General features: G+C 41.0%; 3 protein-coding genes and 1 pseudogene across 3 annotated transcripts in view; all 4 read right to left on the bottom strand.

Annotated features, from left to right (window-relative positions):
• The window catches only part of LOC107196811 (myb-like protein X), a 5,336-nt gene extending 4,597 nt beyond the window's left edge, over window positions 1-739 (bottom strand). Inside the window, exon 1 of the mRNA XM_049475794.1 lies at window positions 1-739. This exon is cut by the window's left edge and continues 18 nt beyond it. Coding sequence (XP_049331751.1) covers window positions 1-658 — 658 coding nt within the window. The 5' untranslated portion in view covers window positions 659-739.
• Window positions 740-80,418: 79,679 nt separating this feature from the next.
• Window positions 80,419-84,786, bottom strand: LOC111189578 (golgin subfamily A member 6-like protein 22). Its single transcript, XM_049475795.1, has 2 exons — window positions 84,150-84,786; window positions 80,419-82,867 (listed from the first exon to the last, which is right to left on the bottom strand). Exons 1-2 carry the CDS (start codon window positions 84,715-84,717, stop codon window positions 81,099-81,101), a joined length of 2,337 nt encoding a protein of 778 aa, XP_049331752.1. The 5' UTR covers window positions 84,718-84,786; the 3' UTR covers window positions 80,419-81,098.
• A 3,444-nt stretch (window positions 84,787-88,230) lies between these two features.
• LOC125799305 (GTPase IMAP family member 9-like) lies at window positions 88,231-99,110 on the bottom strand. Its single transcript, XM_049475743.1, has 2 exons — window positions 98,880-99,110; window positions 88,231-89,076 (listed from the first exon to the last, which is right to left on the bottom strand). Exons 1-2 carry the CDS (start codon window positions 99,108-99,110, stop codon window positions 88,327-88,329), a joined length of 981 nt encoding a protein of 326 aa, XP_049331700.1. The 3' UTR covers window positions 88,231-88,326.
• Window positions 99,111-118,531: 19,421 nt separating this feature from the next.
• Window positions 118,532-143,897, bottom strand: LOC111192017 (GTPase IMAP family member 4-like; annotated as a pseudogene).
• Between the last annotated feature and the right edge of the window lie 282 nt (window positions 143,898-144,179).

Here is a 144,179-nt window from a genome sequence, read left to right as displayed (position 1 = left end):
TCCTTGTCTGGAGATCTTTGATTTCTTTTAGTAGATTTTCAATTGTCCTTTTGTACTTCAGCTGTGTTTCAACCTGAGCATCAACAAACTTAGCCATTGTGTAATGACAATCTCCATTATCTCTAAAAAGCTTCTTTAAGCATGTCATCAGATTTGCAGCATCTGTTTTGATGTTGAAAAAAATATATCGTCCCCCAAAACTGTTGATCATTTTCTTAACAGACTCATCTAATTCTTTGTTCAGAAGTTGTTGGGCAATGAGGACAAGTGAGAGGCTTTTCAGTTCAGTGCCAAAGATGTTCTGGATCTTCTCCAGTTCTCCTTTATCTTCATCAGTGAGACGTCCCTCAGGAAGGACGAGGAGAAAAGCATGAACTCCAGGATCACAGAGAGAGACACAGCGGAGAGTCTCCTGCATCACTTCCTCCTCTGAGAGCTGAGAGCTGTAGAGAGCTGGAAGCTCCACCAGGGAGATCAGACGTCCACATACTTCAATATTTTTTTCTAATAAAAGTTTAGACACGGATGCCTTTGTTTCTGCCTCCCTCCCACACAGCACCAGGTTCCATGTTTTTGGTAATGCTGAAAACAAAAAGAAAAACAGGAAGGCAGCAATTATAAACAACATACCAGAGTGTAAAAGGCAAAATTGGGTCATACATGGTAAATCCAGCAGAAAAAATGGCAAGTACAAAAATAGTTCGGCAACGGAGAACAAACAATACAGAGGGCAAGGCAAGACAGGTCAGTAAACAAGAAAACACAGAAAACAAAGAAAACACATTGTAAAAGAGCTAACTAGATTTTATACTCTGCTAAAAGCTAAGGAAACTGAGAGGTATTCCTACTAAACAGTAGCGGGAGCGGGAATGCCATTGCTTCACGTGATTATCAGAGTCAGGAAAATCCGGTGTGCGTGTATGCTGGGCATTGGAGTCTTTGTTGGGGGAATAAGACTCCAGAGCAGGCAGAGTGACAGCATCAGGGCTGACAGTAAATAAAGTATCAGTGTTAGATTGGCAAGATTTATGTATTTGTATTAATCACAACAATATTTTGTGATTTAATCATACTTAAAATTACGATTTCTTTTATTCTGGTACTTCTCTGTATTTTGGGAGGGCGACTGTATTATAATCTGCAGTTTTCTGCCAGTGCAAGAAGTTATGGGATTGGTTAGGTGCTGATGCAGCTTCATGAAGAAGACTGGAGAGCAGTGGCATATTGTTCCAGACATTTAAGTGATGCTGAAACCAGGTATGCCCAAACAGAAAAGGAATGCTTGGTAGATGTTTGGAAAATACCTGTATGGCCTAGAGGGGTTCACATTAATAACAAACAATAAACACCTTCTCCCTGATAAACTCAAAAGACCTAGACAATGTACCAATCTGATGTCAGAGATTGTTGATGAGGTTTAACCCCACGGCAGAGTATGCACCGGTAAGACCCTGTTCATAGCTAACAGAAGCCACAGAAGCAGACAAAGAGATGCTGATTTTTAGCAGGTGCATACAGTCAGGGTGGCCAGAGCACATTGGGAAAACACACACACTATTGTTAGAGAGTTTTTTTGTGAGAAGCAAACTGTCTGTGTACAGTGTTTTAGTGACTAGAGGCACCTGGATAATCATACTAAAAGAGAGCTTAGATACTAGATTGAAGAGGTGGTCAGAGAGGGAGTATTAGTACATACAATATTATTGGTAGAGTTAATACATACAATATTATTCTGGTGATGGGCAACTTTGCCCCAACACACATTTTATTGGTAATATTTTAACATATTATTATACATACTAGCTAATATATTCACCAGAGGTGTCCAGATTTTTGCATGCCAATTTAAATTATAATAACGTTTTTAGTGCAAGTTTACATTTCACAACATTATTGATATTTGTCTATTGTGTATTCCACTTTGCTCACCTTTTTCCTCCATTCTGATGCCCACTACAGATGTTTGAGAGGTGCCTGTTCCTGATGATAAAGAAAATACATTGTTTAGTAAAAGTCATTATTAATCATTAATGTGTTTATTAGAAATAAATAACTATGTCAACAAAAATATTAGATCAAAATGGTACTGCATTTTTGAAAGTCTTTGTAAATAAGAGTGTCTGCTGAAAACTGCAAATGCTTTGCCATTTAAAACATGTTATTTTACCTAAAGGAAGCCCCTTAATGGACTTCTTTTTGACTCTCAGACATACTGATTTATTTAGCTATATGTTGTGAAAGTCAGTGGAGATATCCATACTTTACACAGTTTAAAACCCAAATCAGAAATGGTTGAGACAGTATGGAAAATGCAAATGATAAAAAAAACATTTACTTTAAACTCATTTTTATTTGATTGCAGACAGTACGAACCCAATATTTTTTGTTTTATCTGCTAAACTTTAAAGTAATTAATATACTTTCATTCCTGCATTTCAGCACTTCAAAGTGTTTCCCACTTTGTTGCCATTTCTATAAACTACATTTAAAAATACATTCTGGCACTTTGGATACCAAGTGATGAAATGTGTTGTTTTTTTGTTTTTACTGTTCTTCCAGCAAACAAGTCTTAACATGTATAACAGTACAGGGCTGTATTACATTTATTATTTTAAAATTCTCCACACTTACTGGCCAGACAAAACATGAAATATATTGGGTTCATACTGTCTTTAGTGATATAAGAGTCAAACTAATCGCTGTGTTTAAACACTGTGTTTAGTTTTATAAGCATTTTCCATAGTGTCCCAACTTTTTCTGAATTGCTGTTGCGCTTTTGATTTTACTTGTTCAGAGAACATTTTATCTCAACTACTTTAATTTATAAAGAAACAACTTAAAAACACCACTGATGTTTGCATCCTTTCATTTTGTTCCATTACTGAATTTGAGAACATCAGTTTATAGTCTTTTAAATTCCTAATTGCTTCAGCTTTTTATAACCCACATATGACTGTATCTAACTCTCTCTTTTTATGTTCCTATTTTATGTTTTTTGACAACATTGGGATTTCATATGGTAAACAGACTACAACACTGAATGTTCACATTAGTATAGAAGATGGACAATATTGGTGTGACAGAATGTACAATGTTTTGCAGTTGCAAATGCATCTAAAACTAATCTCTATTTATTATTAATAAATCCAATGTCCAAATTAAGATGTTCAAAACATTTTGCCCAACAATGTACATGTCATATGGGGGCTCTTTCAACCTTAGGGGCTCAGTGATTAATACATTTGTCAGCGATGTTAAGAAATGCATAACTGATAAATGACATGTTGTGACATGACATATGATACACTCATCTTTCCATACTTGTCATATCCTGAATAAGTCTTAGTTTTAAATATGCTTGAAAACTTTAAATGTAACAGTACAGACTGTCACTTGCACACTGTCTTGTTATTTATTATTCTTTGTCTATATTGTGATGTATTGTCTGTCTGCACTTTTGTACTGTTGCACTTATTGTTCTGTCTACACTGTGTTTATGTGCACCATGGTCCCTGGAGGAACGTTGTTTCGTTTCACTGTGTACTCTGTATATAGCTGAAATGACAATAAAAAACCACTTTGACTTTGACTTTGACTTTGAGACAATGCCTTGCACAAAGGGAAAATGTGACAGAGGAAAAACATGATATCACATAGCTACTGTATGTGAGGGGCAATGTTACCAACTATGCTATACCAGTTCAGCTCTCTATTACACACAGAATATAGTTGGAATACCTATGTGGAAAAATTTTGTTTGTGCAATGGAGTGTTCAGTCCAGGTTTTCAGAATAAATACACAAATTGACTTTTACTTACCAGTGAAAGGTTTAAAAATAAAGTTCCCAAGTTTTTTTGTTATATTTGTTATTATTTTCTCTGGTTTCTGTTTGGTCTGTGCCTCTTCATATTGTTTTTTATGTGCTTGGTGTCTTGTTGTTGAATGTTGAATGCGTTCGTCTTGTTCTGATATCTCCATATTCAGTGCTTCTTCTGTTTGGTCATGATTGTCCAGTTCTTCTTTTTGTTCTATTGCATCCTCAAACGTTTCACACTTAAGGCTCCCACCAGTCTCCTCAACTATCTTCTCAATCCTCTCAAGAAAAGCAACACAACTCCACTCACTCCACTCTAAATGTCTGTTACTGCATTTTGTAGCAGGTGTCCATGCTATTTTCTCCTGGACTGGGTCTACACTTGTACCTCTTTCTGTTTTTTTTGTTGTTAGTTCTAAAGTGTGTTTTTGATCCTCATCAGACAGAGAGTGGAGGATGTGATCCAGTCTGTGTCTGTCTGTCTCGGTGAAATCATCCGGCTGTAGAACCAGCACGATAACATGAGGTCCAGGAGAACACAGAGTCATGCTCTCTCTCAGTTTGTCGTTCAGTTTAGTCACTGTGAGCTGAGGATCAAACAGGTGAGGTGTGTTGATGAGGGTGATGTATCGTCCCTCCACTGTTCCTGAAGCTCTCTCACTGTGTTGCTCTACTGAAGGGGGCGGAGCTTCAGTATTAAATGCCTCTCTTCCCAGGAAGGAGTTTCCCACTCTGCTGATCTCTGAGCTGTTCTTCCCCAGCAGAATGATCCTCAGCTCCTCACACACTAGATAATGACAAAGGGCAAAAATGATTAATTGCTTCATTCTCCAGATTATTTTTGTCAGCATTTTCCTGTAATTAATAGGATTCATACAACAAAAGGTTGTTATTAATAATGTAATGGTATCAAAATGTGTGATTATAGTGGACAGAATTATGATTATCATAGGTATTATCATGGTATTGGTAACATGCATGTGGGTGGTTGACATGATGTGGCCTTTTTTTGTTCCAGTGTGTCAAGTATATGTATATTATAGAAGAATATGTCAAACACTGTGATTATATTGTTCAGAAAGTGCTGTTTTATATGAATTTACAGAGCATTCATGGGATTAACATTTGAATTTTTCACAATTTTCAGTCAAACCAGAAAAAGCTCATATGGCATGACCGTCCTGATCTGCTTGGCTAAAAGTTTGAGCATAATATTTTGAAGCCACGCCACCGTAAACTAAAACATTTTGTCCCAAAAATGAATATAATATGGTGTGACGCCATACTCCTTTTTTTTTAAACGGGTTATTGTTTGGAGTGGGGGTCCTCCTTTTTTCAGGAGGAAGAACAACACCTCAGAAAGACGCTGAAAGTTACAGGATGAATTATTGCTCTTTATGCTTTTAGAAAAATCACATTTTACACAAAAATGCACAAATTAAATGACTTTTCAGTTAATATTATCTTTAAAACTACAGTGCATCCGGAAAGTATTCACAGCGCTTCACTTTTTCCACATTTTGTTACATCACAGCCTTATTCCAAATTGTATTAAATTAATCTCTTTCCTCAAAAATCTACAAAAAAAAACCATTATGACCATGTGAAAAATGTTTTCTTGAGAGTTCTGAAAATTTATTAAAAATAAAAAAACTAAGAAATAACATTTATGTAAGTATTCACAGCCTTCGCCATGAAGCTCAAAATTGAGCTCAGGTGCATCTTGTTTCCATTGATCATCCTTGAGATGTTTCTACAGCTTAAATGGAGTCCACCTGTGGGAAATCCAGTTGACTGGACATGATTTGGAAAGGCACACACCTGTCTATATAAGGTCCCACAGTTGACTGCATGTCAAAATGCAAACACCAACAAAATTGACTGGAGGCACAAATCTGGGGAAGGATACAGAAAAAAATCTGCTGCTTTGAAGGTCCCAATGAGCACAGTGGCCTCTATCATTCGTAAATAGAAGAAGTTTGTAACCACCAGGACTCTTCCTAGAGCTGGCCGGCCGTCTAAATTGACGTCTAAATTAGGTCTGTATGGCAGAGTGGCCAGGCGAAAGCCACTCCTTAGTAAAAGGCACAAGGCAGCCTGTCTGGAATTTGCCAAAACACACCTGAAGGACTCTCAGACCATGAGAAACAAAATTCTCTGGTCTGATGAGACAAAGATTGAACTCTTTGGTGTGAATGCCAGGCATCATGTTTGGAGGAAACCAGGCACTGCTCATCACGAGGCCTATACTATCCCTACAGTCAAGCATGGTGGTGGCAGCATCATGCTATGGGGATGTTTTTCAGCAGCAGGAACTGGCAGACTAGTCAGGATAGAGGGAAAGATGAATGCAGCAATGTACAGAGACATCCTGGATGAAAACCTGCTTCAGAGCGCTCTTGACCTCAGACTGGGGCGACGGTTCATTTTTCAGCAGGACAACGATCCGAAGCACACAGCCAAGATCTCAAAGGAGTGGCTTCAGGACCACTCTGTGAATGTCCTGGAGTGGCCCAGCCAGAGCCCAGACTTGAATCCGATTGAACATCTCTGGAGAGATCTGAAAATGGCTGTGCACAGACGCCTCCCACCCAACCTGATGGAGCTTCAGAGGTACTGCAAAGAAGAATGGACTAAACTGCCTAAAGAGAGGTGTTCCAAGCTTGTGACATCATACTCAAAAAGACTTGAGGCTGTAGTTGCTGCCAAAGGTGGTTCTACAAAGAATTGAGCAAAGGCTGTGAATACTTATGTAAATATGATTTCTTTGTTTTATAAGGCTGTAACGTATCAACATGTGGAAAAAGTGAAGCACTGTGAATACTTTTCGGATGCACTGTATTCAAGTATTCAAACAAATAATAGTTCTTTGTTTAATTTTTATTATTATCATTATTTTATATTCCTTTATTTATTTATTTTATCTTAATGTATAGTTCAAATGATCAAACCCATTACTTATTTAACTGATAGTATTTGTATAAAAGGTCAAAATTATAATTTTTTTCTTAACTTTGCCGATACAGGTACTGTGGAACAGACTTGTTTATTTTGTGCAATGTCTGTGTGCTTTCCTTGAAAAAAAAATTGGGTATCCTACTGGAAACCTCAATAAAAGCAAAACATAAGAAAGCTGGCCTTTGGGAAAATAAGTCATGAATAAGATTCAAATTTATGATTAATGCTGTAGTTTAGGTTATCATATAAACTTATTATGCACTATATTGCCAAAGATGCAATGCAGGCAAGTGGATACTTAGAAATTGTTTCAGAATGTATAATGTGTGGACAGTATGATTATAACAATAAAACATCTTTAGTAAATATATTGGTGATTGTTAATGTGCGTGTTAGGCTAGCAGTAATTTTACTATGTTGTGCTTTTAAACCAGCTCCATTCTGAACAGGACTGTAGATTTTTAATTGTTCTGATAACATTTTTTTTTACTATATTTGCACAACAATAGTACAATGATACTATCAGTCAATGAATCAATATTAGTCACCTACTTACTTGAGTTGGAACTGTCAGTCTTGACACTGTCAGTGTGCCTGTTTCGTCAGTGTTACTGATCTATTTTGTTTTTGACTATCCCGTTGCCTTGCCTCTTATATTTCCTGCCTTGTTATCGATTTTGTTCATCAACTCACCTTTTTGCCTTACTTCTGCCATTGGATTTGCTGTATATGACCCTGGACTGATTCACTACCCCATTTGTTATGCTTGGTATCCAACCCCATTAATAAATATTGTGATTTGTATCTGCGAGTGTCTGTCCTGTGTTTGGCCAGCGTGAAATTGTGGCCTAGGATGGTGTTTCCAGAGAGCTCCACACCTGCCCACCAGCACCATCCTTCTCATAGACACTAAAGAAACAATTAGAGCAAAATCTAAATTTCCTACCCCCTAAAACAAAGACCTACTTCTAGCCTATGATTATCACTCTGGATACAAGGACAATTGATAAAACCCATTCAAATTAAAGGACGATCTGCATCAGGGCTGTGTCTACTGTATGAATCGGTCTCCTCTGCTGACACTTACACCATAAAAAAACAATTAATACAAGTTATTATAAAATATGTATAGCATTTACTAGAGGTGGAAAATATGCCCCTTTCACATATCTATCCAAACTCTTCCATCAGTCTCTGATGCAAGCAATACATTTTTGCCCAGCCCCCATTATGTTTATGAAATAATTTCTACATATACCACTAGTAATTAACTGCAATTAGCAAAATGGCATTGTATCTACAGTATGCAGAATATTACCATTTAGCACTGTTTACGCATTACTTAAACATACACTACTTACAAAAAGTTAAGGATATTTGGCTTTCAGGTGAAATTTATGGAAAATGTGAAAAGTTCACACTACAGTGATATCATATCATAAAGGATACACTGGTGATTTTCACATATCAAGCAATTTATTAAAACAAAAGTTAACAATGGTGGGTACACCCCAAATTTTTTTTAAACGTCTCAATAACTCGTCATGTGCCCGTGAGCGTCTATTACAGCTTGACAACGACGTCTCATGCTGTTCACAAGTCGACTTATTGTCTGCTGAGGCATGGCATCCCACTCTTCTTGAAGGGCAGCCCTCAGGTCATTGAGGTTCTGGGGTGCAGCTGATCCCACATGTTTTCAATGGGATTCAGGTCTGGAGAAAGTGCAGGCCATTTCATTTGAGGTACACCAGTCTCCAACAGCTGTTCCCTGATGATGCGACCTCGATGAGCTGGGGCGTTGTCGTCCATGAAGATGAAATCAGGCCTGTGTTGTTTATGTAGGGGCACATTTACTGGATTAATGTTGTTATTCAGGTAGTACGGGCTTGTCACTGTACCATTCACAAAGTGTAGGGCAGTTCTGTACCGACTGGAGACATCTGCCCACACTGTAAAACTGCCACCACCAAAAGCTCGTCTGGTGACAACAGTGGCTGATGCATAGCGCTCTCCTTGACGTCTCCAACATCGTTGGCGGCCATCATTTCTGCTCAACGTGAATCGACTTTCATCAGAGAACAGTAATGAGGCCCACTGGTCCCTCGTCCAGCATAAATACTCCCTTGCCCATGCAAGACGATGATGCCTGTGCCTGGTGGTGTGGTCAGGTACCCTCGCAGGTCGTCTAGCATGCAGATCATGCTGATGTAAAAGGTGTCGAATGGTCTGACGTGACACTTAGGTGCCTCTCACCTCTCTTAAACGTGCCTGGAGTTGAGTGGCATTCATCATCCGATTTCTCAGGGCATTGTTCACAATGTAGCGGTCATCAGCATGGGATGTGGCCAAAGGACGTCCACTTCTACGCCTTTCTGTGACTCTTCCAGTCTCTCGGTATCTCTGTTGCAACCTGCTGATGACACTCCGTGACACTCTAAGCTCAGTGGCCACTTCTGTCTGAGAACGTCACGTTTGAAGCATCGCAATGGCAAGGTACTGTTGATCCATTATTAGGTGTAGTCTTGGTCACTTGATGTCAAAAAGTGAACAGCATGATGAGACCGGCTGTTTAAACACCAGCTCTAATTGAACCAGGACAACAACTGCAAAGCATCATAAAGAAAGAAACCCAGTGTTTGGTGATGTTCCAGACTTTAGGCAGTCATTGCCTGCAAAGGATTCTCAACTAAGTATTGAAAAAAGACATATGATTTATAGTAAAGTTCATTTGTTCAATTCCTTTTGAGCCTCTAAAATGAGGAGGCTTTGTAGAAAAATGGCCCTAAAAGCTTTTTAGGGCAATTGACGACATCACAAACCAGATAGTGGCCTCCCCTTGCCCCAGTCCAGCTATACAACCTTTACTAATGCCTTCTGGTTCTCAGTTCTCACATTTTAGCCCAGTCACCGAGGCAGAGATTACAAGAGTTATTAAAGGCATGCGGTCCACAACCTGTTGCCTTGACCCTATTCCAACATCTCTACTCAAATCATGCCTAACAGAACTCTGTCCACTAATTACTACCATAGTTAACCAATCCCTAGCCACTGGCTATATTCCTATGATCCTAAAAACTGGCTCCATTACACCTGTTTTAAAAAAGCCTGGCCTTGACACTAATTTGATAACTAATTGCAGGCCCATTACGAATCTCCCCTTTCTGAGCAAAGTACTTGAACGCGTTGTTTTTAACCAACTTCAGGAACATCTTTTATTGTGTAATCTTCTAGACCCCTTCCAATCCGGTTTTAAGAAGAACCACAGTACAGAAACGGCACTTGTCAGAGTCACCAATGACCTGCTTCTAAACGTTGACTCTAGATGCCTGAGCATCCTAATTTTGCTTAACCTAACAGCTGCATTTGATACTGTGCATCACCAAACTTTGCTGGAGCGCTTGCACAGTCTCATTGGTGTAACTGGTCCAGCACTGTCTTGGTTTCAGTCCTATCTGTGTAATAGACAACAGTATGTGAGAGTTAACAATACACAGTCTTCCTGTACCAGTCCTGCCTGGGGTGTTCCGCAAGGTTCTGTACTTGGACCACTTCTATTTAGTACCTATTTGCTTCCACTTGGTTACATTATCCGCCAGCATAGTCTGAGCTATCTCCTTTATGCAGACGACACCCAGATTTATATTTGCACTAGTTCTGATATTCCATCCACTCTGATCTCCTTAAACCACTGTTTACAAGACATAAAAAATTGGATGCACAACAATTTCCTGAAGCTTAACTCAGATAAAACAGAACTACCTTTAGTTGGGCCCAAGTCCACTATTGAGTCTGCTGGCAATATTACAGTTACGATCGATAGTTCAAATGTCTCTCCATCTGCACATGTAAAAATCTTGGTGTTATCCTGGACACAAAATTATCTTTTGAATCCTATGTCAGTAAAATCAGGCAGTCTGCATTCTTTTACCTCAGAAACATTGCACGTATTCGGTCATATCTCTCATTCACTGATGCTGAGCGCCTTATACATACATTTATCACGTCTCGAAGTCTCGATTACTGTAACGCTCTTCTAAATGGTCCACCATCACGTACCTTAAACAAACTGCAGACTGTGCAGAATGCAGCTGCCCGCTTACTAACCTCAACTCCTCTGCACCAACTTTGTGGAATTGTGGAATCAGCTCGCCAGTAATATTCGTGCTGCAGACAGCCTAAACTCTTTTAAATCTTTACTTAAAACTCATCTTTTTAGGAAAGCTTACTGCTGTTAATATATTTTTACCTGCATACTTTATTTATTTTTTTATTTTATTGTCTGTTTTTTTTTTTGTTGGTCTCTTTTTTTATGTATAAATACTTGCACTGTTACGTGTAAGTGCTTGCATGCTTGTTTTTATTTACTATGCCTTTTGTTTATGGCTGTGTTGTTAAGCGCTTTGAGTTTTCAGGAAAGGCGCTATATGAATAAAATATAATAATAATTATTATTATTATTATTATTATTATTATGGGATATTTTTCTGCAAGCCTGTGGTAGTGTGAGGACAAGTGGTCAGGAGGTTACCGGAGAGAGGTGATGCAGATACCTTTTAAAGTGTTTATTGTGACGAATGAAGCACCCAAAAAAAAAAATGAAACAAAACGAAATATACAATATTTACAAGGTATTTACACACTGTACACTGGTAGGAGTTAAAGGTGGATTGGCAGCTACCACCAAAATGCTAAATCAACAACTCAATAAACTCCCGTCGGCATACCAGCCACGCTTAACCAGTGTGTGACCCCCCCAATAGTGTACCCGCCTGCCCTTAAATACTTTTAGCCCACCTCCGGCTAAACCAACAAGTAATTAACTAGTGGTAAGGTGGGTAAGACAACTATACATGATAGTTATTATACAATAGTAACATATTTACAGATAATAAGACATGCATGTAAACATTTGGATGTCCAGGTAAGTATTGATCATAATTGTACAATGTTAATGCATTATTTTCTATGTTTTCTTTTTTTACAGGTAGCCCCAGGCTCCCCTGCCCAGCGGTCTCTACCCAGACCTTAAGAACCCGGGTGGCTCGCGTGCCGCCATTTTCACAGGATCCAGGTAAGTACTGTGTTTGATATACGAATGTCTGTGTAGATAAAATGTACGTCGGGGTTCTAGGTAGATGGTGATGTGTTCAGGGGCCTGACATCATCACAAAGCCCTTGAATTAAACTTGAAAGTCTACACTTTAATAACATCTCAGATGTTTCATTTTAAATCCAGTGTCGTGCCTTGAAGAGCCTCAATCAGGAAGATTGTGTGTAACTCTAGTTACATGCTTTTAAAAAACATACAGAAGTGGCTGCCCTGGAAACATGGAAAGGGACCATACACTCCACAAATCAATTCAATCCACAATACTGGCTTCAGGATTCTGTATTATTAAGATATTGTGAACTCAACAGAAATTATGACTGAATCTAAACAAACACTATTGGTGAGACCAGAGCTGGGAAATAGCCAGAGTTTTTTTTAAATGCTGGTAAATATTCCATTATGCCAATAATGCTATTGCATTAGATAATAGTCATAGCTAATATAAATCTTGTTCTCTATGATGCACTTACACATTTTCATTATACACACTGCCATGATTTTACATTGTATTATCAAAATTTTACACGCCTTCTAATAAATTCCATTCAGATTAAAGTGAGGTTGGTTAACTTACTGTTTGGACGATCTGCATCAAGGCTATGTCTTCCTTTTGGACTGGGCTCCTCTGCTGACACTTACACCATGAAAAGACAATTATTACAATTAATTATGTATAGCAAATTTATTAAAGATGTAAAAATATGCCCCTTTAACATATCTATTGTTGAGAATTAAAAGGTTAAAACATTGTCTTATAATCATGGAAACTATCAATTAAGGGTTAAAACATTGTTGTCCTATAATCATACAAAATACTTAATGAAAAACCAATCAGTATAATCCATTAGTGATTTTAATAAGGTTTACTCAATATGTTAATCAATCAATATGTTACCTGTATTCAAAAGGGAATTAAACAGACACAGTACTCTTTAGAATCATATAACAAATGTAGTTTAATTGAGTTTGTACAGGAATGTTTCACAACACATGTGTAGCCATCTGTGGTTAGTTAGACCTCGAAAGTGAGGGAGGTTGACCCGTCCCCTCAGACCAAAGATAAGGAGGGAACTTCTACTGAAATTATGTTGCAAGAACCAGACGGGAGGACAATAGATTTATTATACCGAAGACGTAGGTGGCAGGCAGGCACGGGGTCATATCACGATAGGATACAGTTTATGGGACCAAAGGGGGCTGGTCAACCTTCTTCACTCACACCATAGTGGGATGATCTATATAATCTTGTGTATGTCTTTTGGTTTTTGAACATTCTCCTTGACTCTCTGAGCGGAGCATTGTTCCCGGAAGATCTTCTGAAATAAACTGTTAAGTTTGCTGAAGACTTTGGTATCCTGACTCTTCTTGACTTCTCTACTCATCTCAACTATTTAAAGAATTCAGGGGGAATGCACTGGAAACGGCGCTGTAAGGGGTAGTGCGGCTTTTCCCAACACTATCCAGCCTATTCAATCTGTCTCTGAGGCAGTCTTAGAGCAAACAAAGACATTTGTGATGTCCTATAGGTTAAACACACAGCATGTACAGTGGCACAAAAAGTGTTTGCCCCCCTAAATTTTTTTATGTTTCAGATTATCAAACTAACTTTTATATTAGACCAAAACCTGATCATTTTATTTTTAAAGAAAAAAATATCTAAACCAATCTAGCCCTGTGTAAACCCTGTGTTTCCCTGAAGGTTTGCCCTTTAACCTAATAACTTGGTTGTACCACTCTTGGTGGCAACAAATGCAATCAAGCTTTACCGTTAACAGCCAATGAGTCTTTTACATCTCTGTAGAGGAATTTTGGCTCACTTTTTTTTTGGCTCAAATTGTTTTAATTAAGCCTCATTGGAGGGTTTTTGAGCACTTGACTTGGCCACTTCAAAACCTTTATTTAGATTCTTTAAAGCAATTTAGAGGTGGACTTTGGATCATTGTCTTGCTGCAAAACCCAAGTATGCATGAGCTTAAAGGGGACATGAAACATTTCAGTTTGTACAAGTTTTCTAAGGGATTAAATATTGTGGCGTCTGTGTGTGTGTGTGTGTGTGTGCCAGCTGTTATTGTGCCTGTGGGGGCGGGTTATGTTAATCCGGGGCCAGTGGGGCATTATGGGGGCATGTTTTGGGTGGGTTAAGGGGACCTACCATCTTCGTGTTGGATAGCTGGGTTGGTGGCCCCAGGGCTGTTTGAGCTGTGTGAGCAGTTGGGTTTCGCTCTCCTAGCCTTGTTAAAGGCTATAAGTGAGTGGCAAGCCAGTAAATAAAGAGCTATTGAGTACTTGCAATGAGTCTCACGAGTCCTCCTTCCTCTTCCACGCCACATTTGGTGTCAGAAGCGGCCCTGCTGGATGATATGGAGATGCTGGCAGGGGAAATCGAACGGCTGAAGAGGTTATCGGCGGACCAGCGGACGAGGGGCAAGACTCACCAGCGGAGTGGGCCCAGACCTGACGGCACCAGCAGGCTGTCCGAAGGTCGAGCCCGCGGAACGGATGGCGCGAGGACGGCGGCGCCAGCTCCCAGAGTGGACGGCGCGATGACGTCAGCGCCGGCTCGCGGAGCGGATGGCGTGGAATCGGTGGCGCCGGCTCCCAGAGTGGACGGCGCGCTGACGGCGAGCTTGACGGCTCATCCCCGCCTGTCATTCTATGACGGCAGCGCTGACTGGACGGCTTTCGAAGCCCAGCTGGAGATCGTGGCGGGCCGTGCGGGCTGGACGGATGCTGAGACGGCGGCCAACCTCTGTCTGGCGCTGCAGGGAGACGCACTGAGAGTGCTGATCGAGCTCCCTGCGGAGTGCCGTTGCGAGCTGTCTGACTTGACGCGGGCGCTGAGAACCCGTTTCAGCCGTCAACCTTCCGAGGCGGCCGCCAAAATGCTAGTGGCGGACCGGCGCCGGCAGCGGGGAGAGACTTTGGGCGTGCTGGCATCTGAGATGGTTCTGCTAACCCGCCAAGCGTATCCGGCATTTCCGCGAGCGGCTCAGAGAAGTCTCGCGCTGGATAATTTCCTGCGCGCCCTAGAGCCAGGCGAGCTGCGCAAACATGTGAGACTGGCCGACCCACAGACCCTGGAGGCCGCGGTGGAGGTGGCTGAGCGGGCCGAACTCATCCTGTCCTGCCATCCGGAACCGTGGGGGGCGTCGCCCGGAGCCCGTGATCCACCGAGATGGAGGCGGAGCCGGCCCGAGGCACAACTGGAGTGCTGGCATTGCGGGGGGCGTGGCCACAAGCGAGCGCAGTGCGGCCGGTCGGGAAACGGAGCCGGGACCACCAAGTGAGGGTTACGGTGGCCCCAGGGATTCTAGGCTTACCCTCGGAACCTGATCACGGAGCTGTCGGACCCGGCGGCTATTTTCTGAAGTGCACGCTGAATGGAGTGATGGTGGACGCGCTGGTGGACACGGGCTCGTCAGTCTCGCTGATAAAGCCTGAGCTCGCGAGGGATGTGGCAGGCGAGTTTGGGGTGGACTGCAGCCGGCGCATCGCTCTCTCTTCGGCCACCGGAGATCCTATCGCTCTCCTGGGATTAACGGAGCTGACTGTTGATGTTGGCAAGGGCCCCTTTCAGCAGGAGTTCTGGGTTGGGCACATCAACAAGGACCTGCTCGCACGCGTTGGAGCCGTCATTGATTGTGCACGGGGCTCGGTTCTGGTGACTGGACTCCCCGTAGAGGAACATGACGAGTGCGGGGTAAGTGAGCCATTGGGGGGGGATGCGTGTGATTCGGTGCACGTTATGTTCGAGGGTCCGTTAGATGAGGGGTTAATTATCGATCCGATTGAAGAGATGCTGGAGCGCAGTTGTGTGGGCTTATCAGAGCCCCAACAACTGCGCTTACGTGACCTGATTGAGCGTTTTCGCGCTAGCTTCGCTGTGTCTGAGCGCGAGTGTACTAGGACTAGCCTCGCGTTTCATTCTATAAACACAGGCGACGCCCAGCCCATCAGGCTGAGACCGCACCGTCTGGCATTTGCGAAACGCGTGGCGGCTGAGCAGTTAGTCCGTGATATGGCGAGTGCGGGCGTTATTGAGCCTTCGAGCAGCCCGTGGTCGGCCCCGGTGGTCCTTGCAAAAAAGAAGGACGGGAACTGGCGTTTTTGTGTTGATTATCGCCGACTTAACGTCGTCACGAAGCTCGACTCTTATCCGCTTCCCAGGATCGACGATACGCTAGATCAGCTATCGGGCTCAGCCTGGTTCAGCTCGCTAGATTTGAGGAGCGGGTATTGGCAGGTGCCCCTAGCTGAAGGGGATAGGGAGAAAACCGCTTTCTCGCTTGGCTCGGCTCTATGGCATTTCACGGTGCTCCCGTTTGGGTTGTGTAACTCGCCGGCTACTTTCGAGCGTCTTATGGAGCGCGTGTTAAGCGGGATCCCGCGTTCGTGCTGCGTTGTTTACCTGGATGACGTCATGGCGCACGGGACCAACTTCGACTCCGCGCTCTCTCACCTCGAGTTGGTGCTCGGCGCGATTCAGGCGGCTAACCTGAAGCTCAACCCGGCGAAGTGTAACTTGCTGAGGCAGCGCGTGAATTTTCTGGGCCATGTAGTGAGCGGTGCTGGTGTGGAAACCGACCCTAAAAAGACGGAGGCTGTCCGTGACTGGCCTGTCCCACGTAACGCGAAAATGGTTCGTAGTTTTGTGGGGCTCGCGTCGTATTACAGGCAGTTTATCAGGGGGTTCGCGGACGTGGCGGCGCCGCTTCACAATTTAACTAGACCGGGTGTGACATTCCGTTGGTCTGACGAGGCGGAGCGAGCGTTCGAGGAGCTAAAAAGCCGTCTATGCAATGCTCCCGTTCTAGCGTATCCGAATATGTCGGAGAGCTTCATTGTGGATACGGATGCGAGCGACCGTGGCCTCGGAGCGGTTCTATCACAGGTTCTGGATGGCTCAGAGCGCGTAATAGCATACTATAGTCACCGCCTAGACAAGGCGGAGCGTAACTATTGCGTGACGCGCCGGGAGCTACTTGCGGTGGTCGAGGGCCTTAAGCATTTCCGACCGTATGTGTATGGGGTCCAGTTTCTGCTGCGCAGACTCCAGGAGTTTAGCTTCGAGGTTGTGCACCGACCGGGCCGTAGCCATGGTAACGCGGACGCTTTGTCGCACCGGCCGTGTGTGGCCTTGGACTGTAAGCATTGCGCTCGTGCGGAGGAGAAATCCGCTGAGACTGCTCATTGCGCTGCAGTCTCAGCGGATGTGACCGGCGGTGTAGTGGTGGCGCAGGTGTCCGTGGAACAGATACGAGATGCGCAACGGGCGGATCGCGACTTAATGTGGGCCGTACACGCGCTCGAGGCGAATGTCACGCCGTCGTGGGAGGAGGTGGTGCCGTTGGGTCTGGTCGCTAAAGCGCTGCGCTCCAACTGGGCTAGCTTTAGCTTGTCTGATGGCGTGCTGTGTCATACCTGGGAGGATCCGGCGAACGGGCAGCGCGTGTTTCAGGTGGTGATACCACGGGCGCTTAGGGATTCGGTCCTACGGGGAGTCCATGGGTCGCCTGGGGCTGGGCACTTTGGCGTTACCAAAACCCTGAAGCGCCTGAGACAACGTTTCTATTGGCCTGGGTGCAGGGCTGATGTGGAGATCTTTGTGCACTGCTGTGACGTGTGCGCCGCCAAGAAAGGCCGGACTATTTTACAAAGTGGCCGGAGGCCTACGTGGTGCCGGACCAGGGGGCGGTCACTACCGCGGATGTCCTGGTGCGGGAGTTCTTCTGCCGATTCGGGGTTCCGGAGGAGCTGCATAGCGACCAGGGGAGGAACTTCGAGTCGGAGGTCATGGCGGAGGTCTGCCGCATCTTGGGCATTCATAAAACCAGGACGACGCCCCTTCATCCGCAGAGTGACGGGCTGGTGGAGCGGTTTAACCGCACGCTGGCGGCGCAGTTGGCTATGGTGTCGAGCAAAGGCCAGCGTGACTGGGACAAACATCTGCCGGTCGTGCTGCTGGCCTGCCGCTCGGCCGTGCAGGAGACGACAGGATTCACGCCGGCCATGCTTATGTTTGGTCGCGAGCTGAGGACGCCGGTGGCTCTGGCTTTCGGGGCGCCTCCTGATGGGGGCGAGCACGCTATGGACGCGCCCACTTTCGTTTCGCGTCTCCTGTCCTCACTGGATTTAGCGCACGGGCTCGCGCGGACGGAAGCAGAAACGCGCGTATGATACGCGCTGCTTTGGGGAGCCTTTATCTGTGGGGGCGAGGGTTTGGCTGTACAACCCTCAGCGTAAAAAGGGTCTGTGCCCGAAGCTTCAGTCGGCATGGGTGGGTCCGTGCTCGGTGCTGTCCAGGCTTGGGGAGGTGGTGTACAGGATCAGGTGGGGCAGGCGCAGAATGATTGTGCACCGGGACAGGCTGGCCCCGTATAGGCCGAAACTGATGGACACTGGGGACGGCGGTGCAGAACCTGCCGGCCCTGCACCTGAGCCTGACCAGAACTCTGACCCTGGGGAACCACTGGCGGGTGGCGCTTTGCCCGGCCCCTCCAGGCTGCCGCGGGTGAGGAGGCCGCCCGCCCGCCTTCGGGACTTTGTGTGTGAATAATTGTGAAAAAAAAAAAAAAAAAAAAAACATGTTTTGTTGTTCATGGGGTTTATTATTGGGTTTGTGGGGTCGCCGGGACAGCTGACCCTTTAGGGGGGGGCTATGTGGCATCTGTGTGTGTGTGTGTGTGTGTGTGCCAGCTGTTAGGGTTATGTTAATCCGGGGCCAGTGGGGCATTATGGGGGCATGTTTTGGGTGGGTTAAGGGGACCTACCATCTTCGTGTTGGATAGCTGGGTTGGTGGCCCCAGGGCTGTTTGAGCTGTGTGAGCAGTTGGGTTTCGCTCTCCTAGCCTTGTTAAAGGCTATAAGTGAGTGGCAAGCCAGTAAATAAAGAGCTATTGAGTACTTGCAATGAGTCTCACGAGTCCTCCTTCCTCTTCCACGCCACAATATAATGGAATTTATTTGGGGGGGAATTTTTTATATAAAATGTTTACACACTAAATTATAATATATTTATGTTTGCTACGTTTGAGCTAGGGCGCCGCCATGTTGCCCGTGCAGCGCTGGTGACGTCACGAGGTTGGTTGGTTTAAGATCCCAGGCATATAGCTAGAGGAAAAGAGCTTATAGTTTGTGGAGATTATGGATGAAGATGAAGCTGAACTAGGCTAACATGGAGCATTTGCTCAGAGATCTTTCCTGTATAAACCTGAGCAGAACTTTTCAGATGCTTTTCTGAGAGCGAAGGGTTTTGGGAGTGTTTATTCTCTCTCTACGTGGAGCCGTGCAGAACCCTGCAGCGCGTTCACAGCAGGTAACTTACTGCCATCCAGTTAACCAGCTATTTTATATACATTTAGCTATTTAACATGAAAAGTCGAGAGTTCATTAAGACTGAATGAAACGAACATGATTTAAGTGGATATTGAAACACCAAGGTGCTGTTTGGTTGATAAACTGTTCAGTTTAGAAGTTAGAAGGCTTACTGGGTACTTAATAAGATAGCTAGCTAAGTAGCTAACGCTAGCTATGTTCTCTTTAAATTGTCATTTTATCTAGACTTTCGGTAACGGTACCTCTCGCTGAGCGCATTGTTCTCGTTCCGTTCAGCTCACAGCTGCTGCTCTCATAGTAACGTTACCCTCAGTCGGACGGTCTGTACATCTCAGCTGATCAGAGGAAAAATAAAAACGGTGGAAAAAAGCCTCGGACTGCAGCTTATTTATCCAGCGCTAATGCTCCTGACTCAAACCCTTCTCCTTCACATAGTCCTGGTCTAGAAAGTGCTCGCCACTAACCCCTAGCATTGCAGCTAACCGGAGGATTCTCACGCTTCAGCGCTGCGAGCCCCCGCTGAAGGTATGAAAGTGAAAGTAAATATTTCTCATTCCTCACCCTATTAAATTTCACTACTCCCAGTATTACTACACACAGGGGCAATACAAAAGTGCCCCCCGCTCTGCATTGAGTTTTGGTTTGGATTTTATTATCTATTGAGGAGCTAAATTAATGTATTCTCATAGATTATAGTAGTGAGGCGTTCGAGAACCAACCTCGTGACGTCACTTTCAGCGCTGGGACAAGATGGCGCTGCCCTTACTTAAAAAATGACATTTAGATTGCTTATTATTTTAATTCCGCTTCACTGACAACTGTTAAACTTATAAAATTTGTTAGAGTGAAAATACATCTTGTGAATTATACTAAATACTTGAAGTGCTTCATGTCCACTTTAAGGTCACAAACAGATGGCCTCCTTCAGGATTGTCTGGCAAACATTAGAATTATACAATTCATTTGGAATTGGGGTGGTTCCATCCATAAAAGCAACCAAAAGGAAAACATCCGAGGTGAGACTTTTATTCAGGTACTGTATGTGTCCTAAATTGAGACCTAATGATGAATAGTGTTCTTTATGTGAAGTTGAGGCACTGAGGGATGGAAAAAACAGCTTTAATTTGGACTGCACCCATTTTAAATAAGCAGAAACTTAATGTAGTGTGAGGTGCGGGATACCTGAGGTAGCTGACAACAGCCAAGACTCCCAAAACAATCCTGCTGAGATGAGCAGAGATTGTGAGCATGCGGCAGGGACAAGTGCAGGGGGGTGGGGCCACACTGATCACCCACGCCTGGCCAGCACCAATGACAGGACTGAGTGAGGAGCATGGAGAGGGGAAGACAGAGGATAAAAGAGGAGCAAACATTCAGAGGAGAGAGGGGAGTGAGACGGGGAATCAATGCCAGTTTGTCCACTAACGCTGTCTTCTTTTTCTCCTGGTAACTGTTAGTGCACGTGGGCTACTCTCTCCCTCTGCACGCCCTCTCCATCTCTTTCTCTCCCTCTCTCTCTCGCTCTAATACAGATTCCTGAAGAGACTCCCAGAGAGAGACATAGGAGGACGGGGCCTCCTCAACAAAGCCTTAAACCCAGTCTGCTCCTGTCCTGGAATCCCACACAGGAGTGTGGAGGCTTTCATTTTGTTTGTTTGACTGCTCTGAGTTGGGGATAGTATTTTGGTTGGGTTTTTTCACTATACTGACCATCACATGCACCCACAACACAGCACATACACCCCCTTTACCCTATCCTTTACTGATTGCATACATGTTTTAGTGGCTCTATTTTTTCCCCCAAGCAGACTGAATAGACCAATAAACAACCCTTCAGGGTTCCTTTCTTTTTGGCTAAACCGGTCTCCCTGTCTTTGTGTACACACACTGGTAGTGCCTAGACCATTACAGTAGATACCTGATTTTGGAAACATACTCATACATACTCATACAAGTTAAAACCTTTAAATGTGAAGAATCCCTAAACACTTAACATTTTTACAAAGTGTTTCACATAAGTGAAAGAATGGGTCACTCTCAGGAGCTCAGTGAACTCCAGCATGTACTGTGATAGGATACAGCACCTGTACAACAAGTGCAGTCATAAAATTTCTTCACTACTAAATATTCCCCAGCCAACTATCAGTGATGGAAATGGAAGAGACAGATGAAATCAACTCTCTCTGTCAGTGTAAAATAACAGAGCAGGGTCAGCGGATGCGGAGGAGCATAGTGCACAGAGGAACCAACTTTCTGCAGCTTGTTGGAGAAGAAGGATGATTGGCACAACAGTGCACATGCATTAGATTTCATGATTAATGTAAAGCCTATTCAACATGAATATTGTCACACTCATCAGATTTTACATTTTAACTTCACAATCATATTACTTACTGTTCCCAAGATGTTCCCAGTTGATCTTCTTTACAGAACTTTCTCTCTTTCAGAGACTTCAAATCTTTTCACCTGGTCGTTTCTTCACACTTTCATCATTGACATCTTAAACAGAGAAAAATAACAGCAGAAGATCAAAAACATTAGAGAATGTAACATCATTCTAAAAAAGCTAAATCATTTCTCCGGTTATGACCCTTTTCTGCCTGACTTCCCCTTTGTCTAATGCTATTATTAAAAAAGCTTGATTTTACTACGTCTGTGTGTGCCTGTATTCTGCCCAGTCATGACAAAAACTCGGCCTTTAAAGATCAGGCAGTGGACACAGAGCTTATTAAATCTGATTTAGCTAACCAGGGCAGGCTAATTGCTCAGCACCAGCAACGCTCCCTGATGTGACCCTAGCAATAGGCAAACTCTTCCTACCAGCAGATTAGCCAGTAACAACAGCTTTTCCAGGTCTTAGAGAGCCTTTGTGGTCTACCAACGTTGCCTACCAACCCAGTATTAGCAATTAGCAATTCACCCCAGACTATAGATAAAGCTTAGATCACTTTTATTGCATACCATTTATCTGGGAGGGCACTGGAGTGGGCATCCGCCGTCTGGGACTCACTTACTGACACCAGTTATGCAGGTTTTTTGACTACTTTCCGCACTGTTTTTGACCACTCACTATGCAGACATTCTAGTGGTGAAGGTTAGGGCAGAAGGTCGCCGTGGGAGTCTCAGGACGTGGTTCAGCTGCCGCCAAGGGAGTATCGGTGTCCGGTTTGGCGCCAAAGCTAGCGCGGCAGCCGCCGGGGAAGCTAGCTCTGCAGCAGCTGAGGAAGCTAGTACTGTAACCACCAGAGAAGCTAGCTCTGCAGCCGCAGGTAAAGCTAGTTTTGGAACCTCTGGGGACGCTACCACAGATGTTGCGGGAGAAGCTAGCGCTGTAGCTGCGGGGGAAGCTAAAGAAAATGACATCCCTGTGCAAACTCTGCTACTTTCCAAACTCTACCTCTCAAGCTCCAGACCGGTGCCCTCCATGAAGAAAAACTGCCCCTGTTTGTCCTTCCATGCACTGAGCATCCTCTCGTTTTGGGACTCCCTTGGTTAAAGACTCACAATCCCAGTATCTCCTAGGGTCTGGGTGAAATCACTGCCTGGTCCCCTTTTTGTTTCAAGAATTGCTTACCTTTAGATAAGTTAGCCGTACAGTCCACTTCAGTCGAGAGTCCCAAGTCAGTTTCTAGTAAGTGTATTCCCACTGAGTACTCTGACTTTTCAGAATGTCTTTAGCAAGTCAAATGCCACAAAACTAGCTCCAAGACTTACACTCCCCAAAGCTGGAATCTACCCACTCGTGATGAGGAAAAAGCTATGGAGGAGTATACAGACGAAGCACTCGCTCAGGGTTTTATCCGACCATCTAAATCTGGGTCTGTTTTTTTCTTTGTAAAGTATGCAAGTATGCTTATCCACTCTCTCTCGTTCCATTTGCGCTCGAACAATTAAGGGGCGTGTCCCAATTTATCAAGCTCGACCTATGTAGTGCGTACAGTTTGGTCTGCATAAGGGAGGGGATAAATGGAAGACAGCCTTCATGACCGCTAGAGAGCACTACTAGTACTTGGTTATGAGCTATGGTCTTGCTAACACCCCAGACATTTTTCAATTATTCATGAACAACATTGGGATATGATTGGGAAATTCATTATCATTTTTATAGATGATATCTTGATTTACCTGATTTGTCCACACATGTGTCTCATATCCGTTAGGTTTTACAATGTTGAAACATTGAACACACAGCCGAGAAATGTGAGTTCCACCTAGAAAGCATCGCATTTCTCGGTTATGTTATCATTGTGAATGGAGTTTCCATGAACAAAGAAAAAGTTGATGCTGTTACTTATTGGCCCGTTCCGCAATCCATCAAAGACCTCCAGCATTTTCTTGGTTTTGCCAATTTTTATCGATGGTTCATCTGTAACTTTAGTGCTATAGCTTTACCCCTCACGGCTCTCATTAAGCATGCTACTAAGGTCCTGAAATGGTCACCTGCAGCACAATGAGCCTTTAATGCTCTTAAGTCAGCGTTTGTTTCTGCCCTATTCTAAAGCACCCCAACCCAGAATTACCATTTTTTATCGAAGTAGACGCGTCTAAGTCTGGTGTGGGAACCGTTCTCTCCTAATGCAGTGGTTGTCCTCCTAAATTGCATCCCATAGCTTTTTTCTCATGCAAGCTCTCTCCTGCTGAAAGAAATTGTGGTATTGGAGTTGTTAGCTGTCAAACTAGCTCTAGAGGAATGGTGTCACTGGTTAGAGGGGGCAGCACATCCATTCACAGTATACAAAATATCTCAAAACAGCCAAAATTTTAAATCCACAGCAAGCTCGTTGGTCCCTTTTCTTCTCAAGATCAACTTCTCAATCTCTTTTCGACCCGGTGATCACAATACCAAACCTGATGCTTTATCTAGAGTGTATAGTACTCCCGAAAACAATCAAAATTGAATGCATCCTTCCACCTTCAGTCTTTGTTGGTGTTTTCGCTGGGAGTTAGATGATCAGATGGTCGATGTCAATTCTGGTCATCCACTCCCAGCCAAATGTCCCACAGATAAAACTTACGTCCCACACAATTTTGCAACCATCTCATCTCCTGGGCTCCCTCTGCATTATCATCTGGTCATCTGGGTGAAACACGCACATTACAACTACTATCTGCTCGTTATTGCTGGGAAAGTATGAGAACTGACTTACATGCTGCCATTTCTTCTTGTACTGTATGTGCCCAATGCAAAACACCCAAAACACTCCCTGCTGGAAAACTCATGCCTTTACCCGTACCTGAACGCCTGTGGCCTCATATAGCAGTTCATATTGTTACTGATCTACCCCCCTCTGATGGTTTCACCACAGTCCTCACAGTAGTGGATAGATTCTCCCTGGGGGTAAAATTCATCCCGTTTCCCTCTTTATCCACAGCTCTTCAGACAGCTCAGGCCATATACAGTGCCTTGCGAAAGTATTCACCCCCTTTACATTTTTCACATTTTTCTACCTCACAACCTGGAATTCAAAGGGAATGTTTGAGGGTCTGCATCATTTAATTTACAGACCATGCATACAACTTTCAACATTTAACTTTTTTTTTATTGTGAAGCAAACATAAAAAACGGACAAAATAACTGAAAACATCAGTGTGCATAACTATTCCCCCCCCCCCCGTAAGTCAGTTGTTACGCCCTCGCTATGTTTTCCTGTGTTTTCCCCATTTCCTAGTGTGTTTCTCTTGTACTTTTCCATCACGTGTGTGTAATTTTTAGCTCCGCCCCTCATTACCTGTTTCCCCAGGTGTTCAGTGTTTCATGTTACTATAAATAGCCCTCCTCTGCCACCTTGTCCTCCGTCGGTCTTTGCACCTTCCCCTGTTGTCTGTTTCGCCTCGTTTGCTATTGTTTACTACGTCACGTTATTGCTCTTTCTATGTTCTTGTTTTTACACACTATTGTATATTTCTAGTCACATTTCTTGCCTGTTTGTTTCTTTGTTTATTTTGTATATATTTACGTATTTATTCCTTTGTATATATTCCCTAACCTTGGTTTGTACTTATCTGTTTAGCTTAGCTCGGTGTTGGTTTTCCCTGTTTGTTTATGTATATATATTTATTCGTTATTCCCCTGTTTGTTCATTTGTTATTTATTAAAGTATTGTTCTTACCCGCTTATAAATCCGCCTCCCGTCTCATCCCAGCGTCACATAAAGACCGACCATATGGATTTTGCGGGTAACCCTTGGGCTGGATGCAAGCTGGCCATCCGTCACGCTCCCTTTGGGACCTCGGCGCAGGATAATCCGAGGCCTCGAGGCCGAAGAAGGCCTCGGTCACGGCGCTCTAAGAGGTCCCAGCATCCGGAGGATTTTCTTGGGGGGGGGCTAACGGTTGGGGCCATCGGCCTCGCTCCTAACCGCGAGGTAGGCAAGGCGGGCAGAAACGCGGGCTGTGAGGACTATTTCTGGGATTACGTGGACCTCCTCGCAGCCGCGTCCAGTTCAGAGGACGAGTTGTACTGTCCGACGAGAGCCCGCTTGCCGCCGCTTGCGCAGGCTATCCTCCACCCGCCTCCCAGGGCGCGCTCCACCTCAGCGGCTCCGCAGCTAGCTTCAGCGGCTAACCAGCTAGCATCTCCGGCGGCTGCAGCTCCAAGCTTTTCCAAGGCTACGCGGCTAACTCAGCTAGCATCTCCGGCGGCTGCAGCTCCAAGCTTCTCGACGGCTCATGTTTCTTTGGCTGCTACGGCGCTCTCCTCTCCAGCTGCAGCGGCATCTGCTTCTCCTACGGCGGCAGATCCAACCTCCTCGGCGGCCGCCCAGCCGCGCTCCGATGCGCTGGACTCTTCCGGGGAATCAGCAGCTCCAGCCCTGGTTTTCGAGGCTCCGAGGGTGGCAGCAGATCTCCGCTCCAAGGTCTCCATGGCAACGGCGCTACACTCTACTGCTCCTGCTGCCCTGGAACCTGAATATGCTGCGGTGAATTCATGTCAAGTCTCCGTGCTCTCTTCAGCAGCCCAAGTCTCCACGCAGACACCTACTGCCCAAGGGTCCAAGTTTGTTCACGTGAGTGTTCCTGTGCCAGCGGTGCCCACCGCCAATGTTCCTGTGCCAGCGGTGCCCACCGCCTATGTTCCTGTGCCAGCGGTGCCCACCGCCAATGTTCCTGTGCCAGCGGTGCCCACCGCCTATGTTCCTGTGCCAGCGGTGCCCACCGCCAATGTTCCTGTGCCAGCGGTGCCCACCGCCAATGTTCCTGTGCCAGCGGTGCCCACCGCCAATGTTCCTGTGCCAGCGGTGCCCACCGCCTATGTTCCTGTGCCAACGGTGCCCACCGCGAATGTTCCTGTGCCAGCGGTGCCCACCGCCAATGTTCCTGTGCCAGCGGTGCCCACCGCCAATGTTCCTGTGTCAGCGGTGCCCAACGCTCCTGCTACGATGCCAGCGGTGCCCGACACCGTCCATGTTCCTGTGCCAGCGGTGCCCACCGCCCATGTGCCGATGCCAGCGGTGCCCACCGCCCATGCTACGATGCCAGCGGTGCCCACCGCCCCTGCTATGATGTCAGTGGTGCCAGACACCGTCCATGTTCCTGTGCCAGCGGTGCCCACCGCCCATGTGCCGATGCCAGCGGTGCCCACCGTCCATGTTCCTGTGCCAGCGGTGTCCACTGCCCATGTGCCGATGCCAGCAGTGCCCACCGTCCATGCTCCTATGCCAGCGGTGCCTACCGCTCCAGCGCCGACGCCAGCGATGCTCGTCGTCACGCCGTCAGCTCCTGCTGCCCGAGTCGCCACACCGTCAGCTCCTGCTGCCCGAGTCGCCGCACCGCCAGCTCCTGCTGCCCGAGTTGCCGCACCGCCAGCTCCTGCTGCCCGAGTCGCCGCGCCTCCAGCTTCTGCTGCCCAAGCCATCGCGTCGCCAGCGAGGCCCGTCACCACACACACGCCTATCCCGGCACCCAGGACTAAGTTTCGCCCCAAGCCCCATGTACCCAGGTCTGCCCCAAGGCCCCAGGACTCCAGCCCAAGAACTTTGCCCAGGCTGGCTCCACGGACTACCCCACAGACTTTAGCCAGTCCTGGGCATCCCCAAGTTTATTTTGTTCCTGTCTTGTCTGGTTTTTCTGTGCCTGTTCCTGTCACCGTCTTCGTGTCTGTTCCTGTTAATGTTTTTGTTCCCGTTCCCATGTCTAGTCCTGTCCAGTCACCCGTCATGTCTCACGTCCAGTCATCGTCCCCTGTCCAGTTTCCTGTCCAGTCTCCTGTCTCGCCCAATGTCCAGTCTCCAGTCACATCCCCGGTTCAGTCTCGTTTCTCTGTCCAGTCTCCTGTCCAGTCTTCAGTCCAGTCTCCAGTTCTGCCCCATGTTAAGTCTCAGGTCTCGTCTCTTGTGTTTCCCGGCCTCTCCCCGCCGCCGGCCCCCGGGGTTCGTTTTTACGCGCCTCGGGAGCTGCGCGTTTAGGGAGGGGCTTCTGTTACGCCCTCGCTATGTTTTCCTGTGTTTTCCCCATTTCCTAGTGTGTTTCTCTTGTACTTTTCCATCACGTGTGTGTAATTTTTAGCTCCGCCCCTCGTTACCTGTTTCCCCAGGTGTTCAGTGTTTCATGTTACTATAAATAGCCCTCCTCTGCCACCTTGTCCTCCGTCGGTCTTTGCACCTTCCCCTGTTGTCTGTTTCGCCTCGTTTGCTATTGTTTACTACGTCACGTTATTGCTCTTTCTATGTTCTTGTTTTTACACGCTATTGTATATTTCTAGTCACGTTTCTTGCCTGTTTGTTTCTTTGTTTATTTTGTATATATTTACGTATTTATTCCTTTGTATATATTCCCTAACCTTGGTTTGTACTTATCTGTTTAGCTTAGCTCGGTGTTGGTTTTCCCTGTTTGTTTATGTATATATATTTATTCGTTATTCCCCTGTTTGTTTATTTGTTATTTATTAAAGTATTGTTCTTACCCGCTTATAAATCCGCCTCCCGTCTCATCCCAGCGTTACATCAGTACTTTGTAGAGCCACCTTTTGCAGCAATTACAGCTGCAAGTCGCTTTGGATAAGTCTCTATGAGCTTGCCACATCTTGCCACTGGACTTTTTGCCCATTCCTCATGGCAAAACTGCTCCAGCTCCTTCAAGTTAGATGGTTTCCGTTGGTGAACAGCAATCTTCAAGTCTGACCACAGATTCTCAATTGGATTAAGGTCTGGGCTTTGACTAGGCCATTCCAATATGTTTACACATTTCCTCTTGAACCATTCAAGTGTTGCTTTAGCAGTATGCTTTGGGTCATTGTCCTGTTGGAAGGTAAATCTTCGCCCTAGTCTCAAATCACTGACAGACGTAAACAGGTTTTGCTCAAGAATATCCCTGTATTTAGCACCATCAATCTTCCCCTCGACTCGGACCAGTTTTCCAGTCCCTGCTGCTGAATGCTGGATGGTGTTCTTGGGGTGATAAGATGTGTTGGGTTTGCGCCAGACATAGCGTTTTCCTTGGTGGCCAAAAAGTTCAATTTTGGTCTCATCTGACCACAGTACCTTCCTCCATACAGTTTGGGAGTCTCCCACATGCCTTTTTGCAAACTCGAAACGAGCCTTCCTATTTTTGCCTGTAAGTAAAGGTTTTTTTCTGGCCACTCTTCCATAAAGCCCATCTCTATGGAGTGTACGGCTTATTGTGGTCATATGAACAGATACTCCAGTCTCTGCTTGGGAACTCTGCAGCTCCTTCAGGGTTACCTTTGGTCTCTGTGCTGCCTCTCTGATTAATGCCCTCCTTGACCGGGCTGAGAGTTTTGGTGGGCGGCCCTCTCTTGGCAGGTTTGTTGTGGTACCATGTTCTTTCCATTTGATGATGGTGGATTTGATGGTGCTCCGGGGGATCATCAGAGATTTGGATATTTTTTTATAACCCAACCCTGACTTATACTTCTCTACAACTTTATCCCTGACTTGCTTGGAGAGCTCCTTGGTCTTCATGGTGTTGTTTGGTTAGCTTAATGGTGTTGCAGCCTCTGGGGCCTTTCAGAAAAGGTGTGTATATACTGACAGATCATGTGACACTTAGATTGCACACAGGTGGCCTTCATTTCACTAAGCATGTGACTTCTGAAGGTAATTGGTTGCACCAGAACTTTTTAGGGGCTTCATAACAAAGGGGGTGAATACATATGCACATGCCAATTTTCAGTTTTTTATTTTCATATTTTCTTTATATTCATATATTTTTTTTCTCATTTCACTTCTAAAACGTAGACTATTTTGTGCAGATACATCACATTCAATTCAGATAAAAAAAAAAAACATACAGGTTGTAATGTAGTAAAATAGGGAATTAATCCAAGGGGGTGAATACTTTTGCAAGGCACTGTACAAACATATCTTTGGGCTCAACGGTCTACGCAGTCCTTGCTGTCACGCCTGGTGCTGCAAGCAGTCCTTTCACGGACCGAGCCTCGCTGGGTATCGTAGTTTCCCCACACTCAGCTCAACTGTGTGTATGCTCTGGTATGCTTTCTGTGTATTACTCCTGATTGCGGGTTCTGACCTGTTTCTGTTTGACCATCCTTTTGTCTTACCCTTCTGTTAATAAAGCTCTATTTTTATTAAGTCTGCGTGTGCCTGTATTCTGTGCAGCCATGACAGTTTCTTAATTTCTCAATAACTATTTAGTAATATAGGGCAAATGTAATAAATGAATGAACATTATTGATTTAAAATTTTCCCAATATTTCCAAGCAAAAACCTCCCATAACTGAACAATCAACCATGAAATACTTTTAGTAATAGACAATCTCCAGGGAAATGCACCTTTCTTAAATCTGGTTACATCATTTCTGCATTAATGATACTCAGTGATGGGAGTAACAGCGTTGAAATAAATGGCGTTGAAATAAACGGAGTTACTAACGCCGTTACTTTTTTCATGTAATGAGTAATCTAACTAATTACTCTAATAACGCCGTTACCATTTCCGACACCCCGTCACTGCACGTTACTTTAGCCGCTCAATAAACTTTTTTTTTTCCAAAAGCATACCTGTCAAGTCTCCCATTTCGGTCCGGAAACTACCGTATTTTACCCCTTTTTCCCGCCGTCCTCCCGTATTAGTATTTATGACAGTATTAATGAGAGATTATCAAATCTCTTAATGCCAATCATGGTGCCAGTTCAAAGAGAAAGTCCCACATTTCAGGAGAAACAGCAAATCAGCTTGCTGGTTTTGCGGAGCGCAGAGGAGGGTCAGAAACCCCCCACCCCCACCCCCCCCTCGCTGTGAGTTCAGGCAGCTAGATTTTTCGAAAAGAAAGGTAACGGAGCTAACCATGGAAACTGTGATTACATTGTTTCTGGAGCTGTTTTTGCAGATGATGTACCTGATCAGCCTGTAACTAATATTTCGTTTAATAATTTGTTCTTTTGTGTTATAAAAGGTAAAAGAACAAATCAGAAACAAGTGAAATGTTTACATTATTACATTGCTACATGAAATCCATTGTTGATGTACTGTTTTGCATACTTTATTGAGGAATGGATTCACTGATGGAATATATCTGGTCCATGAATTTGTGCACCCTTTGATCAATTTTAAATCCATTGAATAAAATAAATGTAACATAAAAGAGTGCATCCCTGACAGAAAAGTGTTTTCATTTAGTCTGCATTATAAGAATTACATATGTAGGAATGTCCACAACATTTCAATGTCAACAAATGTAGGCCTATTAGATTCTGATCATCTAATTGTAGTTTGTAAGTGGTTCATTTTAGATTATTTTAGATTTCTTTTAAACCTGTCTTAAAATGTAAGGGATACTGAACCTCAGTTGGGCTGGTGGGACGGTTCAAAGCGGGCCGCAAAAAAATTCCCTTATTTTTAAATTCAGAACTTGACAGGTATACAAAAGTAACGCCATAGTTATTTTTACTGGTAACTAGTTACTTTTATAGTGGAGTAATTCAGTTACTAACTTAGTTACGTTTTTGGAGAAGTAACTAGTAACTATAACTAATTACTTTTTCAAAGTAACGTGCCCAACACTGTTGATCCTTAGATATCATCTGTATGTGATTCTTTTAAACACATAATTAAAACACAAATGCAGACACACCATTCAGAAAACATAGTTTTAACAAGTTTGTAATTCTTTGTTTTTTATGTTTTTATATGAGGCTTGTGACATTTTTCTTGAGCAGGACACTGTGATTTGACAATACATAGATCTTCAGTCTGTTTTATAAGATATAGAAACTGCATATGTTATACATTAAATGCAATTTTGTTTTTCTATCACCTGTGAAAGGTGATCATATGGGAAGCTTAAAGACCTTGGTCCTGCCGGTGTCACTAAAATATGTACATGAAACCGTGTCGGTGATTACACAGTTTATGTATGTTTCTCAGCTTATAACTCTGTGTCATAGTTTCATTTGTCATAATGTTTTAGAAAATAGTATGTTCAAATGGTTTAATTTACATATAATATGCACACAAGTGTATTATATTATTATTAAGTATTATATTAAACATAAAATTGAATTGTATGAAAAGGATCACTGTTTTTAGTGTAATAGTATGATATTATGTCCTACATCTTATATTTACATTTGGTCTAAAACACATTTTTAGGAAAAATATTGGAATAAAAGATCAAATTGATCCAAATTATAATATAAACTGATTTGATTTTGATATGGTTTATATAACACACATACAGTCACAGCATCAGTAAAAGGTTTATTTTCTTAATGCATAAGTTGAATTTACTGTATCTATATTTCTTTGGTTGCCACAACTAAACTAAAGGCAGTAGAAAAGTAGCGTAAGCTTTCGTGGCGGGGAGCTGAAGGGATAGGCTACTGATAGCAATGCCTCCACAACAAAATCTGCACACTGTAGCACACTGTAGTATGTAACTGAATCAACAGAGCATCAATAAACAGGTAATAAAGGCTATATATATATATATATATATATATATATATATATATATATATATATATATATATACTACAAAACTACAAAAGTAATCAATCTGGACCAGAAATGTGTTAATAAAGCTGTAAACAATGTATAAATAAATCACATATATTAACCAATGTAGACAATTTAATTCTTACCATAACTCGACGCCATTTCGTGGCTGTTCTTGAGATAAAATGAAAAATGAAACCAGATTTTGTGACCCTCTACTCACATCAAATCTTTTCCTCTCTCTGTCTCTCTCTCTATATATATATATCTCTCTCTCCCTCCCTCCCTCATATCATTCAGTGTATGAGATGAGCACAGTGATAATATGTGTTATAGTCAATTACAGAGCAGTGATGGGTTTAGCTGTGTTAAGGCTATCAATAAAATGCATATATAAATCTACAACAAGAAATGTCACCAAAATAAATAATGTGTGTCAGGGTTTATTGCCCTGGCCCGCGGACAAAACTTATTGCCGACCACTGCTATATACTCTGTTGTTCAGGAGTTAAGTGGGAGTCTGGCTGGGAGAGGAGAAGGAGAGAAGGAGCAGGACAGCCATAAGGCTGGGTCATAGTGAACTCTGACTTGTTCAGGGTCTAGCTTGGACAATATCTAAATAAAGCGGTAACATCTTCCTGCACTGACAATCTCATACACTCCCTTTCTTCTGCAATCTACGTCTACAAGAACTGGTACTTTGAACAGCAGACGTCGAAGGTCTAATGTCTTTTCACTGACCCATTTAGAGAAATCTAAATGTCTGCTTGAGAAGATAGAAGTCAGCATCTAGAAAAAAACAACAGGTTCCACTGCTCAGAGCATTTTCTTCTAAATCATGTGACTCTATTTCTGTAAGTCAGATGGTTTCTGAAAGCCTCTGTGTCTCACCACTGAATAGCAGTTTGTCTACAGGATGTAGTCAGATCAGATCTTGATTTCCCCAGAACAGAAATTATTCTCAAATGGTACAGTTAGCATCACACACAGATCTGCCAGCTTCACAGTTTTCTCACCAAATTGGGCTTAACTATATATGGAATATATATATATATATATATATATATATATATATATATATATATATATATATACAAAAATCAATATCACAGGCTACTTTTAAATGGGAGAAATGCAGGAGACAATTTTTTCTATTAAAATTTTTGGAAGTACTGGGAGAGAGAAAACAGGGTAACGAAATGGAACTTTGTGAACTTTGGAGAACACAGATGCCACAAACAGAAAAACAATGTTTAGTCATCAGATACTACAGCAACAAACACTTATAGAGCATTACAGCACTTTTGCAGGAAATATACGTATTGTATTTGGTGACTCACTGATCATAGAAAATGCTGTTTTCAACTTCTTGGAATTATTATAAAAGAATTATGATATTGTTGGTAATATACTGATGAAATAGCAATATTAATAATAATAAAATTATAATCAAAATGTTTTAAACACTGTATAAGCCATGTATAATGTGTTTGCTTCAAACATCTGTGACAACCTTAGATTTTGGGCAGGATAAAGGGGGGAATATTTTTTATGGATCTGCCAACCTTGATCACAGACACCACTCTCTCAAGCAGTTCTAACACTGCTTAGTAAAATGATACTAAGAATAAAAATCGTTTGGGGAAACTAGACCTAGTGTAGTTTTTATTTTATTTTCTCTTCTTATGTTGAGGTGCTTGTATTAAAATGCAGTACTATGTGTTTCATAGGCATATGGAATTATATATAGGCAGCTAAGCCTGGTACAGAGCATCCAAGATGATTGACAACATAAACACAATTAAATATTTCATCAGAAGAGAAAAAAGGGTTTTGTTTGACAGTGTGTTAGGGCCAATCCTAAGAATAAAAACAGTTAGCTTCAAGATTAAAGTTGTAATCTATAGATGACTCCCGTTTTGGGAGCACACATGCTATTTCACAGAGCTCTTCCACTGCCTTTAGATTAGTTATTGCAACCAAAGGAACGTTAATACAATCAATTCCAGTCCTGAATAATGGATATAAACCTTTTACTGATGCAGGATGACTGTGTATTATATCAACCATATCAAGTCAAAGTTATGATGCAATGTGGAATTGTGTTTATTAATTTCTCAAATTATTTAGTAATACAGGGCCAATATGTATTAACTAAAAAAACATAACTGATGAAACAATATTCTCAATATTTCCCAAGATTCAAAAAGATTCAAGATTTTTATTGTCATGTCACAGAGTACAGGTACATGTGAAAATTTTGCAGGTTTCCATTAGTGTGCAGAGAACAATATTTACAACAAGTAGATTTATAAAATAATAACTTTACAATATACACAATACACACAATAACAATACACAATAAGTTACACTATAGACATATTGACATATTGTATTGCATGAATATGCATTAAATATGATTGGATATATGAATATACAATGCTTTATAGTGTGCAGATATCTAGAGTATGTGTGTGGAAGTGAGGAAATAGTCCAATAGGTGACAGAGTAATTCTGAGTAAAATGCAGGTACAGAATGAGTTGTGTGGAAAGTACAGGGTGCAGAATGCTGAACGCGGGATAAGTATGGGACAGTGCAATAGGTGCAGTATATTAAAGTGCAGGATGCTGAGTTTGTATATATGGCAGTTTGGTGGGTTGGGCAGAACATTGTTCTACTGACTGTTCCACAGCTTGGTCACCCAAGGGAAGAAACTATTTAGGAAACGGCTGGTTCTGATCAGGTGGTGATGCTGCCCGTCAGGATGCTTTCCACAGTGCAGGTGTAAAAATGTCCTGAGGATGCTGGGGTTCAGACCAAACCTCCTCAGCCGTCTGAGGAATTAGAAGCATTGTTGGACCTTCTTCACCACCCGTGTGGTGTGTTCTGTCCATGTCAGATCCTTGCTGATGTGAACACCAAGGAACTTGAAGCTGCTGACCCTCTCCACCAGTCTCATTAATGGAGATTGAAGTTCACGATCAGCTCCTTGGTCTTGCTGACGTTTAGAGAGAGGTTATTCTCCTGGCACCAGTTTTCCAGAAGGTTAACCTCCTCTCTGTAGGCGTTGTTTGTTGTTGTTGGAGAGCATGCCTACAATCATTATGTCGTCAGCAAACTTGACATTGGAGCTGTGTCTGGCTGTGCAGTCGTGGGTGTACAGGGAGTACATGAGAGGGCTGAGCACACAGCCCTGAGGGGCTCCAATATTGAGAGTCAGTGAGAAGGATGTGATGCTTCTTATCCTAACCACCTGCTGTTGGTCCGACAGGAAGTTCAGGATCCAGCTGCACAGCGTGCTGTTCAGACATAGATCCCTGAGATTGACGTTGAGCCTTGAGGGAATGTTGGTGTTGAATGCTGAACTGTAGTCCACAAACAGCATTCTCACATACGTGTCCTTCTTGTCCAGATGAGAGAGGGAAGTGTGCAGGGTCAGGGCGAATGCATCATCAGTGGATCTGTCCCACCTGTATGCAAACTGCTGTGGGTCCAGGGTGGCAGGCAATGAGGAACAGATGATATCCCTAACCAGCCTCTCAAACATTTGCTTATAATGGAGGTTAGGGCAACAGGACGCCAGTCTTTCAGACAAGTGGTGCTGGCTGTCTTTGGAAATTGGCACCATGGTGGCCAGTTTGAAGCACGCTGGAACAACCGGGAGAGAGAGAGGTTTTAAATGTCTGCATAGACTCCTGCTAATCCCTTATAGAAGGCTTTAAACACTCTCCCTGGAATGCCATCTGGACCAGCTGACTTGTGTAGGTTTACCCACTGAAAGGCTCTGCATGCAGAGACGGGGGTGGGTTGGGATCAGCGGTGAAAACGTTGAAGCAGTTCAGCTCATCCGGCAGCTCAACCCTGGTGCTTGTCAGTTTAATCTCAGAGCTTCTCTTGTAGTCAGTAATGATGTTCAGACCCTGCCACAAGCTCCGGGTGTTGGCTGTGTTGTACCTTCACTTTCTCTCTGTATCCACGTTTGGCCGTTTTTATGGTTCTATGGAGAGCGTAGCTGGCTCGCTTATACTCCTCCATATTTCCAGATATGAAATCAGCGCTGCATACACTGAGAGCGGAGCGGATGTCACGGTTCAGCCAGGGCTTTTGATTAGGGCAGATGTGCACTGATCTGGAGGGCACTACTTCATCCACGTACTTGCGAATGAAGGCGGTGACTGTGTTGGCGTATTTGTACAGTACAGGCCAAAAGTTTGGACACAACTTCTCTTTTTTAATGCGTTTTCTTTATTTTCATGACTATTTACATTGTAGATTCTCACTGAAGGCATCAACACTATGAATGAATGTGGAGTTATGTACTTAAAAAAGGTGAAATAACTTAAAACATGTTTTACATTCTAGTTTCTTCAAAATAGCCACCCTTTGCTCTGATTACTGCTTTGCACACTCTTGGCATTCTCTCAATAAGCTTCAAGAGTTGGTCACCTGAAATGGTTTTCCAACAGTCTTGAAGGAGTTCCAAGAGGTGTTTAGCACTTGTTGGCCCCTTTGCCTTTACTCTGCGGTCCAGCTCACGCCAAACCATCTGGATTGGGTTCAGGTCTTGTGACTGTGGAGAACAGGTCATTTTTTGTTAAGTACAAAACTCTGCATGTGTTCATTCATAGTTTTGATGCCTTCAGTGAGAATCTACAATGTAAATAGTCATGAAAATAAAGAAAACGCATTGAATGAGAAGGTGTGTACAAACTTTTGGCCTGTACTGTAGATGCTGCTTGACAAATCACGAAATATCTCCCAGTCCACGTGATCAAAACAGTCCTGAAGCGTAGCATCTGATTGGTCAGACCAGCGGCGCACCTCTCTGGTAATGCGCGAGCAGAAAGACTTGATGAAAGGTACATTCCTCCGATCACACCAAGCATTGTTGATCAGGAAACATACACCACCTCCCTTGCTTTTCCCAGAGAGCTCTTTGAATCTGTCAGCGTGGTGCAAAAATAACCCCACATTTTCAATGGCGTGATCAGGAATGTCTGCGGATAGCCAGGTCTCTGTGTGGGAGAGAATGCTGCAGTCCCGTATCTCCCTCTGGAAAGTGATCTGTGCATGGAGCTCACACAGCATGAAGGAGGAAGGAGGGCTCCTTCTGTACGTCCTTGCAGAAAGGATCAGAGTTAAGTTGACTGCTGGGTTGATGTCCTTCTACGTCTCTGTCTTGCTCTTTTTGTGAAATGGCCTCCGTCCAGGTATCTGCTTCATGCTCGTGAGTCTGTGTTAGGAGACACTGCTACCTTTTTGCAATGGAACATATGAAAGAACTATCCTGGAGAAGCTGAACCTGAGCAAACTAGAAGAGTTGCAGTTATCTGTCCAACTTTAAGTCATTCATAGCTAACATGTGGAAGAAGGTGCTGTTGTTAGCTTAGGGTAAAGTTTAACTTTTTGGTCTAAATGCAAAACACTATGGGTGGGGGAAAAGTAGCACTGCTCATCACCCTGAACGTTTCATCCTCTCTGTGACAGCATCATTCTGTGGGGATGCTGTCCTTCAGCATGGACAGGGAAGCTGGACAAAGTTGATGGGAAGATAGATGAAACTTAATACAGGGCAATCCTGAAAAAAAAACCCTTGGTGGCTGCTAAAAGAGAGTGGGAAGGAGATTCACCTTCTAACAAGACAATGACCCTAAACATACAGCCAGAGCTACAGTATAATATATATTACTTATGTGTTAGAATGGCCCAGTCGAAGCACTGACCTAAATCCCATTAAGCTTCTTTAAGACATGAAAATTGCTGTACACAGATGCTCTCCTTCCAACTTGGCTGAGCATGAGCTGTTTTGCAAAGAAGAATGGGTTGTATGGTTCTTTCCTGTAATACTCCACAATATATAATATTTAAAATGTGCATTTATTTAAGTTGAAATTAATTTTAGTATAGTCGTACTTCCAATACCACCTCCTTCATTTCTTCAATTTATCTGGCATATTAGATAGTCTCTTTGCATTAGGCTGCTAACTAACTTTCTCTCTCTTTGTGTTCCTTTTCACATTATCACACAAGCTGTTGTCATTATATTTTTCTTTTAAAATGATTAAAGTTCTTTAGTATTGCACACGTTTGCCCACGTCCATTAGTCAGGACATGAATGTTTTAAAATAATGTGATATCCTTTTTCTCTCCCTCTCTGTCTCCCTCTCACTCTCTCTCCCCCTCTCTTCCTCTCTCTTCTCTCTCTATCTCCCTCTCCCTCTCTGTCTCTTTCCCCTTCTCTCTCCCCCTCTCACTCTCTCTCCCTCCTCTCTCTTCTCTCTCTCTTTTCCTCTTCCTCTCTGTCTCTTTCCCCTTCTCTCTCCCCCTCTCACTCTCTCTCCCTCCTCTCTCTATTTTCCTCTTCCTCTCTGTCTCTTTCCCCTTCTCTCTCCCCCTCCCACTCTTTCTCCCTCCTCTCTCTTCTCTCTCTATTTTCCTCTTCCTCTCTGTCTCTTTCCCCTTCTCTCTCCACCTGCCACTCTTTCTCCCTCCTCTCTCTTCTCTGTCTATTTTCCTCTTCCTCTCTGCCTCTTTCCCCTTCTCTCTCCCCCTCCCACTCCTTCTCCCTCCTCTCTCTTCTCTGTCTATTTTCCTCTTCCTCTCTGTCTCTTTCCCCTTCTCTCTCCACCTGCCACTCTTTCTCCCTCCTCTCTCTTCTCTGTCTATTTTCCTCTTCCTCTCTGTCTCTTTCCCCTTCTCTCTCCACCTGCCACTCTTTCTCCCTCCTCTCTCTTCTCTGTCTATTTTCCTCTTCCTCTCTGTCTCTTTCCCTTTCTCTCTCCACCTGCCACTCTTTCTCCCTCCTCTCTCTTCTCTCTCTCTTTTCCTCTTCCTCTCTGTCTCTTTCCCCTTCTCTCTCCCCCTCTCACTCTCTCTCCCTCCTCTCTCTATTTTCCTCTTCCTCTCTGTCTCTTTCCCCTTCTCTCTCCACCTGCCACTCTTTCTCCCTCCTCTCTCTTCTCTCTCTGTTTCCCTCTTCCTCTCTGTCTCTTTCCCCTTCTCTCTCCACCTGCCACTCTTTCTCCCTCCTCTCTCTTCTCTCTCTGTTTCCCTCTTCCTCTCTGTCTCTTTCCCCTTCTCTCTCCACCTGCCACTCTTTCTCCCCCCTCTCTCTTCTCTCTCTCTCCTCCTCTCTGTCTGTTTCCCCATCTCTCTCCCCCTCCCACTCTTTCTCCCTCCTCTCTCTTCTCTCTCTCTTTTCCTCTTCCTCTCTGTCTCTTTTCCCTTCTCTCTCCACCTGCCACTCTTTCTCCCTCCTCTCTCTTCTCTCTCTCTCTCATTTCCTCTTCCTCTTTGTCTCTTTCCCCTTCTGTCTCCCCCTCCCACTCTTTCTCCCTCCTCTCTCTTCTCTCTCTATTTTCCTCTTCCTCTCTGTCTCTTTCCCCTTCTCTCTCCCCCTCCCACTCTTTCTCCCTCCTCTCTCTTCTCTCTCTATTTTCCTCTTCCTCTCTGTCTCTTTCCCCTTCTCTCTCCACCTGCCACTCTTTCTCCATCCTCTCTCTTCTCTCTCTCTCTCTCTCTCTCTCTCTCTCTCTCTCTCTCTCTCTGTTGTATGCTGGGAGTTGGGTTGTTGTGTGAGAGTGCTGTGTGAGACACGTCATGTCTTTTAGGAGGAATGTGTTTATGTTTCTCAACAGTTCAGATAAAACACTGGAGGTCTCTTTCCGTGTAGCTCACGGGGAGAGCTCCTATATGGTTTATGCTAGCACAGATAGTTTACGGTGTTTTGAATGCGGTGATATTGGACACAAGCGTTTTGCGTGTCCTCATAGAGGGCAACGGGGACCACAGGAGAACCAGGCCTCTACTGCGGACGAACACAGTGACACCGTGGAGGTGGAGGTGACTCAGGGCCTGGGTGAAGGCACATCCTTAGCTCTGGAGCTGAAGCATGGAGTGAAGGTTAGTGAGCGTTTGGTGGGGAAGAAAGTGAAGCAGGATGAGGGCAGTCAGCAGCGGGCTGCTCAGGGTGCAGCTGGGCTTAGTGTGCAGGACAGTGGGGAAGAATGTAGTTTTTTGAACAGTGGTGAGTTAGTTAGGCCCAGTGGTGAGCTGACTGGGCCTTGTGGTGAGCATGCTGGGCCCAGTGGTGTTTTAGTTGGGTCTAGTGGTGAGCATGCTAGGCTCAGTGGTGTTTTAGTTGGGTCTAGTGGTGAGCATGCTAGGCTCAGTGGTGTTTTAGTTGGGTCTAGTGGTGAGCATGCTAGGCTCAGTGGTGTTTTAGCTGGGTCTAGTGGTGAGCATGCTAGGCTCAGTGGTGTTTTAGCTGGGTCTGGTGGTGAGCATGCTAGGCCCAGTGGTGTTTTAGCTGGGTCTAGTGGTGAGCATGCTAGGCCCAGTGGTGAGTTGGCTGTGCTTAGTGGTGAGTGGGGCAGTGCTGCTGGTTCTGTAACAGTGAGTGAGTCGCAGTCTGAATCTGTGGTGTCTGTAGAGGAAGATATGTTGATGGAGGAGGAAGAGGACAGACTGTCTGAGTGTTCTGATATAGGAGCAGGTAGTCAGTTTAGTAGTGAATCATTGTATACTGTTGAACAGATTAACTCTTTTTTGGATGAAACTAAAGGTAAGTCTGTAGAGATTAGTAATTTTTCCCGGATTTGGATAAGTTTGTGTGTTCAGCGCTGATGGTACAGAAAAATGTTGGATTTGACATTCTGTCAAAACAGAAAAGGTTTCGTCTGAAAAAACACATAACATCTGTTCGAAAAGCCAAGGCTGCGAGGCCTGGTGCTAAAGCTGGTTCTGAGCATGGCCGTATAAATGTATGAGCACAGAGCATGTGGGAAGAGGGCTTTTTCTGTCAGTTTTTCCCGTTCTCTTTTATACTGTCTCTTTGCTTCTCTTGTATTCATGGGTATTTTGAGGGTGGGCTCCCTAACGTAAATGGGCTAAGAGATAGGAGTAAACAGTCTCTTTTTTCTGAGCTGTTTAGTTTGAAGCAGCTGGATGTTTGTTTTTTACAAGAGACCCATAGTGATGATAAAGCAGATGATTGGGGGTTGTGGTTTAGAGGAGACGTTTATCAAAGTCATCTTTCTAATGTTAGTTGTGGAATAGCGATAGTTTTTTCACAATCCTTACAAGTCACAGTTTTGTCTAAGAAAGAGATAGAAGCAGGTCGTGCACAGATGATCAGAGATAGAATTTATGATCATGTTTTTGTTTTCATTAACATTTTTGCCCCTAATAAAGAACCTGACAGAGTTGAGTTTTTTTAATAAAATAAATACTGTTCTGCAGTCTTTACCCTCTGGGGATATTACTGTTTTAGGTGGGGATTGGAATTGTACTATGGATTTTACTAAGGATAGGAATGGAGAAGAGCCTCAGTGTGACTGTTTTATCTACTCTTTTATCTACTTATAATCTTGTAGATGTGTGGCGAGAAAAGCATCCCTTAACTAGACAATACACCTGGGTACAGGTGTCTGCTCAAAGGGTTTATGCAGCTTGACTTGATAGGATGTATATTTCTTGTGATGTGAGACATAGGGTTAGTAAGGCTGAGATTCTACCTACATGTTTTTCTGATCATCATTTAGTTACTGTGGACTTTTTAACTGTTTCTAATACTCAAAGTAAATGTATGTGGTATTTTAATAGGAAGCTCCTGCAGTATAAATGGTTTTGTGAGAATTTTAAGGTGTTTTGGGGGGAATGGGTTCAGCAAAAGAGTGATTTTGACAGTCTCATGCAGTGGTGGGAGATCCAGATCAGGATATTTTGCCAGAGTTTCACATCCTTCTCCACAGCTAAGCTGAGGGCAGCTGTTCATGCGTTGGAGCAGGATATTGTGATGATTCAGGATCGTATGATCAATCAGATTACACCTGGCTTGCAGCCTTTTTTAGCCACAAAGCAGCAGGAGTTACGTGCTGTTTTAAATGAGAGAGTGAAGGGACCTTAGTAAGGTCACAATTTCTGTCTATTAATGATATGGATGCTCCCACTACTTTCTTTTTTAATTTGGAAAAGTCTGTTTCTATATGTAACTCTTTGGCGTCCCTACGCAAAGATGACGGTTCCATCACCACAGACCCTGTTGAAATGAGGAGGCTTGCTGTACATTTTTACTCTGACTTGTTTGCAGCTGAGGGCACAGATCAGCAAAGTTCTGAGGTGTTGCTCGCAGATCTACCAAAGTTGGGTCAACAGGAAAGTCAAGCTTTGGATCAACCCTTGACATTTGAGGAGGTTACCAGTGCTGTGCATCAGCTTACATCTGGACGTGCACCAGGCATTGATGGCCTACCTGTGTACTTTTTCAAGGCTTTTTGGAGTATTATTGGAAGAGACTTTTTTAGTGTTCTGCAAGCTAGCTTCAGTGCTAAAGTATTACCTAAAAGCTGTCAACGTGCTGTTCTCTCGCTTCTGCCAAAGAAAGGTGATCTCTGCTTATTAAAGAACTGGCGACCTGTATCGCTCCTTTGCACAAACTATAAGATCCTATCACTCTGTATTGCTAATAGACTGAAAGAGTTTTTGGATACACTTATACATGTTGACCAATCTTACTGTATTCCAAAGAGGTCTATTTACGATAATTTGTTTCTTATTAGAGATGTGTTGGATTTTGCAAAGGTGTCTGGTTCTGATTTCGGTCTTCTCTCACTTGACCAAGAAAAGGCTTTTGATCGTGTTGACCATAATTATCTGTTTACCACTTTTTGGTTTTGGGTTCTTCCTCTCTGTCTCTTTCCCCTTCTCTCTCCACCTGCCACTCTTTCTCCCCCCTCTCTCTTCTCTCTCTATTTTCCTCTTCCTCTCTGTCTCTTTCCCCTTCTCTCTCCCCCTCTCACTCTCTCTCCCTCCTCTCTCTTCTCTCTCTATTTTCCTCTTCCTCTCTGTCTCTTTCCCCTTCTCTCTCCACCTGCCACTCTTTCTCCCCCCTCTCTCTTCTCTCTCTCTTTCTCTCCTCCTCTCTGCCTCTTTCCCCTTCTCTCTCCCCCTCCCACTCTTTCTCCCTCCTCTCTCTTCTCTGTCTATTTTCCTCTTCCTCTCTGTCTCTTTCCCCTTCTCTCTCCCCCTCCCACTCTTTCTCCATCCTCTCTCTTCTCTCTCTCTGTTTCCCTCTTCCTCTCTGTCTCTTTCCCCTTCTCTCTCCCCCTCCCACTCTTTCTCCATCCTCTCTCTTCTCTCTCTATTTTCCTCTTTCTCTCTGTCTCTTTCCCCTTCTCTCTCCCCCTCCCACTCTTTCTCCATCCTCTCTCTTCTCTCTCTGTTTCCCTCTTCCTCTCTGTCTCTTTCCCCTTCTTTCTCCCCCTGCCACTCTATCTCCCTAAATTACATAAATTAAAAGTTGGTTGTGCTCTACTAATTATGAGGGGCCGGTCTAAACCAAAAATGCCAGGGCCGATTTTTTATCCCAGTCCAGCTCTGGTCATACTGATAGATTCTGTCCAATTGTATTGGATCATATTGATTTACATGTCATTTGCATAAAGGTATAACTGCTTAGGTGAAGTCTGTGTTGGGTTAGGGTAGAAAACACCCAAGGGTCCTCACTCCTTCACATTGCTTTTGGTTTCTCTCTTTCTCTTTCGGCAAAAGATGGGTACTTTTTCCAGCTCAGATGCAAATGTGAAAAAAAACAAGGGTGCAAATTTGACAGGAAACCACTGCTTTTCAACAGCTTACACGGTGCGCTGCTTCCTGTCAGCTTTCAAGTGTATCACCTGACAACAGTAGTTTTCTGTCTACATAGATTATATATCTTATCAGCCAAGCCTTTGCCAATCATGCCTATTCACACATGAGAGATAATGATTCTACTAGTGTTCTTAACAATGGCTCTGTATAATTTCATTAAACCTATGTGCCTTATTAGGAGAATAATCTCTCATTTTTGAGTTCTCTATATTTAACACTTGTCCATACAGTAAAAGCTGGCTTTTTCTCCACCAAATTTCATAACATTTTTGTAATTTCAGTTCCACACAGAACTTTATTAGAACTTTATTTTCACACAAGGCTAGGAGTGCTGGGATGGTGAACTTGTACCACGTGCTTCCTCCAAACCACCTAAAGTTTCACAACATATTTTCCCACCACTGCTTCTACCACAGCCCCATTTAGCTTCAACAGTAAATCAGTTTGTTTTCAGTTTGGCGGTCAGCAGTTCTTTTCCTCCTTTAAAAGCTATTAATTATGAGAACATCACATAACCCGTGGCTTGGAAGAGTGCTTATAAGCAATGCAGCAGAAGTAGATTGCATTTTTATATAGTGTATATTTTATACACGTGCACTTGCAGCACTTTGACTTTACATGATAAAACTTGATTAAATTGACTTTCTGCTCTGTGAACTTTTTTAATCCGGCAGAATTTTCAGTTCCAGTCACTATTGCTCAAAGCAAAAATATAATTTAACACATTATCTGAAAACATTTTCATGATACATAATATTTATCATGATATTCTGACACAGATAAAATGTATCTGTAATTGCAGATTCTAAAATAACTGATATTCAATTACTCTTTCATATCTAGTACAGTAATATGTATTTAAATTGTGCTGCACTTCTTCCAATTAACCAGGACTATTTACTTTCTGTGTAGTGAAACAGTATGTCAGTTTCATTTATGCACTGACATTATCCACAAGATGCTCAAAAAAGTACATAATGTGTCACAATAAAAATGCTACCATATATTATTGTATTGTTTATATTTCACTTGTTTTATTGTTTACTACGTGGATTTATTCACTTAATACAAACTAGTTAGTAAGTTCTCTTAAAATAATACATTTATAAAGTCTGACAAATAGTGTAAACATCAACTCCTCATTTATAAGGTTCTGGCGCTAGCCTAGAGTGAGAAAGCTGTACTTTAAGCTGTACTTTAAACCTGAAGAAATGTCTTTCAGCAACAGGATAAAAGAGGAAATAAACAATGTTTTTTTTTTGTTTGTTTGTTTTTTTTTTTGCTTTTTTATTTTGAGCAAAAGATATACAATACAGCTACTCAAAAAGGAGTGGGAAGAAGAAAACTTATTTAAACCCACCCTAACCTAGATACCAACGACGGTAGTAAAGAAAGTTCAAATACTATATATACTATACTATAAATACTATAAAGCAGAGACGCATAACAACATACCAACAATGGTAAGAGGGCAACAATACTAGTTACGGTAACAAAGAAAAAGAAAAAAGAAAAAAAAAAAAAAAAAAAACAAACATAGAAAGCACATACCAACAGTGATAACAGAACAACAAACATGCAATGGTAAGGAAAAAAAAACAATCATAAAAGACAGATACCCACAATCACTGTATACTGATCCCAAACCATCTTTTTATAATGTAACTTAAATTTATGAATACTTTGGCATTGCTTGTGTTTGGAGTCCAGGCTATTCCATAATTTAACTCCACATACAGACACACAATTTTTTTTCCTGGAAGTTCTAGCTTTGCATGATGAAAACTTAGCAAAATCTCTAAGATTATGAGCACACTCTTTAACTATGAAGAACTTCTGGATATTACTTGGTAGTAAGTTGTTAAACGCCTTGAATAGAATCTGTACTGTGTAATAGTTTACGATGTCATGAATCTTAATCTTAAGTAATTTTAATTGAACAAAAAGATTATTACTATGTTCTAAAAATCCAACTTTGTGTATGATTCTCATTGCTCGCTTTTGTAATTCTATAAATGGAGGCTGGTGCAGTTACAGGTGAGTATGTGCTGTTCAGAGTGGAGTGGATTTTAGAGCACATGGCCCTGTTCTCACACTTAAAACAATACGCTGAGGAACATTCTGGAACAACTTAATGCTCCAGCAGTCTAACCGGGAGCAGGACATTAGAAAACACCTGTCCCACTCAGCGCCATTATTCATACACAACGTTTAGGACCACTCTTAAAACAAATACAAATAATTGACTTCGAGATTAAAGTCGTAATATTATCAGATTAAAGTCGTTACAGGGGGTGTGTTTTCAGGCAGACCACTTTTTTTTTTACATAGCCGAGTCATTCATAAAAATGCAGCTCAAAGTGCTTCACAATACAATAAAATAAAAAATGTAAATCAATAAGTAATATAAAACAAATAAAAATGATGAAAAAATAAATGTTTAATAAAATAATTTTACATAGGTGTATAGACATTAAATAATAAAATAAAATGTGGAATAAACTGAATATAATAAAAATAGGGAAAAACAAATCAATCAAATAAAAATTTAAGTATAAACAAAAAACAGAAAAATACATGACAGTTGAATTTGGGCTATATTTGTAATTTAAATAATTCTTATTTTACAAGCCCTTTACAATGAACAATACGGAATTATTCTTAAAATAAGCTCTAAAGCGATTATTCATACGTTTTTGCCAATATTTTTTTTGTTTATAATTACCAATAAATGGAAAGAAAATGTTATCAAACGAAGATTTTTTCAAGCCACTTCCCCATCTGTTACTGTGAAGCCTGGGTGGGGTGCTGGGGGGCAGGGGGTGCGTTTCCTGGCGGAGGTGCTGAATTCGGCATGACACTCATTTAGTGGATTTCAACTGACTGTGTTTGTATTATTAAAACAACGTTTGCTGTAAATAATGATCTTTTAAACGTGTCACAAGCAATGCTCAGTCTCACAACTAATCTGATCTCTGCGCTCACCTACGAGGCCATAAAAAAATAGTATTTGATGCTTTAGAATTCAAAATGATGGAAACTGTTTATTCTTGTGTACTGCTTTTCAATAAAGAGATCAAGTGCAGTGAAATGTAATGTGTAGGCAACTAGCATCAAATATGTCTATTGTAGTGCACAGAGCGCCATCTGCTGGTGTTCATATTATCAGAAAGAATAAAATAATCACATCAGGAAAGTTAATTGAGAGTTTAGTATTTTAGAGTTTCAGTATGTCCTGATTAAACAGTGCTTGATTCATGGTTCTAACAAATTAAATGTAAAAAAATTGGATGATGAGAAGACCGCTGTAAACGAATAGAATAATGTAGAGGGAACATCATTCCTTATTATTGTTTCTTCTTATTATTATATCCTGCTAAATTTTTTAACGCTTACAATTGTTGATAGAAATAAAACAATGCTCAATCCATTTAGATCTGTCTATAGTAGATTAATACTGAGAGTGAGTCAGAGGATCAGCATGTAGAGACTGGAGAGAGCTACCATCTAGTGGACAGTCAGTGCACAGTAACACGTCTTACCTTATCGTTAAAACATCATGTTAATCACAGAATACAGACATCAAATCATCTAAAATAAACTTTTTTTTTACACAGACACAGAATATCAGCTGAACACAAACTATACAGAACATAAAAACATAGGCATGAAAACCATAATCAGAAAATTATATAGTACAAAACTAGTACAAAACCCTTAATCCAAGCCTAAATATCTGAACTCAAGTATGAACTCTGTCCTGTTCCTCCTGATTCATTAACAGCACACTGATCTCTCTACTGCAGCTCCTGTGTGTACAGGTATGAGGAATATAGAACATCAGACTCTAATGTACATCTTTATTTGTAAGTTGCTTTGGATAAAAGCATCCGCTAAATGCTATGTAGTATTTAGTTTCATGATATCAAAAACTTGTTGGGTAAATCAGAGTGAGCTGCTGATGGAGGTTGACACACCCGCTGGGGTGTATAAGCCAGTTTACTGTGTTTTAAGTGTTTTAGTTTGGAGGTTTTAATGTAACACTGAATCCCTTCATATTGTGCTCTCCTGCTGGGAGTTTATTATTTATAGTCTCTGCAGATTAACCAGCAGTATCACTGTAGGAGTTAAATACAGGAGAGAAAAACACTCCTACATATATTACCTCAACTACCATCAATCATAAAGAAACAGTAATAGTTTACAGAACTGCTGAATTAAAGACTTTATTTAACTTCAGTTTCTGGATTTGGTGTTACTCTGCTGTTTTCTGATATTTACACAATCATTACAGTCAGAGCTTCACTCTGTTCTACACTCATTACCAAGGGCGTAGGAGCAGGTTTGATATTGGGGAGGACACATTTGCCAATATGAACCCAAGCCCACCCTATAGTTTCTTAGAACAACATTTGTGGAAATTACTTTTAATCACAAATAATATTTTTTTTTCTGTATTTTGTTTTTTATTAGTTAACAAGGTGATTTTACAACCTAAACATGTTACTTCACATTACATTTACTGTTGTAAGAAAAAATTATGCATATACATATACATCTGACAAAAATGATCAGTTATCACCTAATATTTAAAATAATATAACAGATTTGGTTAATATTATTATTATTATTATTATTATTATTATTATTATTATTATTATTATTATTATTATAATCATGTATTGGCATGTCAATTCTGTTGTATATTTACATTTTCTCCACTCTTTAAAAAAAATCCTACGCTTTTATTTTTCTATTAAGAGCTCTTCTAAAGATTGGTGTCCTTTTTTATGTAAAAGAATGTAACTTTACGTTTCATAAAGATTTTAATTATAAACGTCAGGACATGTGGCCTTACTGTGAACCCTGTTCTTACATATTCTACTGAATATTAACACTGTTCTACATATTCTAGAGCTTTCTCTGCTTTAAAGACGTTTAATAAAGTAAGTGGTGGTATGATGTGTCTAATACACTGCTGGATATACATGATTAAACTCAGTAAATGACTGTTTATTAGCTGATCAGGTGGAAAACACAATTTTGGGGCAGTGATCAGGGTTAAGAAACTGCTTTAAACTACAAACATAAAGTACTGTACTACATTCTGACTATCCACTACATCTGGCTTCTAGATAACTAGTTAACTAAATGAATTTTTGTTCATTATTGCTCACAGTAAGTCCTGTAATCCTAAATTAATAAAGACAGTTTAAAAATGAAACAGTAATTAGCTGATCAGGTACAGGGCAAGTTGAACATTACGTATATAGTTTATTTTTTCTTTAACGTTGATTTCCAATCTATCTAATTCCAAAGTTAAGCTAACTCACTCACACAGCTGCAGTTTATTAATCACAGTGGGTTTAAACTGTGTGCTGATTTAGAGTCTTGTATTTTTAACCAGCTATCAGAAACATCATCACAGTTTATGTGGTTAGCCTATCGTTACCTTTCTTTTAGAAAAATCCCTGTATATCCAGAGCTTAATCAGCTGAAGCTGCTGCAGCCCGATCCCGCTGCTAAATCTCACAGCGAGGGGGCGGGGCTTCCCCCACTAGCACACCGCGGGCCGCAAAACCAGCAAGCTGATTGGCTGTTTGTGCTGAGAGGCGGGACTTAATACCTGAACCGGCTCCGTGATTGGTCCGGTCTGTCTCCTCATTAATAGTACAGCTGATCTGAGCGAAACGATATAATTTTTGGGGGGGACAAATCCACCTGTTTCCAATATTGGGTGGGACATGTCCCACCCATCCCCCCCGGTTCCTACGCCAATGCTCATTACACACATCACTCTATTGCAGAACATTCCATCACTGTGAAATCAGAGCTGCTGCAGAGGAGGAGGAGGAGCCACTGAGGTCACATGATCTGTGAAAGTGAAAGTAACACTCAGCTCTTCTACAGAAGAATGTCCTCTGTGTGTGTGATGATGATATGATGTATTTATTAGTAGTTTATGTTCAGTAGAGATGCGCTGTGTCTCTTCTAATATTTCTGCTCTGATTTTAAATTAAGGAGAGATGGAAACCTGGCTGATCAGTGATGTGTTTAGCTTAAGGTGTTATAGCCAATCACAGAGCAGTCTTGGGTTTGGCTTAAGGTGTTATAACCAATCACAGAGCAGTGTTGGGTTGAACTAAAGGTGTTACAGACAATCACAGAAAAGTGATGGGCTTAGCTAACAGAATTAAAGCCAATCACAGAGCAGTGATGGGTTTAGCCAATGTGTTGTAGCCAATCACGGAGCAGTGATGGGTTTAGCTAAAGGTGTTATAGCCAATCACAGAGCAATTATTTTGTAATATATATATAATACCTGTAATATATTGTAATAACATAAAATAGAGAAACAGTATTATCAGCTTTACTTATTGTAATCAGTCTTATAGACCAACCTCACAATTTTAATCTTTAATATTTTATCTTATATAGACAGTCCAGGAAGGAGAATACATAAATCGATTATTAATATTAATTAATTGTAATATAAGTTGTACTAAATTAAGCTAAATTGTAATTATTTAAATGTCAGTTATTTCTTTAATAGCATTAGCACTAATGATCATTCACACAAAACTGTAAATTGTTGCTATTGTTGTGAACTGGAAACACTTTAACACACTCTACATTATTTACACACTTTACTCCAGCAGGGGGTGCAGTACACACACACATACTGGTAGAGATGAAAGAGATAAGGAGTGACTTTTACACACAAATTTTTCTGTAGAGAAATGTTCTCCACTTCTTGGAGAATTTTCATAAAGAATGTTTATTCATTTAAGGAACATTTACTCAGCATCAGTTAATGGAGCTCAAACTGCAGCAATTCCAGTCTTCAGTCTGAGGTGATTATAGACTAAACCAAACATAAGAAAAAGATTTAGACTTAATTTTCAAGAACCTGGTTTTGGTTCATAACTGCTGTGTAGCCAGCTTTGCTCTCAACTGATTAACCAGAATAATTGACTAAATAATTTTAATTAGCTTAATCCAAAAGTATCCAGTATGAGCATTTTATTACTTCTTATATTAGTGTTTTGTAAAAAACATTTCTGCTAAGGTCTTTAAGTGCATGGACCACATTCAATACTAGATAATGAAGGAGTGTTAATGAATGATGTACTACTGTGTGCTTTACTAGGATATAATAAGAATAGTAATTGTGATACTGGTTATAACAGTGTTATAGAGTGAAACACATGGTAATTTAGACCTCTGCATAATTTTGTACTGCAGAACAAACAAGCATTAATAAACAGAATTACAAAAATAAGAGTTAATGAGTTTATTAGAAGCCGCATTTGAGTACAGTCACTGTTAGTTAAATGAACAATCATAAACTTGAATATGATCAGTAGATATAAAGATAATACAGAATATTAACACAGCCTGACCTTCAGACCGTATGCTAACAGTTTTACTTGCTACATGCTTTAATGCATCACATTTTAAATGAAGCTGCAGATTTCATCAGGGTTTATATTTCACAGCTCATAATAAAATAATTTCCATGAATACATTTAATTAAATATATAATGACAGATTTGTTTATTAATCATTTGTGCCAGTATTGTCTTTCACCTGCAGAAATGCAGAATTCAGCTTTACTGTTAATGTTACTGATTGTGTGATTAAATCTTCTGTAAAAACCTAATCAGCAAACTTAACCCACAACAAACCCGAAAACAATCAAATCTGCTCAACAAGAGAGCAATTTCATTCTGCTAATTATATATTCACTATTATATATTCATAGTGTAATTTATTCTCATTATATGACAAAAATGGACATAAATGGACTTTCAGCTACTACAAGTGGAAGCTATTGCTAACACAGATACAAATACACACACACACTTCTTGTCTGCAAGTATTGTTGTATTGGAGAAAGTCTTTCTGTGGCAGTAGAGACAGTTACTCCAACAAAAGCAGAATGAACTCTTTTTAAATACACTAAAGAAATATAAATAAGCAGGTGTCCCAATTAAAATATCTAAGCTGTAAGTTGTTGTGTAAAGTAACAGACATTAGTGAGAATCTGAGTGAGAATTTCATGGGATAAATAGGTAAAACTCCACATGGATTTCATAAAGCCTTTAAGTCACACATTTAACCCAACAAACACAGACTGTTTCATCACCTGTCCTACATTATTTTTACTCACTTTAACTCAATTTTCAGTCAGCAGTGTAACTCCCTCAATGCACAGGCAGACACAAGTGGCTTTCTCCTCACAGGTTTATTTGAAGCTTCTCTCCTAATCCACCGTGAAAACTCGTTGGCTGCATGCATCGTACAAGGGAATTATCCTCAACAGGGCTTTCTCACTTCAGTCATTAACACATCTATCAGTAAAACCTTTTTAGCAGCACACGAGGAGTCCAGCCTGAAGCCAGCATGAAAACGAAACCTATGCGAGATACTCTCGCGAGACTGTTGGCTTGTATTACGAAACCAAATATATAAAATAAAAGTTACACTCTTATTCACAAAAAATTATATACATCATAAGCAATTATTTACAACAGTTACACTCCCACCAAATCACAAACCTTGATGTGGGATTTCTTTACACAAAGCTGTTCACCAGTTAACAATTACTCAATTAGGCTGAACGCATTAAACACCTTAATCTGCTTCGAGCAGAGTAACAACCTTCTGAATAGGTCTTTCAAGGAATGTTATTTTAGTTGTTTGCTTCCCTTTTTTGTCGAATGTAGTGTCACTAACTTGCAATCTTAACTTTCTCACCCTACCATCTAACCCTGGGTAGACTTCTGTGATTCTGGCCAGCTTCCATTCGTTGCGTGGTGCTTGCGCATCTTGTAGAAGAACAATGTCATTGACTTTCATGTTTCTTCTAGTCTTGTGCCATTTCTGTCTAATCTGTAGATTCAAAAGATACTCCTTTCTCCATCTAATCCAAAATTCATTAGCCAAATACTGGACTTTGCGCCACCTTCTTTGGAGATAAAGATCTTCTCTGACAAAGTGTCCAGGTGGGGGTAGAATAATGGTAGACTTCATTGTAAGTATGTGGTTTGGAGTCAAAGGTTCAGGTCCGGTTGGGTCGTTCAAATTCTCAACCGTAAGTGGTCTACTGTTAATGATGGCCATGACCTCATACAGAAATGTCCTCAAAGAGGTGCCATCAAGCCTTTGTGCTGACTGGTCCAGAATAGCAGTAAGAACACTTCTGATAGTTCTTATTTGCCTTTCCCAGGCACCACCTCTGTGACTTGCTGCAGGGGGATTCATAAGAAACTCACATCCTAAAGCCTGCACCTTTTCTTGATCCATCCCTTTCATGAGTTCTGCAAACTCTCTTTTCGCACCAACAAAATTGGTTCCTTGGTCACATCTTAGTTGACGAACATGTCCTCTTAAGGCAATGAATGCTCTTAAAGCATTGATAAATGCATCAGTCGTCAAATCGTCAACCACTTCTATATGTATGGCTCTAGAACAGAGGCAGGTTAGTACTAGACCATATTTCTTGAGCTCTTTTCTTCCTTCCTTCACATAGATGGGACCAAAACAGTCTATGCCAGTGTAAGTAAAGGGTGGAACTGTTTCCGTTCTATCCTGTGGTAAGTCGCGCATCCTTTGTTCTTCAGCACATCTCCTGAACTTTCTGCACTTAACACATTTAAAGATGTGTGAAGAAACAGCACTGCTACATCCCATGATCCACCATCCGTTTGCTCGGATTTCATTAACCGTCATTCCTCGCCCTTGATGCTGTGTTTTTTCGTGACAGTGCTTGATGAGTAAATCCGAAATGTGGCTGTTCTTCGGAAGTATTGCTGGATGCTTCACATGTGGGTGCAACATGGCTTGACTTAAGCGTCCTCCCACTCGTAGGATACCTTCTTCATCCAAGAATGGACTTATCTTGCACAACTTGCTGTCTTTGGTCTCAGCATCCTTGTCCTTTAGCTTCAACCTCTTAATCTCATGAGAAAACGGTTCTTCTTGAACTAATCTAACTATAGCAAATTCAGCTTCTTTCCGTTCTTCTAAGCTTGTGCTTTTATTAGTTCTTTGCTTCAGTCCTTTGAACTCTTTAATTGCCCGTTTCAATCTGGCAACTGCTCTTACTACCCTTGACCAATCAGAGAATTTCTGTAGGCGATCCAATATTGATCTGACCTCCCTTGCATCAGTGTTACACACAAAAGACTTGCGGAGTTCAGGATCATCTGCCTTGATTTCTCCCACCTTGAGCTCTCTGTCGGGTAGATCTCTTTGCCAAAGAAACTTTGGTCCTGTAAACCAGCTTGATGTTTTAAGCTGCTCTGCAGTCAAACCCCGAGAGGCATGATCTGCTGGGTTATTGTCAGAGGAAACATGAGCCCATTGTTCAGTTTTTGTACTTGATTTGATTCTTTGTATGCGGTTTGCCACGAACACCTGAAACCTTCTGGCGTCATTATTCAGGTAACCAAGCACAACTGTAGAATCTGTCCAAAAGTACTCTTGCAGGTCTTCGATTTCTAACTCCCTTTGAAGCATATCACTGACTCGGACTGCAATAACTGCTGCAGAGAGTTCAAGCCTCGGTATAGTTATGACGTTAGTCGGGGAAACTCTTGATTTTGCCATTACAAGACAGCAATGGACTTCATCAGACTGATTAATGGTGCGTAGGTAAGTACATGCACCATATCCAGAAACACTTGCATCGGAAAAGGTGTGAAGCTCTTGCCTTTTGACTTTGCCAAACCCTGATGGTAGAAAGCATCGTTCAATCTGCATTTCAGCAAGATTGGGTAGGTCTCTAAGCCAGGACTCCCACCGAGGTCGTAAGTTTTCTGGAAGTTCGTCATCCCAGCCTACTTTCTCTTTGCACATTTGTTGGAGTATTTGTTTACCCAAAAGTATGAAGGGTGCCATGAACCCCATAGGATCATACATAGAGGCTACAGTGGACAGCACACCCCTTCGTGTAAGAGGATTGGGTTTCACTTGAACTCTGAACTTGAATGAGTCTGATGTGATGCACCATTCTACTCCAAGAGCTCTCTCCATATATGGCAAACTCAAAGCCATGTCTGGATCTTTGACCATGGAGCGTTCTTCTTCTGGAATAGTTGCAATCACATTCTCACTATTGGACACAAACTTATGGAGCCGTAACTTGCCAGTGTTGCAAAGGTCTCTTGCTTCCTTGACAAGTTGGATAGCTTCCTTCTCAGTTTGAAGACTCACAATCCCTTCGTCAACATAGAAATTCTTCAGAATAAAGTCTATGGTGTTTTTTCTGAACTGTCCTTGGCTTTTTTCTGCCAGATGTTTTAGGCCGAAGTTGGCACATCCTGGGGATGAGGCTGCTCCAAACAAATGAACTTTCATTCTGTACACTGATGGTGTGGTTTCCAAGTTGCCATTTTCCCACCATAGGAATCTCAAGTAATCTTGATCTTCCCGTTTCACATGAAATTGGTGGAACATCGGCTCTATGTCGCACATGACTGCAACAGGACTCTTTCGGAAGCGGCACAGGACACCCACTAATGAATTTGTCAAGTCAGGACCGGTGAGAAGATGGTCGTTGAGGGATGTGTCTTGATACTTGGCAGAACAGTCAAATACTACACGTATTTTTCCTGGCTTCTGTGGATGATAAACTCCGTGGTGTGGAATATACCAAACTGAACTGTGGTCAAGTTCTTCCTCAGGGACCTTTTCTGCCTCGTCACGTGAAAGGATGTCGTTCATAAAGGCTACATAGTCTTTATAGTACCTCTGATCCTTCTTAAATTTCCTTTCAAGACATTTCAGTCGATGTATTGCACATATCTTGTTGTTCGATAAATTCGGTCTTTCATCTTTGAATGGCAAAGGCATTTCGAAGTGACCGTTGTCTTTTTGCGTAATGTTGTCTCTCAACTTTGAAAGAAACTTGAGATCCTCTTGTGACACAGAATCATCTTCTCTGATTCTTGCTGAAAAATCAGATTCAAGCACTTTTATTATGTCAGCTGGAGTGATCTCTTTCACTTTGATTCGATTCACATAGTGTACTTGAGTTTTTAGATTAACAGATGTCTCCATACCTGCTGTCACCTGTCTCACTACTATCCGATGGCTGATTCCAATGGCGTCACCATAGTCCACACAGGGATTGCTGTGGCCAACAATACACCATCCAAGGTCTGTGCGCTGTGCATAAGGCTGATTTTCTTTGCCAGAAACAACTTCCCTTGGAAGCAGGGCCTGTGAGCAGTTATATCCAATGAGTAGACCTACTTCACAGTCCTGAAGAGGTGCAATCTCATCTTGGAGGTGCTCTAAGTGGGACCAAGCCTTTGCAGTGCCATCTGTGGGTATGTGAGTTCTGTTGGCTGGGATAAACTCACGTGTGTAGACTGGTGGTAGATGAATCTTCTTACCAGAGTAAAAGCCACGCACTTGGAGATTGTTCACTCTCTGAGATTTTACTACTGTGTTTCTTGAGGTCATAGTAGAGAGCTTAAGCTTGACTTGTTCTTTGTTTGCTTTCAAAGCATCTGCCACTTCACTTAAAACAAAGGTTGTGTCGCTTTGAGAATCCAACAGAGCATACACTAGGATTTCATGTGCTGGTTGAACTGTGGATGAAAGCCAAACAGGAATTATTGCAGCTGTTTGTAAGTTGGCTTCATGAAGTACTACTCTATTTGAAGTAGCGATGGTAGATGTGTCTTTATGTTGTGTAAACTGAGGGGTTTCCCTGTAGTGAACTTGGCTTGAACTTGGGTTTTCTTGTCTTAAATTTTGCTTGGCTCGTGTTGTGTTTTGTTGTTCTTTGGTTCTGTCTTCATGTAGACATGTAGGATGTAGTTTGTGGCATTTGTCACAAACACTTCTACTGTTGCAGAACTTCGAGTAGTGACCAGGCTTGAGACAACCAAAGCAAAGCTTTTCGCCTTGAATGAATTTGATTCTGTCAGAAACTGCTTTCTCTGTGAACTTCTTGCATTTATGCAATGTGTGTTCAGCATTCTTACAGAAAGTGCATGTACTGGCAGTCTTCTCAGTAGTACTTGTGGACAATGTCTTTGCTCCAATGCTTTGGTGTCTTTGGAATCTTGTTTTTTCTGTCTCACCTTGTTTCAGTGACTGCAGTGAAGTAACAGGGTTACAAGCTATTTTTGCTTCTCTGGTCAGAAATTTCACAAAGTGACTGAATGAGGGAAATTGGTTACTCTCTTCTTCTACTTCAATAACCTTTCGGTTCCATCTTGCTGTTAACCAGTCTGGTAACTTTGACAGAATTTTTCGGTTTTCATTACAATCATTCAAGATATCCAATGCTTTGATGTGAACCATGGCAGCCTCACAACTACGGAGAAAATCAACAAATGCTCTGAGCTCAAAACTGTCCTTAGGTCCTATCTTGGGCCAAGTATGGAGCTTGTCTCTGTAAGATTTAGCAATTGTGAATGGGTTTCCATATCTCTCCTCTAAAATCTTCCATGCTTCAACGTAGGCAGACTCAGTTCCGAGTAAAAAATAGCCATCGAGTGCTGTTTTAGCTTGCCCACTCACATATCTACGGAGGTAGTATATCTTCTCCTTGTCTTGAATGGTTTTCTGGTCAATCAATGTTTCAAACGAGAGCTTCCAATCATTGTATTTTAATGGATCTCCACTGAAAACGGATGGTTCAGGAATTGGAATTCTGTTGGCACTTAAAGCCCCTGCTAGCACCTTAACAAGCTCTGCTGTACTTTCATTCGAGGATGTGGCCACAGCTTTAGGAACAGGAGAAACACACATGGACGGATGACTTATAGGAACAGGCACTTGGTTGTCTGCTACCAACTTATGGTCCAGAATGTCCTTCTGATCGTCTTTTTCTGTGTTTCTCACTTGATCATACACCAGAATTCTTGCTTGTGCTGCATTAAGACTTTTCACTGTCTCCAAGTGCTTTATCTTTCTTCGTTTTTCTTCAAGAGTTTTTTGCATGACTACATTTTCTTCCTCCAGCTGAGTTTTGATTTTAGCTTCTTCTTCTTCCCACTTCATCTTTCGTTGCACCTCTTCTGCTTCCTGTTCTAAATGACGTCTTACAGCTGTTGCTTCTTGATCAGCTATCTTCCTTTTAACTTCTGCTTCTAAGTACTGTAATTCCAACTGTTCTCTCTCCTGTTCTTGTAACACATTGAGGACAGCTAGGCTTGCAGCAGCTTCAGCTGCAGCGTCCTGTCGCTTCACAGACGACTGGTTTGAGTGCTCTGAGGTGCCTTTTGTGTATGAAGTGAGGGACCCTGATTTACAGGAGCTTGAGTCGAAGAGAGAGCCTGCTTCAGGCCAATCTTCTTCTTTTTCTGGAACTTTTCCATCCAGTCGACTTGAAGCTCTAGCTACGATGAAATTAGACATTTCTACACAGAGATCCACACTTCGACGAACTTCCTGGTCTGGAACTGAGATTTTGCGTAGCTCATCATATACAAGCTGAACATCTGCAGAAAGACCTGTGACATCACCAATGATATCATTGAGCAAATCATCAGACAAAGGCTCTTCTGCTTGCATAAGGGACCTTTTAGAAGATCTCACATGTGCTCTCCATTTGCTGTAAATATAGTTAAATCTTTGTTTAAGTGCTTTTATCCTTTTGTCTTGCATTTCTTTGCCCTTCTCTGTTAGAGTTCTGGTTCTTTCACTTCGTCTTGGATGCTGCTCTTTTTCTTGCTGGTCTTCAGCACCATCCTCTTTAAGCTGATCACAGGAATGTTCACTATTTCTACCCTGAATTATCTGCTTATTTGGCTCTGTCATTTTGAATCACTGCTTTAGGCCAAGTTAGCTCACACTTGAAAACAAATATACGATGTCAAATAATAATCTGTAAACACATTATAAATCTGAACTGTAGAACATTCAATGGGAAATTAATGTACCCCTTATCTATGGTACACTTCTCTATACAATGCGAACTTAGCTAATACGAAACAAACACCTCTTACTTTACCACACACCACAGAAATATTACTTGCTTTACAGTCTTTTATACTTTTACAAAGCCCTCTTCTTAAATCACTCTTTACTTATTAGTGATTAATGTATTTGTGGCTATGTCTTGGCGTTGCTGTGTGTAGCTGTGTGGTTCTTTAGCTCCTTCTGTGTGTGTGCGCGACTCATCTCTCAGTCCGGCGCTATCGGCTCCGTGCGCAATAAACACTACGTAAACGTCCGCTGGTTCTTAAATCCTGCCGCATCACTTCACGTCCACTCGCGCTGACGAACAGGTCGAGTTTTCACTGTAACTCCCTCAATGCACAGGCAGACACAAGTGGCTTTCTCCTCACAGGTTTATTTGAAGCTTCTCTCCTAATCCACCGTGAAAACTCGTTGGCTGCATGCATCGTACAAGGGAATTATCCTCAACAGGGCTTTCTCACTTCAGTCATTAACACATCTATCAGTAAAACCTTTTTAGCAGCACACGAGGAGTCCAGCCTGAAGCCAGCATGAAAACGAAACCTATGCGAGATACTCTCGCGAGACTGTTGGCTTGTATTACGAAACCAAATATATAAAATAAAAGTTACACTCTTATTCACAAAAAATTATATACATCATAAGCAATTATTTACAACAGTTACAAGCAGTACTGCTGTTCCTACTGCTGTTCCAATTAGTGTTCCTACTGCTGTTCCAATTAGTGTTCCTACTGCTGTTCCAATTAGTGCTCCTACTGCTGCACCTACTGGCCCTGCTATGGCCCCTACTACTGCTCCTAAAGCTGCTCCTCCCACAGGACCTGTAAGGCCCATTGCTGCTGCTAGTTTAGCAGAGAATATATTTTCTGCCTCCCACCTTGCAAACATCTTCGCCTGATTCCATATGTTTTGTTTCTCCCTCTCGTACTTTTCTTTCTGATATTGCAGATCTTTCTCCATCTGTTTTTTAAGACTCTGCTCTTTCGTTTCCATCTCCTTTGTGAAAACCTCTCTCTGTTCTTTAAATTTTTCATCCAGCTCTTTCTTTCCTTCCTCATTCATCCCCTCTTTTATTTGAGACTGAAATTCTTCCTCCTTTTCTCTTCTCTGCTTTTCCAGATTTTTCCGTTTCTCCTCCATCATCTTCTTCAGTTTCTCCAGTTCAGCTTCATGTTTGGCTCTCAGTTTTTCTTTCTCTCTCTCTATCTCCTCCTTTTTCTCCTTCAGGATTCTCTCCTGTTCTTTTTGTAGAGCTTTCTCCACCTTCTGGAACATCTCATTAGTGTAGCAGCTCCCTCCATTCACTGCCACCATGGAGTCGATCTTCTCCAGTAGATCAGTGACCTGGGTTTGGTCTTCAGGATTTCTGTTGTTGAACATGTGGTATCTGTTTCCACACTGGTTAATCATGTTTTGTAATCTCTGATCAGAATCTTTAATATAATCTTCAATGCTCATTTTCCTCAGATCATCTCCTCTGGTGAAAAGCACCATGGTGTATCTTCTGGATTCTTCACCAAACCGATCTTGGATCATCTTCACTGCTTTTTTCTCTTCTGGTGTGAAGCGTCCCACTGTCAGCACCAGCAGAAAGACGTGTGGACCTGGTGCAGCCATGGTGATACACTTAACAATTTCCTTTATGATCTCTTCATTAGAAATACTCGTATCAAACAGTCCTGGAGTGTCGATCACAGCGACCCGTCTCCGTCTGACTTCAGCTGATTCTTTCTGACAGACGCTGGTAACTGACTTAGAGGAACTTAACTCTTTGAAGACCTCTTTCTGCAGGATGGTGTTTCCTGAAGCACTCTTCCCCACTCCAGTCTTCCCCATGAGAACAATTCTTAGATCTCCTGTATCTGAGAAAGATTCTACAAAGATTCATGATGAAAACAAAGAAAAAACAACAATAAAACAAATTATTATTAAAAAGTTAAGATATTTATTTCCAATATAGTTTCAGAATATATATGTATTAGCTGAGAATGGAGTGTAGTTGCATTTATTTGATTTTAGTTTGGATCATATTTATTATCATGATCATTATTGTACTTTTATGCAACATTTTAGAGCCAGCTTTGAAAAGTTCACCAGATCCAACATTATTCCCAAACCTAGGTGTAATACTTGCTATCAGGTCATCCAGGCAACCCCAAAAGAATACCCCCAAGCACTAACTTTAAACCACAGCAGTGCAATATGCAAATCTACAGTGACAGTAAGAGAGAGATAACCCCTCATAATTGTGTGTATAATACAAGCAACTAAAGCAACAAAGCAACCAGATTAGTTCATTTCACAAAATGGAGGAGAGACTGAAAATAGTAATAGTATTTATTGCTGAGATTTTGTTGTTCTTTTTAAAAAAAAAAAACATCTTCATAATCTCACATATTAGTAGTTATTGAATTTATTATAGTATTGTACAGTATACTACAATTTATACTAATAGTAGTTGTTACTTGTGTTATTTTTAACCTGAACAATTATTATATTCCTACACTGTAAAAACATATTAATTGGCTCAACTTAACTCATCATTTTGCTTTTTTGTGAATAAATAACATTTTAAGTTTATTCAACTTAATTCAGTCAAGTTGTCATTTAGATTTGACTCAGTTAAGTTGTAAATACATACAATTTTAAGTTTATTCAACTTAACTGATTCAAAGCTAGATGATAACTTGAATCAGTTACGTTTATTCAACTTAACCAAGTTTTGTTCACACAATAAAAAATTAATTAACTTTTTTTCAAGTTTTGTGGGCTTAAATAATTTAGTTTATTTAGTATATATATACACACACAAGTATTCTCAACACATTTAGTATAATATTATTATTATTTAACTGCCAATACTGACAGTATAATACTGGAGTATAAGAGTAAACTCCATAAAGAGTAAACTCTGTAGCTACTGTGATCAGTAGAAACACAGAATAAAGGTAATGTGCTCTTACAGCCTACAACACTGAGACCTGCCAATCAACACATATATTACTGCACGCCCAGGAAGGTAGCTTTGGGCAACAGACAACACAAAGATGGTAAGTAAGGTAGAGGCCACACCCAATATGCAAATATATGGTGCCAGGAGCATTATGGGAAAATGTAAATGTAACAGCATCAAAATGTAACAGTTAATGTTTCTCTTTATGCAGGTCTACTGAATCCTCCTCTGCACCAGCAATTTTCTCCACCCACTCAAGGCTATAAAAGCTGGGTGGCCCATGCCCTTACCTAGGGACATAGATAAGTATCAATTTCCAGGTCATAATTAGTCATTATGATTTCTTATGGAAACTGATTTTAGTTAAGTGTTTTTAAAAGGCTGGTGATTCAAAGTCTTTGAACCTCTGTTTGCAGGTTAAACACTTATAAATTCATATCAGCAGATGGAGTGGGTCTGAGCTGACAATTATATACACATTAGCTCAGGGTTTCAAGTAATTCATGTCTACACAATTACGCTTTTTTATGTTTTATTATCAACATTATGTGTCAGCATTACGTAAACAAAAGTTTTTTTTCGACAAAGCACATACAGTGGCTTGCAAAAGTAAACTTTTCAATCTTCTGCCTCATTTCAGGCTTCAAACATAAAGATATGAATTTGTAATTTTTTGTGAAGAATCAAAAAGTGGGACCCAATCGTGAAGTGGAACAAAATGTATTGGATATTTAAAAAAAAAAAAAGAAATAAAAAACTGAAAAGTGCAATATTATTCGGCTCCTTTGAGTTAATACTTTGTAGCGCCACCTTTTGCTGTGATTACAGCAGCAAGTCACTTGGGGTTTGTCTCTATCAGTTTTGCACATCAAGAGACTTTAGTTTTTTGCCCGTTCTTTCTTACAAAACAGCTGGAGCTCAGTGAGGTTGGGTGGAGAGTGTCGGTTTGTGAACAGCAGTTTCAGCTCTTTCCACAGATTCTCGATTGGATTCAGGTCTGGATTTTGACTTGGTCACATCTGGATCAGTTTATCTGTGAACCATCCAATTGCAGATTTTGCTTTATTGTCTTGTTGGAAAATAATTCTCTGTCTCAGTCTCAGGTCTTTTGCAGATTCCAACAGGTTTTCTTCCAGAATGGTCCTGTATTTGGCTCCAACCATCTTCCCATTAATTTTAATCATCTTCCCTGTTCCTGCTGAAGAAAAGCAGGCCCAAACAATGATGCTGCCACCACCATGTTTAACAGTGGGGATGGTGTGTTCAGGGTTATGAGCTGTGTTGCTTTTACGCCAAACATAACGTTTTGCATTGTGGCCAAAAAGTTCGATTTTGGTTTGATCTGACCAGAGCACCCTCTTCCACATGTTTGGTGTGTCTCCCAGATGGCTTTTTATGGATATCTTTGAGAAATTGCTTTCTTCTTTCCATTCTTCCATAAAGGGCAGATTTGTGCAGTGTACGACTGATTGTTGTTCTATGGACAGAGTCTCTTACCTCAGCTGTAGATCTCTGCAGTTCATTCAGAGTGATCAAGGGCCTCTTTGCTGCATCTCTGATCAGTCTTCTCCTTGTTTGAGCTGAAAGTTTAGAGGGACGGTCGGGTCTTGGTAGATTTGCAGTGGTCTGATACTCCTTCCATTTCAATATGATCGCTTGCACAGAGATTCTTGAGATGTATTGGGAAGCTTGGGAAATCTTTTTCTATCCAAATCCGGCTTTAAACAGTATCTTGGACCTGCCTGGTGTGTTCCTTGGTCTTCATGATGCTCTCTCTCTGCACTTTAAACAGAACTCTGAGACAGAGCAGGTGCATTTATACGGAGCCTTGATTACACACAGGTGGATTCTATTTATCATCATCAGTTTTTTAGGTCAACATTGGATCATTCAGAGATCCTCACTGAACTTCTGGAGTGTTTGATGCACTGAAAGTAAAGGGCCTGAATAATATTGCACGCCGCACTTTTCAGTTTTTTATTTCTAAAAAAGGTTTTAATAATCCAATAAATTTCATTCCACTTCGCGATTGTGTCCCACTTGTTGTTGATTCTTCACAAAAAAATTACAATTTCATATCTTTATGTTTGAAGCCTAAAATGTGGCAAAGGTTGAAAAGTTCAAGAGATAGTATATACAAAAACGGATCAAAATCAGGAAAATATCTATCATAGAAATGTGTGGTTATGATGTGTGAGCCCCGTCTTTATCCACTCTAATCTTAAATCACTCGAATAATTTTAATCATTTTTAATTTTATTTATATACTTGTTCACGTGTTCCCTGGCAGATGTCGCCTGGATATGAGAATTAACTCAAAAACAACAACAACTGTTTGTTCAACTACATGTGACATAGCTGTTGTGTCATTGTGTTTCACTGTGTCTTTTTCTGTTTATGAATTCAGAGTAATCTTAACCAATACTTACCTTTAGTCTTGAGTTTATTTTCTTCTTTGAGATTATTGATTGTTTTCTTCAGTTCTTCAATCTCAGATTTGTATTTCATCTGTGTTTCCACCTGAGCTTCTGCATACATGTTAGATGTGTAGCAGCTTCCACTGTTTTTCTGAACCACCTGTTCTACTTTCTGCAGAAATGAAAGCGCAGCGAAAGTTCTACTAAAGACTCCAATGCTACGTCACCTAATTACCTATCCAATCAGCTGTTCCCTCTGCCTTTAAATAAGATCACTCATTCAGTACCTTTGCTGCCTTTCAGACGCTGATGGTCGTTCTTACTGACGTTGTCCGCAGTTCTCTCGCTTATGTCCCGTTCTCGCTTCTAGTGTGTCCGACCGGCGTCTCGTGTTGGCCTCCTGTTGCTAACCTCCTACTGCTGGCTGCTGCTCCCCACGTCCGGTCGGCGGTGCACGGAAGACGCAATCTGCTTGCCACGCGCCGCGCCGTTGGCTGGCGGCCCGCTTCTCTACCCCCTCCTGCTCTGTCCCGCCGCCGCCCCAGCCCACTGTCGGCGATAAGCCCCAGCTGTCCCGGTCCTTCAGGCGGTCGCTGTCTCGGCGTGGAGTTCGGACTCTGGTTTGGTCGCTGTCGAAGAGCGCTGTGGATCTGCTTCCGTGTTGCCTCTCCCTGTAACGCAGTGTTCTGTCGTATTGTGCAACCCGTCGAGATGTGCTTCTCGACGCCAGTGCCCATGCGCAGGTCCTTTGTTTGTTTTCTTATTTTGTGGTTTTCTGTTACGTTGTGGTCTCCCCTCCTTACTCTTAACTGTCCTCCGATATTTTGTTTCGGCTTTATTGTATTCCTGCTGAAGCATGTTTGAATATGGGGCTTTTTCTAGCGTTTTTACTTTATTTGTGTACTAGAGTAGCACGGTTCGAAAGGGTGGCAGGTTGTAACTGAGCACCGGTTCACCCGGCCCCTCTGCCTTCGCTCTGCCTCCCCTGGCCTCTGCTTCTGCTGCGGCTGGCGCGGACCTGCCCGTATCTTTCTCCTTCTGGCGCGCTCTCCCTGGAACTTTGACTTTTGCTGCGCTGACTGGCGCGCTCCTGCCTGGATCTTCTACTGTTGCTGTGCTGCCTAGCGCGCTCCTGTTTCGTTCGCCGCTACTGCGCTGCTGGTGCGCTTCTGTCGGATCTGCTGCTGCTGCTACTGCGCTGCTGGTGCGCTTCTATCGGATCTGCTGCTGCTGCTCCTGCGCTGCTGGTGCCCTTCTGCCGGATCTGCTGCTGCTGCTGCTGCTACTGTCCTGCCTGGCGCTTCTGCCGGATCTGCCGCTGCTGCTGCTGCTACTGCCCTACCTGGCGCTTCTGCCGGATCTGCCGCTGCTGCTGCTGCTACTGCCCTACCTGGCGCTTCTGCCGGATCTGCTGCTGCTGCTGCTGCTACTGCCCTACCTGGCGCTTCTGCCGGATCTGCTGCTGCTGCTGCTACTGCCCTACCTGGCGCTTCTGCCAGCTCTGCTGCTGCTGCTGCTGCTACTGCCCTACCTGGCGCTTCTGCTGGATCTACTGCTGCGCTGCCACGTGTGTTTCTGCCTGGGTCCTCTGCTGCATGGCCTCTTCCTCCTCCTGTTTAGCTACTGCCGTGCCTGGCCCGGCTTTTGGTAGGCCGTTTGTTTCTGCTGATGCTGCTATGGTTTTCCCCGCGCTTGCGTGCTGTCATCCTACAAGGTAAGGTTCTTCTTTTGCCTTCCTTCCGAAGCCCGTTTGCCCCCGGCGCGCGGATGGTCCTCTTCGCGGTCTTTTGACCTTATGGCTGGCCGCTCTTCTACCTCTTTTCTTTTTTTTTCTGTTCTGTCTTCTGTTCGCTGTTCTGTTGATTTTTCCGGACTTTTAACTACATTCTAACATTCTACCGCTCACTACTTCATTCTTCCGCCATCTCTTCCCCGACCTCGCCTCCCTTACTGTCACATACAGTTACTCGTGATTGGGTTTTCACGTATTCGCTTCTTCGACATATTTTGTATCTATGCATGTTTGTGTTTCTCGGTGCTTTCAGTCTCTTGCGATCCATGTCACTGCTCCTTGCACTTTGCTCAGTAAATTATTTGATGGCAGTTGGCAACACCTACTGCTCTGCCTAGTTTACGGTAATAATAATGGTGATAATAATAATAGTACTAATAGTGATAATGGTAGTAATAGTACTAATAATAGTGATAATGATAATAATAATGCCGATGTTACTCTTTATTTTGTAGCACCTTCATACATTACAATGCAGCTCAACGTGTGCTGTACATAGAATAAGCACGAAAAATAAATATATAATAGTTAATAATAATGCTGGTAATGCTAGTACTAATAAGAAATAATACTAGAATACGAACTCATATAAAATAAATTGTCCGACTGTAATATTATTTATATATATATATATTTATTTATATAAAAAATACATAATGATAATAATAATAATAATAATAATAATAAAAATAATGATACTGCTGTTACTCTTACGTATTATTGTACCTGTGAAATGGATAAGTTGTTGAGGCTTAGTTTAATGGAATATGTCTTACTCTGCGTTTTAACACTGTTTGCTGCTGAACTGCTTCCCGACTTATCATCTTATTACCTTTTCTGTTCTATTTAATCTTCTTATATCTTTTCTGTTCTTCTGTGTTTTGATCCGTATATAGTGTGTTTTCTTTATTCTTACTGTTCTTTATTTCTTATGAATCGTGCTGTTGCTGCTGGATGTCTACATTTCCTAAGGGCTATTTAATATCTATATATCTGTATCTTTATCTGTCTCTGGGTTCGTGATTTCGCTTGGGTGCTTTAATTTCCTTTGGGATGAATAATATATCTATATATCTGTATCTTTATCTGTCTCTGGGTTCGTGATTTCGCTTGGGTGCTTCAATTTCCTTTGGGATGAATAATATATCTATATTTCTCTTTATCGTCTCTGGGTTCGTGATTTCGCTTGGGTGCTTTTGTGTCTTCTCTGTTTGCTGTGTCGTTCGTGGCTTTTCTGGTCTCGCTTTCTTGGTTGTGGTCCGGTATTTCTCATTGTTCTCCTCGGCGCCGTTTCTTCGCCTGCGCTCGGTGCGAGCGCCGCTCTGTTTGTCGGTTTTGGGTATTTATTTCCAAGGGCGATAGTTTGCAGACTGTTGGCTATTAATTTTGACCCTCGCCCCTGGATCTGCCTATCAGTTCTGTACGAAATGATCGGTGGTGATCGCGTGCGTTTCATTGCTTTTTATTTTCTCTGAAATTATTAATAAATACATTGTGACCGCGAAGCTGTGATGACGATCCTCATTTAAGTTGTTCTTTCTGCACTCCGATCATGTCATTGCTCAATTTAATTACCTGGGAATCAGTAATTATAAATTAATTTCATAATTGGTAACAAACTTTCTCTCTACAAAAAATTATTGATGCCAATTAATAAGGAACGTTGTAATAGTCAGATTATCCGAGTTCGTTTTCTAATCCAGCTATATGCTTAATCCTCAAAGGCATTGCAAAAAATCCTCTTCCTCAATTTAATATAGCTTGCCATTTACAGAAATAAATCTAATTTACAAGTCTGATATATTCTCCCTATGTTTCAACTGCATACGGCAGCTTTTATGGATTTAAGCGCACAGGCATTTCACGAGCGCGCGCCGACAATATTTATTTGATCAGTTCAATGCCTCACGCTGTCTGATTTAAGCTCTACTCCTTCCTTCATTACTGTTTTCACGAAACATTCTGTTGCAGATAACAGGGCCCTGTTTTACAATTAAAATGCTAAAAGTGCACTCCCATTTCTGTCTTTACACTTCTGGGGCTAGCTATCTGCTTTCACGCTCTTCTAAACTTTATGCGCCTCTGTTTGGTTTTACCTAATAGCTACCCTATGGCGAAACAGTGGTCAGATTTCACCTGTCAAATGTCAATTAGGAAACGCTGACCATCTCCATCCTGCTACGCTGGTCGCTCTCTTTAGGAACGACGCAGCCACATCCTCAGCGAAGCTGACGTCACCATTTTGCTACTTGAGAGACGGGTAATTTTGGCACACCTGTCACACATTAGACCAGAACTGGACCTACTGCTGAACGCTCAGCAAGCTCATTCAACACTGTCTAAGTAAGTATTATTTATAAGCAAACACTGGAGGCGGTGGAAGTACTACATACTTTAGAGTATGTTAATTTGTGCATCAATCCGGCGATTTAAATGATCTATTATACATCAACATTTGCTTTTGTTTCAATGCTTCACTAACAGTATTAACCAGTTATTAAAACGATCTGTGATACTCTCCCAACACTGCTGATTATCACATGTCTATACCTATAGCTTAATGCATTATGGCCCGTGGTCATTTACATCAACACATGCCAGGAGACAATCTCCTCTTTATCTTGGGCTCACAGCCCAGACGACATGACATGAGGATTATTGCATGTTACTAACAGCATGTTTTTTCAGGGGTCGAACCCCGCGCTTGTCAGGCGCAACGCCCAAGCGTTTTACAGGGCGCGCAGCCCGTTACTAACAGCAACGCATGCTTTGGGGGCGGTCCCCGCGCATGATGGGCTCGATGCCCAACCTAGATGCATGTTTTGGCCATGGCCCTCACTAACAGCAACGCATGCTTTGATTGGGCTCAACGCCCTCGTGTATTACATTACATTACATTACATTACATTTGGCAGACGCTTTTGTCCAAAGCGACTTACAATAGTCAAGTACAATGTAAAATAAGTTTAAAGGTAAAACATCTTTGGATAGGGATAAAAGGAGGTCAAAGGGGAGTAATGGGATAGAGGAGTGAAGGAGAGGAAGAAGGAAATGAGGTTAGAAGTAGTTAGTGTGTTAGAGGTGTTAAGAGAGTAAGTGCTGAATGTAGGGCCCGCGGCCCGTATGTTTGGGGGCGCACCCCTCGCCTAACACCATTTTCTTCTTGCTAACGTCTCTTCCTTCTTCCCCTTCTTCACTCCTCTGTCACACAACTTCCCTTTGATCTCCTTTAGGCCCTGTATTAAGTTTTTCTACCTTCTATTATTTCTGAACTTTACTATTTAAGTCGCTTTAGACAAAAGCGTCTGCAAAATGTTATGTATTGATCGGATGAATGCAGAATTAATTAAAGAATGAAAGAAATGAATGTTTGAATGTAGGCACATGGCCTGTATGTTTGGGGGCATTCCCCGCGCATGCTCTGATGAATAGATAACTGAATGAATATGTAATGATCTAATGAATAAATGAATGAGTGAAGGGCTCGCCGCCCGTACGCTTCGGGGGTGCACCCCGCTTGGGCTCGTAGCAAGCGAATGTATGAGTGAAGGGCTCGTGCCCGTACGCTTCGGGGGCGCACCCCGCTTAGGCTCGTAGCAAGCGTATGTATGAGTGAAGGGCATCGGCCCATACTAACAGCATGGAAAGTTGGTGCAATGCAAGCGCATCACTGGACACTACACCCACGTTAACTCTGCTTGTTACTGCACAGGTCACCCACATTTAGTTACATCAAGCATGTGCTCTCTTAACACAATCCACAAGTTAAATGCTAATAAACTCACTCATGCATGGGGATATCCAAGGTATAAAAGGAAATGCTTCACTGTCCACAGTCACCGGTGCTAAAGAGCTATCATTTAAAAGTAGGGTATCGTTTATTATTATGCTGATTATTAATCAAACGTTTCTTTTATTACAGGATGTAGGATAAAGTAAAGATCTACCGGTGGGTATATATATATATATATATATATATATATTAATTCTTTCACTTTTGGGGTTGGCTCCGCCCCTGTCTCCAATGTACGACAGGATCTGCAGAGCCCAGATGTATCAAGTCCTGGGCCGATGACGGGGCCTACGCCAAAGACTCTACTAGAAGACTGTTTCATTATAACCTCTTCATATATGTATCTTTGTTTTGCTAAATATGTTAAAACATTAAATCGTGCAACTGACAACATTTCTTCCGGAGTCGTAATAGTAGAACTGTTCTTTCTTCAGACTATAGAATCTTTTCAGATGACTGAAAGCCTTTTAATTTGAATTTTGCTAGTATTGACCCACGCCCTTGATTGGGCAGAGAAGAAGAAAGAGGGGGAGCGAACTCAGAGTATTTGGGATGGAGTTTGGGGCAGCTTCGCTGTAAAGCGTGAAGCCGAAGCCCCCCCCCTCATGAAAAGAAACATGAGAAGAGAATAAAATTAAAGAAGGAGGAAGATGGGGAGGAGGTGGGTGCGAGGTTTGTTCAATGAGTAGGTTGAGAGGAAGTGACTGTTTAAATAGGGATGGAAGTGGGAGGAGTGAGGGCGTGGCTCACTCCCAAAACTTAGTTATGGCACATAACTCCACTTTGCTAGTATTGACCCACGCCCTTGATTGGGCAGAGAAGAAGAAAGAGGGGGAGCGAACTCAGAGTATTTGGGATGGAGTTCGGGGCAGCTTCGCTGTAAAGCGTGAAGCCGAAGCCCCAAAAATTAAATCAGAACTTTCGACCACTGCTAGGATTTAAGAAGCAACTGAGTGTTGGAAGTCCGACCTTGTAGTCTTTGAGAAAGCCAGAGGATGAACCGATGCATGGGGAAGGCAGTGTGGAAGTCAAAGGAAAGAAAGGTAGGGAATAATTAAGTAAGGTATTTGAAGGTGCTGCCAGCCTATTCAAGTATAGGAATGTATGAGGTCCTTGGTGGCAGAAATCGGTTGAAGTAGAAAGGTAGTGTTGAGCGACTTAATGGAATGATGCACGTGTTGTACATGTAGTTTAAAGGCCCCAAAAGCAGCCACCGACCCGCATGCGCAGCAGGAGCGACCTGGTAAGGTAGAAGGGGTGCTCCTGATGGTCCAACAGAAGTGAGGGGGGAGGGGGCCGACGGAGTGGGAAGACGGTGTGGGAAGACGGGGCGATGGAGTGGGAAGACGGGGCGATGGAGTGGGAAGACGGTGTGGGAAGATGAGGCGATAGAGTGGGAAGACGGTGTGGGAAGATGAGGCGATGGAGTGGGAAGACGGGGCAATGTAGTGGGAAGATGGAGTGGGAAGACGGAGTGGGAAGACGGGGCGATGGAGTGGGAAGACGGAGTGGGAAGACGGCAGCAACGGGAGATAAAAAAAAGAGTAGGGAGGACAGACAGAATGAGGACAGTTGGAATGATGGTGGGAAGATGGAGGATGGGCAGGGAAGACAGATGAAATGGCGTTGGGATGATGGAGGATGGGCAGGGAGGACAGATGAAATGGCGTTGGGATGATGGAAGATGGGCAGGGAGGACAGACCGACTGGTGTAGCGAAGATGGGTGGAGGCGAAGACGAGGGTGGCGGTGACAAAGGTTAGTACAGTGAGGGTGATTGTCACAACGGCAACGAAAGATTGGAATGAAGAGGGCGAGATTACGTCCCAGATGGTGGCGATTATGCGGGTGGTGAAGGTGCAAGCTATGAAGTTGCGGCGATGATGGCGATGACATAGGCAGAGATGGTGGCAATGATGCCGATGGTGGTGAAGATGGCCAAAGTGAGGGCAAGATGATGCCCAAGACGATGGCGGCGAAGGCAAAGAAGATTGCAGAGAAGATGGCGATGACAGACAGATGGAGACCATGAGGACGGCCATGAAAACTGTGGCAGAGGTGATGAAGGTGATGCAGGCAGAGGTGGTGGCGATGATGACCATGGTGATGAAGATGGCCATAGCGAGGGCAAGGTGATGCCCAAGACGATGGCGATGAAGACGAGGAAGATGAAGACGAAGGCGAGAAGATCGCAGCGACGATGATGTCGATGACAGACAGAGACGACGACAATGAGGATGGCCATGACAACTGTGGCAGAGATGATGAAGGTGATGCAGGCAGAGATGGTGGCGATGGTGACCATGGTGGCGAAGATGGCCAAAGCGAGGGCAAGGTGATGCCCAAGACGATGGCGATGAAGATGAGGAAGATGGAGATGAAGGCGAGAATATCGCAGCGATGATGGCGATGACAGAGACAAAGACAATGAGGATGGCCATGACAACAGTGGCAGAGATGAAGGTGATGCAGGAAGAGATGGGGGCGATGATGACCATGGTGGCAAAGATGGCCATAGCGAGGGCAAGGTGATGCCCAAGACGATGGCAATGAAGACGAGGAAGATGAAGACGTAGGTGAGAAGATCGCGCTGATGGGATGTAGGCAGAGAGTGCGGCAATGATGAGGATGAAGATGGCTACTGCAATGACGATGATAGCCACGACGAAAACTATGGCAGCGACGATGAAGGCGATGCAGACAAAGAAGGAGGCGGAGACGATTAAGGTGAAAATGGCCACGATGAGGATGAGATGATGCTCAGCATGGCGTTGATGAGAGCAAAGAAGGTGAAAGCAACGAATATGCAGGCCAGAAGATGGCGGCAACGGAGATGAAGGCAGTGATGTAGGCAGAGACAATGGCAATGGTGATGAAGACTATGGCGGCGATGAAGGCGATGCAGGTGGAGATGGTGGTGATGACGATGGCGATAAAGAGGGCAATGACGAGAGCGAGATTACACTCAAGACCGTGGCAATGACGAAGGCGATGATGCAGGCGAAGCAGGTGAAAGTGATAAAGATGCCGGCGAGAAGATTGCGGCGATGATGGTGATGTGGGCAAAGATGGAGGTGATTATGATGGTGAAGACTGCCACGAAGATGACGACTACGGTGGAGACGATGGTGATGCAAAGATGGTGGTGATGACGACGATGGTGAAGATGGCCATGCGATGGTGATGATGGAGGTGAGTATGATGAGGGTGCCAAGGATCGTGGTGACGACAATGGCAAAATACAATAGACAGAGCAGCGATGGTGGCAGAGATATGGAGGCAAAGACTGCAAGGGTGAAGATGCTGATGGCAAAGATGAGTAAGATAAGTATAATGATGGCGAAAATGATTACGATCATGGTGAGGAGGGTTATGATGGAAGCAGGGAGCATGCGACCCACGCACTCTGTCCAGCTCAAAGGATAGACACCACGTTGGATAATTGTCTTCAATTCCGAAACGAGGTCAGCGTTCGAAGGAAAGCCAGTTCCGGGCCGAGCAGCACGTGACCAGCAGGCGGCGCCAAATCAGCAGCAGGAATATCACAGTGGCCATGCTCGAGTACCGCCCAGTGAGGCTGCAGGGAGGCGGAGCCACACCAAGCCAGCGGGTCAGGCGGAAAAGCATGCTGGAAGGGGAAACAGGAAAGGGCGGGCCACGGGAGCGGCAGTGGTAACGGCGTGGGCGCCGGTAGAGGCAGAGAGAGAAAGAAGATGCTGAGAGAGAGAGAGAGAGAGAGAGAGAGAGAGAGGGGCGCTGAACTCATATGCAGAAATACCGCTGATCCATGAATATGAAGGCACGCCGACAGAGAGAGAGAGAGAGAAGGCGTGGCTACGCTCTAGAACGGCCCAGTGAGGCTGTAGGAAGGCGGAGCCACACCCAGCCAGCGGGTCGGGCGGACTAGAAACACGGGCCGGAAGGGGAAAAAAAGGAAGAGCGGGCCGCGGTAGCGGCACCGGCGTGGGCGCCGGTAGCGAGCGAGCGAGCGAGAGAGAGAGAGGGGCGCTGAACACATCTGCAGAAATACCGCTGATCCATGGATTATGAAGGCACGCCGACAGAGAGAGAGAGGAGGCGTGGCTACGCTCAAGAACGGCCCAGTGAGGCTGCAGGAAGGCGGAAAAGAAACGCAGGTCGGAGCGGACCGCGGTAGCGGCAGAGAGAGAAAGAGAGAGAAAGAGAAGGGCGCTAAACACATGTGCAGTAATACCGCCGGTCCACGGATATAAAGGCACGCCGGCACTCGCACGGGAGAGAGAGAGAGAGGAGGCGTGTCCACGCTCGAAGCTCGAGTATCGCCCAGAGAGGCAGCAGTAGGAGGAAATGCAAAACAGACGGCTCCAAGCAGTGCAGCGAGCCGCCGGAGGGGCGCGTGCAGCGCCGAAAAGGGTTGAAGAGAAGTCCGGCGAAGACGCGAGGAAGCCCCGCGAGTGTAGCAGGAGTGGTTCAGCGGAAGCGCTGAGAGAGAGAGAGAGAGACCGCCGCGGATGACAGGGTCGCGGGGAGGCCTCGTGAAGGAAGCAGCAGCGGCGAAGAGAGAGGGAGAGAGACCGCCGAGGACGCGGAGATCGCGTGGAGGCCCCGCAGTGGCAGCAGGAGAGGATAAACAGCGGCAGCGTCGCTGGAAAGATGGCGGAAAGAGAGAGAACGCGGAGAACGCGTGGAGGCCCCGCAGGGGCAGGAGGAAGGGTTCAGCGGCAGCGGCAAGAGAGACCGCCCAAGGGCCGAGGAGACCATACGGGAGCTGCCAGACCAGGTAGAGGAGACGACAGCCACAGCAGCCGAGACAAGATAAAACCACTACCAGGGAAGGCAGCCTGGAGCAGAGGCAGTGGAGGAGTCAGGGTGGACGGGAGCAGCTGGTCGCAGGAGACAGACAGGTGCAGAACCATCGTGTAGCAGGTAAGGAGCGGTCGGCAACACCACATGCGAGGTTTGTTCAATGAGTAGGTTGAGAGGAAGTGACTGTTTAAATAGGGATGGAAGTGGGAGGAGTGAGGGCGTGGCTCACTCCCAAAACTTAGTTATGGCACATAACTCCACTTAGTAACATTCTACAAACAACAGCAGAATTTCTAGATTGTCAGTGGAGGAGAAATCATTACTAAGAGCCTTACTCTAAACCAAGAATAAGGATTTTACAGGTTTTATCCTCACCAATCACAATGATGATGTTGTCTACAGAAAGTCAGCAAAAAGCGAAAGTGTTGGAAACAGAGTTTACCACTGATATATTGATGGTAATATACCAGAAACTAGTAGAAATATCTCTTTTATTTTTTTGTGATATGCACTATTGGTCAAAAGTTTTAGATCATCCCTATTGTTTAGTAGTCCAGTAGCAGTGCTGTATGACCTAGACAAACTGCTTTTTTATTTTCACATTCTTTATTACATCACTTCACCTGTCAGACCTCTAATTCTTCTCTCCACTGTTGAAACTAAGACTTAGTCCAGTGTTAAACTGAGCTAAAGGCTTTGCAGCCATGTGGGTCAGCCAGACCTCTTCCTGTTTCAGTTTTCTCCAGTTTCCAAGACTCTTTTGAAGGTGTAGAAAACCGTACTCACCGCTCTCTGGATTTATCAGTAATATCTTTAAAGAAAAATACTTTTAATAGTTTAATAGTGCTCTGTGTTTCTGTCTTTATGATGAAAGTGTGAATGTGCTGTGTGTTGTGGAAATGCTGTAGTAGAGTACAGTAACACATTCTATTTCAATACTGTTTTGCTACAAAGTTTTTGAAAGTTGAGATTTTTTTTGCTACTTTTACCATATAAAGATAATGATTAAATAATTTTGTTTAAAGCTGAACTTTGTAAATGGCATTTAAAATATCCATTTTGTTGTGCACCCACTTACCAAACATGTTTTCATTAGTATGTCCATGACAATTAAATGACTTTCATTATCTCACTAACACTTCTTCATGACATTTTCCCCACAGTGTTAGTGCTAAATCAGTTACAGCTTCCCCATCTACATTACAGATCCTCTTCAGAACTGCATGGCTTTGCAGATTTCTTCCACATTATAGGTCAAACTGATATCTGACCTTTCATGACATGTGAACAGCCATCATTGATTCCACTTGCATATTTTCTGATTTAATATACAGCACATTTGTGAAACATACCTGGGAAGAGACCCCCCATACACTCTTCTAAGAAAAACTCACCTCCAGTAGAGCAATCGTGCACTAGTGGGGTAGGATTAATTACCAGTGGTGTTTTTTTTTTCATTAGGGTGATTGGGTGACTCCCCACCACAGCAAGAAAAAACATTTCTGACTGTTCTAGTCAGCCAGTGCTGCCTCTGAGTATTTTACACCAGTAGTGTAAAGTGGTGAGCTGCGTTCCAGAAAGCACTGCCTTTTTTGGGTGATTTGCCACAGTCTGGAAATTGTTCCGGGAAAACAAATGCACTGCAAAAAATTCTTCAACTACATGTAAATTAAGACACATATGCTAATATTAAATAAAAAAAATCTGCCAGTAAGATTTCTTAAAAAAGCATTCACAAAGTCTCAAAATGAGTGAAGTAAGAAAAAAAAATCAAATTTTTCTGATTTGTTGCCTTAAATTTGGACACAAGACTTTGGACACTTGATTGGTGCTTATTTTGAGATCAAATTACTTAAAATAAGGGGAAAATTCTAAGTAAGGCTGAATAAGATAATTATTCCTAAAATAAGCAAAATGTAACGCAAATGCCTAGTAAGACAAAGTCTTATCAGAGAAGGAAATAAGATTTATTGCCCTTAAAATGAGCAAATTTTACTTAATTTTTTTTTTTTTTTGCAGTGTAGTGTGACCTTAGAGAAGTTGTTCCTTGTATCCTAAATAAATACAGAATCCCACAGGGGTCTTATTTACTGCAGGAAGCAATAGATGATGAAAGGCGCTCTTTCTCAGGTTTGATTTTATTCAGCAAAATAATGTAATGTAAAACAACCTAATAAGACAAAAAGTCATATCATAGAAGAAAATAAGATTTATTGCTCTTAAAAATTAGAACATTTTACCTTATTTAGTTTTTTTGCAGTGTAGTGTGCACACGCAACCTGGGCAGGGATTCCAGAGCCATCTGGTTTTCCCATAGACTGTATATTAGTTTGGTATATTAGTTTGTCTACTATGATATACTGTTTCACACCGGAGTGGTCCCTTTACACCAGTTAGGATTTCTTTTTCCACTTAAATCAGGACCAGAAAGCGTCTCATAATATCTATGAGAGTTAGCCTTCTAGCATTTCACTGCTAACTTGGCTTCCAGCCTGACCCCCACCCCTACAGCGGAATAACCACACCGGATACCAGCGACTGCAACGACTGACCCATGACTGAATGCCCTGACCATGCATCATTTACATGGAGAGAGAACCAGCCAGAGGGGGATTAATCACTTTGCTGCTTTAAAAGACAGATGAGACAAATTATAATACAAATGAGTGATTTAAAAAAATAAATTTATTAATTTATTGTATTTGCCCAACTGTTTAAATATGTGTATTTTATTTATTGCACACCAGCCTTGATGTCAATCTTTATTCTGTATCTGCTGCATCTAAAATAAAATACTGTCTAAAAAAAGACTGAAATTAATGGTTAGTGTAAAGGCTTTATTTAATTTTAGGATTAATAGTTTGCAAAGTCTCTTCATGTTCAAAGTTATTTGTGAAGGTAAATTGCCTGATATTGATCACAGCAGTTGATTGTTCAGTTCAGTGAACCAAAATGTTTTTGGTTGATCCAAATCATTTTAATCAAGAAGGCATTTACAATAAACTATACAGTCCACAATCACTGTACAATATATAGCTTAAACATATATTAAATATATTTTTACTGATGTGTACTGATTAGTGGAGGTGATGCTACATGAGGTAGAGCTAAGATTCTCTGCCCGAACCCGAGGACTGATGGGTCAGGCCGAGATTTCCCACCACATTCTTCGGGCCGGGTCGGGCTCCAGAAACTAGTCCCGAGATGTAGGCATCTGTTTTCTAACGAAATAGCGAAAACTGAAAGTGGAAAAACATTTGTGAACAAACAAACTAAAATTACTGATAGAATAACCTCATTTTTGTGTTTAATTTATTTATAAGCGTTGCTGTACAGCGGAGTTGTACAGCGGGCGGTGTTGTGCTGATTCTGTTTGCGAAGCAGAGTCGGCTTCAGCAGGGAGTCTTATACGGCACGACAGCAACAGCGCATGCACCTCGTGGTCTGTGGCGTTAGTTCTTGTGTAAAGCGCTCGCGCTAGCTGCAAAATACGACAGAAAACACTGAGAAACTGCAGAATTATGTATGGGATTACAATATGAGCGCGAGGCAGATGAAAGAGAAACAGGAGATACAGTGTGTGAGAACATTTACCTGTGAGTAGCTCATACCAGAACAGGCAAATCTCTCTCTCTCTCTCTCTCTTTTAATTTAATAATATATATTTTTAAATTAAATAATAGTTTTATTCTATGTTACAGTGTTAATTAACATAATTCAGATTATATTTCGCTCATTCAAACAACCCAAAAACAGACAGTTTATTGGGCGGATCGGGTCGGGCTCAGGCAGAACGTGCACGGGCTCGGGCTGGGTCGGGTCGGATTTTTTGGGCCCGATCTAAGCTCTAACATGAGGTGACCAGAAAAGAACTTGTTTAATGCAAGGTAAAAATGTCAAATTAACATATTTGATTAATTTGCACATTGCAATTATATGGCGATTGATATGGAACAGGTCACAATAAAATTATATCATCCTAATATTTGCCACCTTAATAGATTTGTGAGGAGCCGCCACAGTCCTCAAAGGCAACACTTTTGATAAAGGCTGATGATGGAAGTTCCAGTTACCTCATCGCAGGATCTTCTCACACTTAAGCTTATGCTGAAGTGGTGGCTGAGTGGTGAAAGCACTGGGCCATCAACAACAAGGATGTATAAAACAGCAATTAAGCATAACATTATGACCACCTCTTCCTTTCTACACCCATTATGTATTTTTTCTGCTCCTTGTAATTCAATAATTAGAATTCTAAAATACTTTTATTAAAGACTATAGTCTATCTGTTTCTCTTAGTTAATTTTTCTCCTTTCACTCTGTTCTTCAGCGATTAGGACCCCACAGGATAGACCACCATAGAGCAGCTATATTGATTTGGGTGGTGGGTTATTCTCAGCACTGCAGTGACACTGGCATGCTGGTGGTGTGTTAATGTGTTGTGCTGGTACCGCATCAGCCAAATATATTTTAATACAAAAGATATTTCTGACTATAGATGGGTTTGATTGTTGTTAAGCACATTCTTTATACATGAACACCACTGTAAACATCACAGTTCCACATTCAACCACTCACACTATAATCACATGACTTTCCCTATAGTCTGTCTACCATCTTAAACTAAATATACACTTTGTTCTTTACATACTTTATACTTTTTAGCTCTTTAATGTGCAGCATTTTCAAGCATTACCCAGTTGAGCCAGAGGGTGCAGTGCATACATACAGGTAAAGAATTAGACCTAGTTGTTCACTTTTCATTTTTCAAAAGTCACTCTCACTTTGCCTCCATTTCCCTTCAGCAAAAGTGATCAGAACTGTTGTTTTAGCTGTTTAAACTGATATTATCAGCCTGATCTGATCGGTGTCAGTATATGAGCAGTTTTATATTCAGCAGTAAAATAACAGTTATTTATGCCACTAAACACAGGTGTTATATAAGTGGTTCCTTTCAATGGTCAGTATATTATGCGGTAAGTGAACAGATTCTGATGTTGATGTGTTGTAGCAGGAAAAAATGGAGTGTAAGAATCTGAGACACACTGACCAAACAGTGGTGATCAAGATGACCAGGTCAAAACATCTCCAGAACATCAGGTAGATATTCTGTGTGTTCCCATTGTGTAGTGGGCAGTACTTAACAAAAGGAAATGTAGTCCACAGAAGGTCAGCTGCTTATTGATGTGTGTGTGTGTGTGTGTGTGTATATATATATATATATATATATATATATATATATATATATATATATATATATATATATGTATGTCCAGACTACAGTACCCAGAACGCACAACCAAATTACTCTGCTCACGACACAACCCAGAAACCAATCACCCAGTTTTTGAATACACCTGTCTCATACAGTATACATACACCTCCAATCCACTCACTCCTTGCTGAGTATTGTTTGGCTAACCCCCACTTTACAACACGTTTATGATTATTGTGTTTTGATCTCTCGCATGTCTAAATTCTGCTCAATTATGACACTAGATTAAGTGTTTTGAGCTTCCTGTCTTTTTTGTGTCAATATGTTTATATTTCTGGGAAACACAGTTTTCACTGATCATTACATAAATTCTGTTGTTAATGTGGTTTAAGTGTTTGGATGACCTGACTTCCTCTGACGTCATAAGACAGGCAGCAGACAAACAATTTATCACCCGGCTCCTCCCATCTAGTTTACACCAGCTGAGGTGACACAAGTGTAGCCTACCACACAGTCAGACACAACCGCACCTACAACAGTGCTGACTGTGCACAAACACTAAAAACAAGAGATTCTACCAGATTAAAAAAAGATATAAATAAATAAATAAATAAGACAGCCCTTATTTTTATTTCTGAAAGGTGGCAACCCTACTCACTAATGAGCAACCATGTGAAGGAAGGTAATGACAGAGAGCAGAAAAAAGGAGTAGAAAGCAAACAATGAAGAGACAAACATTTATTAGAGATTTATTAAAGCTGTGGGGGTTCTAGCCCAGTTTACAGAACACAATGTAAAAAAAACTTGTTGGACTCAGTGGAAAGGTCCCACTACTTTATAAATCTTACATCCAAAACAATCATATTCAGCGTGAAAAATCACATGACCTTAAAAAAATTCTCTCACATTAATTATGTTCTTGATCACAGAGGAAGACCACACTGATACACACACACCAGGTTATGATACAGAGGTGAACGACGGGGGCCAGGGGCAGCTAGAATTTCTTTGGAACTTGAGTGGGGCTGCTTAACCCTGGACCTTGAGATTGTTGATGTCTCTTCATGAATGTACATTACATTTTTACATCAAACATTTACTGCTCTTTCCACCACCATCAGTTATTCACATCTTCTCTTTGCTAGACTCTCTTAATAATTGGGAATCAGGTCCTTCATCTTAACTCTGTGTCCTTCAGGGAAAAAAACGATTCAATAACCAGACAACAGCTGCATCAATGCCTCTACCAGATATGGTCCTCTGTGCTTCTATTGCTTTAGCTCCCTTCTTTTCTCCCTCCTCCACTCCTTTTCTGAACCCTTTATCATGTCCCTCCTTCTCTCCTTCCCTTAACCCTTTATCACGTCCCTCCTTCTTTCCTTCCCTAAACCCTTTACCATGTCCCTCTTTCTCTCATTTCATGAACCCTTTCCTAAGTCCCTCTTGTTCTCCTTCTCTGTAACCCTCTCTGTGTCCTTCTGCTTTTGCTTCTTTAACTTTTTGATCCAGTCTGGCACAGAATTTTTCTTCAGCTTCTCTTCTTGCTTCACTTCTTGCCTTTTCAATCTCTCTGATCAATTTCTCCTTCTCTTCCTCATGCTTTGCTGCAATGTAAGCCAGCTTAATCTTTTCTTGTTCTCTATGATCTATTTCACTTTCTTTTTGTAATTTATGAAAAATTTCTCTCTGTATTTTCAGTTTATTTTCCAGTTCTATTTTAAATTCTTCCTCTCTTTCTTTCCTTTCATTTTCTCTCTGAAAAGCCATTTCTTCTTGCATACGTCGAATCTTTTCATTTGCTTTATTTTCTATCCTTCTCTTCTCCTCTTCCTCTCTCTGTTTCCTCTGTTTCTCTTCTACAGCTCTTCTTACACTCTCTACTCGTCTCTCCTGTTCATACAGCTGTTGTTTGTGGTTTTGCTGAAGCTCCCACGCTTTTTCTTTAGACTCTAGTTCTTTTCTCCACTGTTTCTCCTGTTTTTCTCTCCTCTCCTCCTCCTCCTGCTTCATCCTCTCCCACTCTCTTCGCTGGGCTGTCTGCAGCTCCTGTAGCTCCTTCTTCTTCTTTTCTTCTGAGTGTTTTATTTTCTCTTCTAGAGCTATTCTTCTCTTTTCCTCCTCTGCTGCCTTCTGTTCATACTTGTTCTGTAGCTTCTGCTGATTAGCTCTTTCTTTCTGTATCATCTCCTCTTTCTCTTTCTCAAATTCCTCTTTCTCTTCTTGCTGTTTCTTCCTCCATTCTTCTTTTTCTTTCTTTCTTCTGTCCTCTTCCTCCTGATCTCGCTGTCTCTGATCTTCCTCTCTTTGTTTCTCCAACTGTTTTCTGTTTTCCTCTCTTTCTCTGTTAATGTGTTCTATGTGCTCCTTCATTCTTTTTTCATCCTCTTCTCGTCTTTTGTTGTAATTTTCTCTTTCATTTTGTTCTCTCTCTGCAGATTCTCTTTTGATCTGCTCTTCTTTTTCTCTAAACTCCCTTTCTCTTATTTTCCTCTCTTCATCTTGTTTCTGTCTTTCTTCCACCATGATCTTTTTTAGTTTCTCAATTTCAGCTTCATGTTTGGCTCTTAGCTCTTTTTTCTCTCTCTCCATCTTCTCCACTCTGTCCTTCAGGATTCTCTCCTGTTCTTCTCGTAGAGCTTTCTCCACCTTCTGGAACATCTCATTAGTGTAGCAGCTCCCTCCATTCTCTGTCACCATGGAGTCGATCTTCTCCAGTAGAGCAGTGACCTGCGTTTGGTCTCTGGTTTCCTTGTTGTTGAATACATGGAATCTGTCTCCACAATTTCCGATGAGAAATTTTAGGTATGGGTTAGAAGTTTGAATGAACTCTTCGATGTTCTTGTTCTGCAGTTCATCTCCTCTGGTGAAGAGCACCATGGTGTATCCTCTGGCTTCTTCACCAAACAGATCTTGGATCGTCTTCACTGCTTCTTTCTCCTCTGGTGTGAAGCGTCCCACTGTCAGCACCAGCAGAAAGACGTGTGGACCTGGTGCAGCCAGTGTAATACACTTAGCAATTTCAACGTTAGTTGATTCTTTCTGACACACGATAGTAACTGAATTAGAAGAAAGATCTTCTTTAAAAAGTTTTGTTCCTGAGATGGTATTTGCTGTAGCACTCTTGCCAACACCCGTCTTCCCAAGCAGCACAATCCTGAGTTCATCTGGTTTCTGTTGTCTAGCTGTAGACACACAAAAAAGCTGACATCAAAACAAACACTGGAATTTCAATAATATTAGCAGAAGCAGTCTGCATGCCTACGTGTTTAGTTTTATACAACTGTGGTCATGAAAATGATTGGAACCTGAGTTAAATTATTTGGATTGGTAAACGGATATATATAGTTGTAAGCTATTATATCATTGTCTTTGCACACCTCCACTGCTCACCTTGTACAATAGAATCCTTTGATAAACAGTAAAGAGCTTGTATGTATTGAATGTATCTTTTGTTGAATTGAACTGTCTGAACCCCCACAATCGGGCCTGGACACATTGCGTTAACACCTCCTGCTTGGCCAGGTCTAGTATTGAGAAAGTAATGATGGCAAATGAAAACAAATGGTTCCGTTATTTGGAGATGGTTCAGATTCAGGGTGTCAGATGAAGCATCACTACTGAACTAAACACTGGCCTTTATAGTAGACACACCCACTCTAACCTGAACTTACCAATGAGCTTCTTCACATGGATATAAGAATAGACCTGACCCATTTCAGCCCAGATTTATAGAAAATAAAAAAGTAAAACTCAAACTGCACTTTTTATTAACTTATTTACATGTTTGTAAGCACTAGGACCACTGTAATTAATATACAAAAACCAAGTAGATGTCAAAACATTACAATATGAATGAGAAAGACTAGATTGCGGCCAGAATGTTACAACTTTGCATGTCTCTACAGAGGCCCCACCTGAACAAAACACCAATTTTTTATGCTGATTGACCAATGAAAAGCCTGATGAAAGCTGATTGGCTGATGGTATCCAGTCATTTTGTTTTTGAAGTTGCCCTCTAAATCTCCGTTAGAGCTTGTATAGTTCCACCTCAAAATCACAGGATGAATATGCCTGTTAAGTTAAATATAAACCTAAGTGATCAAAAGATATGGCCGTTGGTGGGGTCTGATCCAGAAGAACTAATATGTATATTGTGGCCACATTGTTTATGATTTTAACTGAATGTCGAAGGACATGCTCTGCTGAGTATTTTGATATAAAACGTGTAAGGATTGGTTATTAAGCAAATTTGTTGGTATTGACCCACAGAGCACCCCCTTTTGGTGCAATTTGTCCAGGCTACACAACTGCCTTTTCAGAGGAAAAAAATAAAAATAATAAGAAAAAGGAGAATATTTATTTTTTGCAAAAACAATTGGGTTCTACGCACCTTCAGTGCTAATAATAATAATAACATGTGCAAATCATATAAAAGAATAATAACAGTTACCAAATACAATTTACCCTGTATTTGATTGCTGCTGCTCAGTTTGAGTTCGCTGATTTCTTGTTTCAAATCTTCATTTTCTCTCTTGTATTTGAGATGTGCTTCTATCTGTGCAGCTGCATACATGACTGCTGTAAACAGACTTCCTCTGTTTTCTTTCAGTAGATTTCTGACACTCTGAATCACCTCTTCTGCTTCTGTGTTGGAGCTGATTGAATGATAAGTTTGTCCGTAGGTTTTGACCAAACTCTCGCTGTCCTGGTCTAGTGGTTTGTTCTGAGAGGACTGAGTGATCAGGACTATAGTGTGCTGTCTGAATTTTGTTCCAAAGATCATCTGGATCTTTTCCAGTTCTCCTTTATCTCCATCAGTGAGGCGTCCCTCAGGGAGGACAAGGAGAAAAGCATGAACTCCAGGATCACAGAGAGAGACACAGCGGAGAGTCTCCCGCATCACTTCCTCCTCTGAGAGCTGAGAGCTGTAGAGAGCTGGAAGCTCCACCAGGGAGATCCGACGTCCACATACTTCTGCTTCCCTCTTTACACACACTGAACTGGATTCTGCACTGAACTCTCTCTCACCCATTATCAGATCTGATATGGAGGATTTCACTGACCCTTCACCCCCACACACAATCAGGTTCAGCCTCTCAGACCCTGAAAGAGAAATATACAGTTACAACTTATACAATTTATACAATATACAGAGATCAGGATTATTTTCTGTACGAAATGTATCTGTCCTACCTAATACTTTTATTAAGTTAGCATAGAGTTCTAGAGATTTATGTATGTGGACAGGACCTAAAGAAGTCCAAAGGAAAATAGTGAGATAGAGGAGTAAAGAAGGGGGAAGAAGGAAATTAGGTTAGAAGTAGTTAGTGTGTTAGAGGTGTTAGGAGAATATGTGCTTTTTGAAGAGCTCTGTCTTCAGGAGTTTATTAAAGATAGTAAGGGACACTCCTGATCTGGTAGTGGAAGGTAGTTTGTTTCACCATTGGGGAACTCTGTATGAGAACAGTCTGGATTGCTTTGTGTAAATGTTTAGCAAAGCGAGGTGACATTCACTGGAGGAGCCCAGAGGCCGGGAGGTAGCGTAACCCTTCAGTAGTGAGTGCAGGTAGGAAGGAGCTGTTCTGTCATCAGCTTGTAGGCAATCGTAAGAGCTTTGAATTTAATACGAGCAGCAACCTGTAGCCAGTGGAGATCAATAGTCAGTGGAGTGACATGCCCATTTTGGCTGGTTGAAAACCAATACATTTAAATGTATCTTCAAACATTAGTGAACGAATGGGTCACACTCAGGAGCTCATTAAATTCCAGTGTGGTACTTTAATAAGATGCAGCAAGTCCAATTTCCTCACTAATTAATATTCCACAGTCAGCTGTCAGTGATATTAAAAGAAAGTGGAAGTGACTGGGAATGACAGCAACTTACTCTGTTGACTTAAAATAACAGAGGGGAGACAGCGGATGCTGAGGAGCATAGTACCTCCAAAGTTCCTGTTTCGTTCAGATTAGCTCCAGAATCGTAGAGTGAAGAGAACTTCATGGAATGACCAAGCAACTGCATCCAAGCCTTATAACCAAACACAATGCAGACAAGCATATACTGTGCTAGCAGGAGATGTAGAGCTGCAGAGTCATTGTTTTGACAGAGACATGGCTTAATTAACAACATCTTACAACCCGGCAACAGTCTATTTTCATGTCTTGTGCATGCGTTGTTAAAATAGCGTTGGAGTTTAGGAATATAGTAACGCTGATGGGCGTGGTGGTCTGGAAGTGACGTGTGTTCAGGTCAATTTCTGGCGTGTTTCTATCTTTGTGGCAGGAAACACAGGTCGACAGTCAGCAACGCAACCATGACTGGATCACCGAGCACACTGCGCACCCCAAGCACAATACCACACACCATCACTTCTTTACCACAGCAACAAAACACCTCACCCAGAGCCTTCAGCAATCAACTATAAAAAAACTAAAAAATCTGCACAGTAACTATAAGTTATTATAAGTTATATTTATTTCTGACATTTATAAGGAGTTTTTATTTATGTTTCAATAAACAGATTGTAACTGTAGCTTTAATATAACAGATGTAGGCATTCTGCTGTTTAAGAATATGACAGATGCTCATTCTCACTCATTCTCTTTAACATCAGTAAAAGAGACCAGCAGATGACATGTTTCCTTGATTTCCTTGATGACATGCTTCCTTGATTTACAAATGAAATGTAAAATTTACTGATGATCAGTGAAGAGTCCTACACCGGGTCGCGTACGGACACGGGCAAATAGATGCTGAAACGGGTGGGTTTTACAAATGCTGAAATTTTATTGGTGGGTATGCGGGCGGGTAAGTTAAATACGGGTGGGTAGCACGGGTAACACGTGAATAAGTGGTTATTTTTAGTAGCCTTTTATTTGCTAGGTAATGAACAGAGGCTACTGTTACTGCATAGCAACCTGAGATATATAGATATTACGATAGCCCCTACCATGCACAGGGCGATTTTACTTTGTCATACTGACGTTTCATGTTTCATGTCTCATGTTACCAATAGCTTGCCACTTATTTCCTATGGAAGCCTCGTTGTCACCACGTTGTTGTTTTTTTCACAGGCGCATTGAAAAATAAAGTGCGCTATGGGAATACTTTCAATTTGTGTGATTTTTCACGGGCACGGGTGGGTAATGGGTAGGATATTAACGGGTCCGGGCAGGTACGGATTTAACTTTGAAATAACCACGGGTTCGCGTGTGGGTGGGTGCTGTACTCTGCGGATATGGGTGGGTGCGGGTCTCAAAAAACAGACCCCTGCAGGACTCTGGATCAGTGATGGTTTGGAGAGACATGTCATCTGCTGGTGTTGATCCACTGTGTTATATCAAGTCAGTGCAGTGTTTTCCCACAAAATCTTACAGCACTTCATGCTTCCCTTTGCTAACAACTTTTATGGAGATGTGGATTTCACAGTGGTACGATAGGGGTAATTAATATAATTTATCCATTGCTTTTAGTGGTTGTTGGCAGATTGAAGTGTTTTAGAAAAAAATGAGGGGATTAAAATGCAATTTATTGTAAAACATGGTGTGTAACGAACGTGCATAACTAGTACCAGAAGGTGGTGAAGCTGTTTTGTGTTCCAGTAAACCTTCCTGTAGCATTGTTTGACTTTGCAGCAGATTTGAACCTGAACCTTTAACCTTTAAAGTAGAAAAGAGGTCTGCAACGACCTAATTTGGACTAGAATTAGCCCTTATCTGCAGGTCTGGGGGACACCAATATTGAACGTGCGGAAGACGTCGGAAATAAGACGTCATCTGGCGTCACAGTCTGCACCTTCAGGAGACCAAATTTAGACATGCAAAAATTACCTTGAAAAGATGTCGTTTCAACGTCTCTTTATTTAGTAGGTAGTCTGTTTCTCTGTCCAGTACTGTATAGTCTATGTAACAGTCCACTCTCTAGTCTTAATACACGTTCAGTATTATGCCTCCTGTTTTATCTTCTGTGAAACTACCAAGTTAGTTGTTTGTATTTTTCCCCTGTCCAGTCTCATTCTCTGGGGGAGTTGGGTTGAGAGTATTTAAACTGAGAAGCGGGGGGGTTGAGGCTAATTAAACTAAGATGTTATGATTGGGCTGAATTGTAGCCCTACCGGGGGGGTGGGGGACAAGAAACGGCCAAAACGGGTATGACTTTCACACGTACATTTACAAAAAATAATAAATTGTCAGTTACTGTTAGTAATCAGTTTGTCACAGTGTTTCTGAAGCATAGAAATTGAAATTAAAAAGAAAATATTTGTACATTTCACGATTTACAAGCCTGCAGTTACAAATTCTTTTAGGAAGAAATTAAAAAGAAGAAAAACTGTTGAACAACCGAGTAAAAATCAAGCAGATTTAGGCCATAGGTGCCATTTGTTTGTGCAGTAATCTGTTTGGGGGAAAATACACAAAAAAAAGTAAGCAAAAAGAACAAAGACAGCTGCTGCTTCTTGTTGATGCCCCCTACACAATAAAAACAATACAATAATCCAAGTTTGATTGACAATTTTTTAAGTTAATTGGGCAACAATCAAACAAAAGAGTAAAAAAAGCAAGAAAAACATTGGAAAAAATGTGGTTCCATATTTTTTTCAGTATACTAAATGAGTTATTTATGATGTCAGTCTATTTAAGTTTTTCAAAAACTGTACTTACATGATTTCATGGATTTCTCTTCATTGTTTACTGAAGGGGTTTTCTGACACTTCTCTGTTTTTTCAGACTCTTTCTGTGCTGTTGTTTGTTCATATTGTTGGCTTGCAGTTGGAGCCTCGTATTCCTCCCACTGAAGGTAACTCCATTCATTCTCTATGACCATTGTCTCCAACATTTCTATTAGAGCACAAGCTTTGCTGTTTCTGTTAAACTTGAAGTACTTTTTACTCCATTCAGTGATGATGTTATGAGAGATGATTTCTTCAGCTTGCTCTTGTTCTCTGGAGCCTGATTGCAGTGTTTGTGTTGTCACCACCAGGATGTGTTCACGAGGCTCCTCAGACAGATAAAGTAAGATATAATTCAGTCTGTGTCTGTCTGTCTCTGTGAAATCATCTGGATGTAGAACCAGCATTAGAACATGAGGTCCAGGAGAACACAGAGTCATGCACTCTCTCACTCTCTTATTCAGCTCCTCTGCAGAGAGCTGAGGATCAAACAGGTGAGGTGTGTTGATGAGGGTGATGTTTCGTCCCTCCACCGATCCTCCAGATCTCTTACTGTGCTGCTTTACTGAAGGAGGAGGAGCTTCAGTATTAAATGCATCTCTGCACAGGATGAAGTTCTCCACTCTGCTGATCTCTGAGCTGTTCTTCCCCAGCAGAACCATCCTCAGCGCAGGCCCTAGATACAGAAGAGGAACATTTAGAAATAATTCAGCATCATAAGAATGCTGTTATGTGTCCCTATCCCCATAGTCAGTGGTTTTTGCTACTAATATTTTGTTTGGAGTGTGGAGATTTGTGATTAACCAGACCCAGCACACTTCACTTGAGTAGTTTTTTGTTAAATCATATTAAAAATGAACATCATTACGGGAAAAGTACAGGTTAAATAAATTTTCCTTTTGTCAGCTCTTTTTCCCTGGTTTAGGGTGTTTTCACACCAGCACTATTTGTTCTAGTTAAAACAGACTCGGGTTCATTTGTACCTAGTTTGGTTCATTTCAGCAGGTGTGAAAACAGTAAGTCGCTCTCAGGTTTGGAGCAAAAGAGCCGGACCGAGACCAGCTAGTGGAGGTGGTCTCAGTCTGGTCCCAAACTCTGGAGCAGTTCGCTTGTGGTGAAAACGTGACTCGGTCTCAATCTGACCCAGCTATCAAATATACTTCTTTTGTTTGAGCTAAACTGCTGATAAGACGCAGTTTCATGAGATATATTACCCAGATATATCTATAATTACCACCTGTATTAACAAACGCTGTGTCTCTTCCATACACATGCTGCCTCTGCTGCGTTCAGTACTTGCAGCCATGCGACTCTGTTTACTATGTGGATATCTGCACTGCACGCCCAATTAGAAACACTGAACTGTAAAAAACGCGTAGTAAACCGAGTCATGCTGCTGCAAGTCGTGAACTCAGCACAGACCACGTGGAAGAAGAGGACGAAGCTAAATCTTGTGTTAACCCAAAAACAATTTATATTCAAAGGCTAACTCAATGGTAACGTTGTTAACCACAGTGACAGAGACTGTGAAAATGGCTCCCACAAAGAACATTAGACAAAGTTGAAAATATGCTATTGGCTGCAGGGGCTATTATACTAGATGTACTTATTTCAGAATATTATCATGTTTAGTTATCTGAGGAGAACAGGGCCAGTGAAAGAGCATATAGAGAGCATTTGCAGATATAATTAAACAAAAATACACTCGAGTACCGTGCTATAAAGTGCACAGCATGGCCAGTATTACACGTTATAGCACAAACCTCAAGTGTATTATTGCGATTATACCACAGTTCCATTATCACACTTTATTAAAAAAAAATTGGGACGAGAAAATACGATCTCTTTGGTTATAAGCATCTGTGAGTTAAAATAGTTCCATTGCTGTTCTGCTTGTAGCTGCGCTGTAAGCGCTGCATTGTTGCTAGTTTAGCTTGGTGGCCTCTATTTTTGGCCATTTTAGTAAAAATTGTGGAAATCTAAGCTTACTGTAAATAAACAGAAGCGCTTTACTCACCCAAATAGATGTTTTTCAGGGGAGAAATCTGTCTAGATTAAAGCTCATTTGACTGAAAATAGATGTTTTGTTTTTAAGAATTAAAAAAAAAAAAAACACTTCGGCGCCCCCCAGCGGCAGGACCTGCAGAATTACAAGGGTCCTCCTTAAAGTCAGCTTAAAATACCCTATAATAACTGTAAAATATATACACGTAAGCTTTTATTGTAATAATAACAACTCCAGCTACTCCAACCCCCCGCCCCAACGCTATGCAAAGACATATTTACAATGTCTAATTTAGCTGGAAAGACAAAGGTGAAAAGACGCTGGCTTGAGATGCATTTACGTCTAATTTAGGTTGCAAAGATTAATATAGACACACATTTTGTTTTGGTTAAATTAACAATAAAAAAAAATTCCAGGTTTATACATATGATCTTTAAAATTTAACACCTACAAAAGGAATAAAAAAATTATTAAAAACAAACTACAAGCTGTCATGGTAGGGAACAGAATACAGACACTCGTGGAACCAGTTAAGGATTTTATTAAAAACCCACAGGGTGTACAGATAGTAAACAGAAAAGAGTTTATAACGCCAGCAAACAGATACCTGGGGCATTGGCGTAGGAACCGGGGGGATGGGTGGGACATGTCCCACCCAATATTAGAAACACGTGGATTTGTCCCCCCCAAAAATGATATCAGTTCGCTCACATCAGCCGTAATATTAATGAGGAGACAGACCGGACCAATCACAGAGCTGATTCAGGTATTAAGTCCCGCCTCTCAGTAGAAACAGCCAATCAGCTTGCTGGTGGAGGAGAGGCTGGCTGCGTCCAGAAACCCCAAAAGTGTCTCCTTTTTCCTACCGATCCTCCTCCTCTCCTCCGTGACCCGGAAACTGATTTTGTGACGCCATCTTGCCGCCTGTCCGAATACCGTAGGAGACGAAAGAAGCCGCTTAAAATTCTCCTGTAGTAGGCTTCCATTGAAGGATACATCAGTGTATCCTACTCCGGAAGACTTTTAAGGATTTTCCAATGACATCACTGCATCCACTCCCACAGAGCACGCGAAAAGCAGTGCGAGGAGCAGGCAACGCCCAAATATACGTCATAAACTAGGTTCCTTATCTAATTATACAGCCAGTAAAGCACTAATATATGTTTTTGTTTAGATAAGCTGTATGCTCAGTAAAACTTTATTAATGTTCCCATATTTGTAACATGATATATATATATATATATATATATATATATATATATATATATATATATATATATATATATATCTCACTGGCCAGAGATGCGGCCAAAATGCCTGGGAGTAAGCAGGATTTTATTGGAATATCTGAATATTTAGCTGTGTGACAGTAATGTTCCATTGATGCTGTTTCATCTAATATTTTTTCACTTCAACATGTATGCAAAATATAATATGTATTATTATATTTATTATTTATTAAGATTTGTTATTTGTTTTATTACATTCAATGAAATCATATTTTACTATTAAAATAATTTAATATTTACATATGCAACCTTCATCAATGGCTAATCAGGCTGCACTTTGAAGCTTGATCTCTAGAATTTGGAATTGTGTTTATTGATCTCTCGTTTTTATTTTTGTATGTGGAGCTTTATTCAGAAGCTGTGATTGGCTGGGCAGTATCCGGCATGTGCTAAAAGTGAGCGTTGTGATTGGCTCAGTTCATCGGTAGTCAACATCCTATCTAAAAGGGATCAGCTGTCCCATTTCCCCAATTACAGCTCCTTCCCTCCATTCCTCCTCCTCCTCTCCTCTCCTCGATTCCTCCACCTTCTTCCGGGGTAGGAGAGGAGGAGTAGGAAAGGAGGAGTAGGAGAGGAGGAGTAGCAAAAGTTTCTGGACGCAGCCTCAGTTTGCTGTTGGGGAAGCCCCGCCCCCTCGCTGTGAGATTTAGCAGCGGGACCGGGCTGCAGCAGCTTCAGCTGATTTTAAAACAGATCTGCATATACGGAGATTTTTCTAAGAGAAAGGTAACGATAGGCTAACCACGTAAACTGTGATTATATGTTTCTGATAGCTGGTTAAAAATACACATCTCTGAATCAGCACACAGTTTAAACCCACTGTGATTAATAAACTGCAGCTGTGTTAGTGAGTTAGCTTAACTTAAATTAGTTAGATAGGGAGTCAGGGTTAAAGAAAAAAAAATATATATATATGTAATGTTCAACTTGCCCTGTACCTGATCAGCTAATCACTATTTCATTTTCAAACTTTATTAATTTAGGATTACAGGACTTACTGTGAGCTATAATGAACGAAAATGAATTTAACTAACTAGTTATCTAGAAGCCAGATGTAGTGGATAGCCAGAATGTAGTACAGTACTTTATGTTTGTAGTTTAAAGCAGTTTCTTAATCCTGATCACTGCCTGGACCAGGTGTCTTCCACCTGTTCCACCTGATCAGCTAATAAACAGTCATTTACTGAGTTTACCTGTTAAAATCCTTTAGCCCCCTATGGAGCCTAAATTAATCATGTATACCCAGCAGTGTATTAAACACATCATACCACCACATTATTAAATGCCTTTGAAGCAGAGGAAGCTGTAGAACATGCAGAACAGTGTTAATATGCAGTAGAATATGTAAGAACAGGGTTGAGAAACACTGCTGTAACCTGACTTCTGTTCATTTGTAGTTCACAGTGAGACCACATGTCCTGACGTTTATAAAAATCTCTATGAAACGTAATGTTACATTCTTTTACATAAAAGGACACCATCTTAAGAAGAGCTCTCAGTAGAAAAAAAAAATAAAAGCGCAGGAGAAAATGTAAATATACGACAGAATTGACATGCCAATACATAATAATAATAATAATAATAATAATAATAAAAATAACCAAATCTGTTATATTATTTTAAATATTAGGTGATAACTGATCATTTTTGTCATATGTATATTATTCAGACATGAATTCAGTCATGCAAAATTTTTCTAACAACAGTAACTGTAACATGGAGTAACATGTTTAGGTTGTAAAATCACCTTATAATAATAAGTTACTTCTAATTAAAAGTAATTTCCACAAATGTTGTTCTAGGAAACTATTGGGTGGGCTTGGGTTCATATTGGCAAATGTGTCCTCCCAATATCAAGCCCGCTCCTACGCCCTTGCCTGGGGGGTATTCCAGAAGCGGGTTCAACAAACTCCAAACCTAACCCTGAACTCCGAGTTGACTTACCTCACCGCGTCATACTCCGAGTTTTCAGTTCCACAGCAGCTGATCAGAGTTAGGTTACTCAACTCTGATTAGGTTAAACCCAGCTGAAGCGCGTTCACGGCTAACTACAAACAGGCATTCTCAACAGAGCGCTGAAACAGGGATTGACCATGAAAATGAATGAGGGATTCCTATTGAGCAGGAAATATTAATGTCTGCGTATGCAGAGTATAAAATAATATTCAGGCATAAAAGCAATACAGCAGCAGCGGTAAAGCAAAGGGAGCCAGCTTGGGCAAAAATAGCTGACAGAGTCAATGCGTGAGTTAAAATAAAAATTAAAAACTAAAAACAATACACTTAGTGAAAAGACATGGAAAAATATTTTAATTGTTGTTTAACTTAATTGTTAAGTTGTTATTATTTAAACATTTTTATTTGTCTTGATTTGTACCCTTTTCTTTTTTTATTGACCTAGGTGTAATCCAAGTGGGATTAAACGCACATGGCAGCAAGTGAAGATGAAATATAAAAACACAGACCAAAGTGGTATGACTTGTACACAACTACCTAATGTTTTTACTTTTATCAAGCTTAGTTTGCCCTACAGTTGATTATGGTTTTGTAGCTAATAGGAAAAAGGCTGAGGTAAGAAAAACCGGAGGGGGGGCACCACTGCCACCATTTACAAAGGCAGAGGAGCTGGTACTTTCACAGAACAGTAGGAGGTCCATCACTCATGGAATGACTGGAGGGAGCTCATCTGAGCCATCAACCCCCCGGGACATGTTAAAGGCATGTTCATTACATTTATTAGTTTATAGTTCATAAACTGTGAACTGCATTGATATTCTTAACAAGTTTAATGCTACTAAAATGATGCAACTAAATGAGCCTCCTACAGTTGTAAATTATCTTAATGTTCCCAAATCTTACTTGATGTGAATAAATATCAGTGTTCAACAAAAAATCTAAATTCCTGTTGCAGAATGATGATGAAACAATCTCTTCTGCCTCAGAATGGGAGGATCCTGGGAGGCCTATGGAGGTACAGTATGTTAAATATGTTAATCATAATATTTCATTTGATTAAACATAGTAATGTGTGTGACTGTCCTATAACAGAATGTGACTGATGATCAGGAATCTGGTGAGGAACCATCCACCTCCAAAGCTCAGCTTGGAACAGTAAAGATGCTTATGTCTCAACAAATATCAAAACTATTCTAAACACAAAGCTATTTATTTGAACATAACATGGTATTTTTGTCTCTTTCTTTCAAGATGGCTGTTAAAGATTTACTAGGTTCACCTAAAAAAACAAATTGAGAAGTGTGATCAAAAGGAACACATAAAACTGCAAATAAAACCGACAAGACTGGAATTTGAGTTGCTGGAATATAAATGGTGGGAGTAGTTGCTGTGAGTGTATATATCTGTTTTTACCAAGAATAAGGACAAGAAAATTCACTTGTTGGCATTTTTTTCTTCAGGAAATAAATAAATCAAAAACATAGGCCTGATCAAATTTACTGTATAGTGCAGACTCTCGAAAAATCCTTGCATCATGTACAGAGCATGGCCATTTGGCTTTAACATTAGTAATGTTGGTAGCATCACATATGATCTTAATGGAGGAGAAAATAAGTTTTTGTAATGTATTAAATATTAGTCCTTTTTGTTGTTTTCAAAAGTAGTAAACTTATGATCAATACTTGTATATTAATGCTGTGGAAGGATTTTCTGTGTACATAATCCCCTTCATTTTTGGCAGGTGGGTTCCATCCATGCATCCAATGACTCTTGGAAATCCTAAAATATAAATAATAAAGCTAAATATATAAAGCTGTTTATCTTTCACTTCCCATTTGTCTGATAATTTTGTAATTTTATATTATAAAGACAAACCTGCAATTCTGTGGAATTCCTTGTTCATTAAAGGCTTATGCCCAGGAACACCACAAAACTGGACAACAACTGTTTTAAAGCTACTTTGCGGACTGACCAACATACAGTTGCCTTGCCAATGTGTTCAGCGTCTCCTACATTGTACAAAAAAGACCCATTGGCAAAGAAACGGAGCGCAATGCATAAAGTCTGCAAAGATGTGAGGGTTGATCCACCATGCCTGATAGTTTAAATGTGTGGCTTTAAAATATTGTTTACGTATAAAATTGACAGCGAGGAAAAACTGTAACGTGCGAATAATTTGCGTTTCAATATCAACTGGATCCGTTTGCATGAGACAAGTGGGCGTAACCCTGAGTTCGGAGTAAGTTAACCTGCCAGCGAGCAGGTTAGCTTCAGAGCGTAAGTTGCTATAGTAACTGACTCAGGTTCTCCCTAAGCTCGGTTTCTGGAACGGAGTTTCCATTAACTCAGAGTTTACTTACCCGGTTTTGTCACTTAACCCGCTTTCCGGAATACCCCTCTGGAGGCGAAGACCATTACAGGATAGTGAGGCAGTCCAATGGTCATATGCGAGGCAGGCAGTATCAGAGAAAATCCAAAAACAGAAACGATACACAGTCCAGGTAATACACGAAAAATCCACAGAGTAGGCAAAGGCAAAAATCGAGGTCGGAAAACAAAAGGCAAGGTCATACACGAGAAAACAATCACAGAAATAAATGCTTTGTAATGTGGGCGAAACCAGGCAATACGCGGCATCAGAGAACTTGTGAAGCGTCCTTAAATACCCTGGGGTAATCAATACTTCGGGCTTCCTGGCGGAAGCAGGTGAGGTGTCACGTGCGTGGGTGTGTGCATGATGTCAGCGTGTGGTGCATTCTGGGTATCGTAGTTATCTGGCTGAGAACCTCCGTTGGAGTTAAGTGTGAAAGGAAAGGAAGCGCCTACAGCACCAGACGTGACACTAATTTAAATCAATTCATAAATTATTATTCTTTTCAGACAGAGCTCTATCATCCATCATATATGTTCTATATGTTACAGTATGTTACATATATCTGCACCTTATCGGCACTAAAATATTTTATTGTACCGTATCGGTACTGCACTGTCCTGTCTGTTAAATTGTCTTGTCTTTTGTATTTATTGTAATGTTATAGTTTTAGGTTGCACTATCGTTACACTATTGTTTCCACACTTTAGTAGACTATTATTATTTAGTCTATTGTTTGTTGTTCCATGTTGCACCATGCTTCTTTCATGGTAATTTTGTTACACTTTGTATCTGTATTCAGATGTAATGACAATAAAACCTCTTGACTTGACTTGAGCTGCTTTTACTTTTAGTTATAGTTGTAACTAGGCATTTCCAAAAGATATAATTATGATGTTGAAATGTCAATAAATCAACCCGCCACACCCTTCAACCCATCTTCCACACATACTTTCACTTCAGTAACGTCTTACATGTCTTTATAGTTACCAGGAGTAATGAACCCTCATTAGGCACCTTCCTGGTTTGTAATAATCACTATGAGAAAATCTTGATAATGAAATAAAAAACAAGAAGCCTCTAAACTGAATCAGAATTAAATCAGTAGATTCCTGTTAAAATGTGTTAAGAGCATAAAAAAAATAAAAAAAACAGCTAAAGGTGTAGAATAATCTGTCTATCATTCGTTCATTTGATATTCAATTGAGAATCAAAATAGGAAAATAAAAAAAAAACTTGTTTTAGAAAATAATACAAAAAACTAAATGGCAGCTGATGTACCTGAGCCGAGTCGCTGCGCTTTCCTCCGAGCGCGCTGGCTGCTCGGCAATGCAGCATCAGCAGCAGCTCGAAAAGAAGCAGTGGCTGTCTTCACATGTATCGGAGGAAGCATGTGTCTTCACCCTCCTGGTGTGTTGGGGCATTACTAGTGATAGGGGGAGTCCTAATGAGTGGGTTGGGTAATTGGCCGTGTAAATTGGGGAGAAAATGGGAAAAATTTGAAATAAAATTATATATAAAAAAAAAAAAAACTAAATGGCTTGTATTTTCTTTTTTTTATTTGACAATCTAAAAAAAAGGGCAATAAAAAAAATGGATCAGAAGCCAAACTTAGATTTTTCCCCAGCATCTTATTCGGATTATCGTTCCACCTTAAATGCTTTCTGCACTAACATTACAAAGCGTTTATTTCTGTGATTGTTTTCTCGTGTATGACCTTGCCTTTCGTTTTCCGACCTCGATTTTTGCCTTTGCCTACTCCGTGGATTTTTCGTGTATTACCTGGACTGTGTATCGTTTCTGTTTTGGATCACCTCTGATACTGCCTGCCTCGTGTATGACCACTCCTGGACTGTATACCGTTTCTGTTTTAGGATTTTCTCTGATACTGCCTGCCTTGTGTATGACCACTCCTGGACTGTATACCGTTTCTGTTTTTGGATTTTCTCTGATACTGCCTGCTTCGTGTATGACCATTGGACTGCCTCACTGTCCTGTAATGGTCTTTGCCTCCAGGTATCTGTTTGCTGGCGTTATATACTCTTTTCTGTTTACTATCTGTACACCCTGTGGGTTTTTAATAAACATCTTAACTAGTTCCGCGAGTGTCTGTATTCTGTAGCCCACCATGACAGAATACGCGGCCTCTCGTGAACAGACAGCGATCTCTGACCAGTTAAAGACAGGATTGATCAACCAGGGACAGCTTCTTGGTCAGCACCAACAAACCCTAGTTGGTGTGACCCACGCCGTTACTGAGCTAACTAGCCAGCAGGCTAACCAACAGCAACAACTGACTAGGATCCTTGAGCACTTTCAGGGATTAGCATTAGCCAACACTAACCCTGCAGCTAATACTAGCTTACCCAGCTCTAGCACTTCTTCTCCCGTTTTTTTGGTGAGTAAACCGTAGCTTTTTGATGGTGATCCAAAGAAGTGCAGCGGATTTGTTTTGCAGTGCTCTGTATTTTTCAGTAATTCTCCTTCTGTCACTGATAAAGCTAAGATTGGCTTTGTTATCTCCCGTCTCTCTGGTAAAGCGCTCGAGTGGGCTACTGCTATGTGGGATAGCATTTCTGAGGCTAGCTACTCCGATTTTTTGGCTGTTTTTCGCTCTGTTTTTGATCACTCACGCTATGGACAGTCCAATGGAGAGTTATTATTGGCTCTCAAGCAAGGTCAGAAGTCTGTGGCGTCCTACGCTCTGGAGTTTCGGACACTGGCAGCTGGCAGCGGATTGAACGACGCTGCTCTCCTCTCAGTTTTTAAGAATGGACTGAATCCCGACATTTTAAGAGAGTTAGCATGTAAAGATGACTCTCTTACCTTGGATCAGCTCATTTCTCTCTCTATCCATCTGGATCAGCTGCTCTCTCACCGTTCCAAGACCCACCAAGGCTCACACACCTCTCCTGTGGTACAGCTTCCCGTCTCTACTCCCTGCTCCGGGAAAACTTCGCCATCTCCAGAGGTCCAGGTTGTCTGCAGTGAAACATCAACGCCGCATCCGTTTCCAGCTGTGTCTATACTGTGGGGAAGCCGGACATCACAAGGCTGAGTGTGGTTTCCTGACCCGATCCGTGAAATCTTCAGCTCCGGGAAAGCGCGCGGAATGCCCTCCGTGCTAACGTGGTACATAATTTGACTCCTTGTCGTGATTCTAAGAGGTTTTCGTTGCCCGTGATTATTAGTTCACCCACTGGTTCTTTCTCTGTCTCAGCGCTTGTAGATTCCGTATCGGAGGGAAACTTCATTAGTCTGGAGTTGGTGAAAGAACACGGCATCCCCACAAGAGAACTTCGCCGCCCTCTATCGATTCACGCTGTGGATGGGAAGTCGGTCTGCTCTAGACCAGTGACTCTCCAGACCGGTCCTCTCTCTCTCCAAGCCAGCGCGCTCCACTGTGAGGAACTGTCACTTTTTGTGCTTCCTAGCACTGAACACCCTGTGATTTTGGGCATGCCATGGCTCAAGACCCACAACCCTGTGATTTCCTGGCCTGAGGGAGATATTACGTTTTGGTCTGATTTTTGTTTTGATCACTGCTTAGCCCTCACTAATGTAGCTTTACAGTCCACCTTCATTGAGAGTCCCGAAGATTCTCCCTGTATTCCCCCAGAATAGTCTGACTATTTAGAAGTGTTTAGCAAGTCAAATGCCACTAAACTGCCTCCTCATTGCTCTTATGATTGCGCTATTGACCTTATTGAAGGTGCCACTCTACCTAAAGCTAGGGTTTATGCCCTTACTCTTGACAAAGAGAAGGCTATGGCTCAGTATGTAGAGGAGGCTCTTGCGTAGGGCTTCATTCGCCTGTCAAAATCTCCCTTCGGTTCAGGGTTTTTTTTCGTAAAGAGGAAAGACTGGGGCTTACGGCCCTGCATTGATTATTGTGGTTTAAACGCTATTACTAAGAAGTTCGCTTATCCGCTCCCTCTCATCCCTAGCGCACTCAAGCAACTACGTGAAGCCAAATATTTCACTAAGTTAGATTTACACAGCGCGTATAATCTGGTCCGACGTGTGTCGCGACATGATTGGACAGTATGTCGTCTTTTTTATAGACAACATTTTGATTTACTCCCCTGACTTAGAGTCTCACATCTGCCATGTCCGCTTCGTTCTCCAGCATCTCTTAGAGAATAGTCTTTATGCTAAAGCCGAGAAATGCGAGTTCCACCTCCAACGGGTCGCATTTCTCGGCTATGTAATTAGTTCTCAAGGTGTCCTGATGGACGACAACAAGGTCTCTGCCGTAACTAACTGGCCCGTTCTGCAATCCTTTAAGGATCTTCAGCGTTTTTTGGGTTTGCCAATTTTTACAGGCGTTTCATTCGAAACTTTAGTAGTATAGCTGCTCCGCTTACTGCTTTAACTAAGGGTCTCAAATGGTCTCCCACAGCAGACGCTGCTTTTGTAAAGCTTAAAGCTGCGTTCATCTCTGCTCCCATTCTTGCTCATCCTAAGCCCGATCTTCCGTTTGTGGTCGAGGTAGACGCGGTGCATTCACCACCTCCTGAGGGTTGTCCTCCTCACAAAACGTTTGTTCCAGTACAATTCAGAGATCGTCTCATCAGTTGGGCTCACTCTGCACTCACTTCTGGCCACCCGGATGTCACACGTACTCTGCAATTAATCTCAGCTCGGTATTGGTGGGAAAACATGCGAGCTGACGTACACGCGTTCGTTGTATCTTGCTCCGTTTGTGCGCAATTCAAAACACCCAAAACCCTTCCAGCCGGTAAGCCAGTTCCTTTACCTGTACCTGAAAGACCCTGGTCTCGCATTGCAGTAGATTTTGTCACGGATTTACCTGAATCCGAGGGCTACACCACTGCACTTGTTGTGGATAGGTTTTCCAGGGGTGTTAAGTTTATTCCTTTTCCTGCTCTACCTACTGCTTTGCAAACAGCACAGGCTATCTTGGCTCACATTTTTAGGCATTTTGGTATCCCTGAAGGTATCCTTTCTGATCGGGGCCCCCAGTTTACATCTAGAGTGTGGAAATCTTTCTTTGAACATTTGGGGGTTCATGTTAGCCTTACATCTGGGTTTCATCCCACTAGCAATGGCCAGTGCAATCAGGAATTGGGCAAATTTCTTAGATTATACTGCCACAAACACCCCACAGACTGGTCTCAGTTCCTGGGCTGGGCAGAGATAGCACAGAACTCTCACTAACTCTACCTCTGGTCTCACTCCCTTTCAGTGCATTCTGGGTTACAAACCTCCGTTAGCTCCGTGGACAGCCGTGTCCTCTGAAGTCCCTGCCATGGACGACTTGATGAAACGGAGTAAGCAGGTGTGGAGGGAGACTCACCAGCAGGTTTCGGAGGTATTGCGCCATTACAAGGAGCGTTCTGACAGACACCGAGGCAGTACCCCTCAATACCAACCCGTGGATCGGGTCTGACTCAGTGACTCAGAACTACACTCCCCAGAATTTTCCTGTGCTCTCTCCCCCGGACTCACTGCATCTCACAAACTCTCATTCATACTAATAAGTCTTATTGTTCTCACTTGTGTCTCCCTGTATAAATACCCCTCATTTCCTGTTCTCTACATTCCTGAATATAGTCTCTAGATCTAGTCCTTCGCTGGCGGGAACCGGTGTCTGGAGAGCCGGTGCTGCTGCAGCTCTCTCCGGGGCTGAGGTGGCGGGAGCCGGTGTCTGGAGAGCCGGTGCTGCTGCAGCTCTCGCCAGGGCTAAAGTGGTGGGGGGCGGCGTCTGGAGAGCCAGTGCTGCTGCAGCTCTCTCTGGGGCTAAGACGGCGGGAGCAGGCTGGTGCAGGAGGGTAGTCCTCTTCCTCCAAGCTGGGCGCAGGTTTAAGGAAGTCTATAAAGTCGCAGATGTAAGACTCCTCACCACCTGCATCCCTGCCAACCTTACCCCCCACCCCCCTGCAGTGAGCAGCGAGGCCGGCTACACCAACCCTAGACTACAAAAAATGCTTCCCCACTGAGGGGGTCCTCCTCAGGTGAGTGGGAGCGCCGAGAACGGTGCTGAGACGGTGCTGCTGCAGCTCTCTCTGGGGCTGAAACAGCGGGAGCGAGCGTCTGGAGAGACGGTGCTGCTGCAGCTCTCTCTGGGGCTGAAACGGCGGGAGTGGGCGTCTGGAGAGACGGTGCTGCTGCAGCTCGTCTGGCTTTTGCTCCTCCAGCGCGCCGCGAGGAAGGGGGGTGTGCAGCAAGGTAGATTGGAGGGTGCTTAAAAGTACAGATGGACAACGATTGAAAACGAAAGCAATCCAGGAGATTTTTAAGGTAAAGAAGTGGAATATTCTGCAGTTGCCGAGTCAGTCACCAGATCTGAACCTGATTGAGCTTGCATAAAACTTAATTTAAATTCACTTGCATAGAAAAAAAAGCAGAAAAAAGCACAAACCAGCAACAACTGAAGACAGATGCATTAAAGACCTGGCAAAGCATCATAAAGAAGGAAACTCAGTGTTTGGTGATGTTCCAGACTTCAGGCTTCAGTTATTGCCTGCAAAGGATTCTCAACAAAGTATTGAAAAAGGACATATGATTTATAGTAAAGTTCATTTGTTCAATTAATTTTAAGCACATAAAATGAGGATGCTTTGTAGAGAAATTGTCCTGAACACTTTATAGTTTTCTTTAACCCCATGAATTACACTGAAAGTCTACACTTTAATAACATCTCAGTTATTTTATTTTAAATCCAGTGTTGTGCCATGAAGAACCTACATCAGGAAGATTGTGTCATTGTCCATATTTTTTATAATTTTTAAAATAATGTTATTGCATTAGAAAATGGTTATAGTCAATATAAATCCTGTTCTTTAAGATGCACTTACACATCTGCCATGATTTACTTTGTATTATTACAATTTTACACGCCTTCTAATAAATTCTATTCAGAAAAATAAAATGATGATGAGTTTGTTAACTTACTGTTTGGACGAGCTACATCAGGGCTATGTCTTCCCTTTGGAATGGTCTCCTCTGCTGACACTTACACCATGAAAATATAATTATTACAATTAAATATGTATAGCAAATTTACTAAAGATGTAAAAATATGCCCCTTTAACATATCTATCCAACCTATTCAATCTGTCTCTCAAGCAGTATTAGAGCAAACAAAGACATTTGTGATGTCGTACCTATAGATTAAACATGCAGCATCTACAGTGGCACAAAAAAGTAGTTTTCTCCTACAGATTTATTTTCTTTTTAATTTTTGGTCATACTTACATGTTTCAGATTATCAAACAAACTTTAATATCAAATATAACTTGAGTAAAACACACTTTTTAAAAGAAACTACTCAAACCAATCTAGCCCTGTGTAAAACAGTGTTTGTTGTATCACCCTTGGCAGCAACAACTGCAATCAAGCTTTACCGATAACCCTTTCACATCTCTGTGGAGGAATTCTTTACAGAATTGTTTTAATTAAGCCTCATTTGAGGTTTTCGAGCATAAACAGCCTGCCACATACTTTGACTTGGCCACTCCAAAACCTTTTTTGATTAGATTTTTAAAGCTATTTATAGGTGGATTTAGGATCATTGATCCTGAAAAAGAGATAGATATAAAGAGCCAGGGCTCGCTCGGAAAACCTGCATAGATTCGCTCTCACGAGCTTCAAAGATCCAGCGCCGAGTGGCTGGTTGGCGCTGCTTATAAGCTGTTGAAAGCAGGTGTTGATAATTAGCCAATTAGCCCTCGGCGCTGGCCTGGCGCGCCCTCCGATGCCCTGGAGGACACCTCGATCGGGCACCAGCCCTTACAGGACCCCCCCCTGAGGGGCGGCACCCCACGGCCCTAAACCCGCCGCACGGTCTCGCCGAAAAGCCCTAACCAGTTCCGGGTCTAAGATGTGACGAGCTGGTACCCAGGACCGCTCCTCCGGCCCGTACCCCTCCCAGTCCACCAGATACTGGAGACCGCCGCGTACACTTCGGGAGTCCAGGAGCCGGCGGACGGTGTAGGCGGGGGCACCACCAATGGTACGGGGGCCCGGGGGAGCAGCTGGACCCAAGGAACAGAGGTAGGGCTTCAGGCGGGACACGTGGAAGGTCAGGTGGACCCTTCTAAGGGCAGGTGGCAGGGCGAGCCAGTATGACACCGGATTGACCCGACGAAGAATCTTAAAGGGCCCCAGGTAGCGTGGGGCCAGCTTGCGCGGGGTACCACGCAACAGGATGTCCTTAGCCGACAACCAGACGCGTTGACCAACACGATAAGAGGGGGCGGGTCACCGTCTCCTGTCTGCGTGCTGCTTCTGGGTTGCCCTGGCAGACAAGAGGGCAGCCCGAACCCTCCTCCAGGCTCGGCGGCAACGGCGGACTGTCTGGTCGGCCGAGGAAACTCCAGTGACTGTTTCCTGTCCGGGAAAAGTAGGCGGAGCATACCCAAACTGGCACTCAAAGGGCGACATCCCTAGAGATGTGCCAGAGAGTATTATGGGCATACTCCGCCCATTTCAGCTGGTCGGACCAGGTGGACGGAGCGGAGGAGGCCAGACAGCGAAGGGTTCGTTCGAGGTCTTGGTTAACCCTTTCTGTCTGGCCATTAGATTGGGGATGGAAGCCTGAAGAAAGGCTGGCTTCCGCCCCTAACAGTCGACAAAAGGCACCCCAGAACCTGCTGGTGAACTGTGGCCCACGGTCTGACACGATGTCTGCAGGTAGTCCATGGATCTGGACTACGTGCTCTAAGATTAGTTCAGCCATCCCCTTCGCAGATGGAAGTTTGGGAAGGGCCACAAAGTGGCAGGCCTTGGAGAATCTGTCCACAACAACAAGAATCACTGTGTTACCCCGTGATGGAGGCAACCCAGTGATGAAATCCAGGGACAGATGGCTCCAAGGACGTGATGGGACTGCTAACGGCTGAAGCAGACCTGTGGGCTTTGTTCTGGAGTCCTTACACTGTGCACACACAGCACACGCAGCCACATAGGCCCGTACTTCTGCCTCCAGACGCGGCCACCAAAAACGTCGTCGGAGGAGCTCTAGCGTGCGTGTGGTGCCCGGGTGTGCTGTTTGAGGGGAAGCATGGGCCCACTGTAGTACCCTATTTCTCAGTGGCCGGGGAACATATACCCGGTCCGGCGGACCACCACCTGGGTCTGGTTCGGAGAGGTGGGCTCGCCACACCTCATCCATAAGGGCCCAACGGATGGGAGCTAGCACACGGACTGGGGGAACAATAGTTGTGGGTGTGTCTGGATGAGAGGAGGGCTCCCATTGGCGAGAGAGAGCGTCTGGTTTGATGTTCTTAGAGCCTGGTCTGTAAGACAGTAAGAAATCAAACCGGGTGAAAAACAGCCCCCACCTGGCCTGCCGGGGGTTAGGTTGTAGGCCAGGTTCTTGTGATCCGTCCAGACCAGGAAGGGGTGCTTGGCTTCCTCTAGCCAATGTCTCCACTCCTCCAGTGCGAGTTTTACCGCCAACAACTCGCGGTCACCCACGTCATAGTTCCGTTCAGCTGGGGTTAGGCGATGAGAGAAGTAGGCGCATGGGTGCAGTCGCTGGCCAGGACCTGACTGCTGGGATAGGACTGCACCCACCCCTACTTCAGAGGCATCTACTTCCACTATAAATGGAAGATCTGGATTGAGCAGCTGGAGAATCGGGGCAGTAACCAATAGGCGTCTGATGTTGTCGAATGCTTCCTGGGCTTCAGTGGACCACTTGAACCGCCCTGCATTTTTTCCCGTCAGGGCGGTCAATGGAGCAGCTACCGTGCTGACATTTCTCACAAAGCGCCGGAAGAAGTTGGCATAGCCGAGGAAGCGCTGGACAAGACGCACAGACGTAGGCCGGGGCCAGTTCTCCACTGCCTTGGTCTTGGCTGGGTCCATGCACAGAGTGTTGTGAGACACGATGAACCCCAGGAAAGATATCGTCTGCGCATGGAACACCGATTTCTCCAGCTTTACAAAAAGGTGGCTCTCTAAGAGTAACTGGAGGACCCGCCGGACATGGTTAACGTGTTCGTCTACCGATTTGCTGTAAATCAAGATGTCGTCTAGGTAGACAAACACATACCTGTCCAGGGCCTCCCTGAGGACCTCATTGATATACCTCTGGAAGACGGCGGGTGCGTTCATCAACCCAAACGGCATCACCAGGTACTCATTGTGGCCGGATGGGGTGATGAACGCCGTCTTCCATTCATCCCCCTGTCTGACACGAACCAAGTTGTAGGCACTGCGCAGGTCCAGTTTGGTAAAGATGGAAGCCTGCTGCAGTGCCTCAAAGGCCGAGGTCATTAGGGGCAAAGGGTAAGAAGTAGATCCTTAATTGTTATTTTATTGAGACCTCTGTAATCGATGCAGGGTCTCAGGCCCCCGTCTTTCTTCCCTACAAAGAAGAACCCTGCTCCGGCCGGGGATGTAGATGGCTGAATAAATCCAAGGGCAAGGGCTTCTTGAATATAGTCCTCCATCGCCTGGCGTTCTAGCCCTGACAGGGAGAACAGCCTACCCCTGGGTGGGCTTGTGCCAGGGAGGAGGTCTATGGCAATGTCATATGGACGGTGCGGGGGCAGTAGCTTTGCCTGCTGCTTGCTAAATACCTCCCGAAGATCCCAGTATTCCGTAGGAACATGTTTGAGATCCACGGGGTTAGCATGCTCTCCTCCTCTCCCGGATGCGATTATCTAATCACTGAGCGAGCTTTATGAGCTCTTCTAGGGAGACAGGTGGGTCGCGGTGGGCCAACTCATCTTTAAGCTCCTCACTGAGCCCAAGCTGAAAGGCCGAGACCAGTGCACAAGCATTCCACCCACTTTCATCCGAGAGCGCGCAAAACTCAATGGCGTAATCTGCCACTGACCTCCTCCCCTGACGGAGGTGCAACAGGCGGGACCCAGCCTCCTCTCCACGAACAGGGAGATCAAACGTTCGTGACAGAGAGGAAGCAAACTGTGCCGCCGAAGCACACACGTCAGGGTGGTTCTCCCATACAGGGGTGGCCCAAGCTAAGGACCTGTCGGTGAGAAGGGAGACTATATATGCCACTTTCGCACGCTCTGTCGGAAAGCGGGATGGTTGCTGCTCAAAGGTGAGTGAACACTGGAGCAGGAACCCACTGCACCCCCCTGGTTTGCCCCATAACGCTCTGGGGCTGGTAGAGAGGGCTCTGCGGCTGCAAGCTCCTCTGGTTGGGGTGGCTCAGGCACCTGAGGAACCAGTTGTGTGGGGTGTGGGGGGGCTTGGGAGACTAAACTAGTCAGGCCCTGCAGCTGAGAAAGAATCTGCTGCAAGGTCTTCTCATGCCTCCCAACAGCGGCTCCCTGACTCACAAGAGCAGTCTTTACCTGCTCGAGATCTACATGGTCTGCTGGATCCATGGCTCTGGCTGGATCTTTCTGTAAAGGGGTGGGGGTGGAGTGCTATACAAACAGCAGCTCCAACCACACAATCGGCAGACCCAGTCGCAGACCAGCAGATCTCAAAGCAGGTAAACCCAAGAAAAAGGGAAAAAATGATAATAATAATAATAATTAATAATATATAATCATTAATATATTAATAGGATATATATATATATATATATATGTCCTTATTAAACCCCGCTCCACGCGGGGATCGAACCCAGGCTGTCGCGGTCGCAGCCCAGTGCTCTAACCGCTGCACCAGCGAGCGGATTGGGATGCGGCCGCTTTAATCACACTTTAAAGAGCCTCCGCCAAAAGGGGCGGAGCAACGAAAACGGGCGGAGAGTAAAAACAGGTGGAAAACAAAAAGCCACACCTAGAGTGCGTTAGACTGAGGGGGAGAAAATGTAAATAAGGCTTGCCTGGAAGCGGCTACCTCTTATGAGACGAGGTGAAGGATTAACTAAACAAAAGGGGCTTCCAACGAATACAAAACTGAACTAAGGTGCTTATGGAATTAAATGCTGCTCCACCAGAGAGGGGAGGAACAGCGCGGGAGAGGGAAGGTAAACAACCGCGTACCTCGCAGTGAGAGACACACACACACAGACACAGAGACTCGAGAGGGGTGGCAGTAAAGAGCACACCGCTCTGCTCCACCAGACTAGAGACAGATAGATGGCGGCCGTGGAGCTCACTGCTCTACACAGCTCCACCAAACTTGAAAGGGAAAAAGAGATAGATATAAAGAGCCGGGGCTCGCTCGGAAAACCGGCATAGATTCGCTCTCACGAGCTTCAAAGATCCAGCGCCGAGTGGCTGGTTGGCGCTGCTTATAAGCTGTTGAAAGCAGGTGTTGATAATTAGCCAATTAGCCCTCGGCGCTGGCCTGGCACGCCCTCCGATGCCCTGGAGGACAACTCGATCGGGCACCAGCCCTTACACAAAGACTGTGCTTTCCCATTTGTTCTTTAATGTCTTCAGATTGCAGCATAATGTGTTGCTTTTTGAGATGTTTTAGCTGCTTCATATTGACAGACAGGTTCTATTTAAATGATTTATTGACTCTACAGGTCTGGCAGTAATTATGCCTGGTTGTAGCAAGAGAAATGTAACTCAATTTTCCCCAAAAATGTAGTTAATTGCAGTTAATTAATGGGGGCACATTTAGGGCTAGATTGGTTTGGACAGATTTTTTTTCCTTTAATAAAAGGACTGACGCTGTCAGTCTTCCTCCCTGTGTATGACCCTGGCTTGCTTCACTACTCTCTCTGGTATGTTTATATTCGCTGCCCTATTGATATTGACCATGTCTATCCCTCATTACCCTTGTTAGGTTAACCCCTTTGTAAATAAAGTTTGTGTAGGGTCTATCGTGTGTCTGGCCAGCGAGACAAATAAATGAAATCATCATTTAAAAAGTGCATTTTGTTTATTTACTCAGGTTGTTTGATAATCTGAAACATGTAAGTGTAAAAAAAAGCAAAAACAAAATAAATCTGTAAGGGACAAAAACTTTTTCACTGCACTGTAAAACAGAAGTACTGTATAAAAATCTGAATGACAAAATATTTTAAAGTAAAGCCTATTCTACATGAGCATTGTCACGTCTCCATCATATTTTACATTTTTACTTTACAATCACAAACTACTTACTGTTCCCAAGATGTTCCCAGTTGATCTTCTTTACAGAACTTTCTCTCTTTCAGAGACTTCAAATCACCTGGACCATTTCACCTGGTCGTTTCTTCACAATTTCATCATTGACATCTTAAACAGAGAGACATAACAGTAGAAGATCAAAAACATTGGAGAATGTAACATAATTCTAAGAAAACTAAATAATTGCTTTCCATTATTTTTTTCAGCACATTAATTTAAGACACATCTACAGTCATAAAAGAGTTTCATTGCTTTATAATCCTGAATTTAAAGCATTAACTCTGTTGTTAGCCCTTACAGTGAGCTGTTTATAGACTAAAATAAATAAGCTATTATTATATTTGCCTATACTTAACTTATTACACTTATCTTTATATTACTGTAAAATTAACTAAGCTGATCAATGATCTCAGAATCAGTCTGCAGCAGAGCAAGTTCAGTCAAAGTAAGTCACATAAGCTTTGTATCTCTGTGTTTTTTTTTTTTTGAGACATTGGCAACATTGATATCCAATCTAACATGCTTAGGGGTTTATTCCACCGAATCTGTGCCATTTGTGTCCGCAGGAAATATAATGCAGAAATATGTACAAAACATCTGTAAAATACATTTTATTATTAAGCGTAGTGTCTTGTACATTGACCTGATTGCAAATGTAAGATAAATAGTTAAAAACATTTGAAAAAACACTTAGAACAATGAATTCTTCTGTTTCTGAAATCAAGCTCAGGCATACTTGGGTTCTGCAGCAGGACAATGACCCAAAACAAACAAGTCCACCACTCAATGGCTGAAAAACAAAATGAGGGTTTTGGAGTGGCTTAGTCAATGTCTGATTAGGATGCTGTAGCATGATCTTAAATGGCAGTTCATGATCGAAAACCCTCAAAGTGACTGAATAAAAACAATTCTGCAGAGAAGACTGAAAAAAAAATCCTCCACAGCGCTGTGAAAGACACATTGCAAGTTTGTGCAAACACCTGATTGCAGTTGTTGCTGCTAAAGATGGCCAAACCAGTTTTTGTTTGGTCTGCTGAGCCGCCCACACATTCCAACATTCAAATCATGTTACTTGTTGACTTGAAGCAGAAGAAAAATGGACTGTTAGTCCCTTCTAACATTATCTAGATATCAGTATTTAACTTTTTTATTTTTCATTTCATTTTTATAATATAAATGCGTTGATGTGTTTATTACAATGGAACAACAATTCAGAAGAAAACTCAGAAGGACAGAAACATAGAGGAGTGAGTGTGTGTGTGGGAGTGTGTGTGTGTGTGTGTTAGAACAGCAAGGGGAAGAGAGCAGCAGCTCTCTGCTCTAAATCTCATCTACCTCTGTATCTCTCATGTTGATGCTGAACTTCTGATTGCCTCCATAATGATCAAACATTTGTTCTGGTTACTGGTTTCCTCATAAGACACCTGACAAAAAATATTGTACCAATTTAATCTGGGTTTTTTTTTGGCATGAGATCTCACCACACCCCTAATAATGACACAATCTCTTCTACAGTAACGCTCCCCGCGTTAGTGAATCCTGGTGGCTCCGCACTCCCCACATTGCCAAATCCTGCCGGCTCTGTGCTCCCCACGTCTGCGGCCCCCGCCAGGACCTCCAGAACTGAACCCTATAACTGAGCCCAGGCTGGCCTCACAGACATTAACTCAGACTCATGCCAGTCCAGAGTCCTTACCTATATTTTTACCTATGTCCATTCCTGTTTTGATCCCTGTTTCTGTCTGCATTCCTGTACGGGGTGATTCTCATGAAGCTGCAGGGGACATGTCCATGACATGTGTGTAAAGCAAATAGGGAGTACTGTATGGATCAATTGTTTTCATCAGCATATAAACTTATTTTTATATAAATTAAATAAAAAACATATGGAAATTCTCATTACTGTTATGTGTCCGTATCCCTTCTTTCTAATTTTAAGTTAAACCATATAAAAATTACTAAGCATATAAAATAAATAAAATAGGGTAAGGTCGTTTAAAATATCTATATTTATACATAATATATATTTTTTTGTGTTGAACAAAAAATGTACTTGATTTTAAACAAAATAACTGTGTCCGAACAATTTTTTTCTAAATACCGTTTCATGATTTCACCCCCCTATAAAAATTACACTGTGCCTTTAAATTGATCAGCTATCCCATGATGCATCACTTCAGAGATAAGCTTCAAAATGGAGATAAGGTCAGTTGGTCACTCTTCTCTCCCTTTGAGAAATCTGTGTTAATATTGATAAAACTGTCCTCAGTTACACTGTCTATTATCATTACCATTATGGTTTAATACTCATTACTTTTAAAAATATAAAAATAAATTATTTCATGAATATTATCACAATTTAAGGCTTTGACATCTGGCAAAGTTATAGGTTGTTAGCATATTAGCATATATATATATATATATATATACAGTTGTGGTCAAAAGTTTACATACACTTGTAAAAAAACATAATGTTATGGCTGTCTTGAGTTTTCAATAAGTTCTACAACTCTTATTTTTCTGTGATAGAGTGATCGGAACACATACATGTTTGTCACAAAAAACAGTCATAAAATTTGGTTCTTTCATAAATTTATTATGGGTCTGCTGAAAATGTCACCAAATCTGCTGGGTCAAAAATATACATACAGCAACAAAATTTGTCAATTTTGGTGATGTAGCGAGTTGTGTCAATCAAATTAGCTTCATGTCATGGCCTCTTCACTTCTTGTAAGTGATTCTGATTGACTACAGCTGTTGACTTCTCATGAGCCCATTTAAATAGGGCTCATTTGACCCAGTGATTAGACTCAGCTACAAAAGCTACAATGGGAAAGTCAAAGGAACTCAGTGTGGATCTGAAAAAGCGAATTATTGACTTGAACAAGTCAGGGAAGTCACTTGGAGCCATTTCAAAGCAGCTACAGGTCCCAAGAGCAACTGTGCAGACAATTATACGCAAGTATAAAGTGCATGGAACAGTTGTGTCACTGCCACGATCAGGAAGAAAACGCAAGCTATCACATGCTGCCGAGAGGAGATTGGTCAGGATGGTCAAGAGTCAACCAAGAATCACCAAGAAGCAGGTCTGCAAGGATTTGGAAGCTGATGGAACACAGGTGTCAGTCTCCACAGTCAAGCGTGTTTTACATCGCCATGGACTGAGAGGCTGCCGTGCAAGAAAGAAGCCCTTGCTCCAGAAAAGGCACCTTAAGACTCGGCTGAAGTTTGCTGCTGATCACATGGACAAAGATAAAACCTTCTGGAGGAAAGTTCTCTGGTCAGACGAAACAAAAATTGAGCTGTTTGGCCACAACACCCAGCAATATGTTTGGAGGAGAAAAGGTGAGGCCTTTAATCCCAGGAACACCATGCCTACTGTCAAGCATGGTGGTGGTAGTATTATGCTCTGGGAATGTTTTGCTGCCAGTGGAACTGGTTCTTTGCAGAAAGTAAATGGGATAATGAAGAAGGAGGATTACCTCCAAATTCTGCAGGAAAACTTAAAACCATCAGCCCGAAGGTTGGGTCTTGGGCGCAGTTGGGTGTTCCAACAAGACAATGACCCAAAACACACATCAAAAGTGGTAAAGGAATGGCTAAACCAGGCTAGAATTAAGGTTTTAGAATGGCCTTCCCAAAGTCCTGACTTAAACCCCATTGAGAACATGTGGACAGTGCTAAAGAAACGGGTTCATGCAAGAAAACCATCACATTTAGCTGAACTGCACCAATTCTGTCAAGAAGAGTGGTCAAACATTCGACCTGAAGCTTGCCAGGAGCTTGTGGATGGCTACCAAAAGCGCCTAGTTGCCGTGAAAATGGCCAAGGGACATGTAACCAAATACTAATGTTGCTGTATGTATATTTTTGACCCAGCAGATTTGGTGACATTTTCAGCAGACCCATAATAAATTTATGAAAGAACCAAATTTTATGACTGTTTTTTGTGACAAACATGTATGTGTTCCGATCACTCTATCACAGAAAAATAAGAGTTGTAGAACTTATTGAAAACTCAAGACAGCCATAACATTATGTTTTTTTACAAGTGTATGTAAACTTTTGACCACAACTGTATATATATATATATATATTTTTTTTTTTTGATCATTTATGGTAATTATAAAAATAATAATTTAAATATATATATATATATATATATATATATATATATATATATATATATATATATACACACATATATAAAAAATAAATTACCATAAATGATAACATATATTTAGTGTTAATGTATATATGTATATATATATATATATATATATATATATATATATATATATATATATATATATAACAATGTCATTGATGTTTATACTCTGTTGATTAGTCTAATGATTATATTCATTTTTTGAAGACTGACAGAGATTGAACGCAAGAAGGCAGCAGCCAAGGCTAGAGTTTCTTGAAATTTGCTTGTTTTTCTGGTTCCATGTTTTGTTGCACAATTGCCTTAACTAAGTTTCATTACCGTTACATTTATTCTCATTACCGTTTTATTGTGTTCTCATTACCGTTATGGATCTAAAATGTTTTTTTTTTTAATGTTTCACATCTTATCATAACTTTTCTTCATTTTATTATAGTATATCCCTCACCTGTTGTCCACATGAGATTTTGATCAAACATATTCTAAAATCATTTTCATTAATTAAAAAATTAAAATATATTTTACAACTGTTGTATCGGTAATGAGAGTTGCTTAACTATAAATAAATAAATAAAAAAGATCAAAGTAATTGTCAAGGACTGTGCTGTTAAGTTGATGGAATATTTTGTGGAAATATGAAATTAATCATCAAAAAATTTTTGACCCGTTGATCTAGCGTCGTCATTTACGGTCACGGTAATGAGAATTATTCTGGATCGTATAAGATTCAAATTATAATAAAATTCTTTAAAAAAAAATTATATGAAAAAATAATCAATATAGTAAATACACATTCTATTTTAGCTTCTCAACTTGAAAAAATGCTGCACTTTTTATGCTAATGTGAAGGTCTTCATGAGAATCACCCTACCCGTGTCTAGTTCTGCATCTGTTCTCGTCCCTGTTAATGATTTAGTCCCAGTTTTTTTCAGCATTTTATTATATACTCAAGAAATGACTAAAATAATTCTGTTTTACACTAGCTAGCTAAGCTATGTTGTAAAAATAAGTCCCAAGATTAGTACACAGTGCTGTTGCTGGATTCCACATTACCGAGTCCAATGGCGCTGTGTTTGTAGCTGACAGCTAAATTTAACACATTCAATCAAACATTCATGCATCAGTACTTACCATTTTATAGTGAATAAACCAACACCAAAACATCCTAACCCAGAGAAACAGGTTCCTGGTTCTAAAGCGCAGGTAAAGTGGTTCAGAACCCAGTCTCCCATCCACTTCAAACTGAGCTTCAGAACCCAGTCTCCCTCCACAGACTCACAGCACCAAACCATCCACTTCACCAGAGCTTCAGAACCCAGTCTCCCTCCACAGACTCACAGCACCAAACCATCCACTTCAACTGAGCTTCAGAACCCAGTCTCCCTCCACAGACTCACAGCACCAAACCATCCACTTCAACTGAGCTTCAGAACCCAGTTTACCTCCACAGACTCACAGCACCAAACCATCCACTTCACCAGAGCTTCAGAACCCAGACTCCCTCCACAGACTCACAGCACCAAACCATCCACTTCAACTGAGCTTCAGAACCCAGTTTACCTCCACAGACTCACAGCACCAAACCATCCGCTTCACCAGAGCTTCAGAGCCCAGTTTCCCTCCACAGACTTTTGGAGTAACATCACAGTGGACACGCCCAGCAAGCACACAAGCACACTTTGTAAATAAACTGTGAAAAGAAATACTAAAAAATATAAAATCCCCAAACCTATATGTCAGTAGAACATATAATCACTTCTTAAAAAGAGATAAATACAATAAATAACACAAAAGGCTTCCACTTTTATCTAACATTCCATAACATTTTGTAAATGTACTATTTTCTTTGTAATGAGTAGGACTTTAAATGTCCGCAAATAACGATTAAAAGGATGGCCTGGTCCTGTATAACGCAGTTGTACTGGTTATACAGGAAATGTAGGTGATGTATGCAGGTGATATGTTTTATGTTTATTGAGATAAATTCTGTTCACATCTCGCTAATTTACAGGATTATTATATACATAAGTTATAGGTAGCTGATATGCAGTAGTTATGTCATGTATTTTAAGTTTCTCATAAATTTACTTAACTACACTTAAATCGTTATGAATAGAAAAATGATTTGGGGCTGAAAGAATTATCTTTCTATCTAATACCACAGTAATCATGTTATAAAGTAATGAGTGTAGTTATGAAAGTGCTGCAGCAGATCTGAGGAGTGTTTTTAAACAAGTTCTGCAGCTCCAACAACTGTAGATTAAATTACAGTTCAGAGTTTGATTAAATTCAATTTCACAATTTAACTTGATATTATTTAAAGTGCTCCTTGATGTAAATCATATATTTAACTAATTTGAAATAAAAGATTTCAGGTGTTTGTTTCTTACCTGCTGTCGACTCCATTTCTTGAGCTGAAAATCAGGTATCAGGAAGTTTCAGATTAAAGGTCAGAATCTTCCTCCTATCACAGCTCATCTTTACTGGCTACACCACATTCCAGAGAACAAAGAGCCTCATGTAGATGTGTGGATGCTTACTGATCTCATTATTGAGTTTTTTTATATGATTTTACATGTTCAATTATGATTTCAAATTAAATATCTTATAATTCACTTTATATAACAGCAATCACACAAATAGTTATGTTCATCTTATATCCACAGGTACTCTAAATAGATAGATTAAAATGTTTTAGCCAATCAGTGATGGGTTGAGCTTTGTGTGTTTCAGCCAATCACAGAGCAGTTATGGATTAAGTTAAGATGTTATAGCTAATCACAGAGCAGTGATTGGTTGAGCTAAGGGTGTTTCAGCCAATCACAGAGCAGTGATGGGTTGAGTAAAGGGCATTTTAGCCAATCACAGAGCAGTGATTGGTTGTGCTAGTGTTTTGTTATGCAGTATAAAACAGAGAAACTGTATTATTATTTTGGTCTTACAAACCAGCATCACTTCAACAAATATTTAATCTTATATGGACAGTCCAGGAATGATGATATATAAATAGATTATTAATATTACTGAATTGTATTATGAAAAAGTTGTATATAAGATATAGTTGTATATAGTTGTTCTAAACACATACAATTTAATACACTTTACATCATGAACACACTTTACTCTGTTCACTTTTAAAGTGAAAGATTATAAAGAACTGCCTGTTTTGGCCAGCAGGCGGTGCAATACACACACATACTGATTCAAAGCAGTGAAAGGTGTTCATCTCTACATTTTACACACATTCTGTCAGTGTGTCCCAATTCAGGGGCTGCATCCTTCAAAGGGCGCGGTCTATGAAGGTGTGTCCTTCGAAGGATGGGTAGGCTGCAATGGCAGTATTGAAATGGGACAGTCTACCCTACAGAGTATTTCCTGTTTCCTGTTTGAGATTCTAAACGCCACAACCAAAGTCCGAGCTGAGAAATGAGCCTGAGATTTTGATTCTAGTTTTGCTTCAGACACAAAATACCAAATTAATTAATTCCAGGTTAATTAACTGTGCAGTTACTAATGTTTTAAATGTGAACGGGTGGTATTATATATAAGTATTACTTTATATATAAGTATTTATATATCTATAAACTACATAATACTACATATACTACATAATACAGCCGACTCCTCTGCTGACACTGCCCTTTTCGTGCTGAAATAAACTAATCTGAAGCTACATGAAATTTGGAGGTCAGTAGTGACTGACTCTGCAGAAAGTTGGTGAAAGTTGGTGAACTCTGTGCACTATACTCTATACACTGTACACGATACACTATACTATATGTTATTTTACACTGACAGAGCAAGTTGATACTTCCACTGTGTTATAATATCACTGAGTTTACTGTGGAATATTTAGTAGTAAGAAAATGTGTTGCTTTAGACTTGAATTTCAGATTATTTAATCTAGTCTTGGTTTATAAAATCTCTGCTGTGTAACCAGCCTTGCTCTCAACTGATTACTAACCAGATTAAACTAATTAAGTGTCTAAATATGTTTAATTAGCTTAAACAGTATCCAGTATGAGAGTTAGATTACCTTTTTTAGTGTTTTGTCTAAAACAGTTCTGCTAAGGTCTTTAAATGCATGGACCACTGAAGAGATGAAGTTATTTTAATGCTAGATAATGAAGCAGTGTTAATGAATGGTGTACTACCATTATAACAGCATTAAATTATATAACATTGTTATGTAATTAAGACCTCTGCATAATTAAGTACTGCGACAAACAAGCATTAATAAACTGAATTACAAAAGTAAGAGTAAATGAGTTTATTAGAAGCCTCCTTTTGGTACAGTCACTGTTAGCTAAATGAACAATCATAAACTTGAATACAAGTAGTAGATATACAGTGGCCTGCAAAAGATTTTACCCCTTAAATATTTTCACATTTTGTCACCTTACAACTACAACTACATATCCAAAAGTTTTATTTGCTTTGTTATAGATGCTTTATCACATTTGAAATGCAGATGAAAAACATGCAGATTTCCACATAGTTTATATTTTACCACTCACAATGAAATGATTTACATGAATACATTTAATTAATATAGATGACAGATTTGCTGAGTGTATTCTTAATATTTGCTCAACCCCAGCAGTTGTTCCCTCAGCCAAAAGCTATTTCATTCTGCTTATTATCTATTATTCACTATACTAATAACATAATTTATCCTCTGTTTATTACAAAAGAATTGACATACACTGTATCTCAAAATGTTTGTAGACAAGCCAGACTAATTCATCCATTCAGCTACCCTAAAGAGTATTTTTCATTAATTAGAATTAGAATTGGACACACAAACATAAATCTACTATTCCTAAATCCACGTTTGGGCTACAGAGGGGTATAAAGCCCCCAACATTGATCTGTGCATCTGTGGAACTGTGTTCCCTGGAATGATGGTGCTCCATCCAATTCTCTTTTGATTACTAAGGGAGATGTTGAGCAATCAAAGTCTCATAACAATGCTTTAAAATCTAGTAGAAATGTATAAGCTGTTGTTTCAAGTTACAGTGATAAATGTTGTTCTGATCATCAGGACTGAAAATTTCATCTGATATTTGAGGGATAAATGTAGAGACTATACCCCACATGCAGCTTTACACAGTACAGGTTCAGAGATTACATTCTACAGCCAATCAATGATGCAGGTTCATTCTTTGTATTGTCATGTTATATATGTAGTTGTAATTCTGCTATAAAATGAATAAAAAATAAAAATTACCCTTGTTTTATTGCATTGTATTTTAATAGTCAGTACATTTTCATACTTTAGTATTTTTAGTCTTTACCTCCATAAAGCATTTCAGTTAAGCATTTAACCCACCTAACACATACTGTTTCATCGTCAGACCATTTTTTACTCACTACCAAATTTTATTGCATCCCATTGCAAGGTCATTACAAAGCTCTCCTACTGCACCCACTGCTGCACCCAGTGTTGCTCCCACTGCTGCTCCTAATCGAGCGCCCATTTGTGACATTTTATCTAATTTAGAGTAGAATTCCTTTTTGCCTGCAGCCTTGCATTCTTCTCTGCCTCCTCACGTATCATTTCATTCTCCTTCTTGTACTTTTCTTCCTGGTATTTCAGATCTTTTTCCTTCTGTATTTTAAAAGTGTGCTCTTTCACTTCCATCTCCTTTTTGAAAGTCTCTCTCTGTTCTTTAAGTTTTTTATTCAGCTCTTTCTTTCGTTCCTCGATTGTCTCCTTCTTTATTTGAGCTTCTCTCTTCTGAAACTCTTCCTCCTTTTCTTTTCTCTCTTTTTCCAGATTTTGCCTTTCCTTCTCCATGGTCTTCTTCAGTTCCTCGAGTTCAGCTTCATGTTTGGCTCTCAGTTCTTCTTTTTCTCTCTCTATCTCCTCCTTGTTCTCCTTCAGGATTCTCTTCTGTTCTTCTCGTAGAGCTTTCTCTGTTTTCTGGAACATCTCATTAGTGTAGCAGCTCCCTCCATTCACTGCCACCATGGAGTCGATCTTCTCCAGTAGATCAGTGACCTGGGTTTGGTCTTCAGGATTTCTGTTTTTGAACACGTGGTATCTGTTTCCACACTGGTTAATGATATTCTGTAAGCTGCGGTCAGAATCTTTAATATAATCTTCAATGTTCATTTTCCTCAGATCATCTCCTCTGGTGAAGAGCACCATGGTGTATCCTCTGGATTCCTCACCAAACCGATCTTGGATCATCTTCACTGCTTCTTTCTCCTCTTGTGTGAAGCGTCCCACTGTCAGCACCAGCAGAAAGACATGTGGACCTGGTGCAGCCATGGTGATACATTTAACAATTTCCTTTGTGATTTCTTCATTAGAAATACTCGCATCAAACAGTCCTGGAGTGTCGATCACAGTGACCCGTCTCCGTCTGACTTCAGCTGATTGTTTCTGACAGACGCTGGTAACTGAATTAGAGGTAAGTAACTCTTTGAAAACCTCTTTACGCAGGATGGTGTTTCCTGAAGCACTCTTCCCCACTCCAGTCTTCCCCAGAAGAACAATTCTTAGATCTCCTGTATCTGAGGAAGATTCTACAAAGATTTATGTTGAAAAAAATGAAAAAACTAATTATTATTAAAAAGTTAAGATATTTATGTCCAATATAGTTTCAGAATATACAGTCATATGAAAAAGTTTGGGCACCCTTATTAATCTTAATCATTTTTAGTTCTAAATATTTGGGTGTTTGCAACAACCATTTCAGTTTGATATATCTAATAACTGATGGACACAGTAATATTTCAGGATTGAAATGAGGTTTATTGTACTAACAGAAAATGTGCAATATGCATTAAACCAAAATTTGTATGAGACATTTTACTGCACAACAAAATGATTTCACGTTGGGATTAGAGGGCAAACGGTAGGATTTTACTTGATGTGTATGTTACCTGGCTGGTGGGACACGGGGGAGAAGAAGCCTATCTGTTGCCGTCAGTGTCAAAAAGGGGGTATGCAGCGTATGTGACGCATAGGGGCGCTGCACTAGAGGGGGTGCCAAATGGATGCCGGAAAATTATTTCTAGTCGGTATTTTCTGTAAGAGCTGTTTGTTCATGTATGATAATACACAGGGGCGTCACCTGGCCTGGGCTTTCAGTAGCCCCGAATCGTTTCGCTCAACTCAGCTGTATTATTAGCAGTGATGGTAGTAACGGCTTTATAATAAACGGCGTTACTAACGCCATTACTTTTTTCAGTAACGAGTAATCTAACTAATTACTCTGACTGTAACTATAACGCTGTTACCATTTCCGACACCCCGTTACTGCACGTTACTTTAGCAGCTGAATGACCTTTTTTTAACAGCCAAAGGCCCTATCGTACACCCTGCGCAAGGCCTGTAGCATGGCACGTTGCCACCCATCAACAGTCTATTTTTAGGCCTGGCACACGTCCTTAAAATAGCATTAGACTTTTGGATAAATTTAACGCTGATGGTCTAGAAATGATGTGTGTTCAGGTACATTTCTGGTGTTTCTATCTTGGCGGTGGAAAAAAGCTATGCGTGATTGATCCTCCTTCTTTACCACAGAAAAATAAAGCTCACCCAGAGCCTTCAGCAATCAACTATAAAAATAAAATACACTTAAAAATCTACACAGTAACTATAAATTATTATTAGTTATATTTATTTCTGTCAGTTATAAGGATTTATATTTATGTTTAGTACACAGACTAAATAACTGTAACTATAACTGTAGCAGACAGGCATTCTGCTGTTTAAGAATTTCAACAGATGCTTATTCTCACTCTGGAGTTTTTGATATGGAAAATTAAAAGAGATAAGAACTTTGACTAAACATAAATTTATTTTATTTAACTTTGCCATTATTTAACTGAATTTCACTTTTATATCTGAAAAGTAAAGCACATTGTCGACGTCTGGTGCTGCCCGTCAATTACATAAAACTTAAAACATTTGAAATACACAGAAATATAAAGCTATACGTTAGAATTTGTTTCTTATAACCAGGGCAAATGTATTAAAATATTAAATATATTAATTAATTAATTAAGATCTCATCCAGTGCACTTAAATGTTGCAGGCACGCAAAGTGGTGCTTAGCGCAGTGCGCGCGGCATGCCAAGGCACGCCCGCCCGCAGCCTGCAGTGCTGGCTCTTCTTTTGTAAAAAAAAAAAGAAAGAAAATCCATCAGTCTCACAGCCGAAGCGGAAACCAGCCAAGCTAAGCTAAGCTAAGCTAAGCTAAGCTAAGCTAAAGAAAGCTACACTAAACTAACCACAGTCCTTCTGGAGCAGATGAGAAGGGATTTCAGCATTATTATAAGGTTCTAACATTTACTAACCCCCTTAACCCCCAATTTTCATTTCAAGCTAACGTATAAACCATACGCCGTTTTGTAGTTACAGTTCTGTTACAGTTCACTTGTTCTGGAACTACTTTTTGGTGGGAGGAACAATCTAAATTAAAATATATTCATTATACATTTTTTGAGGGACATTTATTTACTTTATTTTTTTGTAAAAAAAAAAAACTGTTGTATAAAAGCAATAGAACATGAGAGGAAGTGTGTTATTAAGAATAAAATCGCACTCGCCTTCAACTTGTGCTGTTTTTTTGTGATAATGCACTCCCTCTCATGTTCTATTGCTTAAATAACTGTTAACAGTGCAGTGTGATGTTTGTGTTATTGCTGTTCTATAAGTATATTATAAGGCAGTTCATTTTATCTAATTTGAATTTGATTCAGCCCATGAAAATAAGCTACATATCTTGTGAAAATTGTTCCCCTCTTTTTTAAGCCTTGTTTTTCATTTAAAACAAACAAGAGCAATAATAATATCTATGATTTATTTTACAATGTACATCATGTTTACTGTTTTGCATAATTTTGGCTAAATTTGTTTGTAACAGATCCAGCAGGTCTTACGAGGAGTATGTCTCTCCCTCCTAACTGTAAGTTACATTTCCTCTTTATTTTTCTGAACTGAAACTGATTCTGCTTTACAGAAGTTAAGAATTTGATCAACTCACAGATATTGAACTGTATGAAAAAAGACAAAGTACCTACTACTCTGATAAGTGCATGTTCACCAGATTAGGTTCCCAAAACCCTCCTACTGTGTTGGTTTGAACCACTGTTGTCTGAAAGAATGTGTTTCCAGATATGTTTGGTCAGACTGTGACAGCAGAAAATGTGCAAAACTCAATGCAAGAATTGTAATAATGTATTATATTATCTAATGATGTTGTAATCACCCCCACCAGCAACAATCACATCAAATTATAAGTATGATGAATAATGTAGGAGGCAGTGCTTCTAGTAAAAGGGAAAAATGATCAATCCTAAAGCATTTACAGACACTATCTACAAATATTAAAAACATCTAACATGTAAATTAATTCCATTAAACACTATTGTAAATGGCAGTCCTGACACATGATTAAATGCACTAATAGCTCAGTGGGATGTTTGTATTTAAGATTAATAGATAACATGTTTTTCATAGACCTAGAAACAAATGTACTATTTTACATTTCGATTACATTCAATTGCAAAATACATTTAACACACTAAAATGTATGTTACAATACATTTGTATTACAATGGGATTTCAAATTATAATATAAACAACTTATAAACAAACTGGGAGCAATGTCAACTCTCTGCAGAGATGGATGACTACCAATCAAGTTGGCTGAGGGTTGGAGTGTTATCACTGTAAACAGGAACAGGAGAATAGGGAGTGAGACAGTTGTAAAACTGAAAAAATCACAGTTGGTTGTAGACAGAATCTCTCAGCATTAACAGCTATCATAATAAACTACAGAAACAAAACCAAATGAAAAACAAGCAAGATTTAATTAAGAAGAATTACAACAATTCAACATGAAAGCCAAATGAAAAGATAAGTAATTAAACACTAAAAACACTAGATCACTTTAAGGTGACACTTTTTTGCATTCTGCATTTTTTATGTGTATTTATTTTCTGTATGGAACAACGTTTGCAAAGAACTTGAAACACCTGAGTAGCTTAACGTACAGTGGTATGAAAAAGTTTGGGCACCCCTGATCATTTTGATAATTTTCCTTTATAAATCATTGGTTGTTCAGATCAGCAGTTTCGGTTAAATATATCATATAGTAAATGAACACAGTGATATTTGAGAAGTGAAATGAAGTTAATATGATTTACAGAAAGTGCATCAAATTAGCATCACACACTGAAGAAAGTGTAACTTTCATGTGAACCCAGTGGCTCCTCTTCCTTCTCTCTGCAGCAGCTGTGATATCACAGTGATGGAAGATTCTGGAATAGAGTGATGTGTGTAATGAGTGTAGAACAGAGTGAAGGTCTGACTGTAATGATTCTGTAAATATCAGAAAACAGCAGCGTAACACCAAATCCAGAAACTGAAGTTAAGTAAAGTCTTTAATCCACCAGTTCTGTAAACTGTAAACTTCATAAAGAAACACCTGTCATTTTAGTGTGGGAGGTTTCATGGCTAAATTGGAGCAGCCTGGTGGCCAGTCTTCACTAATTGCACATTGCACCAGTAAGAGCAGAGTGTGAAGGTTCAATTAGCAGGGTACGAGCACAGTTTTGCTCAAAATATTGCAATTTACACAACATTATGTTATGGTGACATACCAGAGTTCAAAAGAGGACAAATTGTTGGTGCACGTCTTGCTGGCGCATCTGTGACCAAGACAGCAAGTCTTTGTGATGTATCAAAAGCCACGGTATCCAGGGTAATGTCAGCATACCACCAAGAAGGACCAACCATATCCAGCAGGATTAACTGTGGATGCAAGAGGAATCTGTCTGAAAGGAATGTTCAGGTGCTAACCCGGATTGTATCCAAAAAACATAAAACCACGGCTGATCAAATCACAGCAGAATTCAATGTGCACCTCAACTCTCCTGTTTCCACCAGAACTGTCCGTCACCACAATAAATTATTGTGATCTAAAACCAGGGGTTTCAGTTTCATTGTCCAAGCCCTGTATGTAGGAGCATTGGCATAGGAACCAGGGGGGATGGGGACATGTCCCACCCAATATCAGAAACAGGTGGAAACGTTGCGCTCCGCTCGGCTGTGCTATTAATGAGGAGACAGACCACTGAGTGCCGTGTGAATGAGAAATCTCTTAACACCAATCACGGAGCCGGTTCAGGGAGAAAGTTTCCGCCTCTCAGGAGAAACAGCCAATCAGCTTGGAGAGTTGGTCATTTAGTAAAAGCTCATGATATTAACAGACTAGGGGGGTTTGGGTTATCTAATGTTTATATTAAATTCTGCCCAAAATTTCTATGTAATCAGAATCTAATTGTATCACATTATTTAACACATCATATCCAGAGCCAGACCATCCTTTATGCATGTTGCGAATGGGCCCTGCTAATTAATAAATATTGTAAAAATACTGTATGAGAGTGAACTGTGGAATCATTGATCAGGTAAAGTTGTGATCATTCTTCTTGTTGGATTGGTTACATCCAGCATCGTAGTATTTTAACCATACAGCCATACCATACAATTCCACCTTAAATGCTGTTTTGAACTTTGATAGTTCACAGGTAGTTTATTAAATACACTGTTTTTACACACAGTATACCTTCAGGTAGAGGTCTGCGCGGGACTGTTTTTTTAAACCCGCTCCCGCCCGCTCCCGCGTCTTTTTGTCCCGCTCCCGCCCGCTCCCGCAAAAAAATCACTTCTTTTAATCCCGCTCCCGCCCGCCACATACACATTCCCGCCGCTCCCGTCCCGCAGTCCTAATATGAATTGAATTAATTACATTTAGTGCTTCAAATTTACATATGTATTTATTAAAACAGCAATTCAGTTCGCAGTCCAAACACATGCCATCAGGTGCATCAAGAATCCTAGAAGTGGATTAGAAGTGGATCTATATTATATAAAATAATAAATGTAAAAATATATAAAATTAAATTCAATTAGTTTAATTAATATTTGTATTATTATTATTAATAATAATAATAATAATAATAACAATAATAATAATAACAATAACAATGTTATTGTTATTGTTATTATTATTATTGTTATTATTATTATTATTATTATTATTATTATTTTGCACCAGTATAGTAAATGTCGTCCTTTAAATTACACACCCCCCTCCCCCCCCCCCCTCCTCTGCACACGCCTGCTGGAGATGCTGAAAATGTGTGTGTGTGTGTCCATCCTCCGAGAGATTTTTCTTGTGTTTTTTTGTTGCTTGCATGGGAATCATAGCGTGATTATTATAATTTTCTTAACTATTTATCAATTTGCGGGAGCGGGACCACATGTTAATGTGGTCCCGCTCCCGCATGGCCTGTATTGATTAAATTACCGCTCCCGCCAATAACAATTCAGTTTTGTCCCGCGCCGCAACATATTCTGACGGGTCCCGCGGGTCCCGCGGGACTCCCGCGGGAGTGCAGACCTCTACCTTCAGGTGGTTTCACTACATCTCAAGTCCATTTCACACCGGATTTCTCCCTAAATGCTGCCATTATATTCACACAGTCAAACTAACACCTGTTTATATGATGTTTTAGACTTATTTGACATTTTCAGCTTAAACACTGAAGCTGTTACTGCAAGCTTTCTTTTTTTTATTCCTCCTTAATTAGTGTTCACCTGCTGCTTATTTGATTTTTCAGTTCCACCTTTAATAGTGAAGGAGTTAATTTCAAGAACCACAGTGTGGTTAATGTGGTTTCTAACTCTATTCCACTTTAAAAAATAATGTAATATCTGCATGAGTAAATGTGTTCATATTCGTGTGAATCTTGAACACCAAATGCAACTTTAAAGCGTCACTCCTACAGTATATAAACTACATTTTAACTCCTATATCATCTCGCAAAATTGGTCAGATTTTGTCTCATAGAGTTCAGGTAGGAGAATCCTTATGAGAATCTTACTTAGGACTCCAGAGAAGTCTAAACCGGCTCTGATCACATCATATAAAATAACTGAATAATGAGATCAGTAAGCATCCATTCATCTATGCTAAACTATTTGTTTTTTTTTTAAATGGGGTGTGGCCAGAATTTAGGAAAGTCAGCTGTGGGAGGAGGAAGATTGTGACTTTCAGTCTGAAACTTCCTGATTTCTTATTTTCAGCTCACGAAATGGAGTCAAAAGCTGGTAAGAAAGAAACACCTGAAATCTTTATTTAAAATGAGTTAAACATATAATTAACATTCAACAAATGTTTGTATTTATATTGTAAGTATAATAACTTAATTGTTGTTAAGGTTAAAGTATTCTGTGTAACATCAATGCAAATGTAGTTTTACTGTTAAAACGTTTAAAAGCAGTAATAAATGCAATAGTTATGTCTGTAGAAAACATTATATTATAGTTAATTTACTCTGTGATTATTCAGCCCATGAAAATAAGCTACATATCTTGTGAAAATTGTTCCCCTCTTTTTTAAGCCTTGTTTTTCATTTAAAACAAACAAAAGCAATAATAATATCTATGATTTATTTTACAATGTACATCATGTTAACTGTTTTGCATAATTTTGGCTAAATCAATAGAATATAACATTCTTTGTGTTTGTAACAGATCCAGCAGGTCTTACGAGGAGTATGTCTCTCCCTCCTAACTGTAAGTTACATTTCCTCTTTATTTTTCTGAACTGAAACTGATTCTGCTTTACAGAAGTTAAGAATTTGATCAACTCACAGATATCGAACTGTATGAAGACAAAGTACCTATTAGTCTGATAAGTGCATGTTCACCAGATTAGGGGTGCATTTCATTTACAATAATGGAGGCTAGCATTGATCTAACATGATACTATTTATTGTTAAATTAACTAATATTATAAGTGTTCCCAAAACCCTCCTACTGTGTTGGTTTGAACCACTGTTGTCTGAAAGAATGTGTTTCCAGATATGTTTGGTCAGACTGTGCCAGCAGAAAATGTGCAAAACTCAATGCAAGAATTGTAATAATGTATTATATTATCTAATGATGTTGTAATCACCCCCACCAGCAACAATCACATCAAATTATAAGTATGATGAATAATGTAGGAGGCAGTGCTTCTAGTAAAAGGGAAAGATTATCAACATATATTATTAAAAACATCTAACATGTAAATTAATTCCATTAAACACTATTGTCAATTGCAGTCCTGACACATGATTAAATGCACTAATAGGTAAGTGGGATGTTTGTATTTAAGATTATTAGATAACATGTTTTTCATAGACCTAGAAACAAATGTACTATTTTACATTTTAATTACATTCAATTGCAAAATACATTTAACACACTAAAATGTATGTTACAATATTTATCAGTAACTCAGTCAACCTTTATTTTCAATTGGGAATACATTGCGGGTATCCCTGATCATTATATAACATAGAACACCACTTTTGTTGGGTTTTCAAATTATAATATAAACAACTTATAAACAAACTGGGAGCAATGTCAACTCTCTGCAGAGACGGATGACTACCACTCAAGATGGCTGAGGGTTGGAGTGTTATCACTGTAAACAGGAACAGGAGAATAGGGAGTGAGACAGTTGTAAAACTGAAAAATTCACAATTGGTTGTAGACAGAATCTCTCAGCATTAACAGCTATCATAATAAACTACAGAAACAAAACCAAATGAAAAACAAGCAAGATTTAATTAAGAAGAATTACAATAATGCAACATAAAAGCCTAAAGCATTTAAATGTAACATTTAAAGCAGATAATTTAAAATATAAGTAATTAAACTAAAACACTAAAAACACTAGATCACTTTCAGGTGAAACTTTTTCAAAATATGCATTCTGCAAAATTTATGTGTATTTATTTTCTGTATGGAACAACGTTTGCAAAGAACTTGAAACACCTGAGTAGCTTAACGTACAGTGGTATGAAAAAGTTTGGGCACCCCTGATCATTTTGATAATTTTCCTTTATAAATCATTGGTTGTTCAGATCAGCAGTTTCAGTTAAATGTATCATATAGTAAATGAACACAGTGATATTTGAGAAGTGAAATGAAATTAATATGATTTACAGAAAGTGCATCAAATTAGCATCACACACTGAAGAAGGGCTGAGTGTAACTTTCACTTTCAAACATCATGTGACCCCAGTGGTTCCTTCTCCTCCTCCTCTGCAGCAGCTGTGATATCACAGTGATGGAAGATTCTGGAATAGAGTGATGTGTGTAATGAGTGTAGAACAGAGTGAAGGTCTGACTGTAATGATTCTGTAAAAAAACAGAAAACAGCAGCGTAAAACCAAGTGCAGAAACTGTTAAATAAAGCCTTTAATCCAGCAGTTCTGTAAACTGTAAACTTCATAAAGAAACAGTGTCATTTTAGTGTGGGAGGTTTCATGGCTAAATTGGAGCAGCCTGGTGGCCAGTATTCATTAATTGCACATTGCACCAGTAAGAGCAGAGTGTGAAAGTTCAATTAGCAGGGTAAGAGCACAGTTTTGCTCTGAGTATTGCAATGCACACAACATTATGTTATGGTGACATACCAGAGTTCAAAAGAGGACAAATTGTTGGTGCACGTCTTGCTGGCGCATCTGTGACCAAGACAGCAAGTCTTTGTGATCAAGAGCCACGGTATTCAGGGTAATGTCAGCATACCACCAAGAAGGACCAAACCACATCCAACAGGATTAACTGTGGACGCAAGAGAAAGCTGTCTGAAAGGGATGTTCGGGTGCTAACCCGGATTATATCCAAAAAACATAAAACCACGGCTGATCAAATCACGGCAGAATTCAATGTGCACCTCAACTCTCCTGTTTCCACCAGAACTGTCCGTCACCACAATAAATTATTGTGATCTAAAACCAGGGGTTTCAGTTTCATTGTCCAACCCCTGTATGTGGGAGCATTGGCGTAGGAACCAGGGGGTATGGGGACATGTCCCACCCAATATCAGAAACAGGTGGATTTACCGCAGAAAAGGGGCATCACCAGGAGCGAATCGTTTCGCTCAGCTCAGCTGTGCTATTAATGAGGAGACAGACCACTGAGTGCCGTGTGAATGAGAAATCTCTTAACACCAATAATGGAGCCGGTTCAGGGAGAAAGTTCTGCCTCTCAGGAGAAACAGCCAATCAGCTTGGAGAGTTGGTCATTTAGTAAAAGCTCATGATATTAACAGACATAGGGGGTTTGGGTTATCTAATGTTTATATTTACTTCTGCCCAAAATTTCAATGAAACGTAAAATTAAATTCCTTTACATTACAGATTACCATCATAAGTAGTCAGTTTTTGTCATATGTATATAATTCAGACATTGCACGCATATTTTTTTAACAACAGTAAATGTAATGTGAAGCAACAAGTGACATTTACTTGGATAGAACTAATAATAAACAGAAGTACATAAAAATGTTCATTTGTGATAAAAAGTAATTCCACAAATGTTATTCTAAGTCACTATAGGGTGGGCTTTGATTCATATTAGCAGATGTGCAGATATCAAACCTGCTCCTATGCCCTTGTGTAAGAGTGTAGCCTCTCCTGTATTTATTAACTCCTACAGTGGTACTGCTGGTCATTCTGCAGAGACTAAATAATTAACTCCCAGCAGGAGCTCACACCAGGAAGGGATTCAGTATTTAATTAAAACCTCCAAATTAGAACACTTAAGTAAGTAAACTGGCCTATCAGCAACTAACTTCAATAAGCAGCTCACTCTGATTTACACAACAAGTTTTTAATATGATAAAAAGATACACTACATAGCATTTAGTGGATGCTTTTGTAAGGTCCTTGCCCTGTTGCCCTGTCTAGTGTCATGTTTATTTACCTGTTCCTCGTGTCTGTCTCTCATGTGACCCGGCTCCTCTGTGTTTCATTCCCAGTGTTTTTCCACTCACCTGTGTTCATTTGTAGCTCCGCCCCTTCGTCCCAGGTGTTTCATGTTTCCTGTGTGTGTGCACCTCTTTAAGGTCCGTGTTCCATTTCCCCGGTGTCGATCCTTGTACGTTTATCGTCTGTCAGTGTTCCATGTTTCCCCCAGTTTCCTCAGTCTTGTTTTCAGTTAAATCCCTGTGTATTGTGTATCCTGTTGTCCCCTTTTTGTTTGCAATTGTGTCCGCCTCCTCGTCCTCCCTGCACCCCGCACCCTGACAGCTTTACTGTGTCCACTAGTTTAGGGGTGGGTAATTAATTCCCAAGGGGCCACTTAAGAAGTTTTAGAGGGCCAGACTTATATAATTAATTAGCTCAGTTCTGCCAAATACATATATACTGTAGTCCTATTCAGCATTATTAATATTAACTCTTTTTTATATACACTGCTTAAAAAATAAAATAACACTAAAATAGCACATCCTAGATCCCAATTAATAAAATATTCCAGTTGAAAATCTTTATTTATTACATAGTGGAATGCGTTGAGAACAAAATAACATAAAAATGATCAATGTAAATCAAAATTATTATCCCATGGAGGTCTGGATTTGAAATCATATTCAAAATCAAAGTAAAAAAAATCAAATCACAGGCTGATCCAACTTCAGTGGAAATTCCTCAAGACATATTAAAATGAGGCTCAGTAGTGTGTGTGGCTCCACCTGCCTGTATGACCTCCCTACAATGCCTGGGCTGCTCCTGATGAAGTGGTGGATGTTCTCCTGAGGAATCTCCTCCCAGACCTGAATTAAAGCATCAGTTAACTCCTGGACAGTCTGTGGTGCAGTGTGGTGTTGATGGATGGAACGAGACATGATGTTCCAGATGTGCTGGATTAGATTCAAGTGTGGGGAACGGGCGGGCCAGTCCATAGCATCAGTGCCTTCATCATGCAGAAACTGCTAATACACTTCAGCCACATGAGGTCTAGCTTTGTCCTGCATTAGGAGGAACCCAGAACCCACTGCACCAGCATATGGTCTCACAAGGGGTCTAAGGATGTCATCCCAGTATCTAATGGCAGTCAGGGTACCTCTGTCGAGCACATGGAGGTCTATGTAGCCCTCCAAAGAAATGCCTCCCCACACCATTACTGACACACAGCCAAACCGGTCATGCTGGAGGATGTTGCAGCAGCAGAATGTTCTCCACAGCGTCTCCAGATTCTTTCATTATTGTCACACTTGCTCAGTGTGAACCTGCTTTCATCCGTGAAGTGCACAATCTGCCAATCTTGGTGTTCTCTGGCAAATGCCAGTCGCCCCACATGGTGTTGGGCTGTAACCACAAGCCCCACTTGTGGACATTGGGCCCTCATACCACCCTCATGGATAGTTTCTAACAGTTTGAGCAGAAACATGGATATTAGTGGCCTGCGGAGGAGGTAGAGGTCTTGCTGCTGGCTTGTTGTCCTCCTATGGCCTCCTCCATGTCTCTTGCACTTTATGTTGTCTATTTCTTGTTGTTCCATGTTGCACCATGGTTCCGGGGGAACTTAATTTCACTACAATGTGTACCTGTACTCAGTACTCAGCTTTGCACGTGGCTACCGTAATACACCATTTAGACGTGCACTCACGTTTTCGGTGCGGACAGCGCGACTTACAGATTTACTCTTCCCTTCTAATTTACCAACAGTTTCACACGGTACTCAGTTAGTCAGAGGGCCAGTTGTGGCCCACGGGCTATAAAATGCCCAGGTCTGCACTAGGTGGTAGCAGATAACAGACTATTAGTCACAGTAACAGGGGTCTCTGAAGAATTTTTAATGTGGGGAACACATACTAGGGGAATTAGATGCCATTTCCTGCATTCTGGTTTATTTTAACAGAATGTTTAACCTAATATTATCTACAAAAGTTACTTAATTCAATGAGTAATTTATAGATGCAGCATTTTAAAAAGTTCTATTCACCTAGTCCAAATATTAATCTGATAACTGCTCAGAAAGCTTAATTACTCACCTCAGCAATACAACTTTCTCCAGTCTCTACATGCTGATCCTCTGACTCACTCTCAGTATTAATCTCCAATAGAGAGATCTAAATTGATTAAGCATTTTTTATTTCTATCAACAACTAAAATAAGTAAGCGTTAAAAAGTAAAGAAATTAGCCGGAAATAACAAACAGGAAATGAACCAGGACTCAAGCACTGTTTATTCAGGAAATACTAAAACTATAAAATACTAAACTCTCTTTCCTGATGTGATTATTTAATTCTTGCAGATTATATTAATGCCAGCAGGTGGCGCTCTGTGCACTATTATAGACATAGTTGATGCTAGTTGCTTAAATTAGGCTACAGAAGTATTCTGATCACTCACTGCAATTTCAAATCCCAACAGGGAATCAATAAATATTATCAGAGGGGACATGGCCTCATTCTTTGGATTACAGTACGGGACTTTCCAAAAACAAATCAGTGATTTATGTAATGAATAATTTTCGTGAATGAAAGCTAACATTAAGCTAGATTTCCTAATATCCACTAAGTAAGTGCTAAGTAACAGCACTAGCATTTCAATTGGGAAAAGAACCTGTTCTGTGGGGAAATGATGACTAGGTATTTTATGACTTCTGCTACTTTGTAATGAATTTTCCTACATCCATTGTTTCTGGGAAAGGAGCAAATATTGCAATGAATTATCAACCAAGCATACCGTATTTTTACTTTAAATAAATAAAGCAAAGCTTACTCCTTTTATTTCATTGTTTAGTTGAACATAATTAAATTTAAGAGCATATAACAAAAGAACACGAGCAGTGGGGCTCACGTGACGTGTTTGCTTGTTATGCAAAGTCCAATTAAGATTAACATAGTCCAGTGCAGACAACTGCTGCTGATGTTTGCATGCTCATGTGAGAGAGAAAGAGACAGAAAGATAGATGCTCACTGGTAGACTTGCTGCCTAAATGTGAGTTGTTTACCTTTAGTTTAAAGTAAGTTAGTATTTTGGTTCAGTGCGTGTGCTATTGTCTACTAACACAGCAGAGCTGAAAGTGAAACTCTGTGCTGCGACTTAATAAATGATCTAGCAATATTTCTGCTGCACATATTAACATGTAAATAACCTACCAATATCTCTGTAGGCTCAAGTTAACACTAGTAATATATTAAGCAATAAAGCAATATATATATTTTTTCTGATAAAAAGCATTTGCAGTGCAGTGCTGTGTTTAAAAGCTATTGTCAATGCTCAATAAATTCATGATGAAAACAAAGCCAGTGAACAATCATGTTAAATATCTGTGATCTCAATATCAATCAAAAATAATTGTGATTATGATTTTTGCAATACATTTTTGCCAGAGAGGCAGAGAGAGAGAGAGAGAGATGTAGGTGGTGAGAACATAGTAAAACAATTAGCTATTCTACTCACATGCTTGTAGGTGTGTTTGAGAGTAAGTTAGTGAGAAAGCTGAGGAGAGAGAAAAGGAAGGGCCAGGTGAGGGAAATGCAGAGGAGTTGTTGTCAGAGGATTTTGCAAACGAAAAGACCCTTAAAAAAAAAAAGAATCACTCATCAATATCTGATCAATCTGATCTGATTGTAGCTTAAAACTGTATTTGTGCTTTTTTATTTTAAATAAATGTTACTGTACACGTAACGTGTACTGGCATGGATAGGGGCCCACTGACATTAATAGTGTACATACAAGTGTACAGTGCTACTCCCCTGGCAGTGACACATATTCGCAGTACTGTAGCATAATAATAAAACCAAGAAAATTGGATGATTTATTCATTGAGATTTTGTAAATATGAAGATATACTTTACATTTTTTATAAAATGCTAATGCTCATTATAGAAAATAAAATATAAATAATTCAAAACAATCATGTTGAAGTAAATGAGATCAAATCAAGAATACATATTGTCGTGGAAAAATGGTGGTTTGTGGAGTGGAAGAGTAATGCTGAATGCTGAGTCAGGATCGAAGCGAGTAACAAAGTTTTATTGAAGTCAGACAGTGTCGCGAACACCAAGAATCTGCTTACCTAGCTACCCCCTTCATTCCTTTTTATACACTCTCTAAGCCTCTCACCCCACACACGTTGTATGCAGCATGTGTGAGTACGTGGCCTAAAAGTGTGTGACCTTTGAAACGTGTGAGTAGGTCACATGCGAAGAGCATGTGACCTTTAAAACTTACTACCTAGTATTGATAAGATAACCCATATGTTACTATTTACATGATTACAGACATTTTAACATTAAGAATCACTTAATACCACGCCATTCCATTACAATATATTTGCCTAGCAAGTAATAAGAAGCCTCCACTCTGAATGAGTTAATTTCAAGCTCTGAATCAGAAAGGAGAGAGAGAGAGTGAGAAAGAGAGAGAGCAGATGTGAGTGGAGTCAGAAACCTGGTTTCATTTTTGATTTGCATGCGAGAACAACTACCACGGAATGTTATGATGTGACGGTAAGAATTTATTCACAGTTAAACTTCATATATGTAATTTATTTTCTGCATTATGTGCAGCTTAATCATGACTATTAACTTTATACTTTAAATGTTACACTCCATAATTAAAATCTGTCTCATAATGCAGAGCTGCTAAAACACATTACCAGCTACATGGGTTAAAGTCCAGATTGATTTTACTCTTGTAGTTTAATATGCTTAGCAACGTCACTGCAAAATAATTATTTAATATTAACAATACAAAATGAATCAGTGCAGTTGCAGTTTTGAGTTAATTTGATGGAAATCAATAATTTACCACCCCAATCTTTTTACTGAATTTTCCTTTTATATTGTATTTTACAAGATGATGCCACAGCTTATCTGCCCTTATCGCATTCACCCGCACGCATCAACGTTTGGGATATAACTATATTGTGCATAGAATACCACTGTTATTACAATAGTGATTTTTAATGGTTCAAAAACAAGCAACTACTTAGCTAAACAGCGAACCAGTGCATTTAGCTCCATAGTTATAACCAACATTGTTAACTAACTACAGTAGATTTAGATAATTATAATAGACTATGTTAACAGCTAGCTAATAATAATAACTTATAACTCACTAATGTTATATTAATGCTGCACAGCAAATTTCTGAAGTTCGAAAAATCTGGAGTTAAACAAAAGTGTGAAAGTGTTAAATTGTGTGAGTTTATTATCCAACTTAAACTACAAGTTGAGTTGAGGGGAACTCTTTGGTGGTGTAATATTTCAGAGTTCATTCCAAGGTGTTGAGGAGCGTCACTGAACTCTTTAATGGGCGTGTCCCCCAGTCCTGTAGTCTTGAACACCAGCACTACCTTTCATGGGGTATTCCATTATACTTTATGAAATGGTTGTTTGCCTAGCCAATGTGTTGTTGGCTATAAGAGCAAGTTACCATTTTCTGCACTGTAAATTGTGAAAAAAAGTGCTGGCAATGCACTGAGAACTGCTATGCAGGATTAAAGTTGCCATGTATTGGAAAAATACACCTGTTGAGCATTAAATTGTTATTGTAATCAGTAATGATGCTTTTCTTTTGTCATTTTTACTCCTAAATGTTCCAGGGTATTAAAATATTACAATGCTTTTTAATAATTTATTTGTTAACATTGTGAAGGAGTTTATATTAAAATGAACTCCAGCTGAGAGCTGTATTTCACTCTAGATGGGATAAATATTTTAACTCCCACAACAGTTCAGATTTAACTCCTGAACAGAGTTAAAAAGGTCAACTCCCAGAAAAGAAGTACTTTAACTCTGTTATAGAGTGTATCCAATGTTCACGCATCTAAATACACTTAAAATGAGTTGATATTAACTCTCTCAGAGTTTATTTCAAAAAACAGAATTTGCTGTGTGCTTTGTTCAGTCTCCCCTTGCCTGTGGTGTCTGCATTTGGTTTCACCTGCTTCACCACACTGAAAACCTCACAGCACTCACATACAGACACCTAACTTCACTCACAGCTATAAAACATGCTCCAATTTTTTTTTTTTGCCATAATCTGATCACCTAAAAACACCCCAAGAAATATCCGACCCCAAGAAATATCCAATCAAATGCCTTTTTTTTTTTTACATTACATTACATTACATTTGGCATTACAATAGTGCAATCATTACAATAGTGCAATCATTACAATAGTTACAATCATTTCTTGGTTTATTGAAAGGAGCTCAAAAGGGTGCTTTGATCCAGACACCTTCAAGAGATACCAAATCGATCTAAAAATGGACCTGCTGGGAACGCAGAAAGCCTGATCTGCAAGTTTGACCTGCTTCAGACAATTATCCAGCAGCTTAGAGAGGACTCACAGGCCTCCGGCCTTTAACCTCACTAAATTCGCTTTTATTGGGGAGAAGGGTGATAACTGTCCTCCAACAACTCAACGGCACCTGTCTGCCAACCTGGCTATCATTAAAAACTGTGCGCAGGTTTTCCCAAACCACATCCTGTTAGGACCTACAAAACTCAATATCCTCAAAATCCTGCAATCACCTGCTCTATTTCTTCATTCTACTCTGGTAACACCAGAATGGTAACATTCAGAGATCTTTTGGAAATAAGCAGATCTGCTAATGATGTTCTCTTATCTCGGAGGGTCTGGACATGGACCTGGATGGAACGAACTTGACTTATTGGATAAAAACATCCCCTGTCACCATACAATGATCAATAAAACCTAATGGAATAATATTACAGAATTTAAATTCTATAAAATAAAAACAATAAAATCTGTCCAGCCAAAGAAATGGAACCCTGCTGTGTGTGCCTCCATGCATACTGTCGAATGACTTAATTTTAGTGTGCCACACATCAGCAAGATCATGTTTCAGAATTAAATAATTTAAAATACGCCTGGAAGAAGGGTCAGGTTCCATATGATTCCCGTTACAAATTACAAAAGTGTTGAGAAATTTGGTGGAGAAAAAGCCCACTGTTATGGTATGAACAAGTGTTACCAATAGAGAACACAAAAATGAGAGATCATTCTCCTGATAAGGCACACAGGTTTAGCAAAATTAAAAAGCATAAATAAAAGCAGCAAAACAATCTAGCATAGGTCATTGTAAAGAACACTAGTTAAATCATTTTCTCACATATGTGAATAGGCATGATTGGCATAGACTTGGCTAATGAGATATATAATGTAGAGAGAAAACTACTGTTGGCAGGTGATAGACTGGAAATGGTTAGGCCAAGAAATTAGAAACAGTATGCACCAAAGAGTTAGCACCCTTGTGGTTTTTTGACATTTGTTTCTGATTATCTTTTTTTCTGCGCAAAATGTATGATAACTTTTTAGTTATTTATTTGCTGTGGTGGAGTATTTTTTTTCTCTCAGCACCAAGACATTACAGTCATTAAAAGCAGTCGTCATTCCTGTTGAACTCAGAAACACACAGCTCTGTTTTTCTTATGCATTGTATGAGATTTTTTAACTATTATCCACTCTCCAGTGTTTAAACTGGATTGAGAGAGTCTAGCTGTGATGCTCTTATGCCCGGATCAGACTACACGATTTTAGCCTGATTTTGACACGATTTTTTGGAGCCGACACACTGCCTGCGTCCGATCCGAATTTCAGTGTTGCGAGCGTCAAAGCTTTGTGTAGTGTGACACAGTCAAAGAGCAGTAATTTGACATGAGCGATGCCGTCGGAGCGTCCGACGGAAAGACAAGCATGTTAGTATTTTTTGTATTTTATCGCCTAGTTTGACATGCTCCGTGACGGGCTCCCTGACTCTGACCGATAGGAATACAGAGCGTTCTGTGGCGCACAGATGTAAACATGGCAAAAAGAAAGAGAGATGGTGCTCCTGCAGTTCACTGGACCAGGCGCGTATTTAAAGTAAAGTTAAAGTCACGAAGAGGTGGAGAATAGAGCTGACACCGCTCCTTTAAAATATAAATATTATCATGAAAATAACACACCATACAGGGATGAAAGATTCCATACTGTTTGCAAGATCAATAATGATACTGTACAACACAAATGGGCCATCAAGAGCTTTACTGCTTTATTAGGTAGTCAGTGAGACATGGGATAGCGCCAAACCTTTGAACCAGTCCCGCCCATTTCCGGTGGTTCATTGACGCGTTCGAAGCTTCAAAAGTCATAGTCACGTGATAGTAACGACTTCAATACAAGCTCCAGTACACTGTGTTGAATCAGCACGTGTCGGAAAAGTGACACAAGCTTCGAAGCCTCAGTGTCAAGCCGCCCATCCCTAGTAACGATAGGCTAACCACGTCAACTGTGATGATATGTTTCTGATAGCTGGTTAAAAATACACGTCTCTGAATCAAAACACACAGTTTAAACCCACTGTGATTAATAAACTGCAGCTGTGTTAGTGAGTTAGCTTAACTTTGAAATTAGTTAGACTGGGAGTCAGGGTTAAAGAAAAAAAAAAACTATATATGTAATGTTCAACTTGACCTGTACCCGATCAGCTAATCACTATTACATTTTCAAACTGTGTTTATTAATTTAGGATTGCAGGATTTACTGTGAGCTATAATGAACAAAAATTGTTTGCTAGAAGCTGGATGTAGTGGATAGCCAGAATTTAGTACAATACTTTATGTTGGTAGTTTAAAGCAGTTTCTTTAACTTTTCGTTAATATGCAGTAGAACATGTAAGAACAGGGAACACTGCTGTAATGTGACTTCTGTTCATTTGTAGTTCACAGTGAGACCACATGTCCTGATGTTTATAAAAATCCCTATGAAACGTAATGTTACATTCTTTCACATAAAAGGACACCATCTTAAGAAGAGCTCTCAGTAGAAAAAAAAAAGCGCAGGACCCAAAGTTTTTTTTTTAAAGAAAATGTGGAGAAAATGTAAATTACAACAGAATTGACATGCCAATACAGAATAATAATATTACATCTGTTATATTATTTTAAATATTAGGTGATAACTGATCATTTTTGTCATATGTATATAATTCAGACATTGCATGCATAATTTTGTCTAACAACAGTAAATGTAATGTGGAGTAACCTGTTTAGGTTGTAAAAACATCTTTACTTGGATGTTAACTAATAATAAACAGAATACAGAAAAAAAGAATTATTTGTGATTAAAAGTAATTTCCACAAATGTTGTTCTAGGAAACTATAGGGTGGGCTTGGGTTCATATTGGCAAATGTGTCCTCCCCAATATCAAGCCCGCTCCTACGCCTTTGGTCCAGTGTATGAAGTAGTATGAGGTCAACCAAATAGGACTGCAATAATACACATGAGTATTTCTAATATTTGGCCAATCACTACACAACAACCTTAAAATGCAAAACACTTCAGAATCACACTAACTAGTGAATATAGCTCAGTCAAATAATGTAAAATAAATGTATAATATAAATATGACTCCAAGTTCCCCAGTACCAGCCATAATGGCAGCTACAGCTAGACAAAAAAAGAGAAAATAATAATATTTTCTATATAATAATAATAATAATAATAATAATAATAATAATAATAATAATAATAATAATAATTAAAAAAAAAACAAATTGGCAAAACTAATTTAGTCAAACCAATACTTTAAACCAATGGCTCAGAACTAGAACACAGTTAGCACCAGGTAGCCAAGGCTACAGACAGTCTACAAAGAGTTAATGATTAATAATTAAAGCAGCTCACCTAACCCCCCTGAGCAGTTTAACATAAAAACACGGTGCTATAAGATTTGTTCTGGTAGGATAAACAAACTCTTTATATAAATACAAATATATATATATATATATATATATATATATATATATATATATATATATATTACATCACATTAAAACAATTGTGCAAGCTTTACATTTTTAAAAACAATACTGAGGGAATCATACCAACAAATTCTTTTTTTTGCATTAAACTCCCTGAGAGTTAATATTAACCCATTTTAAGTGTATATGTGTGACCTTCGAATACACTCTATAACAGAGTTAAAGTAACTCTTTTCTGGGAGTTAAAGAGCCTTTTAAAGAGTTAAATCTGAACTGTGGTGGGAGTTAAAATACTAATTCCATCTTGAATAAAATACAACTTTCAGTTCATTTTAACATAAACTCCTTCACAGTGTAAACAATTAATGCAATGAATTGTGATACTAAAATAATATTTTCAAACCCTGGAACATTTAGGATAAAATAACAACAAAAAGCATCATTACTGATTACAATAACAATTTCCTACTCAACAAGTGTATGCCAGTGTATTTTTCCATTACATTGCAACTTTATTCCTGCATTGCAGTTCTCAGTGCATTTCCAGTACTTTTTTCCAGTACTTATTTCTAGTCACAATTTACAGTGCAGAAGATGGAAACTTGCTTTTATAGCTAACAACACATCAACTGGGCAAACAACATACAATTTAATATATTAAGGAATACCCCATGGACGGTAGCCCTGGTGGACAAGACTACACACTGATGGTAAGCTAGGATTGGGGGACACGCCCATTAAAGAGTTCAGTGATGCTCCTCAACAACTTGGAATAAACTCTGAAATATTACACCACCAAGTTGGAGAATTTAACACTTTCATACATTTTAGTTTAACTCCAGATTTTGGAACTCCCAGAAATTAGCTGTGCGTCAGTTTTTAGCCACTATTAAAAACATAAAATACGAATAATTAGACACAATATAAAGCCCACCTGGCATTCTGTTTAGTGCATACTAAGATTTCCATTGTCCAAAGTAATTTATAGGGGTCGAGTTAGCAACCAGAGCTAAAACAATACTTTTAAAGAGACTACTAGAGACCATTACAGGCATAGAGTTAGCACAGCAAGCTAAAGCAGCATATAAGCTTGTATTTACCCCAGCTTTTTCTCATAGCATGGCCATATTGCTTAAAATACAACAATAGAAAGAGATTGATTATAGAAAGTGCATTAGTTAAGTGAGTCCCAATTGTGACGATTCAATTCAGTGATTGCCGTGGACAGGCCAAGTTCCGAATTAAGGACGTTAAGCTCTTTTTAGCTGCTCCGGTTTTTGTGGTGCTGCTGCTTTCTCTTTTAGAGCTTAGATTCTCTGCCAGAACCCGACCTGACCCGAGGACCGACCCGAAATCAGGCTCCTATTTTTATTTTACATAAAGCTCTGGTGTGATAATCACAATGTTGCTAAGCGAAAACTGAAAGTGAAAAAACATTTGTGTTAACTGAATCTAATAAAAACGGTAATTAAAAGGAAAAAACATAACTATCTCGAACTGTATTTTGTGTTTATGAAACTAACTAAAACAAACTGAAATTACTGATAGAATACCCTTATTTTTGTGTTTAATCATTTTAATTAAATAATAGTTATATGCTTCTATGTTACAGTGTTAATTAACATAATTCTGATTATATTTTGCTCATTGAGTCAGCCCGAAAACAGACAGTTTATGGGGCGGATCGGGTCGGGCTCATAATGACAGTTTAAAGTTCGGGTCGGGTCGGGCTCGGGCAGAACGTGCACGGGCTCGGGCTGGGTCGGGTCGGATTTTTTGGGCCCGATCTAAGCTCTATTCTCTTTTGGTGAAGCTGTTTGACCCAGCTGTTAAACTGTTATATTTTAACGGTCATTAGATTGTTGTTTTTGTCCATTATTTTGTTTAGTTTATATATACATATTTCCTTTGAGTGTGGCTTGGTTTGTTTAATTTCATCCCCAGACGCGTTTTTCCGCTTTTTTTCCGTTTTTTTCAGTATTACAAGGTGTAGTAATTTTCTTTAGTTGTGTGGAGAATTTCGTTTTTTTTTTTTTTTTTAATTCGTTAGATTATATTTTTGTCAACTTTTTGGGTTTATTTTCATTTGTTATTTTTCGAATTATAATAGTAAATACATAATTGATTTTCTTTTTATTTTTGACTGGCGAATAATGAAAGTAACGCAAAAGTAACTAGTTACTTTTGTAGTGGAGTAACTCCGTTAGTAACGGAGTTACTTTTTCGGAGAAGTAACAAGTAACTATAACTAATTACATTTTCAAAGTAACGTGCCCAACACTGGTCGTGAGGCTGATTGGCTACAGCAGCAGAAGATCACACCAGGTGCCACTCCTGTCAGCTAAGAACAGAAAACTGAGGCTACAATTCACACAGACTCACCTAAATTAGACAATAGAAGATTGGAAAAACATTACCTGATCTGATGAGTCTGAATTTCTGCTGCGGCATTCAGATGGTAGGGTCAGAGTTTGGCGTCAACAACATGAAAGCATGGATCCATCGGTTCAGGCTGGTGGTGGTGCAGTAATGGTGTGGGGGATATTTTCCTGGCACACTTTGGGCTCCTTGGTACCCATTTAGCATTGTCTCAACACCACAGCCTACCTGAGAATTATTGCTGACCATGTCCGTCCCTTTATGACCACAGTGTACCATCTTCTTAAGTTACTTCCAGTAGGATATTGCGTCATGTCATAAAGCGCCAATGATCTCAGACTGGTTTCTTGAACATGACAATGAGTTCACTGTAATCCACAGTCACCAGATCTCAATCCAATAGAGCAGCTTTGGGATGTGGCTTTGGGATGTGGTAAAACGGAAGATTCACATCATGGATGTGCAGCCGATAAATATGCAGCAACTGCGTGATGCTATCATGTCAATATGGACCAGACTATTTGAGGAATGTTTCCAGTACCTTGTTAATCTATGCCATGAAGGATTAAGGCAGTTTTGAATGCAAAGGGGGTCCAACCTGGTACTAGCAAAGTGTACCTAATAAAGTGGCTGGTGAGTTTAAGTGCAAACAGCCAAGACCAATCCTACCTAAGTAGTTCACCTGGCTCACAGAAGCGTCTCTAGCCCACGCTGCTACTCGTACTAGCTTAGCCACTTAAGCTCTACACTGTTTAGGACCCTAGAGGTGTACATATATGTGCCTGCAGGACCACAGCTGCCTCGCTAATGCCGGCGTTTCCCTAATCAGTGATGTAACCCTTTTTCACACGCATCATATAATAGCCCTCAATCACGGCGGCTACATATAGAAAGAATTGTGATATCAAGCATAATCTGTTGCGCCCATACTGCAGTGTAAAGCGCGTGCACATGAAGAGGAGTCGGAGTGCATCAGCCATTTTGTAGTATTGATTGAAATTTCCACAGTATGTTATTCCCTGTATAGTTCACTATTAAACACCCAAAATTCATTATTGCAAAATGTAGTGTACAGACTATGAACACTAGAATTCCCAATGTCATTCCATAATGCAGTGCGGTTGTGTTGTGTTAGACATTTATAGAGAGGTGTTTGGTTGTTCCCTGGACAGTTTACTATATAACAAATGCTAAGTAGTTAAGAGTGAACGAGGGAATGAGTGAACTGTTCTGAACACTGCTTTAGTGTTCAGAATGCCAAAGTTCCTCAACACCAGAAGTATTTATCTGTTACCACACTCATTGTGCAAAGCTAAATCTGTTGGTCAGGTGCTATTTTTCAAAACAATACTAAATTGGCAATTGATATTAAACTGTAAAACCACAGCCTTTTTAAATTGATTACAACTAGGGGATCCCTATTTTTATTTAGGGGTCCCTCTTATTTGCAATTTACAGATATTTTATTAGCTTACACAAGAAATTGGTCAGTAATAAATGAATAATAGTAATAATTTAACACAATGTGTTTAGGATTAATGGTTGCATAGTTGTGAATATTACTATAAATGACAACACTAGAGATGTCTTTTCCCTTCACTTTTAGGCATTGGGATGTTGTGATTTTTGTTTAATTCAGGCACGTTTTTATTAATTTGTTTCATGCTAAAATCCAGGCCAGTTAATTGATGGTATTGAATCATTATTTTAACCCCTTTGTGCTATTTACAGAAATTTAAATAGACTACTAACCTCCAGCCAACATTCCTACTTCTGATATCAGGTTGTAAAGAAAAAAATAATTTATAAAAAAATATCTGTAAATAGACAGATTTTTGTTGCAAACTAATGCACAGAAATGCATATGTTTTTACTAAAAAAAATATATATTTAAATACTGTTTTAAGAGATATATTTATATTTTCCATGATAATGGTTTAATCAATTTATTTAAACACACACACACACACAAATATCTTAAAATAATACATTTGTTGTTTTTCCAATTGCTCTCCCCACCAGATTAGTCTGCAAGACACCAGTGTCA

Source organism: Astyanax mexicanus, chromosome 3 (genome assembly GCF_023375975.1).
Source record: "Astyanax mexicanus isolate ESR-SI-001 chromosome 3, AstMex3_surface, whole genome shotgun sequence".
Classification (NCBI taxonomy): Eukaryota; Metazoa; Chordata; class Actinopteri; order Characiformes; family Acestrorhamphidae; genus Astyanax; species Astyanax mexicanus.
This window is presented reverse-complemented; position numbering and strand designations above follow the sequence as displayed.

Coding starts and splice junctions, on each gene's coding strand:
- LOC111189578 (XM_049475795.1), bottom strand. CDS start 84,717: ATGGGTGAGAGAGAGTTCAGTGCAGAATCCAGTTCAGTGTGTGTAAAG. Junction 82,868..84,149: donor CAGCAGCAATCAAATACAGG/GTAAATTGTATT, acceptor GTGTGTCTACAG/CTAGACAACAGAAACCAGAT.
- LOC125799305 (XM_049475743.1), bottom strand. CDS start 99,110: ATGTACCACGTTAGCACGGAGGGCATTCCGCGCGCTTTCCCGGAGCTG. Junction 89,077..98,879: donor GAAGCTGTACCACAGGAGAG/GTGTGTGAGCCT, acceptor GACACATAACAG/CATTCTTATGATGCTGAATT.